At 39.5% G+C, this 121,115-nt stretch overlaps 12 protein-coding genes across 30 annotated transcripts; 7 read left to right on the forward strand and 5 right to left on the reverse strand.

Moving 5' to 3' along the window:
- The first annotated feature begins 8,463 nt into the window (after positions 1-8,463).
- Positions 8,464-32,271, forward strand: LOC107217755 (lachesin-like). 2 transcript variants are annotated; one of them, XM_046744407.1, is made up of 9 exons: positions 8,464-8,671; positions 11,377-11,513; positions 19,495-19,592; positions 24,414-24,657; positions 25,163-25,336; positions 27,069-27,197; positions 27,694-27,829; positions 28,274-28,431; positions 29,063-32,271. In XM_046744407.1, exons 2-9 carry the CDS (start codon positions 11,378-11,380, stop codon positions 29,395-29,397), a joined length of 1,410 nt encoding a protein of 469 aa, XP_046600363.1. In that variant the 5' UTR covers positions 8,464-8,671; position 11,377; the 3' UTR covers positions 29,398-32,271. The 2 variants fall into 2 exon arrangements, with proteins under 2 accessions (XP_046600363.1, XP_046600362.1); XM_046744406.1 differs by lacking the exon at positions 8,464-8,671 and adding an exon at positions 11,170-11,237.
- Positions 32,272-32,283: 12 nt separating this feature from the next.
- Positions 32,284-33,140, reverse strand: LOC107217762 (protein kish-A). The gene is made up of 3 exons (XM_015655408.2): positions 32,986-33,140; positions 32,650-32,759; positions 32,284-32,526 (listed from the first exon to the last, which is right to left on the reverse strand). Exons 1-3 carry the CDS (start codon positions 32,986-32,988, stop codon positions 32,421-32,423), a joined length of 219 nt encoding a protein of 72 aa, XP_015510894.1. The 5' UTR covers positions 32,989-33,140; the 3' UTR covers positions 32,284-32,420.
- A 248-nt stretch (positions 33,141-33,388) lies between these two features.
- LOC107217769 lies at positions 33,389-40,992 on the reverse strand. Of its 5 annotated transcripts, none has more exons than XM_015655429.2 (5): positions 39,971-40,992; positions 36,527-36,664; positions 35,761-36,209; positions 35,303-35,468; positions 33,389-35,202 (listed from the first exon to the last, which is right to left on the reverse strand). In XM_015655429.2, exons 1-5 carry the CDS (start codon positions 39,974-39,976, stop codon positions 35,098-35,100), a joined length of 864 nt encoding a protein of 287 aa, XP_015510915.2. In that variant the 5' UTR covers positions 39,977-40,992; the 3' UTR covers positions 33,389-35,097. The 5 variants fall into 5 exon arrangements, with proteins under 5 accessions (XP_015510915.2, XP_046600364.1, XP_046600367.1 ...); XM_046744408.1 differs by lacking the exon at positions 39,971-40,992 and adding an exon at positions 38,089-38,193; XM_046744411.1 differs by lacking the exon at positions 39,971-40,992 and adding an exon at positions 37,489-37,692.
- A 162-nt stretch (positions 40,993-41,154) lies between these two features.
- LOC107217770 (cyclin-dependent kinase 2-interacting protein) lies at positions 41,155-43,142 on the forward strand. Its single transcript, XM_015655430.2, has 5 exons — positions 41,155-41,184; positions 41,612-41,689; positions 41,873-42,102; positions 42,201-42,309; positions 42,479-43,142. Exons 2-5 carry the CDS (start codon positions 41,617-41,619, stop codon positions 42,673-42,675), a joined length of 609 nt encoding a protein of 202 aa, XP_015510916.1. The 5' UTR covers positions 41,155-41,184; positions 41,612-41,616; the 3' UTR covers positions 42,676-43,142.
- Positions 43,143-44,210: 1,068 nt separating this feature from the next.
- On the reverse strand, positions 44,211-50,540 carry LOC107217774. Its single transcript, XM_015655433.2, has 6 exons — positions 49,902-50,540; positions 48,390-49,821; positions 48,206-48,304; positions 47,901-48,060; positions 47,361-47,738; positions 44,211-47,269 (listed from the first exon to the last, which is right to left on the reverse strand). The coding sequence occupies exons 1-6, from the start codon at positions 50,260-50,262 to the stop codon at positions 45,653-45,655; spliced, it is 4,047 nt and encodes a 1,348-aa protein (XP_015510919.1). The 5' UTR covers positions 50,263-50,540; the 3' UTR covers positions 44,211-45,652.
- A 2,026-nt stretch (positions 50,541-52,566) lies between these two features.
- Positions 52,567-59,811, forward strand: LOC107217756. Of its 3 annotated transcripts, none has more exons than XM_046744404.1 (6): positions 52,567-52,673; positions 52,920-53,009; positions 53,532-58,327; positions 58,418-58,634; positions 58,709-58,911; positions 59,105-59,811. In XM_046744404.1, exons 3-6 carry the CDS (start codon positions 53,542-53,544, stop codon positions 59,488-59,490), a joined length of 5,592 nt encoding a protein of 1,863 aa, XP_046600360.1. In that variant the 5' UTR covers positions 52,567-52,673; positions 52,920-53,009; positions 53,532-53,541; the 3' UTR covers positions 59,491-59,811. The 3 variants fall into 3 exon arrangements, with proteins under 3 accessions (XP_046600360.1, XP_015510887.2, XP_046600361.1); XM_015655401.2 differs by having other exon boundaries at positions 52,567-52,641; XM_046744405.1 differs by lacking the exon at positions 58,709-58,911 and having other exon boundaries at positions 52,567-52,641; positions 59,105-59,276.
- A 419-nt stretch (positions 59,812-60,230) lies between these two features.
- On the reverse strand, positions 60,231-61,704 carry LOC107217757 (programmed cell death protein 2). The gene is made up of 4 exons (XM_015655403.2): positions 61,247-61,704; positions 60,692-61,112; positions 60,490-60,592; positions 60,231-60,407 (listed from the first exon to the last, which is right to left on the reverse strand). The coding sequence occupies exons 1-4, from the start codon at positions 61,623-61,625 to the stop codon at positions 60,234-60,236; spliced, it is 1,077 nt and encodes a 358-aa protein (XP_015510889.1). The 5' UTR covers positions 61,626-61,704; the 3' UTR covers positions 60,231-60,233.
- Positions 61,705-67,599: 5,895 nt separating this feature from the next.
- LOC107217773 (ADP-dependent glucokinase) lies at positions 67,600-71,284 on the forward strand. 2 transcript variants are annotated; one of them, XM_015655432.2, is made up of 5 exons: positions 67,600-68,024; positions 68,205-68,492; positions 68,623-68,759; positions 68,845-69,293; positions 69,442-71,284. In XM_015655432.2, exons 1-5 carry the CDS (start codon positions 67,696-67,698, stop codon positions 69,685-69,687), a joined length of 1,449 nt encoding a protein of 482 aa, XP_015510918.1. In that variant the 5' UTR covers positions 67,600-67,695; the 3' UTR covers positions 69,688-71,284. The 2 variants fall into 2 exon arrangements, with proteins under 2 accessions (XP_015510918.1, XP_046598610.1); XM_046742654.1 differs by having other exon boundaries at positions 68,313-68,492.
- LOC107217766 (zinc finger matrin-type protein CG9776) lies at positions 69,494-79,035 on the reverse strand. Of its 2 annotated transcripts, none has more exons than XM_015655424.2 (9): positions 78,841-79,035; positions 78,013-78,327; positions 77,796-77,924; positions 76,931-77,099; positions 76,342-76,520; positions 75,674-76,057; positions 75,249-75,354; positions 73,831-73,949; positions 69,494-73,532 (listed from the first exon to the last, which is right to left on the reverse strand). In XM_015655424.2, exons 2-9 carry the CDS (start codon positions 78,301-78,303, stop codon positions 71,397-71,399), a joined length of 3,513 nt encoding a protein of 1,170 aa, XP_015510910.1. In that variant the 5' UTR covers positions 78,304-78,327; positions 78,841-79,035; the 3' UTR covers positions 69,494-71,396. The 2 variants fall into 2 exon arrangements, with proteins under 2 accessions (XP_015510910.1, XP_015510909.1); XM_015655423.2 differs by having other exon boundaries at positions 76,342-76,523.
- Positions 79,036-80,082: 1,047 nt separating this feature from the next.
- Positions 80,083-93,012, forward strand: LOC107217758 (protein stoned-B). The gene is made up of 12 exons (XM_015655404.2): positions 80,083-80,308; positions 82,832-85,600; positions 85,733-87,350; positions 87,435-87,600; positions 87,712-87,916; positions 88,003-88,497; positions 88,599-88,833; positions 88,914-89,082; positions 89,261-89,375; positions 89,580-89,898; positions 90,137-90,347; positions 90,441-93,012. Exons 2-12 carry the CDS (start codon positions 82,865-82,867, stop codon positions 90,583-90,585), a joined length of 6,414 nt encoding a protein of 2,137 aa, XP_015510890.2. The 5' UTR covers positions 80,083-80,308; positions 82,832-82,864; the 3' UTR covers positions 90,586-93,012.
- A 2,998-nt stretch (positions 93,013-96,010) lies between these two features.
- LOC107217765 (tubulin-specific chaperone cofactor E-like protein) lies at positions 96,011-106,625 on the forward strand. 6 transcript variants are annotated; one of them, XM_046744416.1, is made up of 7 exons: positions 96,011-96,186; positions 96,358-96,498; positions 102,799-103,802; positions 103,897-104,066; positions 104,242-104,350; positions 104,526-104,630; positions 104,890-106,625. In XM_046744416.1, the coding sequence occupies exons 3-7, from the start codon at positions 102,810-102,812 to the stop codon at positions 105,040-105,042; spliced, it is 1,530 nt and encodes a 509-aa protein (XP_046600372.1). In that variant the 5' UTR covers positions 96,011-96,186; positions 96,358-96,498; positions 102,799-102,809; the 3' UTR covers positions 105,043-106,625. The 6 variants fall into 6 exon arrangements, with proteins under 6 accessions (XP_046600372.1, XP_015510902.1, XP_015510901.1 ...); XM_015655416.2 differs by having other exon boundaries at positions 96,358-96,475; XM_015655415.2 differs by lacking the exon at positions 96,358-96,498.
- A 644-nt stretch (positions 106,626-107,269) lies between these two features.
- Positions 107,270-115,130, forward strand: LOC107217768 (muscle M-line assembly protein unc-89). Of its 5 annotated transcripts, none has more exons than XM_015655425.2 (8): positions 107,270-107,585; positions 109,411-109,524; positions 109,683-109,860; positions 109,997-110,333; positions 110,531-110,834; positions 111,002-112,449; positions 112,526-113,053; positions 113,160-115,130. In XM_015655425.2, the coding sequence occupies exons 2-8, from the start codon at positions 109,435-109,437 to the stop codon at positions 113,308-113,310; spliced, it is 3,036 nt and encodes a 1,011-aa protein (XP_015510911.2). In that variant the 5' UTR covers positions 107,270-107,585; positions 109,411-109,434; the 3' UTR covers positions 113,311-115,130. The 5 variants fall into 5 exon arrangements, with proteins under 5 accessions (XP_015510911.2, XP_015510912.2, XP_015510914.2 ...); XM_015655426.2 differs by having other exon boundaries at positions 113,138-113,302; XM_015655428.2 differs by having other exon boundaries at positions 112,526-113,067; positions 113,138-113,243.
- The last annotated feature ends 5,985 nt before the right edge of the window (positions 115,131-121,115 follow it).

Genomic DNA, 121,115 nt, shown 5'->3' on the forward strand with positions numbered 1-121,115 from the left:
GTAATAATATGCCCAGGTGTATGCATAGACGCTGGTTTAATTAATTCAGCCAAGATTATCGCCGTGTTATACTCCGCTCCCTCCTCCCCGCTCCTCAAATATCAACAATAAGACACGCCGACACGAACGATCTTAATTATCGTATACGATTGCCCAATTAGGTACAGCAATGATTAACGAGCGACCTCGATGTCCTACCTATTGCACCGATAGATACAATCCGCGAGTTTTTACCCTACGCCGGGATTTTATTCTCCCAGAAATTATGCGCACCTACGCCGTGGAAAAGGAAACATTCGATACGTAACATTCAACGTAACGTTTAAATCACGGTCGATTGAGTTTTTTCCTTTAATCTGAAATGAATTATAACAAATCGAAGTCGGCTTGGTATTCGATTTACGTTGAAAGTACAATGACTGATTTGACTTGATTATTAGGTTTCGCAAATGTGAGATAAATTTCGTACAATCACCGAAATATTAGCGGAAGCAAAAGAACAGATCTTTGAGTAAAGGAAACAATTTGGTCGTTCGTTCAAAAAACTTTCGGTCGATCGATGCGATGATAAATAAAATATTCAGTCAATCGAATGAAATTTTATTTGATCGAAAAAAACTTTTTCATAACCGTGTCGTATCGTCGAAGGAAAAAGGACATATTGCCGCATCGCGTTGGAAGAGAGAAATAGAGAGAGGGAGAGATTTTAAGATCGAACTGAGCGAACTCGGCAAAACAGGTGCATACCACCTCGACTAATCCATTTTCAAAGCCGGGATGACAAGGAGGTAAGCGCCGCGGTTCGTTATGAACATTCCTGGGGGACAAATTGCACCAATCTTCCTCCTCCCCCCGCGACGACGCGACGTCGTAGCCTGCAGGTTTTGGACGACGGAGAGAGAGAGAGAGAGAGAGAGAGAAGGAGGAGGAGAGAAAGTGAGTGTTGCGCTGCCCGCGTCTCACGGATATATCAAGTTCCAAGGGACGCGTGTCGGCGCCATTCGCAACTTGCGAGATTACATCTATAAAAATGATTGTGAAATACCCACGGGGTTATTTTTCTCTTTCCTTTACTTTTACCTTTTCCTCGTCCCTTCATTTATCCGTTTCCTCCCTCGCGGCTATTTCACAGCCACCCTTTTCTCCCTCAAGCTATGTATACATATGTATTTTATACATGTATATATATATATATATATATATACATTATACACATCCAATCACTGCAGTATAATAAAAGCTGCCTAAAATCAACGGAAAGAAGATGAGAAGAAATTCGAGACGTTTTGACGACTCTTTACGACGTTTGAGGTATAACTTTACCGAGGACTTTTGACGCCCTCGTAAAACTTGTTCGCCTCGTTCATCCCCCTCCCTCTGCCCCTATTTCATCCCTCGATCCGTGTGCACTTCACCACCTTTACATATACGTATATACCCGCGGAGAGATCTCGTCGCCGATACGGCCCGAGGGTATAACGATCTGGATACAAGTATAAAGCCCGAATCCCGAAAATCCGCTTACAAAATTGATAACTACGGTCCGCGTAAATCGAGCGGACTGATTCTCGGCTAACGCGAAAGCTTTAATGAGGGTTGAGAGCTGAGGCGCTTGGCCTCGGTGAAGAGTTGTCGGGTTTGAGCCGATACACTATTCCGATACACATACTTATACACCGGGCTTCCACATCCGGTGAAACTATATATTAATTTATATAACGTGCGTTATGTACGCATACCGTGACGTAATTCGGACGATACTCGTCAACGTCAGTCGCTACGATCGAGCGCCGTTTTCACAGATATAAGCGAAACGAAAATCGAGGGAGGAGGGGGAGGTGTAAACCACCGACGAAGAGCAAATCTCCATTTCCGGATAATAATTTTTCATTTACTTTATTCCTACCCCTGTAATAAACACCTGCAAGATTATACACGTACACCGCAGACGGGTATGGTAATATATATATATACAGAGATATAATAGGGCCGGAGGCTGCGATGCAAACAGACATTTCCTTGATTAAAAACATCGATCTCTCGAGAAAAACCGGTGATATATTTCTCGCACAAACGGGCACGCCGGCATTCATTCACGTATGACTGACGCGTACGAGTCTTCGCAATCCCGATCACGGTCCTAATCCTGCTCCTGATACCGGCGATGATACGCGCTGCAGCGTGCTCGCTGCATACACTCCGGCAGGTATACAATTAGCCTCGATTGCCTCTCGTAGACGAGGAGGCTTGTTGCCTGAGAAAGAGCCGGCGAAGAGCCTCGCAACCGACACCCCCTTATACGTATATGTATATTCTGTCTTCATAGAGGTTGAGCAGCGCGGAGGCACAACAACGGTCTTCGCAAACTGCCTTTCATCGCCGTTTCAACGGCTCCGTGGTATAAAGTTCTTAATTAGCATAACTGCGCCGGGGATGCCGCGTTGCTCGTATCACCGAGGACGAGACGCTTAACAAAGATTTTCATGCGCTATAATCCAGCGTAAGAGAGCCCACTTTTCTCGCCCCCCGTTATTTTCTGCACCCTTGGCCGCGATGTTTCCCTCCTCGGTTTTCTCCCCCTTTTTTTTCCCCTTTAGCTGCACGCCCGACCCAAGACGATGCCTACCTAATTCTTGTCGGTGAAGTTTCGTCAAAAGATACGTTTTGCCCGAACAAATTGCTTTGTAATCCTGCTTAAAAGCCAACCGCTTATACAATACGCTTCGGGAATTTCTGGCTTCCGTTAGACTTTCGGGGCGAAGTTTAACGCCGCCGTTGGACAACCGATTCGCGGATTTACAGGACTCTGCAAAAGTTCGCCAGGGACGTTGATATATACGTCTGATTGCTAGGGGTACGAAACTCCGAAGAAAACACAGCTCGGAGAGTCAATATTGCAGGCGGCGACGGCCGCTGCCGTCCGGGGGTTTGAACTTGGCGAGATAATTTAGGTCGCCGCCGGTTCAGCTTACGTTAACTTGAAGCAGCGCGTACTACGGGCGTGTTTATACACGCGGAAAAGACCGGCGGAGATAAAGTGTACGGGTGTGTATATACGTGTATATACATGTATATATACGTATACATATACATACATTATGGCCGAAACGCGGTGGCGGACGGGGAGAGAATTAAGAGAAACGAAGAAAGAAATACCTAGACGGAGAGGTAAGGAATAAGAAGAATAGGGGGAGAGAGAGAGAATGAGACAGAACACGGAGGGGGAGCAAAAGGAAAGAAGAAAGTATAAAGATAACAGGGAAATGGGATGTCTCCGAGCTTTCAAGTCGGATCCCAACACTCGGCGCGAGTTGAACGCGCTTTGTCCCCCAGCCGCGAAGGAGCTTCGGGCTTCGTCTCTAAACAATGCCCCCGAAGTAGGTATATATTTACGGAAAGGTTGAGGGCTCGAAATGCAAAGAATATACCTAAGAGAAGTTGGCTGCCATTAGGAGACAAGTGCCTAGCCCTCGCTTTATTTCCACCCACCCCTCCCTCTCTATCACGAGATCGCGCGCGTGCCACGCCATTCGAAAACGCGTCCCAGAAAGAGAAGCCAAAGGGTGCTTGAAGCCTGATAAGCGATGAAGCGAGGAACGATTTTTTACGTGTCTATATTTTTTTAATTTTTTTTTTTTTTTTTTTTTCACTAAACAAGGTCTGAACGCGGTGTTATAGTTTTTGCCGAACTAGAAATCGTCTCCAGACACAAGATTTTCAACTCAAATCTAATTGGTAGAGCTGTCGCCTCTTTCCATGCGGCTCCCGGCGGTTTGATTAACGTCCGTAACAAGTATACCGATTCGTTCCAGTTTCCTGTTGTAATGCGCAGAGACGGAAGTAGTAGAGAGGGAAAAACGGACGGTAAAATTTTACGATTAGTACAAGTAATTTTATGCCAAAAACCGCAATAAAGTTGTATGGTTTTGCATACGATATTAGAATCTACGTGACGCAAGAAATACTGTAAAAGTATTTATCGTAATTATAAAATTTACACGAGATCCCCTCGGGCGACTATGTTTTTCTATCTGAGTGTGCTGTGTGATTCGAAAGTTGGACTGGCATTTGGAAAAAAAAGTAAAAAAAGTCATGATTACGCTAATATCGGGATTGCGGAAGCTCCAATGTGAAAAAGCTATTGTCATTTTTCAAAGTCATTCAATTATCCGGACTATTAAATCCGTGTTATAAATATGGAACTGTATGGCTGACAATTATTTTGGATAATTTCGCTAAGAAAATGGAATTATTTATTTTTTTCACACGTTATACGAATGAAAAAAAAATCACATGTAGCCGTAGGTCAGCTCTTGGACTTGAGGGAAAAAATCCTGTATATTTTGGTAGGACTTTGTGTATACCGCGGCAAAAACTAGGTAACGTTGGATCCTTGTTTCTGCAGTGTAAAAAAAGGATCTCTAATTTGAAACGGCTCTTTAGGTATACACACACACACACACACATATATGTATATATATATATATATATATATATATATATATATATATATATATATATATAACCGGCAACCGGGGACAGGAAGGAATTAACGAAAAACGAACATCCTGCAGCGCCCCCATGAGTTGTTGTTTCAAGTGACCGCCGGAATTCAACCCCTTTTCCCGCCCTCGCAACGGTGTATAAACCTCTGCGTGGAGTTCATTCAAAGTGAGTATTACACAAGGTAAACATACCAACCTATACCTTCGTGCCAACCAGCCATGGAAGGTATAAAAGGAAGGTGGGGAAAAAAAAGCGGCAAGCAAACACGTATAAGCCGGATTTCGTTCACACATGTTTAGCCACGATTTACCTTCCGCAGCGATCAAAAGAGTTTGGAAATCGATAAAGGTGGCAAGAAATACAACCCCTTGTAGGTACAACAGATTTATCGCTGACACCCGGTTCCTCGGTTCCCATACACGTACAAGATCTACATCCTCCCTCCAGTATAACGTATGTACACAAAAGGTTGGGTAGACATCCGCCTATGCAGTCTATAGGTGTATATATATGTATACGTCAACTCATTATCCCGGCAAAAAAATTGAAAGAAACAGGTGAACGAGGGAGAGGGAGAGAAAGGGTTGATTGAAAGGGGTGAAAAGATACGTCGTGTTTCCCGTTAACACCGTGCGCCAAGTGTGACGAGTTAATTGCACGATTAAATAAACGCGCGAGGTGCAGGGGTGGGAACGGGTCTAATAGGTACACGGGATTGAAATACATGCCGGTGTCTGGTGGCTGATAGAAAGTACAGGCGCCATTCCCAGCATCCAGCGATATCTCCCCCCGTCCCTCCCACCCTTCGGCCCTCCGGTATCCCGGTATCCCGGTATCCCGATGCTGCACCCCGGAGGCCCCGAACCCCTCGGCCGAACCCAGGAGAGTATCGGTGCCAGCTGAAAACTGAAAAGTGTCTTATTGATCTCCGATTTTCCGCGCTTAAGCCCGAATAAGCGAGAAACGGTCCGGAAAATAGCGGCCCCCTGATTCGTTTTATATTATATATTCGGGATAGTAACACGTGTGGAACCAAAGATAAGCCGGTTCGAGGTTGTGCTGCAGGACCCCCGAGGTTTTTCGGGTTGACGATCACCACGCTTCTCCGCGTCTTTGTGTGGGTGTAGGACGGGGTGTGTGTCGCGAGGGGTGTCCGGGAATCCCGGGGAATACGCACAGTCACGTATTTTATGAAATATACCGGCATTTCCAGCGCCATTAATGTATTAAACTTGAACATATGTGCGTACAGACGCGTGCGTGTATCCCCATGCCACACGTGGGCGCATACGACCGTGCCGCGGTATGACGGGATACCATCGCTTTCAGCGCGGTACGTATGTTCGAAAATCGCATGTGCGATGCACGTTGCACGCTGCCCGGAGGGACGTCAGGATGAGGAACCGACGACGGGCATATCGCCGTCGACTTATCGAGTGACTGTAGGATTGAATGGAAGTAGTCAAGTACGACGCCGCGACGTATCGATTCTCATTCCGTGTACGTCGTATGGATTTTTCACATTTATTGTTACCGAAGAGCGGCTCGGAACCCGACGTTTATTGTTCGACGAAACGTTACTTGCGCCCCAAGCTTAGCGACACATGCGTTCGGGGAAAGTTAACGGACGCGTAGACCACCCTAATCGTAAGACAAGGATCGCGTGACGAGGCTCGACTATCATCGCCGGTGCCAAAAAACTTTTGACCTATATTACAGGTATATCCTACAAAACAGCAACAGCAGCAGCGGCATTGCCGCGGCCTTCGCGAGCATGGCACGTATAATTGGCAAACTTTACGAAAGCGTATAATTACGATTGTTTTTCGCAATGTATATGCGTGGGTATCAGTAGCTGTTTATATACCTGCGGAGTTTCAATCGCGCTTTCTCACGCCCCAAAAACCCCCGATTTAAGCCAGTCCCGATTACACGTGTGGAGTACAGTATATAGGTACTCACGTACGTACGTATGTACGTATTTATGCATGTCGTGTGGGCACCTTCGAGGTATTAGAATTCTTACAGCTAATGCGCGTGTAACGGTATACGGCTCGCAAATGTTATACTTTACGTACATCATGGCCTGTTGAAGACTCTGGAGTTGTATAAATTAGATCCTCCCACTCCTCGGCACACCTGCGTGAGTGAAATAACGAAAATGTTTCAAAAGTACTCCGTTTAAAGGTCCCGATCGCATTCGCGTCCGGACATTCAATCCAATCAACCGAGAGTAGGCACTGCATTAGCTACGGAACAATAACTCAGAAACTCGTAAAATGATTACACGTTTTGCTTAGTCACATCGAATCCATTACCAGATGGATTTACAGCGAGGCAAAGACCGGTTGGTATATACGTATAATACCATTATTACACATCTTTGCGAAAACTTTGATCGTTCAGCTATCGGATATATCTATACCCACGTACATAGTGTTACAAAGGATGGAATCACCGGTTTTAGTCCCCCTTTTCCGATCTAGTAGTCATTATAGATAAAAGACGCTTTGGAGCTTTCACATGTTATCAAATTAATAAGGTTACTGCCTCGACCCATATTAATGTAAAATCATTCTTATTTCCGACTTTAAACTGTGACGCAAACACGCGTTGCCGTTAAAGCGTTCTTCCCAAACTTCTAATTTCCCTGACTGTTAATTCGCTTCGTAAGCTCGCGAACCTGTTTATTCTACTCCGTAACGCTTGCGATTAGATCGTCACAACATGCGTAGTGTGTAATGTATACAGGTATAATATGATTCTGCAAGGCGCTGCCGCGTTGATGTGGACTGTCACAGTATTCAACGAGCTGCGGTCAACGAATTAATTGTTGCCGTCGATCTTCCGTATTTACTCTCGACTGTAAACCTGTCTACAGATTTACGAAACGCAACGAAGAACGCCGCAGCAACGACGGCTTAATGCAGGTATCGAAAAAAAAAAAATGGATGATCCTAAAAATGGAAAATGGGGTATAAGCCGTATATACATAAAAAAGCACTCTACTCCCTGATAGAATCGGAAGTGAATAGATAGTGTACTTCGCAAAACTCTGCACGAACGTGCGTATACAAGGCGTATACTTACACTGCGAGACAAATGCGGTGTGAACTTACGTCGAGTATTTTTCGATCTTAATCCAACACCGTTTGATGCCAATCTAACACTACCTGTTGTCGACGTAGCGCTATTAAAACCGCCAATATTCTACAATCTACCTTATAAACTCACGTATATATGTATGTGTGGGTAGAATATGGAAGCACGCGTTGAGACAGAAGGATTTCGAGACTTTATCACGGTGTCTAGACAGGCGTCGGTATCCGAATTACAGAGTGCCAGCCAGAGTAAGGGAGGAGTTTGCCCACCTCCTGTGATACAACATCCGTAGGGCTAATAAACGTGAAAAAGGGAGAAGAAAAACAGAATTCTCTTTAATTAAAAACACCGAAGATGAACATGTCTGCGGGATTTTCTTCGTGTGTGCGTATGCGTGAATTCCAAATTTATTATCGTATGTTAGGTATATATGCAGTGTATTACACCTAAACCGTACATTCATTTAATAAAATTCTGATAAAAATCCCGCACGTGCGCTTTTTCCAGCATCCGCTCAATGTAAGCGTGCCAACCGATTGTATTCCTACAATATGATCCAGTCGAGGTAAGTAAAATATTTACACGGAAGGTAATAAAATTTCAAATAAATGAAGAACGAAAAGGAAGAGAAAAGAAAAAAAAACAAGCACCGTTGAATGAGCAAATAACGAAAAAAATTATAGAAACGTAACGCGTTAATGATGAAAATGAAACATCAAATTTTCGAAAGAACTTTTCAGGCCTGCGCTGTGCGGCCGGGGTTGAAAACGGCTACGGCGTCCCGACGCCTAGGGGTAGCACGACTCCCTTCGTCGGGCTGACACCTCAGTACACGCGTCCCGACGCCCGGGGATGCGTCCGTCGTCGCAGCATCGCCGCTGAGTCGTCAGGATTCCGGAGCGAGTATCAGTCGTATCGTAAAATATTACGTTATACCTGTATTGGGCCTGTACAAGAAAGAAAGAAAAAAGAGAAAGAAAAAAAGCGAGACCACCAACATCGACGATCCCATGTCACAAGCCTACCCGACGTAGAGATAGCTATGCTACACCCTTCCTACAAGGTAAATTAATTGCTGCTCAACCGTCGGTGGATATAGGCAAACCGGTGTACGGGGGGAGGGTCGGAAAGGGGTGACGACAAAGAGGAGGAGGAGGAGGAGGAGGATCAGGGGGTGAAAGTTTAACGAGCCTCGGATTGTTCCACGATTTTCTCATCTTCACTAAAGTCCAGGTGTAGGTACAAACACACACGCGCGTATCTCTCTCTCTCTGCTCGAGAAACAAATCCGGGGATCAGGCGCACCGATAATATCGCTTATACGCGTGTGAAATGTGAGCAGCTCGAGTTGTGATTACGAATTATGTTATACCTGTACAGCGATACTGGTGTACAATTTCTTTTATTTTTTCCCTTTTTTTTTCAACCAAATTCAACCGATCAAGTTGACGGACGCACTGTTAGAAATGCGATGTTAAACGTAGCACCGAAAATACTCTATAGAAGTACAAACCATTTTGGTGTTGATTTTAAAACCACTTGGTGTCAATAATCGAACGATTTACACCGATGATGTTTTATTTTACACCTATCGGTGCGGACTTTTATTGACACCGTGAATTTTCTGACAGTGAGCGGTTTTGCAGCGAGTGTATGTGTGCGTGCCGGTGTGCGTGTGTGTGTAATCACAACGCGAGGATAAAAAAGCTTCTCTGTTCGCGGCTTCTTCGCGTTTTTTTTTTTTCCTCCTCATTACCACTGTACGGATTTCTTTCATCCCCGCTTATCGGCCACGCGCGCCTTTGTCTCGAAACTGATTGGTGAAATTACTCACTCGCGGTGACGGAACGACGAAGCGACGTCGCGACGTAGGTCCTGTACTGACGGAGGCTACGCGCGGGATTATCAACGTGTACTTATCAGATATTACAGACTGCGAAGAAGAACGCGTCGGGATTCGATTCTTTAATTTCATTGCCGCTGGGACGCGATGCCGGATTTGAAAATAAATACCCGTGTGTATTACACCTTTGCCTTTTTTACCCCTCCAAAAAATCAATATCGGGTGATTTACGGCGTGTAATAAGTAACTTTTTACTCCGAACCGAACCGAACCGAACCGAACCACCCCGCACCACGTGCAGGGGTTGACTAACACGTACACATTGCTGCAGTGCGTATTATAACGTCGGCTCTCGGGGAAAACGAAACCGCGGGAGAGCCGCTGCCGGTGTTAAAGTTTGGCGAAAAATCTCACCGGCTTGTGGATAATTGATGTCGCTGGGCGGAGGGAAATTAAAAATTTTTTTAATAACCGCCCATCCACCCCCTCCTTCTTACATTGACAGAGCGACGGTGAAGGGATGTTGAAAAAAAAATTCAAAATATTATTCAAGCTCTGCACAGCTGCAGTCTGACGTTCGCGTATCCGACGACCGGGCTCTCAAATTTCGATTTCCTCAAGGTGTCGTCGTCCCCCAGGTTTCGTGAACCTTGCAGGTTTATCAGAGTTTATCTCCGAGACTCGGGATATAAAACCGCGGGGAGAGACATAAAAAATCTCCGCTGTCCGCGTCTTGAAAGTTGTAATATTTTTTCGCTCTTTTCTTTCTCGTTGTTTTTTTTTCTTTTTTTCTTTCTTTTTATCCAAGCTTCTCATTTTTACCTTTTTATATTTATTACTCCTCCCGCGCCGCCTAACAAATCCCGCGTGAACTTTGATCTCGGTGTAAAAAAATTAGGTATCATAAATACGCTGCCGGTTGTGTAGCTGTGTGCGGGGACGTATTCAATTTTTAACTTACCTGTCTCTATACGTACGTACGTAGATTTATTCCTTTTATCTTGCACGCGAACGAACGTCGGAGGAACTTTCCCTTTCTAGGAGATATCACGGGCATGCACGTGAACCGTGAAGAATTTGCTTTGACTTCTTCGAGGAATGAAAGTGAGTCCTGACATTTGAAACTAGGCGAGACTATGTATACGGTATATATGTATACGTCTAGTCGAAATAAAAACAAGAAAAAGACAACAACAACAGCGTGTACATATGTACACATTTTTATACCCATTCCACATCCGGCGGCTTTCATCCGTTCTACGACTTCTCTGTGACGTCAAGTTCTACGCGTCTTCTCTCACAAATCGCAGGGTCCGACATGCCGCGCTTTCTCTTTCGTTATTACATATATACGTTACCGATCTTCGGACTATAATCACAGCGAATGGGCATTGGAGAGCAGGTATTGGAAAACTTTTTACCTCGCGAGATCGATTTTACGATACAGCTTCAAAGGGAGGAAAATGGTATTTTTTCAAAATTCAACTTCCCTCTTTTCTCTTTTTATTATTCGGCTCTCCGCTCTCGCCATCATTCGCCCCTCGATATCGTATATGTTTAGCCTTCGGCGGTGTTACGATACTTCTCGTAGTTTATGGTGCAGGATCGGAAGGACTCGATGTTTTAAGTAAAATATTTCGGAGGGAGTGTAGGTTACAAAGGGTCGGAGAGGTCCGTGTGTATTTTTTCTTTATTACCTTTTTTTTTTAAATCACGTATTTCCGTCCGACCAAATGGTCCCGTATAACGTATCACCGGTACACGTACACCGCGCACGCAAACATGGGTATGTATATATATATATATATATATATATATACACACACACATATGTATATGGATACACAGACGCCCTGCACCGTAACATCAACCCCGTAACGAGTATAATATTATACTCGGTTTAATGGGTCTCGATTTGTTTCCAGAATGGGGGTGGCACGGTTGTTACTATGCTGTTTACTGCTCGAGGACCATAACTTGGATTTCGGGCTCGCAGTTTCCAACAACGTCAGGGACCTACACAGCGTTCCATATGCAACGAACGAAGCTCTCAACGAGAACGGTGAGTCCCTTCCTCCAGGCAGGAAGGAGCTTGCGGGTCAAGACCGTCTCTGTTGCTCGGCTTGTATATTTCATCCCCGTCGCTACGCAGAATCAGGATCTATTATACCCACCTATCCATTCTTACTTCCGCGTTCCCGGTCGCACGTCGTCGTCCGGTAGAAACTGACAAGCATGGATGTCGTTGACGACGAGTCGCCTCGGCTGCCGGACCTTTCCCTGCGAGCTTTCTAAAACTCAAGTCTATCATTATTTCTTAACGATTCCTAATTGCAATCTTGTACCGTGCCTCGCGTGTAGGCAAACACAGGCTGAATCCCGAGTTGCGGGTGAGTTAAACGTCAGGACTACGCACACCGGGTCTGCGATACGATCGTTAATGTACCGTCGGGTTCCCTGCTGCGGACATTCGTTCGAATTTGGAGGAGTCGGAGCTCGGGGAGAGCTTGTCATCTGTTATAATTGTTATATTAAAAGGGTATAATAGGGTTTATTTTGTTATCAAGGCGGCCTTCCGCCTTTCACGGCAGCTCGTATAACGGGCACACCGCCTACTATATTCCATAACGATCTCACTCGCCGACGATACTTATCGTCGTACTTAATCGCTTTTCTCCGACTCCCTGCACAACTGTTTCCGCAAGCTCAAGCGCCGCTCTACAGGTCGATTGCAATCTGCAGAGAGAGCTTTGGTCGCTCTCGGGGCTCGGAAAGTATTCGAGCAAACCTCGCTAAGCCCGAAGAGTTGAGTATCTTCGTCCGAATTTCGAACATCATTATAACAGATTTACTCGAAGGGACTGCAAAGGGCTGATTTTCATCCAGTTCTTAACAAACACTCCGACGTTTCGCGACGTAACAATAACGGCGAGGAATTCATTTTACATGTTTATGCATTGAACTCTGCATCGTCACGTTCTTATCTCAAGTACACTTCGAGTAAGAAGATTTCTATAATGGGTTAGTTTTATGTGTACCTATGGCGATGAGTTTATCGATCTTCCACGTACGTGCATTCGCGGTGTGTACGCGTATCTCGCGATAAAGAGTTGAAACGTCTCGGATAAGAAAAGAAACGTAAAGCGAAGTAAGTGGACCGAAGGTTGGGGGAGGAGAGCAAAAACGACACCGAAAAGTTCAAGTGGTTTACCAAGAGCTTGAGAAGTTTTTCCTTTGAAGACGAGAGATATTAATTAAACTGTCACGGACACGGAACGAACTTTATTTTGCCACTTACAAGTTTACGGCTCTCCGTGTATTTGTCATCTATCCTGCAGTCGTTTTTTCGAAACCGAGCCGCCCCGCTCTGTATATTAACGGTGAGAATAACTTGGATCTGAAGCTCAGGATCGGATTCAGGATGCCGTACGTGAGTTGACGAACTCGATTGACAAGTAGGGTATATATAAAAAATAATAATATCTCTAGTCCGCGCGTTCGTAACCGGTTTGCCCGTCGTTTGTTACGCCTTATACAAATTCGCGCACCTAGTCGGTTAAACTTTGTTAAACTGCGGGATGATTATACCTGTAACGAATAGCTTGATTTTTTGCAACACTCGAGACTCTTTTCGGCAATCTTTTCAGAGTCTCTCGGGGGGGGGGGGGGAGTGTGCGCGACGGTGCCTACATTGTTTTCTTATTCTTCTTATTCTTCTTCTTCTCACGTTATACGAGAGTCTGGGGGAAAATATCGTTTACCTAAGATTTCCCGAGATTTGCCAAGGATATCCCTCTAATTACCATTTTCTCATACCTTTCGCCCGAAGTTGGGACATTGTACGCCGGTTTAGACCATGGACCACTTCCTGCCGCGCATCCTCCCGCACCTTTGTTCCTTTCCAGGGTGAAACTTTTGTGTACCTAGTAACTCTTTGCAGCGCGCAATGCCGTTCCTTTTTTCTTAATTCTTCTTTTATTCCTTAAACTCCGAAATGATCTACGGTTGCATACTTGAATGAATCGCCGGATCGCTTACCGCACGATCTCGTCCTTGAGGCGTTCTACCTGTATACATATATATATATGTATCTATAACGACTGCGGGCATAAGCAGAGCTGGGAAAACAAATGTATAATTAAACCATCGCGAGGAGGAGGGTTTCGAAAGAGAACCGTAAAACCAATGTAGGTACTGGTACGTGTGTACTCTCGCTCTGCGCTGATTACCATTGGCAAATATTTGACTGCTCCTTGGCGGATTTCGACACGCTGATGCAGAATCTCGGATAAAAGCAAACAATATTTTCCCCTCTCTGATTCGCATTTACCTGCCGATACGGTTTAAATTGGGTGTATTATTTATGTATGACATACTGTATCCACAAGTGATACGAAATCAAATTTCACTTCTCAGAATTATGTATGTAATACCTTATCACGCGATCTGAAAAACGGTTTTTATCTTCGTACAACTCCAAGTACGTTGTAATTATACAGCCTGAAATTCCTCACGTTTATAAAAATCTCTAACCGTCAATTTTCCTCCTTCATTATCGCTTGTACGGTAAGCGTGTGGGGTGTATTACATTTACCTGTTCTTTATTTACGATATCGTGAGATTATTTATTTATTACACTCAATATGGGAATAAAAAAAATTGCGAACTAAAACAGGGGAGAATATTTTAGCATTCGAATATCTCTCGCAGCTTTATAACGTTGGAAAACCATTAGGACATCGATGATATACGTAATGTGTAACCTATACATGCGTAATATGTGTGCGTTCGTGCAACGTGAAATATAACAACTACACAACGAAAGCGGATTTCACCCCGCTGATAACGAATACGGTCTAATTACGAGGTTTCAATATTCAGTCAGCCGATTATTAGCGAGATATAATTCGCCTCCCCCCTTCTTTATACGAAACATTACTATAGACGGTTACAGCATCACCTGAGGGGTGAGTCTAAAGTTGGCAGGGATCTAACTTTATAACTTCATATAAAGCCGTTTCAAAGTTCGCATAATGATGGGGTATCGGATACTTCCATTACCAACTTATGCCATCCGGACATCCCTTCGTCGTATTCGAGCCTCCCTCGAGCCGAGCATAAAGTATCTGACACATAATAATACACGTCCAACCATTGACGAAGAGTCGGGCATATAGCTGTAGATTACAACTCGAGTTCCGCGCACCGCGTACCTTAATCGTGTTACCTACGTCAACATGCGTGCGGGGATTGAATTCCTCCGATTGTTACATTATACGGTTATCGGGGTGTATTACGGACGTCGAAAGTTTTCCCTGGTGCAGGTGTGACGTCGCACATGGTTTAGGGATGGTGTACGTATATCGCGTGTGCCACACCTCCTCTCCTGCATGCCCGTACAGCAAGCGCAGCTCCGAAGCTTTCGTCTTCGTTCTCTGTAATATAGGGTCGCGTCTCGCGTATAGTCGACGATGCTCGGCTGCATTTGAGGTAAGAATTCCCGGGGTGGCATAATATCACAATATCTATGTAAAACAGGGTCCCCTAGACCCCGCAAACAAACGAAGCGAACATTCGTATGCTAACTGCGCCTATATAGTCCAATCACCGTAACTCGAGGCTTATATGTCCGAACTGGGGGTGTACCTACATCGAACGATGGACGGACCCCTGTGCCTCGGAGATGCCGAGGCGAACAAACTTCTTTCCCTAACCCTCGAATAACTTACTAATTTACAAGTTTACAAGTTTCCGAGTGAGAGAGAGAGAGAAGCAAGAGCGAACCTTCTACAACCCTTCAGTATGTGTACGCAACCCGCCGCAGCTTCAATCTGCAGGGACGATGCACACGGTTCTCTCAACGTCCGCCTTAACATCCCGGGGTGAACTCAGACGTTTGTTGAATCAAGGACAGATTTCCCGGCTTTGCGCATACACCTTTCAGATTCGGCCCATGCAGCTTTAACGAGACTTTAGCTGCTGCTGCTGCTGCTACTGCAAATTTCGCGGAATCTGTAATCTTCGCTTATTTTCTCTCTCTATCTTCCACTCTGACATTGCTGATATGTTTATATCATGCTTACTTCAACTCTGCTACAACTAATGTTATTTCTCTTGATATTATTTTAATTTTGTTTTGTTTAGTTTATTTTACTTTTGTACCCGTTTCATTAGCGTCTAGTTTTATTAACGTCTCATTACGCTTAGGGGGACCTGTCCCTAGGTGAATAAAGTCCATCTATCAATCTCTCACGTCCTACATGATAACTCTCCTCCGTACATCTCGGAACTCTTCGTCAGATCAGTACCTATACCTTCCAGACATCCCTCTCGTCGTATAACTTCAACTGGCCATGAGTTTCACACTTCTAGCCGTCGTACATCTACCTATCGTGACTCGTTTCTGTTATCAGCCGTATACTTTTGGCACTCCCGTCCAATTGAAATTCGCTTATCACCTACTCTCAACACACTGGAAAATCGACTACACAGCTATTAAATTTGCCATAGGGATAACCCGCTTAGAGAGACTTAATTTGATCGTAATTGATCGTGTTCCTACACTTAGTATCGCCGGGCAACGTTACCAAGTAATCCTTATAGCATTCCTTGGCTTTAGTTTAATTTTTATTCTGTTTTACTTTATTTTATCTCTTCTTTTGTTCTTCATTAACTTTATGTTATTCTAAGTACAATCTGGTACCCTTTGTTTATACCCGTGCTTTATGTTGATCGCTGTACCCTTTATATCATTTATATCATTGTTTTATATTATTTAAAACCAAGGCATACGTAAACCAAGCAATCAATATCTCTCTCTCTCTCTCTCTCTCTCTCTCATACACACAGAATTCTCGAGATTAGATCCCCATGCTCCGATTACATATTTTTATATCCCGCTATCATTACATGCAGTTTACGTCTACTGATTGCAATATCACCCAGTTATATTTGAACGAACTCCCTTCCCGGGCCGTCAATATCGTAAAATAACTACTGCGCGTCGTCGTTATTATTGGCTTCGTTTGAAAATCCCGATAACTAAGCCCGTCCTCGTTTTCGCACTGTAATCTGGTAATTTTCACCGGCCACATTATAAATACCATAGAACATGTACACGTATACCACCATGTATTATACAGAAGTTGCAAATTTCGTCGCAAATCTTTTGCGCAACACGTTTGCACTCTCTCATATATTATACGTACAATGATATTTTGGCCAGCAGGTTTGATCGAATTTTAACGTGCATTTATCTGCAGTTATAGGTGCCTATATACATATACCTGTATAATTATATCGTGGAATTATATAATTGCGACATTGAATATTTGTGGTGAATTGAGTAGTGAGTTGAAAAAAATTCACCCGACATCGAGCAAAGAAAAAGTTTTCTTAGTTATTAATGCATGGACTGAATCGAGTTTTATGTATACACCTATGTACAGATATATATTATATATATGCACACACAACGTTGAATCTATTTCAATTCGTTCCATCAAATGTTTTTCACCTTCGGAATGTCTATATGTATATATATATATATATGTATGTATGTGTATTGATTTCTACTCGAATGAAATAAGGATTCTATTCAGGTGGTAAAATACAACCATTTTATATTTATACGCCGAAATTATAGCATCTCGATATTGAATGGACGGAAATTCGTACAATGAAATTTATAATTCGTTTAAATATGAACAGGTTACGAAATAAATTCCTTACTACGAGTATCTGTATAACATTTTCGACAGTTACAACAGAAATATATCATTAAAGTGGAAATATTTTTATTAGAAATAAAAAATTCTCTGTACATATAGTGCCATGTTTTCTATGGATTTGAAATTTTCCGTAATTTTGATTGAAATCTTTCGAATTACACAATGCTTAAAAAAGACCGTTCTCTGTTTACTCCGATAAAAATTTTCGCCTATAATAGTCAACTGTACAAGCTTCAAGTTTATTATAGAAATTCCATGCAACTAGCACGAGAAAATCGTCTTTTCCTTTAATTTATGCCACGTTTGTTGCTGTAACAATCTGCGAGCATTATACAAATCCTGATTCTTGCAGGACAAGTTGGCTTGTTAAACGAACATCTATTTCACAAAACGGAAAGATGCTACGCGGATGCAGAAAGTTATAAGAGCGAACGTGTTATAAGCCGGCGAGATTGAATTATTTTTCTCGCCAATCTTTCCGTCGTAGAATAAATAATATGATATGTATACGCGGGTGTTATGGGGTAGCGAACGGGGGGAACGAGTAAGGAGAGAAAGAGCAGGAATGAGAAGAGGAGAGGAGAGAAAAAGAGGAGGAAGGCCGATACGCCGCTGCCCTCGTCGCTGCTTCCACGGATATTTTCTTATATTACATTCTAGACATGGAAAATCTGGAAATACCATTCTTTGCCGGTTCTCCGACGGTGAATATCTTATTATTGTAATCCTTGCTCTTTTCCTTCTCTGCAGCCCAGAACCCCTACCTGTAAACCGCAAACCACCGGGGCGCGGAATGGAATGGAATGGAATGGAATGGAATGGAATGAAAAGGGTACGAAGGGGAGAAGGTGAGGGTATGGAAGGGGAGGGGAGAGGAGAGGACAGGAGAGAAAAGCGAATCGCCGTAAGGCGGGTTTAATAACGAAATAAAAATGAAGCATAAGAGCAAACAGCTCCGCGGAGGGGCAGCAATAAGAGGATCGGCAAAGTTTGACCGTTCGACATTGACCCTTGACCCTCCGCAACTATTGACGCGACCATTAGCTTGGCGAGAAATTTCATGTGACCGGTGAACGAGGTATTTACCTAGGGTTCCCAGAGCTCGCGAAGCGCGCCGCGAGCTTCCCGAGTATTAGAAACAGCACGTAAACCAGGCAAGAACGTTCCCTGAATTTTGATTATAAGTCATTAGGACGTTGCAGGAGTCTTTGTCAGTTTGTACTCCCGCTTCGCCCAACTCGAGATAATTTAGTTTAACGGGCGGGCGTGTCTCTCTCGTATTGAGAGGAACTCCTCGCTCATCCTCCTCGTACTGCGGCATAATCTTACAGGCGGTAAGAATTTTTTCACCCATCTTCCGGAATTCCTTCAAGCTTACACTATTTTCGAAGGGGGATAAATCGCGCGCCAAAGCCAAGAAGAGACGCGCTTTTATAACTTATCGCGAATTCGGTATCATAATTTTATACGTTATCGCTCGAAATTCGAGGGAAACAAATCGCCCGGCATTACGAATATACCTGCCGTATAACGTTACAGGCGACCGTCCTGTCTTCCCGCGAAATACCGGATTAATAATACATGGAATGCAGCGTACGGCGGGGGATGGGGGTGAAAAAAATATGGAAGGATCAAAAAATTAAAGGGCCGCAATGTAGAATTTTTAAACAAGCGAAAACTCAATTTACAGAATTGAAAAATATTGAAAGCGGATTTATGGAGAGGTAAAAGAATAAAAGGGTCCAAAGTGTAGAATCGTCGGAATTCCTCTCGATAACGTAGAACCGTATGCCGTTCTATGTTTTGACTGACTTTTGTACATTTTATCATTCTCTATTTCGACTTTCTATATTTGCATACCTGGACTTTCCACATTTTTAAATTTTATTAATAAGATTTTCGCCTCTATAAAATTTCGATATTCCGGTCCTTCCATCGGTCGACAATTCCATGGCTTTTCGAACGAAAGTTATCTCAGCTGTAACTAAATTCTATACCCGCAAGTATGTGTAGGTATATACTGATATCCGGTACGTTCGGACTACCGGAGGTCGGCAAAATTCACCGATCGGCGTAGGTATATAATCGGGAAACCGATATAAACAAAGCTATTGCATCGTGCACAAGATATTGGCTCGTGCTGAGCCCTTTTTCTCCCTCGGATACAGAGGCATAAGAGCATCGGTGTCGGCATTGGCCTGTCTCTGACTCTCCGTGTGTACATACCTCCAGGTATTTGGCCGCGGGCGCAGCTGCACCCTGTTCAATTTCGAAGCAATCGAGAAAAATTTATCAATTCTTATACTGTTCCAGATTTACCGGGTTTCACTGGACCGATTGACAACGTGACAGTGGCCAGCGGCAGGGAAGCCATTCTTTCCTGTACCGTGAGAAAACTTGGCAATTACCAGGTAAATCAATCAGGATCACCCGCGACTGGCGTCTAATAACGCGGCTCCTCGATACGAATTCGTATTAAATATTCCTATACTAGGCTGGTCCTTGTTTAGGGTGTTGACGGATTTATTCCGAGCCGTTTCCCGAATCAACTTCAAATAAAATAAAAGAACCCACCGATTTATTCAGACTTTTATCTCAACTTTAACCCCACCCGTCAACAGGGTGGATTTCTCCGATTGAAGTACGTGTGATTCGGACTATCATTCTCAGTATATGTTTTATTGCAAGGGTAGCAATGTTAAAAACAATTTGTAACCGCGTAGTTTTAACGGACATTGGTGCTACTATCTGACAAAAAATTCACTTTTTTCCATTTGGTGGGTGTGAAATTCGTCTGGATTACTTGGTACGATGATGTGAATTATTGATCAGATAGTAGCACGAATGCCCGCTAAAATCGTGAGATAACAGATTTATTTTAAACATTTTTACTCTTACAGTTAAACACATACCGAGAATGTGTCCGAAACACGTGTATTTTGAAAGAGAAAATGCACTCTATTGATGTAAGCGGTTAAAGTTGAGATAAAAATCTGAAAATATTAGGCAAGCTTTTTAATTATTTGAAGTTGATCTAAGAGCGGCCCGAAACAAACTCGTCAACACCCTAAATAAGGACCACCCTAATCTATACCTACACATTTAAAGCATGCATACGTGATATAAGAAGCAGGGAATGTTCTCCATGACTTTGAAAAAAGAGATATATGTACGTGCAAACGAGACTCTATGAAGAAGATTAATAAAATCGTGATGACAAACTGTCAGATCCATCTGCTTCGCAGGGAAGAACGATAAGTTGAAAGAGAGAGAGAGAGAGAGAGAGAGAGAGAGAGAGAGAGAGCGAGTATCATCCGTACACTTTCTATCCGGGTGTAAAGTATGCGATATACGTACACCTGCGTCCTGGCTTATATGCGTTGTATGTATACACACCTACACTCAGAGAGGACACGTAATAATGGATCGTAGTCAAAAAAAGATCAGGATCAGATCAGAGATCAACTTCACTCAATCATTGTCACCGACGTCGGTGTCACGAATTCGTAAAACTTTTACATCAACCCATCAACCTTCTGGGAGAGATAGAGAGAGAAAGAGGAAGGGGAGGAAGGAAAGAGAGAGAGAGAGAGAAAGAGAGGAAATAGGATAAAATTGAATTCTCCCCATGCGTACGTGTTTATTATAGGTATAATGTGTACTGCGTATGTATATATACACACACACACACATATATATATTGTACGTGTATTTACGCATGTGTATGTCAGGTATCCGCCACACGTTGTAAACGTTAAAAATTTCCAACCGTCTATACGCATCCGTCATGTAATAACTACACACGAACCGGAGATATCTTCCCTCGACAATATTTTATGTATATACCATTCTATAAGAAATTCGCGCATACAATAGTCGTTGCTTTATATATATTACAAGTATATAGTGCATACATACCTAGGATTCTCGGAGCCGTGCCAAAATTCTCTAACGTTATGTATGTCCTCGATTTATTTTCAAATTTATACCGATCAGGTGTTCGACCCGCTCCTTAGCTCCCTTTTATTTTCTTCTTTTTTTCTTTTTATTCATTTTTTTTTCCCCCTGGTTTTACAAAAATTAAGACGGATTTTCCGCGTTCAATATCACCGGGCGAGTTTTCGACGAGAGTTTTTGATCCTTCGCGGTGAATTCATGCGGGAACTCAAACCGAGGCTACAAATGATTCCATTTTTTTTGGCAAAAACGACGAATGAATTAGCAGTGAGCCAAATACTTCGTACGTTGTTGATGTTGTTTTTTCTTTTTTTTTTTTATTTTTTGTTATCCATTTTTCATTTCGCGCACGAGTCAATATTGTATACGAGTCTCGAATTTAACGGAGCGCGAACTTGTAAAAATGAAATTAAAACAAATTCATACATGAATAATGCATATCTCTTCTGCGGTATACGTATAGTAGAGGTAACGCGTACTACTTCCAGATGAAAAATTAATTATAAAACAGACCGGGAATGAAGGTTTTGAAAAGTTTCTCTCTCTCTTTTTCTTCTCTCCTTCTCTCCCCCGTCTCTTTGCGCGTTACCGCTCCAGTCTGCTAAAGCTCCGTATATAATATTGACCAGAGCCTATAAGAGCACGTGCGCACAGAATGAGGATGTTCCCACGTAGAATAAATATCGAAAACAGGTTGCTGCACACATGCGTTTAACGTAGACACAATGTTACAATGCCCACGTATCATATCATCTACCATATCCATACAACATCCATAATGTTTAATGGAATGTTACAAAACGGTAAGTCTTTCAACCGTTAACCGTCGACGAACTTGGGCGAATATCACCCCTATACGTACACACCCCCACACACCTATGCTCTTTACGCAATAGGTTCGAAGGTAGGTATGCATGTACAAGTCGAGGTATACGTATTGCATTCAATACACGCAGAGCGAAGGTGGCAGAGGATACTGTAGTTGGACAGGAGGTGGGTGGGGGTGGGGGGTGGGAGTCTTGATTCCCAGGGGTTGGCACGGGCATTTACTTGCCTGGGGCTTATTCAGACAAATCGGTGATTGCTATGGAGGCAAGCGAGACGGAATACCGAAAACGCGGAGGGTGGTTCCTGGGGTTGGGATGATTCGGGGGTGGTTCTTGCCACGGGCGCGAGAGAGATCCACGGATGATTGTTTCCATGATTACAATGGAATGGGGGGGGGGGGGGGGAGAGAAGAGAGCAATCTCTTAGCGCTAACGTAGATTCGTGACCAAGAGACTCTCAAGATATTACCGAAAAATTTTCAGATATCCCCGGCTATCCTCCCGTGCAAGAGCTGTGTGGTTTTTTTATTTTTTCTTATTTCTATATAACGAATATACCGCAGGGCTATTCGATATCGCTGTGCAAACAGCAACAGACGGTAGCTGCCATTGTTCTCACTCCATTAGGGTTTCGAGTTATTGCCTAAATATAAGTATTTTTTCTGTTTATTGTACGTGTAGAAGAGAATAAATCTCGCGGGGTGATAGCGAATGTATAATATAACGTTACATCTGCATCTTTGAGTGTCAATCGTGTGATAATACTCTCGTCTTTGAAACGTTTGGAGGATAATTTATCACAAGTCAATAAACACCGCAAACACTTTCGGTATAATAAATAATTTATCGTTCGCGCCTATTGTGTTGTCACGTATAATATGTCCGCGGTGCGTGTAATGTTTAGGGATGATCGTTAATAAACGATTATTACAGGTATATATACATACACGTGGTTATCGGTTAAATTGGAATCATTAATAACGTATACATTGATATTCATTTAGTTATAACTAAAGAGAAGAAGAGATAAGAAAAAAAAGAGAAAGGAAGAGCAAAAATTTTGCAGACGTTAGAAAGTTTGGTCTGAAAGCTGGAAAACTTTTCTCGTATATAATATCGGTATGAGGGGTACTTTACTAAATGATATAGTTTATCAAATCTAATCTATACTTGTCGTCTTGTCGATATTAATCACCCTGGCGTACCGATTTCCAAATTTATGTGCAATCTCTTATGTTTTCATACACAGTGACAACAATAATAACTTGTTTACGTTAAATATATACATAAATATGTTTGCGCGCGTGTGTGTGTGTATAGTCGACACGACGATGCTGCAGAATAGAATTTGATAAATCGTGTTGTTCATTTTTCAGGTAATAAACGTGTTCTTTCGTGCAAAGTTTTTATTACTCTTACTTTATATATAGATCCACGTAGGTGTTGCAGATCGAGACTAAGCTCACTAAATCGCGATATCCAAACTTTTTTTTCCACGGTGAATTTGTACGCTTACAAAGTAGAATCACGGGGGTACAAGAGAGCGGGGAGGGGTGGAGGAGCCGAACTTACAAACTGCAAGTAATTCTTCTCACAGCGAAAAAGAACCAGCAGCTAGCGCCCTCTTACCGCGGATATTCATTGATCCCGGCTAGAAGTTTTCAAATTTTGCCTCTCATCTTCGCGGATGATTACACGCCCGAGCAGGCCACTATAGAACAATTTATGGAAGGAGATACGGACGAGGGGGTAAAGGGGGGGGGGGGGGGCTGCAACCTCGGTGTGCTAAACAATACGATATCAACCTGCTGATAAATAACCCATTGTTCTTTGGAAATTTAATTATCCTTACCTGCAGTTATAGAGATCGTCTCATAGGTATTAGGTATACGTACTCTGAGTAAAACTTCATTTGGTATTCATAGTAACTAGAAAAATTCAGTAAAACAGGTATCGTTCAAAAAACTATTTTAATATTGTTAGGATTACGAAAATACGCGAGGTACGCGTAATCATTTTGCGCTATCGTCGATCCTTTTTTGGTAATTGCAGCGCAAAATCAGTTTCTGAGGTTTACTGTACTTTTTTAATTAAATAAGGCTTTAACGTCAATTTATCGTTGCACAAGCATTAAATTTTCGCAACGGTTGCAAGAAAATATAGCAACAGTGATCGTAATGAGGAAGAATAGCAACGGATACTAGACTTTCCGGTAACAGCTAGAAAACTAATTTTCATTTTCTATCTAGAACCATATTTGTTGATTGTGGTAAAAAATGAAAATAGTTCAGGACTGAGAGGTAACCGGAACTATAATTTTCTCTCAGTGTACGATGTGATTTACTTGTATAACAATATGTACGTAACGTTAACGCATAAAAGCGAGTGTTTTCATATCTGTCGATATCCTTTCCATTGTCTTTTTTTTTTTTTGAAAATCGGCTGCAGGTTGCCTGGCTGAGAGACGAGGATAGAACGGTCCTGTCGATTGGTCAGCGAATCGTAACTCATTCGGGACGATTTTTCATATCGGTTGAGAACAAGATAAAAAATCAAACGAAATGGCGGAAAGAAGAGGAAACAACCTGGCGACTGCACATTCGGATGTTGAAGGAAGCTGACAAGGGTTGCTACATGTGTCAGCTAAACACGAAACCCATGTTAAGTCAGCTGGTCTGCGTAGACGTATTAGGTGCGAATTTATGCCTTGCATAATAATACTGTTGAAAATGATTTTGTGAATTTACCACACATTTACTTTTCAAAATAGTTGTCAAATTACGAAATGAGATTGCAACTTTACAAATTCTGTACAGCGAAGTAAATTACTATGCACTTGCGTTAAATTTACGATGAAAATATTTGATTTTACTAAAGTTTGTTTAAAAAAGAAAAAACAGAAAAAAGTAATTTGAATTTCCTGAATTGTGCAGTAAATTTATTGTATTTGTATATTGAATAAACGGTGAATTCACTGTTTCGTATCCGGATAAAACTTCCAGTACAGTGTAAGAAGTTCCATAGAGAAATTTTTAACAGTGAACACCTTACACTCGGCCCGATAATACAGGCATGCCAATAACCGTACTGTATTAATATCTCGCCGGAAGTCGGACCCTTTATCCTTAGATTCTATATAAATATATATATATATGTATATGTATGTATGTATGTACGTATTTACTTGTCGCGCGCAGTTGCTCCGGATATTCTGACTTCGGGAACTTCTGAGGGCGAAGTCTCGGTGTCGGAGGGCGAAAACGCGACCCTGGCTTGCAAGGCTTCCGGCAGACCTTCGCCGCGAGTACTTTGGCGGAGGGAGAAAAATAAGAACATTTTGGTCAGGGGATTGCACGAGCAATTGGAGCGAGGTGAGCAGTCGCTTGTATTTTAACAACAATTCGTATCTCGTGCTGCGTGTGATTAGAGCAGACGTCACGTTTGTGCCCCGACGCTGCAGTCGCGGGTTGAAATGCGTACCGATATACAGACGGAGGGTAGGTATGTACGTACCTGTGTTATGCTGTACACGTAATAAGCGTGTTCGTCCTACCGAGGGCTGTCCTTTTTTCATATAATAAAAAGTGAAAGGCGCGTTTTCGTTTTCTTGATGCGACCTCGTTTGCTCGTATGATTAGATTTGAAACGGACGGCGTTGCGTCTTTTCCTGACGCGGATATGGAATGGAATCGAATGGGACGGGGGGGTTGGTAAAATATTTGCGTTTTTTTTTTATCGCCGTCTCCTTTATTTTTTCCTTGCCTTATATTTACTTATCTTGACTTCCGGATATTTGCCCTTGTCATAGCAAATATCAGCTTTATTCTCCGTCTCGCCAATTTCCGTCCGGCATTTTCAACCCCCCTGAACCCTCCTACATACATACACGCATACATACACGTTACACGTGCCTAGGTAGCAAGGAGGTTCAACCCTTACCACACACCCAACACCCATTACGCAGGGTTACGCGTACGCAAATACATTCTTATATTTTCGTGCATAACCGTACCTATAACTATAACTATACCGGTACACTGCCGGTACAACTTTGTATACATTCCGAACAGCTCCCTCAACCCAGAAACGTGGGTTATAGAATTTCTGTACTCAAATGGAAACCATTTGATGAAATCTATTATGCCATCGATACGGAAAATCTCTGATGTGCGATACATTCGGTATACACACGTTCGTACGTGTAAAGGAGACATGAAACTACCGGCCATTTGATGGATAAAATTCCCTCCCCCTCCTTCTCCTCCACCTCCCCCCCTCCCCCCTTATCCTTCCTTGTATTACATCACACTCTGTCTACAGATATCTCCGATGCGATAAGCACATTCGGTTTTATCGTTATTCGACCGAATACTATCGTTGTTGAAATGTATTTTCTACGCAAAGACTGCATACACCTTTGAATATACAATATACGTATATACCATATACATGTATAACGTATATATATTCATTTAATTCACGTGCCAAAAAATACAGTCAAGTTCCGCGGCTAAAGCGTGCAGGGGTGAAACACTTTTGTGTATTCGAAAACTGGCCCCCGGTTCGAGCTCACCGCGGCTTTAGCCGGTAGTTTATAGTTCGTACAAGTCGACCTATAAATTTGCCGCACCGTTGGATTTCTATGGGAATCGCAAGCGTGTCGAATAGAGTGGTGGGTAGGTGGTAGAGGTACGCGGTTTCCGTTTACCTTCGTTGTAGACTCAAGAGAGAACTTGATGCACCGTGATTGCGTACAAGTTATACCAACGTATGTAACTATTCAAGCGTACAGGTAGACGTTATAGAATGAATATGCATTATCTCGAGAGTAGTAGAATTTCACCGCGGCTATTTCGCTACAGTAAAATTTTCACCTCCGCGAATTGTTGGACTTATCGCGCACATTCGTCGTTCGCGTACTCTCTTGATCAACGTTACCATGCGGAGCATGATAATCGGGTATGTATTTTATTTCACGTTTGGCGAACCGAGAGAACGATTCTAACGCTGCAGACTGCCCGCCTCCTAAGTAGAGCGACCGACTCCCTGAGAGTGCAGAGCAGAACGTTTAGTCTGATTCGAAAACTTTTGTATATCAAACAGTGGACAGCTTGTCCGGGGAACGACTGGAGCTGAATAGAGTAGACAGGAGGCAAATGGGCGCTTATCTTTGTATAGCAAGCAACGAAGTTCCCCCAGCAGTGAGCAAAAGGGTATATCTTAGAGTGAACTGTGAGTATATACAAAGATAATTTATAAACCGATATAAATGTATTTACCTACAAGGTGTATACATATATATATATACATTATTTACGCACTATGTACTATACATACGCAAACGGAGCAAAGCAACACTCGGGGCAAAGAATTAAACCGAGAAAATATTTCCCGCCAGTTATTGTACCGGCGCCAATGTGTGTATATATAATATATTTTATAGGTATATATACTATATGCATGTATGTACTTTATAGTATACATTACAGGTATAATATGTATATAACTGCAATGTATGAGTGTGTAAATAATGGTGACATATTTTTCGGCTCGGATTACCGCGATATATTATAACTTAGTATACGAGTTTTAAACCGTAGATTATTTTTTAAATTATAGCTTCCTTTTTTTTTTTTTTTATTTATCTTGTCGCGTTTCTCTCCGCATCTCTGTACAGGTATCGTACACGTATTCCTATATCATACGTATATTCTCTAACGTTCTGCAGTTTCGCCGAGCGCAACGGTTCCCAACCAATTACTAGGCTCGCCTCTGGGTACCGACGTTGCTTTAGTTTGCCTAATCGAGGCTTATCCGAGAACTATCAACTTTTGGATAAGAAATGGTCAAGTAATTATGAACAGGTACGTAACCTCTTATTAAAATTAAGTCGTACTATTCTTATATCTTTTCGGGGATACGATGACTGCGATAATAATAATAATAATAATGATGATAATAATAATGACAATAATGATAATAATAAGAACAACGAAGAAAGGGAGGAAAGAATGTGGAAGAAAAAAAAAGAAAATGGAAACGGTAAAACGACCCCTGACAAACAAAGTCTCGTATCTCGTATTTCCTTATTTTAGAAATTCAGATCACGGTGATGTAAATCCGGGCCGACGATTGTGAGGTTTAAGGATTCAATGTTGTACCTTGTACATTTGTCAAAATAATATCCCGGGGTAGAATATATATATATGTACATATACTACATATGTATATGTATTAACGTATACAGCGATTTGAAATATATATTATACGTATGCCTGTGTATACAATGCTTCTTGCAACACACGCAGTGGAAAGTATGAATATCGGGAAGTAAAACACCCCGAGGAGGAATGGAAGACAACGATCGAACTAAAGATCAAAGGGTTGGAAAAAACGGACCTCGGCGAATACACGTGCTCGGCTACATCGAGCATGGGCAGCGCAGACGCCACCCTTGGAGTTTACGGTAAATTATTATCGAACACGTGATCGTTTTATTATGCAAAATTGATACACGTTTATTTAACGCCTCTTCTTCGACCTTTCGCATTTTCATCGAACGTTCATCCTTCCCTGTGTTTTTTCATTTCAATGTGTCGTTTTTTCTTTTTCTTTCTTCCTCGTTTTACCTTCTTTCTCTTTTTCTTATCTTCCTTCCTTTTCTTTTTTTTTTTTTTATTTTCTCCATTAATCAGAACGGACGAGGGTTGTTACCCCTATTCCGGAAAAATTTCTTCACCACCTCCGGCACCCCGTCGTAAAAACATAACGTCAAGATAAATTGTATTTGCCTGTGCCGGTCATAAACATATTACAAGTATTATAACGCGGTGCGAAGATGGCGATGATTCAGTGTGTGCATAATTTATTCTTCGCAGACTCCCTTACACTATATTATATGTACCCAGGTACCTAGGTACTTGTAATAATTCCTCTTCGCCTCCTCGTTTATCACATCCTGCAGAGTATGCGTCGCTCGGTCCATCATGCCTATCATCATACCGCTTGCGTTACACGTGTATTCTATGTACGTACGTTGTTGCAGCAAATGGGTACATAATTATTTTTTCACATAATATACTTTTTTTTCCCTACAGAAATAGAAAGAGCCACGTTGCCGACCCAGCCGACTTCTTCGACGTGGAAGAAGCTGGGTAAAACGAAGGCTAAGCAGTTGGCTCAAATTACAACCCAGAATCACGTCTACTATCAGCTGAGCACCCCGGCGATGCAGAAAAGCACATCGCGATTGGTTTACAACAGGCAAACTACGACAACAATGGACCCACGCGTGCCCCTGACGAGGGATAATGCTTACAAAAACGACGATTATGTAAATTCGCAAAATTCCGCGAGAACAATGCTCGAGTTACACAGAGTGGTTTTGGTTCTATGGATTATTAACGTCGCGTTGTTTCTACACATTTTGTGAATGCTCGTTATCGTTTGTACACGTACGCGCTGCGGGTAGATGCGTTTTTGAGAAAAGCCTCGTTCGTCGCTATCGACAACCGTACGATTATTGTACGTAGAAAAAATATTTCACCTGTGTTGTTCTCTCTTTTTCCAATAGCCAGCCGAGCTAATTGCTTTATGCTTGGACCAATTCTACGTTGATTTTAAAAAGCAGGAAAAATACACAAATACGAACTAGAGTGATAACTGAGGCTTATAACGCATTGACGTCGTTTCGAGGAAAGAATCGTGATGTAAATTTGTTATCGTTACGATGGTTATGATTATAACTTTATTATTATGAGAACTATTGGTAAGGAAAATATTCGGTAATTTAATGCTATAGAGTTATGATAGTAAGCTTGAGTTGCGGGGTATTTTTCGAAAATAATTTATTTTGCGAAGGAATCGATGGAGGTGCGGGAGTTCAATTTAGGCAAGGTATGGTTAATAATAATAATATGTACGTGGCAATAGTAACACGTTCGTCAAACGATTTATTGTTTGGAAGATTGAATAGCATCGTAAATTGCGATTAGTCAGATGTATAGTGGAAATTTAATAATGACAAGTCCACGGACATTGCCAATATTATAGGTGTAATAAATTCTCAGCACGCACGTTAATTTCGAAGCCGAAAATAGAACTCTCGGTATTGTTTCTTTTACTAATTTCCTTGTTCACCAAGATGGAAAACAATGAATCGTTCGAGGAAACTTCAGAATTCAATATCGCGGTGTCGTTTTAACACCGTACAGGTACTACCGCATAAATTATAATTTGCACATCAGACAAGGAGAATCATGCAGATTAATTAACAATTCATTGAAGATTGAAAGGGCGCGTAATAATTCACTGATTTCTTACGATACAAGTTCATAATGCCCCTTTGCGAATCAACGATTCGTTTATAATCAAACGCAGACAAATAATTAGCATATATATCTATACATATATAAATACATATATTAATCTATAGGTATTATAGGTAAATAATTTTTTAAAGAAAATCAGCAAACACAAACTGGTGCTTTACACACAAGAAGCTTAGAATGAAGGTAAAAAAAGAAAGGTAAGTAAAAAAAAAAAAAAAAACTGTTGAAATATACGTAAATTGAATAGTTTCACCTGCAATATCATTTGTCACAAATTGAAGACGACAAGGTGTCGTATACTTTACTCCCTGCCTGTTATGTACCCTGACTAGAAAAGGAATTAGTAATAATCTAGGGCCGCAATTACCGTCACAAATATCTCTAATCCTCTGTACCGTATTATTATCATTATTATGATTATCATTATACCGCGGCATCGATGTGTAAGTAAATTATTGGCATAGAAATTTAATATTTAAGAGATTGAATGTGCAAATTGAGTAGACTTTTGAACGCGACTATTTTTGTATTTAAGTTTACGTATGTAAGCGTTGTGAACTATGTTATTATACGCATAACAGGGTGCCCGGCGATCCGCAAAGACCTGCAATTCTTCGGGATCTTCATATTTCCTTACCCGCGGTGAAATATGTATGAGGGAAATCTCGCGGTCAAGTTTCACGACGAAAATAGTTGAATTTCAATTTCCTACTCGTTCGCTGCAATCCTTGCAAGCCGCAATCAAACGTTAAAGTGAGCCTGAAAATTGTAAAGGGGGAACTGTTGACCTGTAAAATCTCGAATTACACACAAAGGTTCTCTATTCGCGCAACCGCTGCAGGACACCCTGGTAGACGTATTTGAAAGCAGAAATATCAATTTACTCCTATGTCGTAATATAATCGAGACATACTAAAACCATATCTGTGTAACGTTCATATCTTTAGTGTTCGAACTAACGTTAAAATACACATTACATCTTGAATACCAAGAAGGAATTCAAGAATTTTATATTTCTTTTCGTAGATAATATAGCATTTATCACCCCTCGTATCGTCTGTCAATAATATGATTAAGACTGTTGCGTGTGTGGTGTACAGTGACAAGAAAAACGTCTACGAAATTTATCAAAAAATAATTGGTGCAAAATATTATTTCCGACGAAAATTTACGGCGGGATAATTTTTTTCGCTACGATGGTTTTCTTACGCGCGAGTCAACTAATATTGGTAAAAATGAACAGTTTTTTTGTTACCGCAACATTGTTTGCTATCGCGAAATCTCATTTGTATCATCGGTTGTTGCGTCGAGTAGAACGTATTGATAATCGGACAAATAACAATTCATCCGTATAAGTTCATGTCGTATAGTTAGCAAATGGATTTTAGATAGAGCTTAATTTTACATATCTGCACACTAATCAGTTATTTGTAAGGTGTACGAAGGTTTATTGCGAACTTGTACTAAATGTAAATGATAACACATAAATCGTTATACTTAATTGCGAGTATATTATATTCTGTAGTGATCATTGAATGGAGTTAGGAATAGATTATTGTTTATATCGCGAAGAATATAACGATATGAATGTGAGGATATTCGCTAAGTTAATTACTATCATAATATACAGGATCACATAATGCTCAATATATTACTATATTTAAGAGAGATGATGTTGTTATAGAAAAGAATACGCGGAAAAAAAACAAAAAATATGTTAAGAAAATAATGGAACATATGCTCAAAATAATAAGTAATAATTAGCTTTGCCAAAGTAAAGTGTTGACAAATAAAATGTACTATACAAACGGAACGAAAAGAGAGAAACAAAAGCAAAAGAAAAAAAAAACCGGGTCGTTTCTAAAATTCTTTAAACCCCATATCTGTGTCTTCGCGTCTTCTTCGTTCTAGACTCGATTTAGGTTCCAGTGAAAGATAGAAGAAGCAACTACATGGTGGTAATAAGATTTCAATATAATTCTCACTAATTTTCCAGTGCGCAGATTATTTATTTCACTATTTACATATTTGGAAGATTGTACCGGTTTGTCTGAGTGAAAAATATAGTTACATACCTAACATGGTTCAGGGATTTAGAATAAAACAGGAATCTTCGAGCCTCGGCTTATGAACAAAACAAAATGCTAAATGCCATGAAGAGGCAGCTGAATGCGACATATGGACTTTTCCGCTCGCCAATTCTTGCACATTTCCAAAACGTTCCCAGAAATCTAGTAAAAAGTACGGAGATTAATATTTTGCATGCTTATTCGATATACGTTCACCCTTTCGAAATATCAATTGAAAACACAAATTTGAAAGGAACAGTATCGATTTAGACAAATAATACATACCCCGATTTATTCCTGTCCAATATACTTGGCACAATAGACCTAATGTAAGCGCACGTACAAATCAAAAGTAGAACGACGGTCAGTAGACTCTGAAAATTGAACAGGGCCGACTACCCGGAAAATATAAATTAATAGGTTAAAATCAAGTGATTTATCGAACGATGATTCACGTCTTATGTCAGATATAACGAAATTCTGCTATTCTACACAACAAATACAACGCTTATTCGCAGACGTGACAATTGAGGTTAACTTAGGTTAGGTTCAGAGTTTACAATGTTGTCAATATTTGTGGAATTTCAACATTGAATTGAGCTTTCGTAAATATCGACTTACCATTGTACTCGAGTATGGTTCACTTCAATTATTTATGCTATGCTTCAGATATTTTTATAATTATCGCAACAAAATCCAACTTCGCAACTGACAGCAGATACATAAAACGATCCACGTTACGCTCTTTGACGTTCCCTGCATTTAACTGCAGCCGATGGACACTCCTGCACGTTTGGTGGCCTAACGTAGGGCGCCCGTTATCGCGCCAATTTTTTGAATCGATTTCATAATGAGGAAGTCTGTTTCTCTAACCATTTTGGGAAAATTTTCACGATCCATGCATTATAAATCTTCTGGATACATCTGACGCGTAATATTATATGACAAAATATTGAGTAAGCCAATATATAACATCCTGTAATATGGGTAATGTGCAGGATTGTCCAGATTCCCAAAATTGCACTTTTGCGGGTCGAAAATTTATTCGGAAAGGGAAAAATACGTCACATTATTGTACTGATCATTACAATTCTAGGTATGATCGTTTACGTATACAACTCGGTGTAATGCATGTAACCATGTATTCTTGTTACTGAATGTTAGGTCTGAATAAATTGATAGAAGGTATATACTTGAATCATACGAACGTTTCATCGTTCCTAATAAGGACAATAACAATGACAAAATAACGATGATAATAATAATAATAATAATAATAATGTTAATAATAGTAATTATACCGATATAATAATTCGACAATATCATGAAATATACATGATTCTTGACATTATCAGTAATGAGCGTACAGGTTGACGACAGCAATTATAGTGCTGTACATCGTGATACTGATACTCGTGACACAAAAAACATAATCGACCATTGAAATGGCTGATGTGAAAAAAAAAATATATATCTGAAAGTTCATATTTTTTTCTTTCTTTTAGATCTCAAGGAACAAAGATAATCCAGAGCATCGATTATCACTGTGTTTAACTAGTACGGTATAATTGCAGCTGATGTAATAGGTGGAATATTAAATTTCATAAGTGAAATCAGTTCAAGGATGCGCCAAATATGTTTCAGCCTAGACGTATATCATTTCCAAATGCAAGGCCGCAATTGAGTAAGGTGAAATAATTTATAGCTAAATGATTGATACAGAATGCAATATATAGATATTTAAAATATAAATAAACAAAAATAGGACTCATCGAGATAGTGTAACAAAACTCGGCTCCGGTTTCGATATAAGTATAACATTGCACATATTTTTTGATTAGTATTATATGTATATGTATATGTATATATATATTATCAGCTAATCAATATAATATATAAAAAAATAATTATAATACATCGACATTATACCTGTATAGGTATATATCGACAAAATCACCGGCGAGAATGGGACATATTTAATTTCACAGTGCTCTGTACTTCTTTATACGAATATTTTTTATAATTTACGTGGCTCCATAAGTATATTATCAGATACTTACACTGATAGTTTAGCTACCAATTTAATACTGAAATGCAGAGAAATAAAAAAATATTCTCACACAAAATTATGCATCGAATATACATGCGATACGATCCAATTCAGCTTCTTCACCCGAAGTATCTAATTATAATGTAACGCGTCTGTAGTCTGCAATTACATTGCCAAAACATTTATCAAATTCCTCATCAACCCATCATCCGGGCCATGATAATTTATCAGGCGCTTTACATAAAGTTCTTGCGAGAAAAAATCCACAAACATGCGTTGAATACTTTTACATGAACATACGGGAAACGATACTCATGCATCATAGAATATTACAATTTCAATTGCATAACAGAGACCATATTTACATTTCACAAAGCTTTTCTCATTAGTTACCATAATGACAACGCGTCCTAGATAATGTACCAATCATGCCTGCGTCACTTTTGTGGACACATGTCTCAATCACACAATAATTGCAAAAAACGAAATTAGTCAAAGCTACAGGGATTTTGGAAAAAGCAAGTGCCACGGCACCAGCCTTGTGATATTATAAGATGAATCATAACTGTTGGCACAACGAGGCGACGTACCAACTGAACTAACATAAACAGTCGTTGGATATTTGATGCAACTTTTCAAAGTTTGTATAAAAATAGTAATATAAATTCACAGGAGCCAGCTCCTTACAAATTTCCATCAATTTCACTTCCATTTTCACTTACTTCCTTTTTCGATGCAATGATATTTTCCCACTGTGCTATCAAAGCACTCCGTCGTCGAGGGTTGGCCTGAAAAATGCAACAAATTAATAATCACCCACCATAAAAGTATACAAAAGATAAACGATACTGTAAATAATTTATGCAAATAAGAATGGTATCTTCTTACCTTGTGCTTTCCCTTGAATTCTTTTTCCGGTTCATCTTCATTCAACGTATTGGAAGATGTTCCGCTCCTCAGCGAGCTTGTCCCATCATAAATGTCTGAGTCACTGTCGTTAACAATATCAAGGAGGTTCGGTTGCGATTTTGCCAGCATTTGAGATCTCATTAATCTGTAACATTATAAATGTGTTTTATTAATAAAGCTATGCTTCCATCAACAATCACAACTCTTTTCCTATTTTAGTTAACATTACATCCAAGTATAATAGATTTTTATAGTACCATAATCTTAGGATATAAATATGCATGATAGCAAAGAAGAGTAAGTTTTAATGCTTCATTTTTTGATTTGAGCTAGATTATTTATTCTGACGATAAGATATGGAAGCGAATCGAATCACTTTCAATCAGGAGGCACTTGCTCTGGTAAAAAACGTTTTTAACAAAAATGTGTAACCGAACCTCAGCTCATTTTCACGTTCTTTCATTTCGTTCAATTCTTTTTGAATTTTTTCCTCAACCGGAACGTAGCCTTTTCTGACGGGTGGTTTTTTTGGCTCATCATCTGGCTCAATTTCAATTTCCAGGCCCATGTTGAACGGCTTGATACTCAATGGATTAGCGTTAACGTTGTTTGGCGTAGTCTTCAACGGAGAAAAATCAGTGATCACAGGCTTCGGCTTGTAGATCTTTCCTCTGGTGGCCAAAAATCTTTGCATCAAACCTTTTTGTGTTTGATTAGTAGCAAAACGAACTGGAGTCGGCGTAGATCTAGCTGATATCACACCGTTAGTCATTTTTGGAGATAAGTTAGTCGTGTGAGATGATTGATTCACTGATTCTAAAATTTGTGGAGTGGACGTAGTTCTCTTCAATTTTCCTGAGGCGAGAGCCAGTGGCATTCGACGTACCTAATAAACAGAAAAATTCTCATACCATTCACCGTTCATTAATTCGCTGCTAATTTAAATCGACATCATTTTTATCAATACAATTATACCTTACAAGTGAGAAACAGTTTAATACCTCGCAGATTGGGTATGTCATAAAATTCATGTACGTTTGCTACATACCTACAAATTACTTGGCTCAAAATCCGATTCATAGATAAAGATTTGAAAAAATGGAATAAAATTAATAATATGATAAGAAAAAACGAAACACTTTGGTTATAGAGATCTTATCTTATCGATGGGTACCACGAGTGTTCTTTGAACATATTAAATACCTTAGCGTCTACAGTCTCAAGGGAAATTGTCTTTATGCTTCCCACGTTCCGTAACTCGTACTCTCTCTCTGTAACTTCTTCGATTTCTTTTTGAATTCTGTCTGTTGCTTTTTGAAGCTGTTCTACTTTCTGTTCACCCTGAAAATTCAATTCACTGTTATACGCAGATTATCAACTTTGTCAAGCTATTTTATTTTTCATTTCTTTTTCTTTGTCATAAAGATTACAACTGACTTAGTTGCTTATTGTTAGTGTAGCAGCTATTTCGTTTATTACGATTATCCGAAATTCCATAATGTTCACTTGCGACTCGTCATAAAACGAAAGAGCAATTATTTCCAATATCCATTTCTTGATTCACTTCAAAATATTCAAATAACAGCATTTTATTACGGGCAATAAACGTTGCCACAGTACGATATTTTGTGAGTTTGCACATATATTACTGTTTCAAAGAAAGCTTCAAATAAAAGTCGATACATTGTCCATTATGTATGGTATTTTTACGACAGCGTACATTGTCGTTTGATGACGCACGAATGTATACTAAACTTGTAGCCTTCAGCACATGCAGGTAAGGTGGTTAAATCTATCGTAAAATTTCAATAAGGACAAACATTTTCTGAACAGTTTTATGGCAGGTATGAAACCCATTCGATTTAGCGTTGTAAAAGCAGAATATAATGGGAAAGTTGACCGTATGGAAGTAAAAGGGGAAAAGAAAAGAAATTGGCAGGACATAGATGAACGGGGTCTTCGAGGTGTAAACGCTGATCAGCGATTTAATTACGAGTTAGAAAGAAAAACGAACCAATTGTACAAAATAACGTTAAAAACACACTGAATCGAGACGATGAAACAGCACATGAATCGGCGACTCGCCGAATTTTTTTTAAACTGTTCGGCTACACATGGGATATATTGTATATGATATACGTATAGTAATACTGCATTAATGGCACCTTCGCTTCCGCATTTGTGTGGATCGAGCATATGCAAGTTTTAAACGTAAAAAGAAAAACGATTTTAATAACCGATCGAAACTTTGAACATGACTCGCGGTCCGGCGTTGAATTAAATCCAGTATCTTACAGGATTATTGCTATGTAAAATTACTAGACGACGCGCACAGCCCGACGGTGGAATGCGACGAGATGCGGTTCTCAGCGGCAGATAACTGTAAGGCTGCTTGTTTCCTTTCTAAAAAAATGGGGCATGGACCCTTCCTTGCTGGCAATACGATGAGGCATCTGTCGTTCGAAGGCCAATTAAAATGCTTCCAAACCACTTTTGGGTGAAATGGTGAAAGTACAAACTCAAGGTGCGCGTTTATACGGAAGCGAGAAATTAAATCGCGACGAGGAGAAGGGAGAGGAGGCAAAAAGGATAATAAAATCACTTGCATATCCCGAGCGGAGAAATCCGATATTTTCTCGCAATTAAAACGAGCGAGTCAAATTCTTACTCCCGGATTTTGTCTAACTCACCGTAATTCGAAGCCCCCGTGCAACTCTTCGCGAAATAAATATCAATTTATATACCTTGCGATATACTGTACGTACATGTTGTTCTACACAAATTTGAATAGCCGCTGGACCAGTTTTCAAACGCCCATCGGCACACGTTACACACACATTCGCTTTACAACCCATCTCATACGTGATTCCTGCTAGCTCTTCGCGTGTATCGCGGTCAGTCTTGTCACACGGCAAAGCCGCGCGTCCATTTAATAGCCCCAGAATTTTTACGAGACTTTCAAGGCACTTCATGATACGATATGTCGTATGACATTTTTAATACAGGTCATCTCAGGGGTAAAATAAATCGGTGAAAAAAAACGCTTCAAATATTATAAGCATAGACCATATACTTTTCAACGTGATGAGATAAATTACGGATATACAATTTTTTATACATTTTTTTTCGACCAATTTGAAATTCAACGTCCGTCGTTCGGATCCGTGGACATTGTACGGGTACGTTACGGTTCGTGATAAAGTACAAACAATTAATGCCTCTTACACCATGTCGGCAAACGCGTGGGTGTAGAACAAATGACATGATATACGGAACTATACGAGTATTAACACGTGTGCGGATGTAACGACAGCATGAGCGTGAGATGAAACAACGTTTAAAATAAAATTAAATATGTGGATACGCTGTTCCTCATCCCAAAATGTAGTCTGGAACGCGAGTCTTCCACCCACGATTCGCACACAATTAAAATTAGGATGTAGAAATTTTGCTACAACAGTAATGGAATGGAAACTTGTACAAACTTGCTCGCACGTCGAAATTATCACAACGAACAAAGTTAGAAAGTATGTACGAACCCGATGTATGAGTGTAGAAGAGGAGGAGAAAAGTAATTTCAATTGGCGTTTTCGCGGCATCGCAATTAGGCACATAATATATGTATATCCTGTAAGAACTAGTTTGAGCTCTGGTTCGAAAGTTGAGGTTTGAACCTCGGTTTAAACAGCACAACTATTATAATGTGATCCTCCTCAGCAGCTCGCTCAATTATGATTCATATGGCGATCAAGTTTATTTCAAGTTTATCGTCGGCGAGATTCACGCAACCTTAATACATAACTAATTAATTAATACAATGATAAACCGCGGCGCGTATGCAATGAAACTTGAATTATACCATTTCTTTTGCATTAGAAATAATACTACGCTAAAGATGTAGGAAACAAGTTCAACCGTAATTTGCACAGACTTTACTGCAGACTATCTACACGTACAGATCTAGGTATCGTTTTTTACGAATATTCCTAGAGAAAATCACCCTGAATAGATGCCGTTCAATGAACCATGCATACATGCCTCTATTATGGGATCATTTCTAAGCGTTAGCTGTCGCTTAGCTCTATTGACGACATTCGCAAGATCGGGAGAAGAGGGAGAAAAGGGAGGTGAGATTATTCCACTTTGTATACAGAAGAGTTGCGGTATAAAGCTGTATATAAGCGTGTGTTGGATCCCAAATTCAAAGCGACGAAATGTCGTCAAATTTACATAGTACACGTACATACCGCGAAAATGCTTTGAAATACATATTTAAAATAATCACAATGCTGCACGGCGACCGTACTGCATAATTTTACTAGCATGTAACGTATAACGTACGTGATAAAATGTAACGTCACAGGTTAAAAAAAAGCTATATGTTATTTCGTACCACTTGTGAAAATAGAGAACTCAAATAAGCATGAAAGAAAACAAAAAAAAAAAAACAACAGTATGGAGGAGCGATAGCGATTGAAATTAGGATATAATAGTTGCAGTAGATTAATCGTGCAGGGCATCCGAATTTCCAAAGTTTAAAAAGACAGAGTCCTCGAAAATATCACTAGTGGAATTAACCACATCGTGCATGCAATTGACCACGTTATTTGCAGACAATAAATATAAGTGTCAATTATTTGTACTCACCGCCATGATAGTCGAAGCACTCGTATGCAGCCAGCTCTTAAAATCGCTAAAGGCTAACTAAGCCCTTATCGCACTGTATTTTTCACACATAATTTATCGCAGATAACATATTTATTTCAACCGTACGCTTATCTGATCGCAAACACGTAGCTGTAACGTCCGCTTCGATAATCGTGCACGTATATAATAACGTTACATTTGTACGTGCAAGGTGTTTCATAAGGTGCGCGAGCCAAGTGCACTGACAACGAAATTATTGTATACCTATACTTGTAACGCAACGTGTGATTTTCACGAAGAAATTTCGCAAATCTATAGCGAGATGTAACTCACACGCGTTCGTATCCGCGAATTCCACGATTCGAGGACATGCTGTTACTCTGGTCTACCCTAAGAGACGTGACAGTTGCGTCGAACTTCGAAGAAGTGCCGAGATATTTACTACGTTGAAACATCCTGTATACCACCTGTTGACGTACCGTCATCCACATGCCATTCCGCACTCCGAGCCGACGGGGAATTCATCCGCGACCGAACAATCGATACGATTTTAATTAATGCACATATTCATTGTTATTAGCGAAAATATTTGCCGGGACGGTGTGCGGGTTACGCTTGAATTTCGAGCGATCGCGAGGGAATCACGGTTCGTTTACAGACGTAATAATTAACCGCGATCAACGATGCACACCTGCCATTTTACCTTATACTCGCAGATCGAACCAACTCGGGCTGTTGCTGTAATTCTTTCCCGAATATATCCACGAGAAATGTACGTTCTCTGTCGAATGACAATCACGACAAATATCAACGTACAGATACTCGCAAGATTCGGTCTCAATTTTTCTGAAAAATATTATTCGTCGGACGATCAGCAATCTTAATTAAATTTACCTTGCTAAACGTATAAGCGCTTGGTATACGATATGTATCAACGCGCCGCAAATGAAGTTCACCGGCTGTGCGCAGCAGCCAATTAAAAGTAGAGCGGTCGCGATGTAGGAATAAAAAATTAATGTAAAATAACGAAAAAGAAACTAAAACGAAAGTAATCACTGGTAGCTGTATCTAGTAATTATTTTTCCAGGTTGATCGTACACAACGAAAAATACCTATTAAAATTAGTTTTGTAAATTCATCTTCAGTAAGAAATTGGTAATTAGCAGTAGATAAAAACCGAACGTACAAATATTTCATCGCAATTTCTATATCTGGTATCAGACATCAGTGTGTACATACATTACTTGATAAGAGAGCGTTCTGGAAACTTCGAATAAAATTCCTTGCACAATTGTTTTATTTATATTTTTATTCTGCGCGATCCTGCGGGCCAAACGATGCGTAATTCTCGTATATTTAAATTGCGGTTTGCTGTGGCAATGTCAAGTGCGTGCGTTTCGGGAGATCCACAAGTCAATGTCACTTTTAAAAACAAATATTTTTCGTATCAATGATTGATGTAATCTTATCTTCAGATCAGTTCGTCATCGGTTATTATTCAATATTTACAAACGTTACTCAGTCTATTGGCTTGTGAATTGACTAGACGATAGTCATTCAATAGCAATTCGATACGAGCGTAAATTTTAGGTTATGCCAACGCCACACGTGCTTATTGTAAACAAAAACTTTTTACCACAGCAATCATGATGCAAACGACTCCAAAAAAGAACAGCGACACTGTGCCTGCTATACCAGAGCATTTTTCCCCACTCGTCAGTAAGGATTTGCACTACTTGTATCGTTTCTACTTTCACCCACAATCTCAAAAATTAATTATTTCAATTCAAGTTATAACCTAGCACGTATCAAAGTTGCACCTTGTCAACTTTTTAGAAAATATGCTGTACCGAGAATAATTTCCACCTCCATTCTGTTAACTAAATCATTTTTAATTTCAAGTCTCAGAATCTCCTGTTACCAAAACTTCGCAGCGAGGAAACTTGACCGGTACCCCAAGAAGAGTGCGTGACATTGCTGCAGACATTCATTCAAGTATTCAGCAATGGAACAGCGTACATCTGCATGCTGTACCAATTCTGAAGAATATATGCCAAATAAAAGTGGATGAAAAATATCCGGATGGTCTCCAAGACTCATGTGATGTATTGGAAGTAGATTGCAACGCTTTGGTAATGGAGTTTGTGATTGAATTCTTGTCAAGAAACAGCCAACTACCATTATGCCATAACATCTCCGGATAGGCATGCATTGATTACCATCATTTCAGGATGAGATCGTCGCTAGTCTGAAATTGTTGGCTCACCAAATAAAAGTTGCAGCTTCCTTACACAGAGCCGCTGAAAATATGTTCTTAACATGGCCGATAAATAAATTTGGTAAATATTGTATCGTACTAGTTTAATCCAATGACGGAGTATTCGTATGTAGGTGTGAACAGTTTTTGAAAGATGTCTGTGGGAAAAATGATAATTCTCTCGTTGAATTACTGGATAAAAAGTGGGTATGTTTATATAGTATAATTACATAATGGCTACTTTTTTTAAGGTGATGTTGCAGAGAAAATTTATGAGGCATACAGAGACGAAGCTGTAGTGAAGCGCAAAGTACTAGAGAACATAGCACACAATCACCAAGAAGCATGGAAAATTTTACACTTGGCTGCTTGGGTCCATCAACCAAATATAACTGAAAATGTGACAAGACTTTTGGAATCGTTGTTAGTTGAAACGGGACATCGATGATAGGTACATTCAACATCGATCCTAATAAGATTAATTAAGCAAGATTTTTTCCTTTACTTTACTGTGGAAAATATTTCAACTCATTCAGTACTTACGTATCATGGACAAAATAAACTAGCAATTCAGTGTTTACCTGATCATTTGCCACAAGATAATGACACTGACGAAATGTCACACAATGTTCCAGTGTTTTCAATATAACAGATTTTAGGATTATGTGTGATTGGCCTCTTGTCGTTTACCAGGTGAGTAAAATAGAATCGACTGCTTAGTGTAATTTATTTATAACAGTTGTAGTTTTGCAATAGATTGTATATTTATTTCTAATTTTCTCCATGTGCGAAGTAAATCAAACTGTATTTTTACAACCTGATGAAGATGAATTGTACAGTTCATTTTGAACTACAAAATCATAACAACATTATGTTATGAAAGTAATGTATTTACAATAAAAATTTCGATTAAAATGAAAAAAAAAAAAAAAAAAATGATCATTAAGTTTTCTACACCCAAATAATTTGCATGATTAGTACATTATAAATCAGTATTTATTAGTAACAAAAAAAAAATACGATGAATTATTATTTTTTTTATATACATATTTTACGCATATCATCTATTCTATATTGTATGAGAATAGGTGAATCTAAATTTACTATTCAAAGAGATCGTTGATTACAAATCCATACCCCAGAGTTATAGCACGCTTTTTGATGTTATTTCTTTCACACTTCGTTGGCCACATCTTCATGGAAACTTCTATGCAGTCTGATCTCCTCATGTTTGGTCTCAATTGAAATACCAATTCACTGAACACTCAATCGTAACACTTTTGTCTACATGTTGAGTCTAATAAACTTGTTTGACTTACTAAATCATGCATCTAATTACGTATCGATTTATTTATCTGGTACTGCCGCAATACAGCAGACAGAACATGAGATATGTAATTCAGTAATGCCCACAGATTTTAGGATATTTTTTTTAGAAAACTTTTTACAAGAGTTAAAATTGTAAATCATTTCATCCTTAAGTTTCACACTATATGACATATATTTACTCACTCTGGTATGGAATTAATAGTAACATAATGAAATATACTATTTCTTTTTTCAATACTTCGTATTCTGTGTTATAATACATATTTACATATAATAATTATAACAAAGTTATTTTAGTTCACACCTTCGTCTAAAAGCACCTAAAAAATTTGTGCTTTGTACTACTAGCCATATAAATGATAATCATTACGATTTAAATAAAACACTTGGAACAACCATATAATTAACGTTTTTTTTAAGTCTTACGTATTCAACAACTAAGCTTAGCTGACACAATTATCGTCGTTTACAGTATGACAATATTATGAGATCTCTGAGTTAACATTAATTTATGTTTGAAGCACGCAGTGTCTACACTATTGGAAAAACTTAACTAAATATAATGTCCCACCAGGTCCACTTTATACTTGTGTTGTTTGTTACATTTCTCATAGTGAATATGACACACATTTTTGTAATTATAACATTGTTGTACCATCATTTAATTTGTAATTTTTACGTTTTTTTTTTTACTGAGTAATACATTACAAAAATGTATCAAAACCCAAAATATGTAAAACCTAAACATTTTAGTGGACTTGCTGGAACATTTTTTCCCTAACCGTGTACTTCATAGAAAAACAAAAGATATTGCATTACATTTCCAGATTATTCTTTCTATTAAGTTATTTCATTAGATTTTGAAAATTAAGTTCATATAAATAAGCAGTGAACATTTGATATACTCAAACCATTACCTGAGTATGTCGACACGCAGTCTGCAATTTGAAATTTATAACAAGAAATGAATCAACTTTTTATCGTTATTGTAGATTCGCATGAAAAATTTTATAATAATGCAATTAATCTATCCATCTTTTTCATAAAAAATACAAAAAATCTATAGGATAGTTAAAATAAACTGTTTTATGTTCTCGTCATCACTTTTTTTGCATGATAAAATACATGGCGATTTTATTATTTGAAATACTGGCAATGTAAGTGCTGAATCTAATCTGGAGTCTCCTCCTTTTTATTTCGTAATTACTATACGATAATATTTCACGTCCATTTAATGTAAAGAGAACAAAAATAAAAATAAAAACTAGTATCACGATAGCCATATTAGAGTATCTTTGCCTTAATTTGCAAGCAAATTAAACACTCGCGATGTTCGATTCATTACGTATTCAGTTATCTATACAGATATACATTATATTTACAGTAATAATTTAGCATAATAATCTAGTCTAAGTATCGCTTTTTACTTAGCATAGTACCTAAACATTAAGAATTAGTAGTTAGTTTCTCATAAATAATAAAACGTCACATCCAAACTCGATCATTCATATTCCTAATAACGTCTCATACCAATGTATAAAATAATCAGAAGTACACGACGCGTAAAAACGAGTCTGTCAATATTTAATTGACAAGAAAAAATATTTATAGGATTTCTCAACTGAGCTATAACATTGCGGAATGTGAGCCTTAGTAAATACAATAGGAGAAATTACGTATGTTTGGTGGTTATTAAAGTTGCTAATTGACTCAGCACTTCTTAGTATCGAACATACAATGACTATTCAAAAGAAGTTTAAAATTATTGACATACATGGACAGTGTGTTTATGTAAGTAGTTTTACATAGTATGTGTCCGGGTAACTTAAAGTTACAAAAATAACATAAGTATCTAGATAGAAACGATGATATACAGGAAGTCTAGGAAAAATTTTTCCTATTTTATCAGATGTTTATTGCATCAAGTTTATAAAATTTACTTAATAAATCTCAACTTCTACTCATGATTCGTGTAATTAATGTTTATTAAACTATTTCAGAAATTCTACTTAAACAACTGAAATACTACTGTTCTGGGCATTCTTTGGAGACAACATTGAATTACACGAAAAAATGTAAGGAGAGCTTTCCATAAATCAACTTCGGGTATTTCTATTAAACTCTTCGCTTAATGCTTCAAAATCTAATTCTGGATCCAAGTTTGAGTTATTGGATATTAAATTATTATCCAAAATGTTATCTGGCAGCGTTGGACCATTCGATATTTGCACTGAAAAGTCAGGTATGTTTTTTAATCGTTCCGAGACTAGTTCGTCGACCAAGTTCGATTGATCAACCAAGTGTAATTGTTCAACTAACTTTTCATCGATCATCAAGTTCTTGTCAATTACGCCGCTAGTGTTCAAAATATCTAAGTGAGTAATGTGATCATAGCTACCTATTTTTGACATGTCCAAGTTTTCTGTGCTACCAAAAAGATTTGAATCACATGTACTTGAAATTATGGACACGGCATCATGTAAGATAGGTAAGCTTTCAGTCATTTTCGAAATTGCTGTAGTTGGTAACATTTTAACCAAGTTAGCATCAGATACCGTACAATGTGCTTTCATACTATTTATATCTTGCGATGTTATAGGAACTACTTTTGTAATGGAATTCGTAATTTCAATTTTCTGATTACATGATGACTCCAGTTTCCGAAAACCTTTGGTTAATTCCTGAGATCCGTTTTCTAGACTTTGAAAATCGTTTTTAACCTTTGGAAAGTTGCACGATTCTTGTTTAGGTAAACTAATGTCCATCTTGGCGTCCAATTTTCCGAGAGTGCTATCCAATGATTCTAATTTTACAAAGGCGTGATCTAAATGGTCGATCTTGTGTTGAAAATTTCCTTCCACTTTGGTAAAGACCTGAGTACAATTGGAAACTTCTAAAGTATCACCAAGCTTTTGAAAGCTTTGATTTAGGGTGTCAATTTTCTGATATCCAGGTACTTTCGATGTGTTTATGTCAATTTTCCGAAAACCAGAACTGTCAGAAATCTGATTTTGAATTTCTGGATTTGAAATCAACAATTTCGACATGTTATCAGTCTTATTAGTTTCGGCACTATCGACTGGACTAGGATTTCGAGGCATTAATGTAAGAGCAGTTAATACTTCAGGGCAATTTGTATTAATATTAGAATCAGTTTTCCTGTCATTCAAAAAATCGGAAACACTCAAGTCTGAATTCTCGGAAAATCCACTCGACATATGTTCATCCATATTTTCTTTAACATCTTCGGAATTTTCTACCCTCTGTCGTTTCAAAACAGGCTCATCAGTATCAACCGTATTGATTGAATTCACAGCTGGCGTTTTCTCAAAAACGCTGTTATTTATTTTGTACAGCCCTGGATTTAGACCAAGAGAATCGCAAAGTAAATCTTCAGACAAGTCTATAACGTCGTCACTTGGTCCATTGTCATCACATGCAACGGTCAGCATTGTTCCAGCCTTTTCTCGAATTTTGTCCATTAATTTTTTCAGTTCGTCCAAGAAATTTCTCACATTATTTTCAGACTTCAAAACCAACAGTTCGTACAAAGATAACGCGTTCAGCACAGGTTTTGCCGCAATATTTACAATTTCCATATTTTCACACACTGTAATTGCTTCCTTCAGTTTGATTTGTCGCCGTTCTGATTTTGCTTCGGGAGTTACATATGCCCATGGACCTCGTTTTTTTCCTTTCCGTTTCAATGGATCCTAAATTGAATAAAAACCGCAAGATTAAAAATGACAAATTGTAAGCTATAATTACTCATATTTGCATCTTTTAAAGATGAATAGATCATACTTGAACAGGTGCTTGCTTCAATTCTGGTTCAGGAGTCGGTGGTGGTAATTGTTCCGGACTACCGTGATCTGGATGCATTTCAAAATGCCTAGCCATACGTGTTCTGCCAAGGTAAATTTTGTGGCACGTGGGGCATTTAAAATGGTCGGAAATTTTTCTCTTTGGCACTTCTAAACCAGTTAATAGTTCCTTTGGTGATTCTTCGTCTTCTATTTTATCACTGTTTGTATTATAATCACTGTATCCTCCATCTGAATCATCTAAATCTGGCTGCATAAAGTCTAAATGATGTAGGTGTTTATAATCTCGCACCATATGCCTGGGTGGTCGTGAAAGTCTCCCAGACCGTGTTCGAGCTATTACTTTCTTACGTTCATCCTGAAATTATACAATCCATGTAATATCAAACGCATAATGCGTTTTCTATAAATGCTACAAACTCATTGGTATGAGAACAACAAATTTCTATCTTTCAAGTCACGCCATTCCATCTGAACAGTCCATGAATCTTGACATTAGTTAACAGTAATGATGAGTTACCTTTTCCTCTGGTTCTTCTTCTGGTACTACAGTTGGCTTTGGGGGTGCAACTGGTGGTCTAACGGCACTCTTTTTAGGTCTACCTCTTTTCCCTCCTCGGCCTCTCAGCAAATTCACAGGATTCCTAATCCTCAAATCCAATTCCTCCGGAAAGACAACTCTGTTTTTATGATAAAAATAACATTAATTTGTACATTTTTTAGGCATAAAGAGAATCTTAGGTCACTTATTTTTATCAATTAGGTGGAAAATGAGTGAGAATTATATTCTAACAAAATATTGTTATGGCAAGGTCATTTACATACCTATACACAATTCTTTCATTGGGCATGGCGGCCTCCTGGCTTCGCTGTTGCAGAACATGTGCAATTTGTTTCAACTGTGATTGTGTTAGCCGTTGCATACTGTAGAATTGCAAAGATAAGATAAAGTTTTTGTAAATACCAGCATATGTTAATAATGTTGTGACGATATGGAACCGTAACATACCTATGGAATGTGTGACCCTGTTGTACAATTTGTATAGGGTTTTCACTGGAACCCAGTGGTTTGGTGGTATCAGTTTTCTCTGTTCCAGAATTGGTTTGTTTTTGAGTTACACTAGGTTTGGTTTTTTTTATTGATGCCGGAGTAGTAATGTTTGCGGCAACGTTTTGTCTCATTTTAATGAAGTTCGTACTATTTTGCACTTGTTTCACTCCATTAAACTCATTCTGTATATTTGAGGATATACATTGTTGTAAACAAGAGTTTTGTAAAATGCTTTTAGAATTTCCTATGGTATTGTGTGGAAGATTTTGACTTGAAGAATTGGTAGTAACGATTTTACTCTGTGGTTTCAATATAGATATTGGGGTAGAGCCTAGCTGCGTAGATCGTAAGACTGAAGCAGTACTATTTGAAACAGATTTTAAGTCTTGAACAGCTGATTTAACAGCTGCTCCCACTCTGAATGTGGTTGCATTAGAAACAGTATTTTTCGACAGAGGTGAAGATGCAACTGAATTCTTTATTATTGATGCAGTAACAGTACGAAGCATCTGAGTCGGAATTTGCACTGGCTTTAAAATCTGTCCTGTTATATTATTTTTAGCACTTCCATTGCTCAGAATATTTGTACTTTTGACAACTGGCGATGAAACCGAGGTTGCAGTATTTTTAATAATCGGCGTTAAGAAATGCTGTGTGGTTTGTCGTTGCGACGATGATTGTGTAGTTCTCAAAACAGGAGATGACAAACAAATTTGAGGATTCAGAATACTCTGTGTTGATACAGGTGTTGAATTCATGACTGATGTGCCGATATGTGATGTATTTAAAATATGATTTGAAATATCTGAGGAGTTTCCTACAATTTGTGTAGCACCCAGCAAATGAGCTGAAATGTTATTAGAATTTAACAGCTGTGTAGTAAGTGGGGTTGCCTTGAGCATTTGAGGAGGTATACTGTTTAACAACTTTGTTTTTGGTATCAATATAGAGTTTTGACTGGACCCATTGATTGTGTGAACAGTATTAATTGTACTGATCGCTGAGTTCATCACTTTGTTCGTATTTGGAAGAATCCTGACATTTCTAGTTGGTTTGAGAACAGTTTGAGCTGGTTTTAGCACAAATTGAGACGACGGTAGGATCACAGGTAATCGTTTCAATATTTGCGCATGAGAAGTTTGTATATTAGTGAACTGCAGATTTTGTAGTTGATTGTCTATAAATCTACACTGTGTCCCAGCTTCCAAGTTTGTTGAAAACTGTATTTCAGATGATCTCACATTGTTTGATACTTGTTGCATTAAAACATCTTCTTGAATGGAAAAATTTTGCTCCGTAGGAACAGTTTCCATTTGCTGCTGTCCATCATCTACCTCTGAATTATTTTCATCGCCGTTAATGCCTATGCGGTCAACGGATAGGTTTGTATCTAGAAAAACAGTGGCAATGGTATACTTTTGATCTGATTCAAGTTATGGTCAAACCATGGTTACTTTAAAGTTTACATACCTCTGATATTATGGATACTACACGAGTCTTCGGCCTGTTCTTGTTGCAGCTGAGCTGTGTTGTTACTGTTCAAATGTTCTTGAAATTGAGGCAGTGCACCGTTTTGATCGGTTTGACATAAAACTTCGTCGGAAACTTCTTCGACAGAGTCGAGTTCAAAAGATAACCCCAAAGCCGTGGCCTGTGCAGGTGTTAACTGAATTGTATGAGACTCGACTCCATCGCTCTGAAGAAAAGCTACGAATTCATTTTCTGTATCTTCTTCGTCAACCACTTCCTGAAAAGCTCTTTGAAGAAGATCTGATGTCCCTGAGGATGAATCTCCGTTTGTAAACATGGTAGAATTGGTTATCTCAGCCATTACCCGGCGTTAATATCTTGAAACAGTTTCAAACTACGATCCAAAAAATAAGCACATAGCTGGGAGTTAGGAACACTTTAATTGGATGATGAAACACACACTTTTTACACAATCTTTTCCTCTCAACTTGCACGTTTTTGCACAAACAGAAACACCGAGGTTCGCATGAAGTTGACCACGAGTTATCTCGATGTCCGCTTGAAAACAAAATGGTGACAACTATCGACTACGTTTACACTCTTGGTGCACTACCGGATGTCGCTACGCACGCCGTCGACTACGCGAAAACTCTGGCTAGGCTGATAAGGAAGCAAGGTATATATGCACATACCCCCTCCTAGGTTGCCTGGCTACTCCGTCCCGTCACTTTGCATTTGATTGGCTGAGAGGAAATGTATCGGCCAACAAGGTTGTAAAACGAGAGAGACGGGTTGTACATGGCATAAGTGCTCTATTTCACTCTTCCGCAACACTGTCTGGGAACGAATGTTAATTGCATTTTTAATTGGAAGTGTGACAAGATGGAGAAAATGAAGAAGCGAAATGAAGTAACCGATGGCGTATTCAGATTGCGCGCAATCGACTTCTCTCACAAAATTACATCGATATAGCAGATAGTGCATCAAAGAATTTATTTAAGTATTTTTCAAAATCAGCCAGATTTCAACTGAAAAAATCCAATGGGGTTAATCTTCCTTTGTTTGCGATTTCTAGAGCTAACAAACTTTTCGTCTCTAAATCGTATTGAAGGACTCTTTTTCCACTAATCGAACCCTCACGAATAACTGAATATACCTTCGGTCAACTTATTACAAAGGTATTTTTTAGTGATTGTATTGTCTTCTGTTTCAGGGCAACGAACTAATTTTTTTTTTTACTAGCATACCCAGACATATTGAGCTATTCATTGAGATGTTTACTCGAACAAAATATTTATAACAATAATACCATAATTTTGATTGTTAAAATTATAATTTTTTCTTCAATCATAGAAATGATAAAGTAGAATACTGTTTTCGCGAAAGCTGACGTTGGACTCGACACTGTTTTTATCGGTGCACGCACTTTTATCATTGTGCTAAATCGTATCAATCATCTGTTCTAGCTAACCAAATGATTTGCCAGTTGTAACTAATAAAACCTTTTGTCTGTTTAGCTTACCAAACCATTTGTCTGGTTCAACTAATAAATCCTTTTGTCTGTTTAGGCTAATCAAACCCTCAGTCTGTTTTAGCTAATAAAACCATTCGTCAGTTTCAACCAATGAGACCATTTGTCCATTTCTACACTAAAGTTTTTTTCACAATATTGTAAATAAAACTGCAGTGTTTGTAATTTTATAGACACTCTTAATAATGACAAAAAGTGTATCATTTATTTTAATTTACGAATGTTTTCAACAAGATCACACTTCTCGGAGAATTTTTCATATCGCGAAAAATTCTTTTTTTCTTGCGTTACAAATTTTGCCGCCCCTGAAATCAGCATCTGAACTCGAGCAGCAGCGATTTCTGCTATGATTTCTGGAATTGTCAATAAAGCTTTCATAAATTCTGCTAAAATCGAAATGAAATGTGTAAAATGCCTGATCGGAGATATATCTCACGCGAGGTGGCTTGGCTTTTTTGAGGTGAAATATTTGTCCGATCAGCAATTTTTTATGTCACATCCCAATTCGATTTTTGCAGGACATATCAAAGATCTGTTATCATTCATGTCGAGGATTGTAGCAGAAATTGCTTTCGATGTTCGTAACAAAGGTTGCATCAAAATTACTTTGGTTCGTATTTCCGATGTATCCCAAGATTTCCGACGTAACTCCTGTTAGTTTTGAGTATTATTGTGTAAGAATGATGCGATTGGCTTATTCGTCACGTATGGCAAAGCACGTACTTGTATGCATGTACAATAATAACCAATGAAAATTTGGCCGTCAATTTTTTTCTCAATCATATTTGTTGCAATAACATCGTTTGTTAATATATGTGTGACTTATTTTGTTATTTCCAATTGACCATCCTAGATTTTTCAATTTTTACAATAAAAACGCAACGAAGAACCACTGACGCCACTACGTAATTTTGACGCATGGCATTTTGCCGTTGCATCGGCACTTCGTGATCGGCAAAGTGATCGGTACCCATTTTCACGGGTGTCTTTTGGCTGTCGACGACTTAGCGCTGCAGGGTCAATTTGACGCCAGTGAAAATTTAGCCTTACGGACCACGGAATGTTTCGAATTGCGGCCACCAGGTTCGCTTACCTCGACGCACTACATCGATGCATACGTAACAGAGCGAAACCTTACGTAGTACTAGGCAATGAACGGTCAACGGAATTCACCAATGTCGCGTTGTGAATACGGCCGCACAAAGAAACGTACCTGACGTAATTGCGGATTTTCAATCTAGGTGATTCTATCAGAGATTATTTTTTTTATTTATCTACTGCATGATGCACTGCACCAAATTCGGCTGTTTACTGATCGCCCTGAATTTAATATGCATTCCGAAGTTACAATGATCAATATCGTCGCTTATGGACGTGATAATTAACGCCTCACTGCGCCTCACTCGATGACAGTGATAAAAAAAACTGTTACTTGTAAATCAGCCTCGATCACGTTCCGAATTTAATTACTCAATCTTCGAAAACAGGTTCATTTACAAAAGGATTTTGCCCAACACATTTTTCTTCATCGATTCGGTGTTTGATAACTAGCGCTGGACGGACAAAATATTGTGATGGTAAGTTCATAATATGCAGCTCAATCAATGTCCATCGTTCGAACAACATTCTTCTGACAACGGTATAAGGATTCTGGCTAATTGACCAGAGACCCAATGCGTCTTTCATCCGGGTGCACGTTATTTTTCCGATTTTCTGGGCAACCAGCCATGTCGTTTAAACAATTTACCATTTACCATTATACCAATGTACCATTCAAAGTATAGTTCCATGTTTTTAGGCATTGCGCTGATAATTTTTATAGTTGTAATTTTTTGGGTGGAAAGGTGAAATCCCAGAGATGCTTTAGAGGCTGTGACAAATATTCTGAAACGTTTTTGATGCGGCTTTTTACATCAGCGGCATTGCGATTATTATACATCTAGCTGGTGTGATGATAGATTCTGATAATATCGAAATTGATCAATAAGTTCCTATAGTTCCAGTTTGTCCGAATATATCTGCGAGTAAATCAGATTCCATATTCTCACATGCATCAGCAAATGCTGCTGCTCATCTGATAATTATATTCTAATTTTCAGATAAAATTCAATGACACTAAAAATGGATCTGGCTTCAAAATGTACATGGGCATACACACCAGCAAGATTTAGCGCCAGAGGCATTTTTATAACTGACAATGGCTATTCATGCCTCATTTGTAACATAAAAATTGTCAATCTGGTGGATAGCATCAAGCATGTATCTAAAAAGAAGCACTGTGATAAACTTCACGACATGAGGATCGCTTGTGTCAAGGTTGAAGGATTTGTTCGTTGCGATATATGTACTAATTATGTAACAGAAAACTGGAAAGATTTCCTAATTCATTTCAACCAAGAAAATCATTTCCAGAGTGTGAAGGGAAATGACAATCAGCACATCTCTTATGTTTCGAATGTTACTCTTGTGAATAATTATTTAATTGAGCAGGATCCAGGATATTTTTTTTGCCTATTCTGCAATGCGTTAATAATCGGAGATGACTCAGTCTTTACGCATATTAGAGAAAAAAAACATGTAGAGTTACTCACAACTTTTACCGAGAAGTACCCACCCGAAATACTCTTTGAAGCTGAATGTCGCAAGTGGGCAAAAAATTTTATTTACAAACTAGTACAATCAGAATTCTATTGTACTTTGTGCAATAATTCGATAAAAGGGAGAAGAAATTGTACCAAGCACATTACTTCTGATAACCATATAACAAAAATGGTAACAAGCGAGAATATTGAACGTCAACTCTTTGATAACTGCATTAAGAGGAAACAAATGCTAGATTCATACGGGTGTCCAGGATTTGGAACTTCAAAAGATCCGCTAGATGATGCCAAAGCGATGTGTGCTGCAAATCTGATGTTACAGAGAACATGTACATCACAAAAATTTAGTGCAAGAGGTACTGAACAGATTAGTTCCAGTATTCGTGTAGAAAATATGCTAACCAAGGATGATCTTAATTATGAACCTCTTTGTAATGAGATTAAGGGGAAAAAAAAACCAGGTACAACTGAAGTTGCATATTTACAGTTATCAAAGAACCTGCTATCAGAATCTTTTGATAAAACTATTTGTGAAAACTCAATAACGGGACCAGTTCCGCTAACGGGTCACTTCATATGCGAGCTGTGTTCCTGTAGGATTGCCAGCCGAGAAACCGTCTATGAACATATATCAGGTCACCGACACAGGAGATTGAGGAAAAAAGTCGATTCCATGAAATCACAGGAAATTACCAATGTTTACGAAACATTTCAAGATTTGTCAAGTAGCCGGGAGTCAACTGAAAGTTCATTAGCTAATTGGGAAGTATGTGAAACTCAATCGCAAGGTAGCAATTTATTTGAAAATTCATCAAGTTTTTGGGAGTCATGTGACAAGATTTCGAATAGTTGGGAAACAATCAGTACATCAAGTTCATATTCGGCACAACAGGCATCAATGATGTACGAAATACCAGATGCTTTCATGCCATTGATTTCAGAAAATTTATTGGAACGTCGAAAAGGAGAACTATATTGTGTAGCTTGTGAAGCCCATTTGAGAAATCTGGATAGTTTCCTAGGCCATACAAATAGTAAACGCCACAATGCACGTTTGAAGATATACAAAACTCAGATCTCCCAAAAAAATAACAAGTTACTTGCAACTTTACAAAACAATGTTTGTTCCAATGTACATGAAAGGTCACTGGATTATAAATCATTTGAGTATGCTAAGAGAGTGGTTGATAAACCTGTAAGTCGACCATCCAAACTGTTGGAGGTACCACAAGATCTAATTCCATTGATATCAAAACATTTGTTGAATCATTTGGAAAAGGAAATATATTGCAAAGCTTGTGATGCTCATCTTTTAACTCCAATCAGTTTGATAAATCACACGATGAGTAAAAATCATATCGCAAGATTAAGTATTTACAGAGATCAGATTGCACAAAGCAGTAAAAAGTCGTCATCGAGTACTTCAGAAGACAGCAGAGCTCCCAATACAGCTGTGCATCCAGTTAATAAAAAACCCCTACAGTCGGTATCAAAAAATCTTGCAAAAGCAGAGAGTCAGCGATCTACAAAATTGCTTGATATACCGAAAAGCCTTGTATCATTGATTACCAAGCATTTGCTAGATCATCGAGAAAAGGAACTATATTGCAAAGCTTGTGATGCTCATCTTTTAACTCCAACCAGTTTGATAGATCACACAACAAGTAAAAATCATATCGCAAGATTAAGTATTTACAGAGATCAGATTGCACAAAGCAGTAGAAAGTCGTCATCGAGTACTTCAGAAGACAGCAGAGCTCCCAATACAGCTGTGCATCCAGTTAATAAAAAACCCCTACAGTCGGTATCAAAAAATCTTGCAAAAGCAGAGAGTCAGCGATCTACAAAATTGCTTGATGTACCGAACAGCCTTGTATCATTGATTACCAAGCATTTGCTAGATCATCGAGAAAAGGAACTATATTGCAAAGCTTGTGATGCTCATCTTTTAACTCCAACCAGTTTGATAGATCACACAACAAGTAAAAATCATATCGCAAGATTAAGTATTTACAGAGATCAGATTGCACAAAGCAGTAAAAAGTCGTCATCGAGTACTTCAGAAGACAGCAGAGCTCCCAATACAGCTGTGCATCCAGTTAATAAAAAACCCCTACAGTCGGTATCAAAAAATCTTGCAAAAGCAGAGAGTCAGCGATCTACAAAATTGCTTGATGTACCGAAAAGCCTTGTATCATTGATTACCAAACATTCGCTAGATCATTGGGAAAAGGAACTATATTGCAAAGCTTGTAAGGTTCACCTACAAAGTCCAAGCAGTATAATCGCGCATACGGGGAGTAAATACCACATTTCAACGTTGAAATATTACAGAGATCAGGTATGGCGAAAAAACGAAACGTTATTGAGTACTTCAGAATATAGTAATACTACGAACGCATCTGGCCCTATAATTAGTAAAGATCCACTGCAATCGGTATTAAGAAGTAGCGAGAAACCTGCAACTGTTACATCAAAAAATGCAATTGATGTATATCGTAAAGTTTGTAAAACTCATATAGAAACACCAGAAGCCATGGAAAATAACATCAAAAGTGAACAACACATGGAAAATTTTGAAAGTGGTAATGTTCAAGAAAAGAAGAAAGAATTATATGTAAATGAAATGCCATCCACATCGTTCGGCAATTCAATCAACAAAATAAAGTTGCCAGACTCACAATCAGATATAATCTGCAAAGTTAATGTCCAAGCTGAAGACTCATTGTCAGCTGAGGAAACCTTGCTCACAACTTTAGTTACTGAAAAATTTTCGAATCTAATGTGTCAAGACAATAAATATTCAAATGCAGTTACCACAAAGTCGGAACAACCACACTCAAGCTTATTTGACATACTTGCCATTCTTATACCATTGATTAGAACGCATAATCTGCAACCTAAAGAGAATGAAGTATATTGTGCAGCTTGTGATTTCCATATAACGTGTTCTGCCACTTTACTGGACCATACACAAAGTCCTAGTCATAATAGCAAGATGCAATTGTTTCAGGTTGATAATTCAAATAAAAATTATGAAAAGCAAATACCAGATGCCTTAAAAGAGTCGGAAAAACTAAAACACATCATTCAATCCAAAATACCACCTGATATCAAGAATAATACAACTGCATCCAAGACAAAGAAAGTACGAGTACGAAACAAAAAAAAATCAAACAAGTCTAATCGTGAATCTCAAATTCTAGAAGTAAAATGCAACCTCAGCTGGCAAGAGACTGTTGTAAAAAATTCAAAGTTTTTGGATAATTTGCGAGAAGCGGGACAAAATCAGGTGGAGAATCCGATTAACCATTCGAAGGTATTTAAAAAAGGTAGAAGAAAGAAGGCTGTGCCAAAATATTTACACGCCGATATGCAGCACATTTATAGTATGAATCCAGAAAAGTTGAGAATAATCAAATTAAGTTGCCAATTATGTTTTCCAAAAACATCATCTGTAATATATTGTCTAATTTGTCAAAGAAGCATACCTTGTAAATTGCAGACTTTTTACGAACATATCTGCAGCCTGACACACACTGCGAATTTAGCTGAGATGGAAACAAACGATCAACACTTTATAAATTGTCCAGATCAATTTAGTGACTTGACACTTGCAAAAGAGTTGTCTCAAGAAATTTCAGATGAAAATGTTCAATGTTTTGCTTGTGACTTGTCAATTCAAAATGATCATGCAGATATTATTAAACATGTTACACAAGATTTTCATCAAGAAAGAAAACAGTCATGGAATATAGTTATGGATAAAATTCTACAGGATATTTTAGTTCAAATGAAAAGCACTTGGTACAACATTCAGAAATATTGGTGCCAGCTTTGCGATATTCAGTTTAATACCGAATTTTTCTTCACAGAGCATTTAGAAGGGAAAAAACATCAAAAATGTCTGAAGAAAACGGGCATATTTGTGAACAGACTAATTTACGATGCTTGCATATCATGTGCTACGTTGTGGTTGGGTTTTCCGGCACTTTATGCACAGCATTGTGAACAGCCATTGCACAAGTATTTAGTTCAGCATGGAGACTATGCAAAATGCGTATTACCAAATCAAGCGAAAGCTCTATTAGAAAATGCTGAGGCAGAGGTCATAAGCCTAATTGCATTATCCGATCAAGTATTAAATGTTCAAAAAACGAAAGTTAACTCCTTGTTAAAATGCCTAGAAGATACCGTCAAAGTCAAATTTCCTGAAGCCAAGGCTTATCCTTTCGGCTCAAGAGTATCTGGCTTAGGTTTCCCAGAAAGCGACATAGACGTATTTTTGGATTGTGGTAAGCATATTTCTAGATGTTCAACTATTGAAACAATTTCGTCCTAGCTGAATTGGTATTCTATAAACTTTTTCTTTCATTTTTTTTCAGGTACATATGACGGGAAAAAAACCTCTAAAACCTACCAAATTGATATAATTAGTTCTGTCGAGAATTGTTTACGTGTTAATGAGGAATCATGGGAAATTGACGAGATTCTCGTGTCGACTAGAACCCCCATTATCAAATTACATCACAGAAATACAGAACTAAGCTGTGATGTATCATTCACAAGTGGTCTAAGCGTTGAAAATACTAAACTATTAAAGTAAGAAAACTTGTTTTTGGATTATATTCCTAAGAAATTTTTTCACCGGTAATTTAAATCATTACTTTTTCCAGATGCTTTATCGACAATTACCCGCTCTGCCGACAGTTAATGCTGTTTTTGAAGAAATGGCTTACTTTTTGCAATTTATCAGGCTCACGGTATATTACGAATTATGCTATCTGTTGGTATGTCATTTTCTATCTTCAAGTGGAATCAATTCTCCCAAGCGTTGCCAGCCTGATTGCCAAAGAAAATAAGTCCCAAATAATTAGTAGTAAGTATTTTAACATAAATGGGCTTATTACGTTTAATCACTTCAATATACCATGAAAACCATTCTCATAGTCGAACTAAAAATCTAGAATCAATGAATGAGGATAACTGTATCTCTATTTTCCATACTATATTGTAATATCTTACAAATTTATTGTCTCATCAATTTTAATCCATTTATTTCATCATTTCAGATTGGGAAACTGGAATCTGTGCGACATTTGATGTCAGTGGGCACGAATATACCTTTACGAAGTTATTGTACGGATTTTTCGTTTTTTACTCCAATTTTGATTATCGGCATTCCGTGGTCTGCCCGCTTCTTGGTCGCACCATATTGAAAAATGATTTTGAGGATCTCAATCTACTACCAAAAGAGATGACACCATACGTTGATCTGGTTAAGAACAGCAATGATGACTGCATAGAGTTATTTAGAATTGATTCAGAGATGTGCATTCAAGATCCTTACGACTTATCACATAATCTCACGAAGGCAGTACCAAAGTTAACTTTGAATCGATTTAGGCGGTTGTCTGCAGCAAGCGCAGATATTTTGAAAACTTTCCTACAATGCTAAGGTTCAGTCAATATGTTCTATCACTGTGTTACGAAGTTGCTTCTATTTGCGTAGCAACTTTACATCTAAGATATGATTTTAGTACCATCTTACACTTCAGTGTAAAATGTGCATTTTTACTTGAGACGAATCATGTTTTTTATATTGGAACGAATATTATGTAGTTGGAGTTTTTTTAGTTTGTCCTTTTTTACTATAATTTCAAACGGGGTCCTTTTCGGTTATGTATACACCATGCATCATGTAGTCTATGGTAGTGTGATCAAAAACCTAGAAATTTTATTGCCCATTTATTTTGCATTGATTAAATATTTTTAAGCAATATTGTGAACTTCCCAAACGTGAAATCCTAAAATTTCCATTGATTTCAGAACAACTTTCATTCTGTTTGCAAAGTCTGGAAGTAGTGTCAAAAGTTACTGTTTCAAGTATATCTAATTAATCAAGTAGTTTTATATAAAGGTGCTGTGACAATTTAAAAAATAATGTATTTGTTCTCATGATCATTACGCTCATTTCAAGAACTTGCTGCGTATAATTAAGAAAAAAGCGTTCTTGTATTAAGTATAGGAATATAAGTAATTTTTACTTAATATGATGTGTATATGAATCCAAGATAAGTGGTGTAAGCAAGTATTTTTGTTGTAGTCCAATCTATGGAACTTGAAATACTTATTCCCAAATATTTTTTTAACTTTATGCAATGTGAAAGAAATAAAGACATATTTTTTATCTACCACTTATCATAAACTTTCTTTATTCTCTGCATCTACAATATCTTGTTTCCACACATATTCTGTGACGTAACCGTTCGCTGTTTCACATGAGTTTTTACATGTAAAGATAGCCAATATTCCCCAATCCAGACTTTCCAGCGTATCCTCAAATTGAAGGTAATTCAAGAGCTGTGGCATAATCTGTACAAGAACTTTGTATTATATATATACTCAGAAACTGGAAAGCAATGATTTTCTCAGTTATATTTTTATCCATACAGACCTGAAACTCAAATTGCCTTTCGCTACCACATTCTCGACAATCTGGAATTTCTTGAACTTGATTTTCGGACGATATATACAAGACATTACCACCCCTCTCATACCTTTGGTGGAATATGAAATAAAATAAATATAATAATGTACATATTAAATCAAGTTGCTTATTATTGCTGATAGAGGGAACAATTTGTGATCCAGTATACCTCAAGATTTGATCTGGATATTTCTTCACTGTAGTGGTAAATTCGAAAAAAACTTCATCTTCATTTGCTGCAGACATTTTCAGTAAGTCAGCATCAACATTATCTTCATTTTGAAGCGTGCCTGCCTCATTATGAACTATTAATTTTTCATATTCTATTATTTCTTGATTTTCATCAACCACATTTTCACTTCCTGAAAGTTGATCATCGTTTTCCTCTGTTTCAACAACGATTTCATACTCAGGTAGTAACAAATTAGATTTTGCCGCATCCCAACTCATTCCACAATAAATCTTATGGCCATGTGTCCAGTCATAAACTTGATGTTCCCGAGAACAGTAATTTACTTTTTTGCATTTGGAACAGTGACTAGGTGCATTGAGTCCGCATACATAACATGATTTTGTCCAAGTCTCTGTGGCTGCAAAATCAAATTTAAGAACAATATAGAATAATCCAAGGAATTAAAGGATAAACAAAATATCATTACTTAAATATGATGGTTACGAATGAAATATGGTTAAAAAATGGAGTATTTAGAATGCCAACGCATACTTATGTCTGGTCTCCACTCTTCGGATTCAATTGGCGGGTTGGATGGATAAAACTTGTTATCTTTTTCTAGTTGCGAACGAAAGACTTTCAAATTACTGTTATTATTTGGTTTACAACATTTCGGGTTTCTGCAGATGAAAATAAATATTGTCCTATGGAAGGCCTTTGCATTATTTTCGTATGGTGCATAGATTTGCATTAAAAATATGCATGGCTGTTTGCAAAATTGACACTCAACATCCTCCTTACGAGGAATATCTTTCAAATTTAGCCACGCAGGTTTACCCCCCACTTTACTAGGAAAGAATCTACTCGCCAATCTCCATTCTTCGCAGTCTTCTATAAATCCGATATCAATTCTACCGATTTTATTTTCCATTCTTTAACTCAACTCACTGAGCGAATTAAACTACTTGTTACTCCACGGTGCTCCACAGCTTCGTACATGTGTTTAACGAAGGTTTAACCAACGTTCAGCCGATATATAAAGACGGATAACCCCGGGTTATTTTGCGTAACAGTTTGCCGGGTCTGGCCGGGTTTGGAGGTATTAGCAGTTTCACGTATTATCAACCAAGCAGTTGACCACAGCGGTGAGAGAAGTTCTTCTTAACCAACTACTACCGTGTGCAAAACGTGGGTAACATAGCGTCGTCATAGTGAAATTGAACAGTTAAGAAAATCCCGTTTAAGAAATATCTGTAAGTGGTCGGAGAATTCATACTTCGTCTGACGTCGTATGTACGGTAATGCTCTAAACATTTGATCGCGTCGCATGTAGCTTACGTGGGTTTTCACCGGGCCCTTGAGACCGTAGAGATATAGGTATAAAATATAACGTATCAACGGCGCAAGCGTCCCGTGAACGACTTCAAATCGGTTCTCTAAAGGACAGAAGATAATAATTTTCTTGCCCTCTCTGTCGCTCTACCCATCGAGTGAGGGCCACGAGATGAGAAGAGCGCCGTGCGGCATCAGTTGTTTCGGAGCAATCGGAGCGAAATCATGTGTTTCCAGCATCGGTTCAACGTTCAGACCGCGGTGTTCAGGTTGTGTCACGTTGTTCGATCAGTGTATTTTCACCATGCTCATCTGTGAATAATACACGAGGAGCAGCGTGTAGCCTGAAGAAAAACTGAGTTACTGAAATAAAAACGTCCTGCGAAAGTGAAGGTGAATTTCGTGTCCCGAGTTTTCATTGTTTTGTGTAACTTCAGATTTCAGTGATATCTGTTTGTCCTCTGTGCGTCGAATGTCAATATTATTATTTTTTTGGCTGATTTTCGGCAAATGCGCAGTTGCATTGTTAGCAAGGTTATTCAGTCGGTTCAAACAGACAGATACAGTACAAAAAGTGAGTGTAGGATCGAGTGTTATTGCGGTGCGGATTTGTGCATTATAAGAGATTAGTGAAGATCTGAATTATCTACAAAGTGCGACGCTTCACCAATGAACCTGAGATGCTACAAGAACTACTACGTATAAAAGTGTGGAGCAACCCAGAGTCGAGGTAACAATGCTTATTTTAATTGATTGATAATTCAAGGTGGTACATCGTATAGAGCCGAACAGGCCAAACTTTTGTTCTTGCATAACATGCAGTGGATGTGAAACTAAACTGTAATAATTAATTTGCGAACTGAAAAGCCAATTTGTTAAATTAATACTATTGTTTTTTACAGATTTAAGCAGAGACTTCCGAGTAACTTTTCCATTTCTCGGCAACGTTGGTGAGTTTGCACGTGTTAGGTTATCGGTATTTTTCCCTGGGATTCCTCTGTCACGTGGCGTGGCGGTAACAATTGTTACACAAATCTTCGATTTCTTAGCTGCATGGATAGGCTCATTCACGATCGCAACGTGCTTGACTTTCAGTCGAATAATTGTTTTTTCGCAATTTATTTTACCGTAGCTTACTTAAAGGTAGAAATTTTACACGTTGCTAAAAGTGGAATGAGCATCGCGACAGGTAACCATCACTTACTCGGCACTCGCGAGATCGAATTGTGTTTCGTAAATGATGTAATAATCTACTTTTAAATTTATCCATGGTGTCGTTAAAATGGTGGTTTCACCTGAGGTTTGAACGTATTCAATTATTCACATTATTGTTAAATCGATAAAATTCCGATGTCTGGCATAACGTAACGTAATCAAAATGCATCTGATGTTATGTATCATTTTCAATCTTTTAACAGCCAACAAGTATTGATCAACTGCTGGCTTAGCTCGCTTAGAAAAATGCTAATTGGCATACAGGATGTTTTTAATCAATTTTACAAAATGTTAATGTACCGATAGTCTGCCAGCATTTACTAAAATAATGCGTACAACATTAGGGTTGGCGGGAACAACCGCGATACTGTATTCCGAGTAGGCAGACTATGATACAAAAACATTTTACTCGAAACAGGTAACCAACGAAAACGTAAGTCAGTGACCACAGCGCAAATGATGAAGAATGATGTGTGTTTGAAAAAATGGAGTATCGTTTAGATCGAATATAGGTAACCGGGTAGGTAGGTGGACGTTTTGGGATCCGTCGCGGGGCTTATGCATGTGTGTGTGAGTCTCGCTTTTCCGTCGGGTGGTTCCGTTGGGAAACAGGCAAGGGTAGGAAGGTCGCGATGTACCGTGATGTTACTAACTTTTGTAATCCACAGCGTCAAACGATCACAAAACCTTTTTCTCTCAAAAGACTCCGTATTCAAGTCTCTCGACCATTAGTAAGCATTTGAATACTAACGAGATTGAATTTCCTATTTCTTGTCACTCTGGAACTATTTTTCAATTGTTATTCAATTTAATCATTCAGTCATTACCGATCATTATTCCATTCAATTGATCTCTGTGATCGTTTGAATGGGCAAAACGCATCTCTGGACCATCTATCGCGTTCCGTGGTACGCTAGATGGAGAGAGATGCTGAGCTCGAAGACTTCGCGTCGAAGAGGACCGCCGACCGTCACGCCACATAATAATGCATGCCCTCCAACCTCCCTCTCGATTTCGATTCGATTTGTAATCTGAGAACAACAATCCGCATAGTAATGTATCTAATTCAAAAAGATGCAGATGTGGATTGGGTTTCTACAGAATTTTTGGGACCAGTCCCAGATAATACAGATTTTTTGACAGTTTAATCTGTCGCGCCTCATTGCGCGTAGATTAATCACGAGAGTTGGACGCAGCTTCATGCGCGTAAACTAATAACGGGAATCGGACACGTTTTTTTGCGCATCGATTTTGCATACCGTACATAAAAGAGTTACACACTTTCAATGTGCTGACTTTTCAGGTCTTCGGTCAATGTTTTGACGAATAATAAAGTTTTCAAGTTCCACGGCGCCTTTTGCGCGTGGACTTGATACCTTTCAGTTATGAAAGTAAACATGGCATTTGAAAACCGACGCATAACGTGCAGGAACAAAAATCACGGTAGTGTATACTGATAGTGGAGAATCTTGACTTAAGTATTCATGAAATATATCTGAAATGTACAGAAATACTCGGTTAACTGATTGTATTATTTTCTGATTCAGGGCAATAAAGTCAATTTTTTAACTAATGCACTGAGAACTATGGAATATTCAGTCGGAAAAGATATTCACTGTAATAACTCAAAGCAGAAAGAGATGTCGATTCAAAACATTTAGAATGTTTTTCATTCATCAATACAATTAATAATCGAAAGCAACGAATATTAAAGCGAATATCATGTTGGACTCGACCCATTTTTTGTCAGTATTTGAACTCATGTGATTGTGCTAACCATACCTTCGTTTGTTTCAGCTAATCAAACCTTTTGTCTGTTTTAGCTAATAAAACTTTTTGTCTTTGTCTCTTTCAGTTAATCAAAATTGTTGTCTGCTTCAGTTAATGAAACCTCTTGTCTGTTTCAGATAATCAAACCTTTTCTCTGTTTCAGCTAATCAAACCTTTTTTCTGTTTCAGCTAATAAAACTTTCTGGTTCTTTTAGCTAATCAAACCTTTTCTCTGTTTCAGCTAATCAAACCTTTTTTCTGTTTTAGCTAATAAAACTTTCTGGCTCTTTTAGCTAATCAAACCTTTTGTCTGTTTCAGCTAATCAAACCTTTCGTCTGTTTTAGCTAATAAAACTTTTTGTCTCTTTCAGCTAATCAAAATTTTTGTCTGCTTCAGTTAATCAAACCTCTAGTCTGTTTCAGCTAATCAAACCTTTTTTCTGTTTCAGCCAGTAAAACTTTCTGGCTCTTTTAGCTAATCAAACCTTTTGTCTCTTTCAGCTAATCAAACTTTTTGTCTGCTTCAGTTAATAAAACCTCTTGTCTGTTTCAGATAATCAAATCTTTTCTCTGTTTCAGCTAATCAAACCTTTTTTCTGTTTCAGCTAATAAAACTTTCTGGTTCTTTTAGCTAATCAAACCTTTTCTCTGTTTCAGCTAATCAAACCTTTTTTCTGTTTTAGCTAATAAAACTTTCTGGCTCTTTTAGCTAATCAAACCTTTTGTCTGTTTCAGCTAATCAAACCTTTCGTCTGTTTTAGCTAATAAAACTTTTTGTCTCTTTCAGCTAATCAAAATTTTTGTCTGCTTCAGTTAATCAAACCTCTAGTCTGTTTCAGCTAATCAAACCTTTTTTCTGTTTCAGCCAGTAAAACTTTCTGGCTCTTTTAGCTAATCAAACCTTTTGTCTCTTTCAACTAATCAAACTTTTTGTCTGCTTCAGTTAATAAAACCTCTTGTCTGTTTCAGATAATCAAATCTTTTGTCTCTTTCAGCTAATCAAACCTTTTTTCTGTTTCAGCTAATCCAACTTTCTGTCTCTTTCAGCTAATCAAACCTTTTGTCTGTTTCAGTTAATCAAACCTTTTGTCTGTTTCAGATAATCAAATCTTTTTAACTAATTAATTTGTCTCTTTTTCGTTAATTATATATTTTTACTTACCTAAGCTTGGTATATTTCTGTCTGTACCGACATATGTTACTAATTATATTTTCATCTATTCCAGGTTACTGAGTTTTGTTGACTATACTGCAAAATTAACGTTTCATTTTTTAGGCTTAGGTCTGGTTCAGGGTCAGTCACCTTGTTTTCACCGATAGACAGATTTAGCGATGTAGTTCAGAATCATCATTATCACAAAGTGTGATAAAATTTATTCAGCTGTAGTTTTTTTTAAATAGTTTTACAGTCTTTTATTGAGATCGTTTTAGTGTCAGAGTTTTTTTTGTCGAGTCGTTCATAGGGCATGTTCGGTTTGTATTTTACTGTAGAATTATACTGCTCTGTCGTATTTTGGTGATTGCACTTATTCTACTTCAATTTGTTTCCATTTCTTCAAAGATTTCTGAATCGTCTTGTGATGGGTAAACGCCAACGTCTTACAGCGATTGATGTTTTCGATTCTGGTTTAGTTGTTGATTGTTTTGCGTATTTACGAGGTTTTCATAAACGAAATAATAAAGTGAACAGATATGACTAATTATAATCTGGACCACTTGATAATAAATTTCTAAGCAATCTTGTGTTTGGGGGTCAGCGAACAGAGTCGCAATCTAGCCAGGTAAATATGAGTAGAAGATGAAAAAAGGAACCTTGATCATCTTTAAATTTTTATTAATTATTTTTGTGATAATAATTGCCTGAGGTACATCGGAGTTTATTGTAGCATGGACCCAAACATTAGTAACAATCGAGACTTACTTAATTTCCAAAAAATATTTACGAGTAGTATTTTTGTGTAAAATGGTCTGGGTTTTCCGCTGCAAATAAACTGCATTTTTCAAAAACCACGGAAATCTAACATCAGTTAAGAAATTATTTTTATATGTCAGCTGCATGTTTCGGAATGAAGGTATGAGCATTGACTGAAGATACATATTATTATCTTCAGTTAACGATATGAGTGGAGTATTAAACATATGTACAGAAATTACATAAGGTACATATACGAACAACTATATATTTCTATCCTTTGATTCACTTCTTACACTATATCTCTCCCATTCTTTGCATCAAGAAAAGGTTTCTAATTCTGTTAACGGTAAACCAGGTGCATGTTTATTGTGCATCTATGATAATAATATTTTTGTTGATCAGATGGAGTTAGATTGATATAATCGAATTTGGCCGAAATGAATTTGCGTAGTTGAAAAGTATACGGCGTCCGTATGGGGTTATATGAAAATTTCGGTCTGTTCCTGTTCGACATTCCACAAGCATAAGAATATTTGACTCTGTATTATCTGGGTACACGTGGTGAACGATGGTAACATCAGTTTGTGATACCTTTACTTACCGACCGCGCACCGGATCGAGTAGCGCGTGTAGGGGAGGACGCAGATGGCGAAAAGCCCCATAAAGCTAGCAGTCTAGTATGTAAATCTAAGCAGACAGATTACAGAAAGTGACTTTTGATCCTTCCGTTTGTGACGCGGCGGACGTGACTCGTGCTTCGATCGTCGAAATGGAGTATAAAGGGTTAAAATTTGGGACCCTAGTGTCTATTTTAGTGATAGTATTAGCAATTTATTACAGGAAATCAGAAAATACGTTACAGAAACGATTGATCGCTGTACTAGAAGGCCTAGAAAGGGTCGAAACGAAACATGAAGGATTACCGAGACCGAAAGTTGCAATAGGTTATGGAATATGTACCGATGTTTATATCGACGCTAAGTATTTATTGAAATACTCAAACGATATTAGAATTCCTGAACATTTCGACGAAATAACTACCGAAAAAGAACTGTTGAAAAGTTTTGCATACTATTTTCGTCATGGAGCTGCGGCAGAGTATGAATAATTTTGCAATTCACCACTCATCATTCTTATTAATTATTCATTCGATAATTGTCATCTTTCCATCAGGCACGTCTTAATAGTGATCAGAATATTCCCCTTAAAACTTCTCAATAAATCCTCATCCTCAATAAATTTTGATCAGTTCAAAGGAAATATTCATGTTCTTTTCAGACGATTCATGTCGAACAGTTCACTATTTGAGAAACTTGTTTCTCACGCTCGATCATTCCCATCTTCCTACTCAACTATTGGTGGTAATGCGCCTGTGATGGCTCTTAGATTTGTCAAAGAAGGTTGCGATGTGCTGCTCGCAGCTAAAATGACAAAGGCACTTCAACAAATGATTCCTTCTAACATCAGAGTCGTTGGAGGTGATGTTAACAGAGATGATGTACATTTAGTCCTGGAATACAAACGTGGTGAATCATGGGGACCTTATACAAGCTCTCGTGCTAATAGGTGAGATAATATAGGTAAATATTAATGAATACAATAATTGCAATATATCAAATTCTTTAAAGAAATAGCAACTAATTGTACCACATCTTAACCTGTGACATACATTATTCAAGTGATTGATATTGGCTAGGTACATCGTGCACAACGACATTAATAATCCTACCATCAGTTCATTGGAAGAGTTTGATAAATTATTACCAGAATTTGCTCCAGACTTGTTCGTCGTTTCTGGCTTACAAATGATGGATAATTATCCTTTTCCTGAAGGTATAAAATCTTTCATTTGGGTGTGATCTGGCATTTGTTTTTCTATTTTTTTTTTTATAAATTATAGAATTTCCTTTTTTTCTAGGAGTACGTCTAAGTCGGTTATTAAAAGTGAAGCAGCAGATGATCGCCCAGCCAAAATCGACAAAGATACATTTTGAAATGGCTTCATTTACAGAGGAAAGTTTGTTGCTGGAATTGACTGAGCTAGTCATACCCTTTGCAGACAGTTTAGGCATGAATGAACAAGAAGTTACTAATTTGCACAACTTGATGTTGTATGGAAATATTTCATTGGTTGCTGATTCAAATCCGAGAGTAGCTACAGTTTTGGACCAAATGAGAACGCTGTTCAAACTGGTACGGAGAAACGAGAAGTCATTTATGAATGCGAGACAGTTGACACGTATTCATGTTCATACTTTAGCATATCAGGCAATTTTGAATGTGAAAAATTCTCGATGGAAAAACACAATGGCTGCAGCAGCAAAGGCATCATTAACAGCCAATCGCCATGTGTGTGGATCAAATAATGTGAGTATAATATTTTTTGTCAAGTTCCACTTCTTTTTTTACTGCAGCACTGAAAGGGAGCACTCAATAAGCCTTTGATTGTGCAGAGTGGTAGTAGAATCATCGATGATTTCTAATAACTTGAGTACCAATTATTGTTTAATTTCAGGTTGATGTACAAAAGGCAATGCTGATAATGGACGACAGTTTTTCAACGTCAACTGAAGCTGGTAAAAGAATTCCTTTAGACATTGAAAAACCAGTTTCGTGTTGGGATGAAGTTTTAAAAATTGAGAACGATCAAATATCAGTTCAAGTCTGCGTTGCGCCAGTTTTGGTCTGCACTCAGGCCAGCCAAACTGCTGGTGGTGGCGATAATATTTCGAGTGCTGGTCTAGTGCCCCAAATTTCGTAATCTTTTCATTTGGTGTGAAAAATATGCAGTTATGTTTGAATATTTTTATTGTGTGATGCCTCATACCATTTATGGACCACATGGAGCACCATTAGTGCACAATAGGAATTCTTTTCATTTGCACTTGATTGATAAGTCAAGCACCGTATTTCAATGATTCATTCCGTTTCATGGCTCTAATTAAACAAATCGTTCCAAAAAAAGTTCAGCTTTTTTGTTGCTTTTTCTTAAAACAATAGACAATATCTTAATGTCATTCCGCATTGTTACATTTCGTATTTTTATGGTATTATGTTGAGCATGAATTAATTTGCCATTTGTTACTAGAGGATTCAATTAAACTCATTTACTATAATGAGGAGATCCGAAACTATGTTTGAAGAGAATGTGATTCATGACAAGCTAGTCATTCCATTGAACTCGATTTACTTGAATGATTTTGTACATCATTTCCAAATCATGGAACGTAGATACTGATTTATAAGGCCAATTGAATCTTAACGTTTTTAGAATTTCATATGATTAGATAATGTATACGTTTGATGTGAAGAATCCTGTTCTAACATTCCATAAAGTTCATCTTGAAATATTACACATCAATATCGATTCTTGGCATTGAAATTATTCAAATATTTGCCATACTTTTAGGAATACTTCATTATATGAGTTAATTTGTCTCGTAAACATTTTATGATTTATGGGAATAAAATATAATGAAGCGACTTGTAATAGTATACTTATTATCGTTTACAACAATTCATTATTTCATACTATAATGTATTCTAAGACTGAAATAAAATTTCGTTTACACATGATGAATATTTTTGAATTTTTATTGGATTAAATCATTATTAATTGGCGAATTGTTCAAATACTGTATAGCTAATAGTAAACATGGGCGTGATATAAATTAAGTCTTTAGTGGAATTAAGTGGGGACAATACCATAGTTGTTTCGGAGTATCTATCTTTATTCATGTTCCATACTGCGCTTTAGACAGTTAAAAATTATGAAATTAACAATGAAATTATAAACTAATATTGTAGTCGCATTGAATACCATGGGCTTGGTTAATTTAACTGTAATCATCCTATTAAATATTGTGATCAGTGTTTGCAACTTGCAAAGAAGAAAATTAATCATGACATATTTCAACATGTGAATATTTAAAACCTCAAGTATAATACACAACTAACGTGTGAGATTGTTGAATTTATACAAATCACAAAACGAAGTTTTATAGCTTTTCGAATTCTTCATGCAGGTTGTTCCACATCTTCAATTTAAATTATTCCTCAAATATCCAGTACGTGGTTTGAAATTATTTTCTCTATTATTCAGAAGCAGAAATCTTGAGGATGAGCCTAATTTCCGACGATATTATACATACATTATAGTCGATATGACCAGTAACTACTTGACATATTTTCTTATACATGAGAAATGCTTATCCTAAAGTTCATGAACACGCGCAAATGAAATAATTATCAAAGAACTGAAGCAATGATAACATCAAATTTATAAAATTCTAACTACAGTAAACCACCATTGTTATCCACACGTTTCCAATTCAGATTCAAATTGATATTTACCTTGTTGCTCTTGAGAAAAAATGAACTGAATTACCATGTTTACCAACCCAAATACGTATCTTTATATATTTATTTGAAGTCCCTGTAACTATCACTGGCACATATGAAATTGTCGGTTTAAAATATAGTATCGCCTTCGTCAATCCCTAACATTTTCAAGTCGTCAGGTCCAGGCTGTGTATCACCTTCAGGTTCAGCTTGAGTTATTTCTGGTGGTGGATGATCCATATACTCAGGTCCATATCCAATGCATCCCAACATACTGTACATTGTTGCATACATGACGCTTTCTTGTTGTTGAGTTTGTTTAGCATCTTTTTCTTCTTTTGGAAAAATGATATTCAAGGCTTCCTGCAAATCTTCTGGTAGTGGTATAGATGGGTCAGCACGTTTTTCTGCTGGCTCAGGTATATCTGCCACATCATGTATCGAAGTTTCTGCAGATGGTAGAGGAGGTGGTGGATTTGTATGAATTTGAGCAAATGTTGAATTGCTTTGTACTGGAGGTGGTGGTTGCATTGGAATGAAGGGAGGAACATTCTGTATTGGTGGTTTGCGTATTGGAGGATGTGTGACAAATGGTGGTTGGGTTGATAGGAATGCTGGTCTATTAGAAACAAACGGTGGCCTGGTTGAAACGTGGGGAGTAGGAATAAACGGAGGTCGACTTATTGGTGGTGGCGGATGACTCGGAGGCGGCGGTAGTTTGGGTACGTTTGTATTTGGTTTTTGTTGTTCAATAATTGGTTGTTCAATGATAACTCCTTCAGATTGATTTTCAATTTCCATGTCAACAACTTGAGGTGTCAGAGTTTTACTTTCTTTCAGCATCGGCGGGGGTGGTGCGACTAGTATCTTCATCTGTTGTAATTTATTCAACTGGTTCAAATTTCCGTTATTAAGATTTACTGGAGTTGCTAACTTCGTAATGTGGACCACACCAGGTGGATTTATTATTTCGCTAGGAACTCTTGGAGTGTCTTCAAACTTGCTTTGCTGATAGGGCAGTGGAGCTATGTCCTTGTCTGTAACTTTAGATTCCTCAGTTTTCTTTTTAAAGAGGGGTAGTCTCCCAATGAACGGCAATTTTCCTTTAGTTATTGTTGGCATTGGTTTTTTCGGCTGCGGACCAACTTTTTTAAATTTCGATGCAAGCTCGTTTGTCTTTTTTTCAAATTTGGATTCGTCATTCGAGGAGTTGTCTTCTCTTCTTTCCTTCTCATACCTGTCATAACTTCTCTTAGGACTATCTCGCCAGTTTCTGTCTCGCCTTGGGGAACCACTTTCCCGTTTTCTGCGATCATCGTAATATTCTCTGTCTCTTCCTCGTCTTCTGTCATTCCTGTCGTTTCTATCATTTCTGTCATTTCTGTCATTCCTGTCGCTTCTTTCATATCTGTCGTACCTTTCATACTTTTCTTCTCGCCTTTCATACTTGCGGTCACGCTCATCTTTATATCTGTCTCTGTCACGATCTCTATCTTCTTCTTTTGTTTCAGGTAATTTATTTTCAGTTGGTTTAACAGCCATATTAACTTGTTGCTTTGTCCAAAAACCCATATGTGGTTTGGGCATTTCCTCAGGTTTGGCTGCATCAAGTGATTTGTTAGGAGTAGCTGGCTGCTTGTCTTCTTCTTTTTTTATCCAAAACGGTTTCGGAGGTTCTTTAGGGCCCCAAGCTTCTAAATCTTCATCTGGTTTCTTGGGGAAAGGAGGATTTTGACTGTGAATCTCTTCATAGGTCAATTTTTCTTGGCTTTGACGACCTATTGCTTTAATTTCTTCCTCCTGCTTGGCTTTCAATTTGTCTCTTATAGAGTTTAATAACTGACGATCATCTGCTTCTTGTTGTGCTTCGGGAGTTGGCTGCTTGATTTGTTGCGCAACCTGGGCCCACGATCCTTTCAATTTCATTCCATGGTAATCAATTTCCTCATTCAATATCGCTTGGGTAGCGGCCTTCATTTTATTTCTCATAGCAACTCTTATACTTTTTGATTTATCCTGATCAGAATCAGAAAATGACTCATCTGAATCTGAAGATGTATCAGTCCCACTACTCTTGTTTCGACGTTTTTTCGATTTCTTACTTTTCTTTTTGCTCTTTTTAGATTTCTTTGGCTTGGATACAGGCTCGTCCTCTTTCTGTTTCAACAACTCAATTTGCATTTGCTTGTGCTTTTCTTCTGAAAAGGCTTTTTCACGATCAGCCATCCAGTCTGTCTCCCAGTGAGGATTTTGTTCCACAAAACGCTGTATTCAATTCAAAGAGGAAAATTGTACTTAGAAATCAACTCAAGTTAATTGTGTTATTCGACGTATGAAATAAAACAAAGAATCTTTACATTGTAAAATTGACGTCATGCTCAAAAATTTGATATTACATGTTTTAAGCAATAATCATTTTTTCCACTCTATTATTTGCAAATGGATTGTGAAAATTCATATAAATTCAATATGAATACTACAATGCTGTCAAGAGATTTAGTTAAAGATGCGGCATAAATTGGTTGATCAATCTCAATTAAAATAAAATAAAAAATCTACTCACAGAAAAATTCTCTGAATGCCTCTTTGACTTCAAGTGTAGACTGGCGCAATGCAGGTCACCGATCCATGAATCACAGAGTTTGCAATACCACGCTGTAGCAGAGATGAAAAATTGAAGACCTGGAATCAAAATTTGTTCAACATTGAGCTATGAAAATTTACACATATTAAGCAAGGCTGGTAAGTTTATAAAGAATGACCTTATGTTTTTCCACGATATACTCAAGTGGCTGAAAAGATAAATAAACACTATTAAAATTTTGTAAATATTATTATTTCAGTCAAGTTTGTCAACTTCTGTTCAAATTCGTGATAGCTGCTCATAGCTGTAAGAAACAAGGAAGGGAAGTTTTTATTCTTTACATGAATATTACAGTGCATCATTTATACAAATTACATACCGCATGTAAGTGAAGTAGGTAATTATACATTATTCACACTTGAATTTACAGATTAAAGTTAAAAGCTATTAAACATTTGCTTGAAGTGACATAAGTCAGGCATTGTTTGAGAGAATTATGCACAGCTTGACTTTCATCACAATCCATGGATTCATATATATTCTATGACAATTTTATTTAATATAGTTTTACACATATACGTCTTACTTGAAATTATTCACTGCTAATGAGCAATTTCTTTGAGTAGTAAGGACTAGGCATTCTGTTGACTTATCTTCTTTCTTCATATTTGATGATATACATAAATGTGCACTATCACGTACATAAAGTATTCTATTTACTTAGAATATCTCACAATATACAAAACACAGATGAATGGAGTCAATAAGACCCTCTCACAAGACTTACGGGGGAACATAGACTTATGTGGTACGGTAAAGTAATCAGCTCAATGGTAAATCTGTACTGAGTATTGAATTCTCACTTATATTTTCTCAGTTCAATGTCCTGGAAGTTTCGAATTACTCATAAAGGAGGAATGCTACAGATTAGGTATTACCTGTCTTTAGAGGTGAGCAAACTATAAATCAGTATGCTACAAATATAAGAGGAAAAAATCATAAGAAATGTTATAAAGTACTCAACAGAATATCCTCTGTAATGATTTGACGGTTTGTAATTGAACTGAGGTGTGAACAGACAGGAAGAAAAATAGGGGGGTAAAAGAAATAATAGATTTATTTATAAAACGGTGAATTTCGGGGACGAATTTTCGAAAACGAGATTAAGTTGCTAGTGCTCATGTACCCATCCTGAATAATCTTGAATGCAGACTTTATGCTCTATCACCTAAATTTCATAAATTTGAATTCCTTGCGAACGAACAGCTGTGGCAGTGGCAGGTAAAGTTTCATGCTTAGTTAAAGATGGAGGTCGCCTCTTCAATACATACCGGAAACAGTGTGCAGCTACGGAATTTGTATGCTATTAGTAAAGATCCATTAAAAAATAATCATACCCTTGATTGGTGTTCGTTTCGTTGGAAGTCCGGGATAATATGGTACTTCTTTTTCCGTTCCCTCGCCGTTGGCTTTATGCCACGGCATGTCAACTATCTTGCGTTCCTGTCATGGGGAACGCAAAGTTATTAATAATCCTATGCTTTTATAAAGAAGCAGCATTACTTCGAAATATAGATGGACGAAGAAAACCAAATTTTTTAATCAAAATGGTTGAGCGACAGGTGGACCAAAAATTTCGATCCCACCACATGACCCATCTCCTGGTTCGCTTTTATGACATTATTGTTTGCAACGGTTGTAGGAAATTGCAGTATTCGTCATCAAAGTTAAATGAAATTCATTGATGATGTGCATCTACATAGATATAATTTACGAAAGAACGAATGATTACATAATAAATGTAGTAGCGATTTCAACTTACCACGCAAGCCTCTTTGTGCTCATTGCTATGAAGGTGATTTAAATACTCCTTCGCAGTTTTTGGAAAGATGTCGCACACCTTACACCAATGCATTTCAGGATCATAATGTACAAAATTGTACATTGGTTTTGTATCTTCGGGAGACTTTTTGTCTCTCTCTCGATCTCTGTCTACTTTAGATTCCTTGTCCGAGTCTGATACAGAGCCTCTGTCTGGGGATTCGGATTTCCCTTTAGGGAACTCGTCTTTAGGACTTTTCAAGTTTTTATTGGATTCCAACTTAAATTTCATCTTCAGATCATCCACTGTTGCTTTATCACCGATGATTCCAGTCAGCATGTCTATCACATTGTGTATAGATTTCATTTTGTTCTGAATCTCAATCTGTAAGAGAAATTTTGTGCCTGAATAACACCATTTTATCACAAAGTCAAGTTCACTTTCATGAATGAATTCGTAAAATTGGGGTCGCACGTTTTTTGAAATTATCATTCTTTGTTTGATATCGCAGAAATAGGGAAATCCATAGTTAGGAACACTGTTTAATTCAATGAATGTATGTAAGTATTCCAGAAACATTGGTATTTACTCCGAAGACAAGTTTTTGTCGTTATTTATGTATAGATGACTGAACTATAACTCACTTCCCTGAGTCTTACTTTATTTACCTGGAGCTTTTGATTCTCCTTCAAAATCCGATTGTTGTCTCTGCCACCATCTTTGCTTATTTCATCACACTGTTGACGTAAGATCTCCAATTCACGTTGAAGTGTGCTAGATTTTTTAATGTATTCCTCTCGCTGTTTGCTCAATGTCGCTTTTTGTTGCTTCACCTCAGCCGCAATTGCTGCTGAGTTTGTAATTTGGAGGTATTTCCAGAGTTAGGAATGGATTGGATATTGACAATTGATTTGAAGATCAATAAGAAATGAATAAATTTCATCAGATATGAAATAGTACATGATTCGAAACACGTAAGAATTCAAGAATCATAACATATATTATAAAAAGAATTCAAAAAAGAATCAAAAGTGGATAACAAGAAATTTTGATTAGAGATAAAAAAAAAAGAGCAACCAAATATAATTAAATACAAGCCGTTGATTAATCAATTTCCATCGGTGTAAATGTGATACATATTGAAAACAGAAGACAATATAAGAGAAGTGGAATGGATTGGAGTAAAAAAAATTGACTTTCATTAGAAACTGTACGTGATACGTAGAAATAGCTATATTTAATTTGTTGATTGTATACCTTCTTTTTTAGCATCCTCAGGTCTTGGTAAAACTGAAGCTGCTAATCCCGGAGGTGCAGGTTCCACGGGTCTTGGTGGCTCGGGTTGTGTATTTAAATTAGGTGGAGGTGGTGGCTGTTGACTGTTGTACGGTACTTGGGTTCCTTGCCATCCAGAAGTTGTGTAGTCCTATAAAATTAATATCGACTCTCGATAATAAGATCTTGAAAGAAGTTTAAACGAATCCTTACCTTTGCGAGTCCGAATAATTGAAACGGGATATCGAATGTATTTTGAAGACTCTTCAAGTTGAACCTTTGTTGTTTTTTATTTTATTCTCAGTACGATTCATTGAAATGAGAAAAATAATAAAATTGATATACTTACTGTTCGACAGTATGCTTTTTTGTTGTGTCTATTGTTGTTCATCATAGCGTACAATTCAATGATATACATTTGTCATATAATAACATTATTGAACAGAAGGATGGACTAAATAGTGGGTATTTAAAATACGTAGTAATTATACGGTGATACCGCGCAATCAGTGTATAAAATTTATAAATTATAATTTAATTTATAGATTTGATATAGAAATGTTCCCAAGTGCTCGGAACCAAATTCCCATTACTATTGGCAGGATGTACAGCTGAAGTATATCGCACATTGATAGATTAAAAACTTATCTAATTTATTCATTCAAGTTGTTTAACTGGGACGAATCTCTACTCGATGAATTGTAATCCTTAGACCAGAGGTAGTGGGATAGTTAAATAATCTCAATTCCAATCTGACTCTTGGTACATTTTACACACTGATTTCATTCCCAAAATGGATCGACAGATTGAATTTAAACCTACAAATTGACAAATTCATTGTACTTACACTACGATAACTTGCCGGCTGCTGGTAGCTATAATCATAGGTTTGGTTGTAGTTGTAATTATAGTTGTATCCCTGGTTATATGCAGCCAATGACGGTGGCGGCTGGCCAGTATTTGGTGGTGGTGGCCCCTGTTTAAATTGTAATATTCAAGTTAGAACATGAAATCCTCGAGCATATGGCAAATTCTTAAGCTTAGTCATGTATCATTGTTTGAACCTGGTATTGGTTATGAATAGGAGCCTGATAATTGGAGGAAGCCACAGCTGGAGGGGGTCCTTGAGGTGCCGTTTGCGGAGCCGGTTGTTTCCAGTCTTGATTGCGGCTAGTTTCCTTACGCCTTCTGTCCCTCGAACTGGAACGCGATCTTCTGTCCCTCGATCTAGACCTGCGATATCTAGATCTCCTCGGAGACGGAGACCGATCATATTTTCGTGACCTTCTCCTGTGAGAGTCATCAGACTCTGGACTAGGACTTCTAGGCCCTTTACGCCTAGATTCTTGATCCATAGCGACCAAGTTATTCAACTATTACTAGAAAAAATAAAAATTCAACGTTTTAAAAACATCTCAATGTGTCCCATTTCACTTATCTGTTGCCAACACTTCTTCGCGAAGGCTTTAGAGATTTGGGCATCATGCCAGTATGCGTGTGACACTTGTTACTAAGTATTTTGGGTACTGAAACGCTTCCTTATGTACTGTATTCGATGTTTCTTATGATATTTGAACGCCAATTGTCCGTTAATTCGTAGTATCGACAATTGCAGACACTGAGATGTAGGCGTGATTTGTGCGCGATAAAGCAACCGCCTCCATTCTACACATTTACATTTGGCTCGAATTAAAGCGGCAGAACAAATCAGTGCAATGTGGAGACTGAATTAATATTCGTACTGCGTATTATCAGTTATTACGATTATAACAAGGAAAATCTGTTCAAAGATTGATATCGACGAAATTTGCCCTGCGGCCATTATGGCTTGGCTAATTTTACGGGTACAATTTTCAGGGTTATTTGTAACAGGTTTTACTATTATAGGTTACCTGGCTTCAATATTCAGTTACGTATAAAGCTCTCACTCAATTAATTTCACTGAATTAATTGCAATGCAATTTCTAATACCATGCCTTCGTTTCCCAGCCAAAGTAACAGGCAAACACTTAGTCAGATTCACAAGCTTGCGCAAATGCTGCAAATGCGTGAAGTATGCGGCGGATTGCGGCGTATGCGTACGGCAACCACACAACCCAACCACACTGACTGTCGAGTACCGGGGATAACGTGGCGCTATCTTTGCTCCGAGTGTCGAAACTTCCGGGGCGTACGTCTACCTTTTCAAAAAATTGATTTTGCACGACAACATTAGAGTCGTTTGATACAATTACAATGGGATACAAAAACGCTGGGGGGTTATTCTTTCAATGAGATAACCGGTGATGACGCTGAAAGATGTTTGAAACTGCTTTCCCAATGGTAGACATTACCTTTATCGCCTTTATCATCGCTTATCGCAGTTGAGGAATAAGCGACGAACCGTGCACACTTACATTGTACGCCCTTATCTGTACAGTTAAGAATCACGTAGAAGCCTTGATTTGCAAACTAATACGAATTATTGTCATTTCAGCAGTCTTTTTATCGTAATCGACACTTAAATTCTATACGAATCGTGAAAGAATACCTATTCCTATCAAGAGAAACTCTATATTTTTTTTTTTTTTTAATTTAGTACCGATTGTACGTGTATTTTATAGATTCGTTTATATAATGCTCTTTTGGTTGACGAAACTTTAAGCCATCTATCGTCGATTGGGATGGCATTCGTTCTTAACGATTTATCTTCTATTCAAGGAATATTATACAGTTGCTAAGGAAAACGTCGAAGCTTTGCCACACAGTATTTACGAGTATAATCCAGTAATATGAGGCTAAAGAAAGTCTATAGACAATATAAGTAAAAGATCCCTCGAACTGACGCTGATACAAAAAGTATCGGGATGACGAATCGGATCTGACTTCGGTATCGTCAGACGATCGTCATCGAGCGTTAAACCCCACGTGACATCGTCCAACATTTTACCTTATACAAGCCCTGCTCGGAGGGGTAAGATCCACCCTCTTTCTCTCTCGCCCCCTAATTACGCTCGTATACGTGTATGCATCCGGCACACGTTCCTACACGGCATTACGCGCGCGTGTTATACACGGGGATATTCGCCCACGTCCGCGTCCTCGGGGGTGCGCGCATTCGCGCATTCTCGGCGAACGGATCGATGTTGGAAATAGCTTGCGCGAGCGAGTCAGCAGAGCCGGCGCTTTCATCAGAGCCTCAGGCTCTCGGCGGGCTTCGGAAATATTGGACTTGCAGCTGCAAAGGTTTACGCTGCCACACGTCCACGGCCAGTGTAGTGATCGGGAAGTTATTAATAATACCATTCTTTTTTGGCTGTAGTCGCGGAATGACGCGTAAAAAATGTGCACATCGTCGACGGGGCTGATGAGGCTCAAATTGTGAGTATCGACTAACGTTACCTACCATCTTCCTGCCTGCTACACGGGAGTCTGCATGATATACTCCGAGACTTATCCATCTCGCAATTTCACCTTTTTTTCGCAAATTCTCAATTACTTTTCGATCATTGATCGAGAATCACTTCCGGGCGCGTGTCTAATTGTAAGTAGCTGTCGATATGTAGCGAGTTGGGGGAGCTTTAAGTCATTCAATCGAATCGGCCTCGTTCTGCAGTAATGGAGTCCGCGTTTGGACTTTTCGAGTTTTTGAAGTAATCGTTTAATTCATCTCGTTGACATTTGTTCTATGTTTCATTGAATTTAATGAAAACATTCGCTGAGTTTTTCCATACTTTTGGTCATCTTTACAATTTCCTATATATTTTAACATAAGCTTACCGAGGAAAGATTCCGTTATCAATACATGAAACAATGTAATTAATAATCAACTCCGCGATTGCTATCAGATTTTCATAATAAATTGTCGAAGGATTCGGTCAAAAGAAATTGTAATAGGATAAAATCAGTTCACTCAAAATTACGTCTATGAGAGGTTGTGTAAGTGCCGAGAGATCAAAAGGGTTCGAAGGCCAAATCGATAACGAACTAAAGTGTCACTTGAAAATGGAGCTTTTCACAAGGTACTGAAAATTTTTATTTTCATATACTTCAAAGCAAAAAATCGAAATTGTCGCCACACTTCCGTATTTTACGGAAAAGTTATGTGCTCGTCATCGCTGGGAGAAAAACTATCAATGCCACTCCTTTACTTAACATTTTCATCTATAAATTTATTCATTCAGAACAACGGTGAAAAACTAAAGTAACGTGAAACCGCAAAGATATCATGTAAAATTATTTTTGACCGTCATCATTACTTGCCCTCGGTGTTTAAACAAGTGCAAGAATTAGTTTCATACCTGTGAAAGAGTAAGCTGAATATCCCGACAGTAAGAATCAAAAATAGCTTCCATTACAGATTCAGATTTTACTCAAGTTTATCATTTATTACCATGAATCTTACGATGGCAATTCTGAATTAGTCTTCCATTTAATATAGACTTTCAGTTTATAGTCTATCAAGTGCCCAGGTCCATAAATTTTTTGCTCATACGGCCGCAGAGCAAAAGTACTGATTTCTAAATATAAGTTCGACTTAAGTCTTCGCCTTACGTTTCGTCGCGTCTCTTGCTCATTCATTCGCACTAGCTCGAGCTTCGGATCTACCTTCTTTCTCTTACCGGCACCCGTTGCTTACCCCACGGTACCGCGAATCGATAATCTCGAAATAACTAGCTCGTCAATTTCACCGCATTCAACTGGGTCAAATTTCGTCATCGAGAAGAGTGAAAAAAAAGGTGAAATACACAATGAAGTTTGATTCATTATTTCTTAATTTCTTGTTCAACTAAATTCAAACATCGTGCGACGAGTGTGATATATGACGTCAGTTTTTCATCATACCGCGGTTCGCTCTCGATTTGCAGTGCTGCTTGTGGATTATAAGAAATATTCAAAGTTCTTTGAATTGCTTGGATCTCACTTCGCATTTAGATATCTGAGGGAATCTTGATTTAGGCAAAGAGCCAGGTTACTTTGATGGGAATCGATTTAAACCCCAGAGATAATTAAACATTTCTCCACGAGCGCTGGTTGATTGCAAATGCAGAGGATTGTGCAGATTTTTGTCGGTAATGGGTGTTGAAACATATCCTGCAAGGTAAAGATTATTGTCATTTAATACAGTTATTTTTATATCCGTGTGTTGAACTTTAATTGCAGCCATTGAAGTCGGTTTGATCTTATTTTAAAGTACGTAATTCTCTAGCCTTTGCCCTTAATATTGAAGGAGTGATGAGAAATAACTAAGGGAATTTTGAATCACTTACCTGAATCCAGAAATGTTAAGAAGCCGTTGGCACGCTGAGAATTTAATTAAAATGTAAATTCTGCATGTGGTATGAATATATAAGCTTATTTATCGCATATGCGAGTAAAGAGTATGTACATAGAAAGGTTCTGGTGTAGTGCGGTGCCATACATCGATCGCACCGACGCTTGGCAAACATCCCGTACAATGTATTAAAATCAGCCAGATGAAAAGTTCAACCTCAGTATCATTATTTGTAGAATGTTTTTGCCTCTCCGAGACTTATTTAGGTATAACTTCTAGCAACAGAAAAATTTCACCCACGTTGAAAAATTGAAAAATAAAATTTACTCTGTCATTAACGGAAGCCTGAATTTCATTGCGATTGCAGCTTCTACACGGCGTAGCCGTTATCGGTCGGAATATTAAACAATGCCAAATGACTTTTACGTATTTACAGACCCTTAGACTGATTTTGACAGATTCAAGGTAACCAGTGTATTCTCCTGCCAGTTGTTTAAAACAGGAACGCTCGTTAACGTGTGAAATGTCAGCTTAAAACAAATACATATAGTTTTGAATGTTGGTGGGAGTTTTTAATTTTTAACTACCCAGTTTGCGGTTAAACGGCGACTGTCTTGGAATGATTCCAGAGGCCTCCGTCACACCGCGGTAGCTCTTAGAGGATGCACAAGCTAGCCAAGGGTCTGAAGAAGAAGAAAAAGCAGAAGAAGGGAAAGAAGGGGGCGGAGGAGGACGAGTTTGACCCCGAAGAGCTTGAGCGTTACCGGAGAGAGCGGGCCGAGGCCCAGCAAAGAGCCGCCGAGAGTGGCGACCCTGGTGCAGCTGAGCCCAACGCAGACTCCGCAGCCGCGGGATCCGACGAGTGGAAGAAGTTCGAGGCTTTGACAGCTGGTGTAGACTCGATCTTGAAGAAAAGTCAGGGTGACCTAGACCGCATCAAGTCGACGTCCTTTTTCCAACGCAAAGCACCGCTAGAGGATCCTAAGGTAGCCAATGCTCAAAATGATAAGAAAAAGGCCAAGCGGTGGGTAGGCTTCGACGAGAGTGGTAATCCAATTGGTGAAAAGAGCCCCGAAGAGGAAGAGAAACCCGTTAACGACGTCTCTGATGGTTTCGTCGAGATACCCGACGACGAAGATGACCAGGAAGACTCAGCGGAAGAAGACATCTTCGACACCACTTATGTAGACGTTCTTCAGAACATCGACGTTCAACTCGCCTATATTCCAGAAAGTCCTACGCAGGAGGAACTTGGAGACGATCCTTTCGATACAACGAGCGCTGACAAGGTGCTGAAGACCGTTGACAAACGAGGAAATAAACTTGTTAGCTTAGGAAACGCCGTTGAAGTATTGTCCGGTCGTATAGATCACGTGAGCACCTGTAAGATATCCAGACCTAGGAAGGTTAAGACCCAAAACGATTTGCTGCTTGGTGATTTTGACGAGTCTGAGCAACTGGACTCGTTACCGTCCACCGGAGTTGTCGAGTCAGCTGTCGTAGAGAAAACACTTCTTGATGATGATTCCGATCTTCCTGACATTCCTGTCGACTTAACGAAGCTACCACCCGTCTTGCCAAGACCGGTTACACCGGAGACCAACGCAACCACCACTTTCAAACTCGACTCTGACCCAGTTGATATCTCCGAGTTTGAGGTCCTGAGGGAAAAAACTATCCTTGAAGAAATACCTGATTTGGATGATACTGAGTTTGATCTGAGCACGACTTCGGAAACACCTTTGAAACTTGAAGAAGCTGACGATCCTTTTAGTGCCAAAGAATCTGAGGAAAACAAGTTTCAGAGTGAGATAATTGAGGCAAGCTTTGAAGCTGCAACTTTTGTAAACGAGGAAGACCCGTTCGATACTACTTTTGCTGAAAATCTTTTACCGGGGAAGACGGAATTGAAATGCATCGAGAAGGAGCTTGAAGATCTTCCCATTTCTGAAGTCGCTATATCTCTTACCGATCCTGCTGGCCTCAGTCGTGATTACGAAACTGGGCTTATAAAGAACGCTGACGACCAAGACGGTGACATCTTTGACACTGACGCTTCTTCGACTATTCAAAAGGATCTCTTAGGTGGTTCTGTCACAGATCTAAGTCAATTAGTTGATCAGCCCATCGCCCCAATTGAAGAGATCACCTACGTCGATCCTTTTGATACCTCTGGCGTAGTGGAGCTTCCGCCTGGAAAAACTGAGCTTAAATTCCTTGAACGGGAACTTCTTGGTGAAGTTGAGAACGCCGAGCCTCTCTCTGACGACGACTTTGATCCACGAGGAGACGAAACTCCTGTCAAATCTGCTCCGTCTCGACCTCCCGCACCTCCGAAAGTTGTCAAACCATCTCCTCCTAATTTCGAAGTTACTTTTGGGGACGCAGATGACGCCGTAGTTCCTCAACAAGGTCGGAAACCATCTAGACCAGAAGAACTCGGGCTCGCTGCTCCCGTAAAAAGTGTCGCATTTGATTTACCAACTCCGTCTCAACGACCTGATTTGCTCAAGACTTCAGAAGAGGAAAAATCAATTCCCTCGAAGCCTTTGACACCATATTCGCAGAGATCGTTTGAAGAAGTTTTATCTGAAGACGAACCCGGCGACGAGGCTGACATCGATCCTTTTGACACAAGCTTTGTGGCAAAAGTTGCACCTGGAAAGAAAGAGTTAAAATTGATAGAATCCGAATTGTTGAAGCGAGACTCCCAGCTTTCTCATAGCTTGAGTGATCACGACTTTAATCCGAGAGCTGAGGGAGCTGAGATCAATCAAGGAAGAAGATTTTCGGATTTTTCAGCGACTACTGCTAGGCCGAAGAGTTTGAAGATCGTGGGTGTGTCCACTTCTTTGATAGAGGAATCCGAAGAGCAGCAAAAATCGGTCTTCGAGGTGAATATCGAAGCTCACAACAAAAAGGCTAAACCTAGAAGACAAGAGAGTCTACTGGACGCTGAGTTTAAAGTAGATGCGAAACCTTTAACGCCAAGAATTGAGGCCACGGTAACCATTCAAGAGAAAGACATTTTGTACACCGATCCATTTGACACTTCCATTATAGGTAATATTCTTCCTGGAAAAGCTGAACTAAGGATACTTGAAAGTGAGCTAAGCGAAATACCTGAACAATTACCCTCGAAGAAACTCTGCAACGAGCAGAATTTTGATCCAGAACTTTCTGTTGAAGACGATTTTGATCCGCGGGCCGGCGAACCGGAGAAGCCACAAGATTTTCTGGGGTTGTCTGGTCGAGATACAGGCGTAAAAGTTTTGACACCCTTTCAATCGAGAGAATTTCCCGAGGAAGAGGATATCGATCCTTTTGACACAAGCTTTGCCACGATTGGCCCTGGCAAGACAGAGTTGAAATTACTCGAGTCGGAATTGATAGAAAAATAATAATTATCGAATTGTAATATCGTTTCCACTTTATTCATTTTCGTTGACTATTGGTTTACTGCTAATCGTTGAGCGCTCGCAGATAAGTACTGTCTCTATTTATTGTTGCTAGATATTGACGAAGTTTAGTGCTCGTTCAAGATGGAATCCAAGGGTGGAAATCCGTTCCTTATGGACGATTATGACGATCAAACTGATGTTGCTGGAAATCAGCAAGCTTCGAATCCATTCCTGCAGGACTTTGGCCCTGCAACAGCATCTGGCGGTGGTGAAAATCCATTTTTAAATTTCGGTGTCGATCCAGGTTATCAACCACCATCTACTATAGACTCCAACAATCCTTTCGCATCTTTCGGCGTAGAAACTACAGCGCCAAGTTCTCTGTTCGGCGTTGAAACTTCCTCGGTAACTGCATTTCCGATGGATATGCAATCGAATGACATTTACGGTGGTGAAAATACAGACTTATTTGGTCAGGCAGAACCTGAACAACAGAAGCCACTAGATCAAGAGACCGACCTTTTCGGCAGTCCAAAAGAAACTAGTAAAACATCCCCAGTAATGATCGTTCAAACAGGGTATCCAGCTGAAGTTCTTGAACCTAAAAATGGAAAACCACCGCCCATGAGACCTCCTCCGCCAAGGCCTCAGCCTCCTCCTCCACCTTCTTCTCAAACAACGAAAACCAAAGATTTGATTCTCTCGGTGACCGGTGCGATGGATGCTACGTCTAATCATCTATTGGACCGCCTCCAAGCAACAAGAACTCCAAGTCCTACCCTGATGCATTCACCGTCGCCAACTCCAGAACATAGTTTTGCTGATCTGCTAGACGTCGACGGCAACGTACCAGAACTTGCCCAAGACGACAGCAAGCCTGAGACAAACTTGAGAAATAGCGACATAATGGATCTCTTCGATGCACCGAACCTGGATAATATACCCACTTCCGCATCAGACATGATATTTTCTGCTCCAAAGACGGAACCCACCTTGTTCTCTAGTACTGAAACTTCCGTTATCACAAGGGTTACTAGTACTCAGGAGAATCCGTTTGCAGATGTGGAAACTGAGGTTCCCCAGGGTGACGCGATTCACACCTCAGATTATCCGACCGAGAGTGCCGCAACCGCGGTTGAAAAGCGACTATCCATCAGTTCGGAGACACCGTTCTCGGCCAACAGCCCGTTCACAGCTTCTGACTTCATCCAGGACATCGCGTCAGCTGACTTCTCTTCTACTGCAGAGACCACTTTCTCTGATACCATTGGAGCGCAACTAACGAGTTCTACATTTTCCATGCTTGATCAAGCCCCGACTATGATGACCACTGCAGAACCATTGACCGAGTCTTTCGTATCTTCGACTGCTTCTGCTTTTGGAATAATTGAACCTCTGTATACTGAAACGGTCCCAGGAGTGAATACGACCTCCGCTCTGTTCTCTGCGCAACAGGATACCACTACATTTGCATCGGATCTACTGGGTGACTTGAGCCAGTCGGAACGGGAACCTTCTCTGGTTTCTACCAGCCCTGAACTAGCCTCTGAATTTCCTTCTAGTGGGGTTTACCAAACGGAAGGTCTCGATGACTTCTCCGCAACAGCTAAAGTCATTGAATCCACAGGAGATGCTTTCGACGCTTTCGCTTCTAAGTTCGATAAAGCGGCGGAGCCTGAACCACCGGGAGAGTCATTTTTCGATGCGTTTGGTGCTGGACAAACTGCGATGGACACATCTAGCGACGGTAAGAGCACACTGGTGTTTAGTGATTTTATTACCAAAATTTTTCTTTCGGTCCTACTAACAGTTTTTAAATTTTTCTCATAAGTTTGGGGTGATTCATCCGTGGCCGGGTCTGAAACTGCGACAGGTTTTGGTGAGAACGAAGGCTTCGATTCTTTTCTTAGTATGACAGCACCACCTCAGGATAACAAAGCGAAAAGGACCGAATCTGTGGATTCGGATGAAGCACCAGATTTCAGTATATTCATCAAGTAAGTTAGCGCTCTAGTGTAAATGCCTTTAGAAATATATTGTCCCCTTTCACGAAGAGGAATTTATACATCTCTTGTATAGCAAGTAAGTATAGCAGAGTATGTTCTTAGACCAAAGGAAGGGGATCAGCTGACAGCCACGGAAGGTGGTCCGATGCCTGTCATTGCGCCACCACCAAGAAGTCCGCAGAATTCTGCCTACGCTGATTCTTCTCCGCGTTTTAATCCCTTCGACAAGTCTGCTGGATTTGCTCAAGAAGCTGCTTTACCATTGGAGACAGCACAGGCCGGCGAAATGACCAGAACTGACTCTCAGGTTGGCAAACACTTGACTTGACTTGAGGCTTTAAAGCGTATGAGCTCGAAGCATGGTGGAGAATAATTTATTTTTTGACTCTCCAGGAAACTCCACCAACTCCGTTATTTGACGAAGATGTAAGTCAACCATTGGAGGATTTTCCACGAGTGACGTATATCGGAGACGGATGGGAGATGCAATTGCGTCAGCCAAATAAAAAGAAGATCACTGGTCAAAGATTCTGGAAGAAAATCTTTGTGAAATTAGTTTATCAAGGCGATAATCCGGTTCTTCAACTATTCAATGGAAAAGATGACAAGGATCCGTTCCAAGAGCTGCCTTTGCAGGCGTGCTATTCAGTATCGGATATTGGTGCACAGCAATTCGATCAATACGGCAAGATCTTCACGGTTAAGTTGCAGTACATTTTTTACAAAGAGAGGCCTGGGGTCAGACCAGGTCAGGTTACCAAAGCAGAAAGGATCACTAACAAGCTGAGCCAGTTTGCGGCGTATGCCATCCAGGGAGATTACCAAGGAGTCAAGGAGTTTGGTAGTGATCTTAAGAAGCTGGGACTTCCTGTTGAGCACGCACCTCAGGTAGAAGCAGTTTTATTTATAATTGTCATTTTTACATCAACCAAGCGTCGGCGTTTCATAATGTTCCAAGAATAAATTTTATAATTCTCACACCCAAACAGATCTCACAACTTTTCAAAATTGGTTCTCAATGTTACGAGGATATGAAACAATTTTCGAACGCCGTTGAGGAAGCTCTCTTCCGGTTACCAGCTCACAGAGATCGAGCCTTGAATTACAAGATGGAGGAGGTACAAATAACGGTAGTCGACGAGCTTTACGTTGAACAAAGCGCCGAAGGACATGTTGATAAGCAAATTGCGAGGGTCCGTCTTTTCTTCTTGGGATTTTTATCAGGTGAGATATTTCGGGAGAGTTTCATCTCCAAGTGCTGCTACACAAGGACGTTAGTACGCTAACCAAACAAATCCTCCTAGGAATGCCTGACGTTGAGTTGGGAATCAACGATATGTGGAGACAGGGTAAAGAAGTTGTTGGAAGACACGATATAATCCCCGTGGTAACAGAGGAATGGATTCGGTTAGAAAACGTTGAATTCCATTCCTGCGTACAGCAGGACGAGTACGAAAGATCTAGGATTATAAAGTGAGTGAAAATTACTCCGTATTTATTATGAAAGCAAGTTTTATCTTTTTATATTTCCTAGATTCTTTCCAGACTCCTCGAATTTCATTTGTCCAATACAAAATGCACCCATAATAAAGTAATAAAACTATCAGCACTGCTCGCCAAGCTAATTGATAACACACTAACATTTTGTAAGGTTTAAACCGCCTGATGCCTGTTACATCGAGTTGATGAGATTCAGGGTAAGACCCCCTAAGAATAGGGAGTTACCCCTACAGCTGAAAGCCGTCATGTGCGTAACCGGAAACAAGGTGGGCGGAAAGCATGCACATATTTAGCATATGTAGATACGGGAGAACCATTTGTAATATGATTTATATAAAATGCGGAAGGGGAACCCTCATCCTTGTGTGTATCAATACACTTGAATTCTTGTTGAAAGCAATAACAGTGATTCAACGAATCCTGTCTCAATGTTATTCATAAATGCAGATTTCATAAGGCGTATTTAACAGGTTGAGCTGAGAGCAGACATTTTGGTGCCCGGTTTTGCATCGAGGAAGCTCGGCCAGGTGCCCTGCGAGGATGTGATGGTTCGGTTTCCGATTCCCGAGTGTTGGATCTACCTCTTTAGAGTTGAGAAGCATTTCAGATACGGCTCTGTTAAGTCGGCTCATCGAAGAACTGGGAAGATCAAGGGTATAGAGAGATTCTTGGGAGCCGTTGACACGCTAGAACCACAACTGATGGAGGTGACCTCCGGCCAGGCCAAATACGAACATCAGCATCGTGCCATAGTCTGGAGAATGCCAAGACTACCCAAAGAAGGCCAAGGTACTGTTTGCCATTTGATTAATTATAATTAACGCAGTACGCGCTGCGTTCGCCTTTATCGATTCGTCGAGTGGAGTTTGAGCTACGTAGCATGCAAGTTCCAATCTGAAAGAAATTTCTGGCACCTAATTTTCCGAGGAATTAGCGTGAAGAAACTCTGTAACGTTGTCCAACATATTGGTACATATTATCAGGCGAATATTGCAACTGTCCAAGTTGAAATAACTTTCGTTTCCAGGTGCCTACACGACCCATCAGCTTGTCTGTAGAATGGCTTTGACTTCGTACGATCAGATCCCTGAACAACTGGCTGAATATTGTTACGTCGAGTTCACAATGCCAGCTACGCAAGTGTCTCACACAACAGCGCGTAGTGTGAGTCTTCAGAACAGCGACAGCGACAATCCACCTGAGAAATACGTGAGGAATTTGTCGCGGCATGAATATAGGTATGTCGTATGAGGATGTGGCTAAAGAAGCAATACCAATTGTGAACTTCCTGAGGTGTAGAAAATTACGGAAATAAATGCGATTTTCATCAGGGTTGGTATCGAGCATACGCAAGGAGAGGGACCAGGCGCTTACGTCACAGCAACGTTGAGTAAGAAAATTCCGGAAGCTACACCCGAGGTGCACAATGAATTTCCTGAACAGCCACCAGAGTCGGATTCGGATTCGTCGGATTAATGTGGTTTCCTAGGAATAAGGTAGGTCGGTATTATGAGACATGATTAATTATACGTAGTGTTAAGGGTTTAGTTCTGTAATTATAATTTAAGAACTTACGAGAGTTATAAGTTAGTGACGAACGTGTGACTAAGAAAATAATTAACCGTTATATTGCTTACTATATTATTCTTAGTGATGATGTAAGAAATCATACGTTGATGTAATCCACAATGCAGTGATGCAGGGGATACAAGGATAGTTTATAAAACTTAAGAAAAACTTCGAAGAATTAATTTTTAAGCAAAGACAATACTGCTCTTTTGTTAATCTAGCTAAATATCGTAGAATTCCTGTGGTTCAGTAATTTCGGAGTTTTACGAGTTTCAAGGGCTATGTGAAAAATACAAAAGCTGGCTTTCTAGGTAATGTTGATAATGTTTTTTTATTCTTCATGAACTGAAATATCATTTGGAAAAATATTTAATTTTAAATAATAAGTAACTGCTTATACGGAACAGCTGAATAGGAAATCTATCCCGCGTTTAAATGTTAATAGATTTTCCCATTTTAGCAATTTGCAATAACTAAATATATACATACATATATGTTTAACGTATATATATGTACCCTAAGAGAGTTTGATTGAATTGTCATTCTTATTTATGTTTTCACTTAGGATTGTTAGTTGGTTAATAACGTTATAGCGATTAAACTCTTTTTTTAGAGATTATATGTAACACTTTACCAACATGCATATCTTGTTGATTTCGGTTTGCAGATGGTCTAAGAAACGTTATATAGTCATTCTAAATTGTAGAAAAATAGTTATTACCATATTCATAGAAATAATTTACGAAGTAGACATAATATGAATATTAAAAAAAAGAACAGGTATCGACAATTCTAGTAAAAAAAAATGTGTGCATAATATTAAGACGAAAGATTATGAAGTAAAGTACAATACTTATAAGTCTATTTATCCAATTAGGTGTTAGTCAACCAAGTATATATATATTATTACGTAAGTTTCATTTGAGTTATGCTTCAGTTGGCAAGAAATTGCCCAATTCAGTGAGAGACAGCTACACCAAATATTAGATTTAAGAATCGCTAGTTTCGAATCGTATAATGTATATACGATTCGTATATTAGATACGATCAATAATTATAGGTTTCCTTTTTAATTTTCTTTACGCGTTTTCGTCCTGCAAAGGATTCAAAGAGTGTACACTCTAGTCACTAGATATAAGGCGTGAAATATAATACATTGAGTAATATATAATTATTAATTGCTAAGTAATCAAAGTATTATATTAATGTTGGTATGAAATAGGAGTAAACATAAAATATTCTACATTCTATGATGCCGTGCAAGAGACAAGGATTAAATGGTAGGTGATTACTAGGAGCAAATAATTTACAACGTGAATATGCTATTTACTTTTATGTATTCATAAAGATGGCGATTTAGTACATAGTATTTTTGATCGGTGAAACATATGATTGGGATAGCAAAGAATCATTTCATCTGTCATTGAAGCGTTTTGGAGTATTTTTTTTCATAGTCCTTGAAGCACGATAAGCCTGAATCATCTGCGCCACAGGATGAAGTTATGCTTCTGTTAAAACTTTAATTGAACTTTTGGATAAAGTTTTACGGAACTTTAGCCAAAGAATAATTCCAGCTGGTGATCTCAAAATATACTCGCATGTGTGGACAAAAAGAAAGATGTGTACCTAAAAGTAGATAATTATTATAAAATTATATGAAATACATATAATGATATACGAATAGTTAATAGATTTAATGCATTATATATACACTTATGAATAATTGTAGAAATGTTGAACAGAATTTTGCGTTTGAAAATAATCCCCAAAATGTCTGCGACTGTTTTCAATCGTATTCTAAACACGTGAAGTAATAATAACAATATACATAAGTATGCAATAATTGATGCAAGAAATAATTGATGAAGGAAATGAAGGAAGGAAAAACGACAGCGCGAAAGACAGAATATATAGTAACGAAAATCATCTATTGACCATTAATGGGTACAACGGCTCAGTTGCATTTGTGAAACTGAAAAAAATGAGCTGCCGTTTATAATGTGCTACAGTAGGTAAATAGCTTTGTGTGTGAATGTATGAAAAAACTGAACAAATAGATGTTATTTATTACCCACATGTAGAAGACACGAATTTTCAGTTAGGAGTTTTAAATTGCGTTACGCATTCGGAGTGATCTGCTTGAAAATTCAAAAAAGTGAACGGCAGATCCAAATATTACCGAAACATTCCAAAAATGTAGCTGTTACGAACATGCATAGCAAAATATGCTTTAGCAAAAATTTAAAATATATAAATATATTTAAATAAACGTATAAATATTATATCTACCATTATACGAATATTACTACTCATATTACTATTATTATTATTACTGTTGTTGTTTATATTATTTTTATTATTATTATTATTATTTTTTGTTTATTTTTATTACTATTATTATTCAACTTATCAATTAATTATTGCTACTTATTATTATTATTAATATTATTAGTATGATTATTATCATCATCGTAAAAGGTATTATTATAATAACTGTATATCGAACATACTCTATATATATATGTATATGTAACATAATTTGCGATAAAAATAATACATATATCGTTAGCTAAACGTACGATCAATAAATTCTATGTATCAATAAATTATATGAAATTGTTTAACGGATGATATTTCTAGTAATTTTTAAGTATGAAAAACTTTCTTTTCTGACAAGTGGTGTATCGTTTTGCATTCATGTTTCAGCTGTATGCTCAGTCAGCGAATACTGTGTCAAACAATTTGCAGGTTGGCGATATGAATTGCCACGGGAACTGGGGCCGTCACTTTTTTCGCATCTTGTGACTTTTTTCGAAGTGTCAAATTTTTCCGAGTTGAAATTTCTTCTTTGCATTCTCTTACAGTTACATATGCTATATTTCTAACATTTTAGTGATCGGTGCTCATCTGCTGGCAGGGAAATTTCAGGCAGCTCTGAAACTTGTCACACTGGCTTCTGTGAGTAATTGCAATACATGTATTATTTTACGCGCGTGTAAACGTTAAAAAAAAGAATATTCGTAACGAATTTGGATGCAAATGTACATGAACGAGGTTTGAAGTATGTTTTTACGATTCGGGCGTAATTTAGAACTGCGAATGTTTCAATAAGCTTCCGTGTTTCTTTCATCCTAAATTATGACTCGAAAAATAATTTCACTTGAGGGTATTTTGATGAGGATAAAACCCGTCATTATATTCATTAGGTTTGGGGTCAGTGCGCCGTGAAAAAAGGTATGCAAAATTTCGATCCCGTACATAGGTATACTATCGCGTGCACTATAGATCGACCGCTATGATTCATGTTGTTTGTCTCTTTCTCCTATCGTCTGGAAATCTGGTGAACGAACTCTCCTTTCAGACTACTGTTACACACGCCCATCAGGCAGTCGTAATCACGAGGATTCGCAAAATTCGTTGTGTAGTATGCGCTGTAAATAGTTTCCGAAGAAGCAAGAAGCCTGGCAACTTGTGTGAATAAAAGTGAAGAACTGCGCGGTATTCGCGAGATCTACGCATATCGTTTTATTCCCGAGACCTCGAGTGAACCTCGTTGAGTAGTAGAAAAATAAAGAAAATAAATATAAGAAAGACCTGGCAGTATTGGGCAATTTGTATTGACAAGAAGAAATAATTGACATTGGCGATGCCTTGCACGGTGTTGTCCTTCGATGTTCGTACGAGTCGTTTATAGTGTTTTATAGACTAGAAGTACTAAAGACTATTATCATAATGAGCTTTGCAGATGCGGGTCGAAGGCATGACGTTGACTAACGAAAAGGCATAAAGACGTGGTGGGCTTCGTTCGTTTTTATTTTCTTAGGCCAATTTTACTACAATTAGGTTCGACTTTAACGACGCTCGTGTATTTTTCCACCAGAGTTGAACACGCGTATGACATCTCTATACGTAGCAGAGAGAAAGGTCGTCACGAGACGAAACTGTACACCGTACGTTGGCCGTTGCATTTCAAATTTCTCAAATCTACAAACTTACGTTGTATCGCATAAATTATGAATATCTCGCTGTGGTTAAAATGCGTAAAAATTGGCAAAAGAAAAAACAAAAACTATTCAACCAGGGGCTACGCATAATTTGAAACGAGGGTACTGCGTACTCTCTCGTTTACACGGCAACACCACGGTTAACGGTCACTTGCATGAGTTATGATGGGTGAATATTTCTTACGCTTCTGGATAATAAATTTTATGGATCTATCTGCCACGGAATAATAGTTTCGTAACCTTACCGAATTCCACACGCCTATAATCATGATAGATATCCACGACCCTGAACCGATTGCGCATGTTTACGAGCTTATCACCACCATAGAAAATAATCTATTGATATGTATGTTGGATGCTACGCGCGTATAGCTCGTGTATTCAAGGCTGCAATATCAGGCAAAACTTCCGGGTCTTTCGTGCTCAGATCTCATAGGTCGAAAGTACTGGTTTCAAACGGCGAGCCAACTCGACTCGTCGTCTATTCTGTGGATATTTCAAAACTTTTGCTCCACGCAAAGCGCTATGATGTACTAATTTGCTGGGACAGTTAAATTAAGCGGTTGATCTCGTTCTTCGGGGTCATCTGGTTGAAGTTTTATCTTTTTGGAAAGCTGCGAGATCTCTGCTGCTGATAAAGATTGTCGTCATCGTGTTAGATGATTCACGTCTCGGGATTCGGAACCAGGAAACAAAAAAAAAAAATATCTTACTATCGAATCTGAAACCCTTCGCGATAGCAGAAAATTTAAACATTTCTAGGCGGTTCTTCAAGCGACATTCCGATTGGTCTCTGTCCCTGAACTCTGGACTCGACATTACGCAGTTCATCTCTGGGCTAGAATGACCGTTCAACATCGAGGAAGGCTAACTGCGAAGACTGTTGGTTGCATTACGCGAGCTAGACACGTTCTATTGACCTCAAAATCACTGAAAGAAGATTCACGGGCAGTGGCAACAGGAAAAAACTTGTGCGTTTAACGTTCTACAAACAAGAATTGCCAAATCTCGGTGGAGTTTATCGCGAACGCAACCGCAAGATATCGGCTGTCATATTATCGGTCGCAATGGAGCAGCAAAGTCCTGTTGAAATCCTGAGACCGCAGCATAGAACGGCACGGTTGCATAGGAACACGGTAGACCTCGTGTAGTACAGTCTCGGAAAAGAAAGTCGTATCGACGCGCGTCTGAGAGCAAAGACTCCGATCGTGTATTTCCGGGCATGACCGACTGCGTTCGGGTCCGTTCGGCGCGATTCGTTTTTTATCGGAGCACCCACGCAACGGGCATAGACCGTCAGCTGTTTCTGTTTACTAAACAAAGGAGTTACTCGATCGTCAGTATAAATCCGAACGGCGAGGGAGCCGTTCGTCGTCGGTCGGTTCACCGTTTATCAACGGCCCAAGTGCCTTGCCCCAAGAGTCTAATCGCGATCCTGGATCCGCGTTCAAGGAGGCGCGACACACTCCTGAGGAGATTCACCCGGCCCATAACTTGACAAGCAGTGAGTAGCACCACCAGTGCAGTAGTACGCTGAAAGGGACATTTTCCTCCTCCCAATTACTCCCGGGCATCGTACGCGTACAGGCCTCGACCCAATTTGCCGATAGATCTTTCAGAACACCGCGGCCTAGGTCCCGCATCGCAGCGATAATTTTTTTCCTCTCTATCCCAGAACCAAGGGCGGCCAAATTGGACTAACTGGAATCGCGGGGGGATGATTTTTCCTGCAAGTAGTACGGGTCAACGCTCCCTGAACGTCTACTCGTACCTTCGCGGATCGACCTAACGTCGTAAGGCCGTAGCCCTAGTTGACGTATGTCAATCCTTGGATATTATAAGGTGTAAATTGTTTGGTGTAAGAGAATATCCCCAGTGCGCCGATCGTCATTCCGCGCAGTCTCACTGCCGCTTCATCTGTAGCTGGAAAACAGGCATTAAGCATATGGGAATTTGTATATTTTCGCTGGATTTTTATGGACGGTTTTGAATTCAAACGGTGTAACGTTCGACGTTTGTAATACATTTCGAAACGCGATCCGACGAGCGTTGAGTGTGACGTTTGAAGATTACGTAGTGAAATTAGTTTCGTTTCGTACGCCGCGGAGTAAGATACTAATTATTATTGTTTGTTTCGTTGAAGCATCGTACATACGTATTCCTTGGTTCACGTAACGTCGTCACAGCCGGTGATCGCCGTTTTGTTGCATTCGCGAAACGGCTGCAACTGAGGTGGTCTTTGTTCGATTCTCGAGTATTATTTATTCAACGACAACAAATAGAGGAGTCGAATAAACCTAACGACTACTGTGTAAATATACTGCGTTGCGAGAGGTTACTCGATGCTAAATAATTCGGAGGATATCTTTGCTGGTTACCCACCGCATTCCGTATTTCTTTGTGCAATCAATTGCTATCTGACAAGGAAGAGATATGAACGACGAACAAAGCGAGTCAAAGAATTCTCGGACACCGTGCAACCTTGGAGAGCGAGTAAACGGTGCAATAATAATTCTGCGCAGTAGATGCACAGGCCGTTTCTATTCGGGTCTGCACGCGTTTCAACTCCAGTCCACACTCCGGATTTCTAGGATATTGCACGTATCAGCTGATAACCGAATAGTACACTAACCAGCGATAACCTTAGACCGTTTAAAATACGTCGTAAAAAGAGAGGCTCGAACGCAATTTTTATTCCGTTCGGTATAAACACCGCGTAAATCATTGCGAAACGTAGATCGATTTCGAGATAAGCTACCTACTCATGTGACTTAGGTATTCAACAACGCTGTTCTGGTGTGTGAAATCATCTATTTGCGTAACGAATATTTTAATTACAGAGTCCCCCAATTTCTGGCAATTGTGAAAATCGACGAGGGTCTTCTATACCGCGACGCCCACTCACGAAAAATTTTTATATCTGAAACTTTCCTAATTTAGCTGATCGGACTGTAAAAGTAGGACATTTGGTAATCCGTAATTTCTTCGTTTTTTTTTTGAATTGATTTTTAACATATCTTCTTGCGTTGTAAAAAGTTGCAAGAATTTAGTTCAAATATCAAGAACTTATGTTCCATGTTTCCCAGTTGCGAAGTCGTGTTTGCATTTCGTTCCGAAGACAGACTTATTGCGCAATCAAAGTCGAAAAATTTCGTCGTATCGCGGTGCAAAAGGAAGTTGCAGCGTTGAATTGCGAAAGTTTCCCAAGTTTCTCGCACTATCTAGTCAATTGCTCGTTTTCTGCCGATGAGTGTTCGCCAGTCGCGGAAACCGAGCTTAACTCGAGCGCCAAATGACCCACTGCGCGAAAGCCTCTGTCTGACATTTCGTAATCGTCTCTACTCCCGTATATTTAGCAATGTAGCACACACCGGTGTTAGCCGCAATGTGCGAGTTCTAGTCTCGAGTGTCAGAATCGGGGGTCTTCCATGTGGGCTTAACCGCAAACGGAAGACCCCTGATAGCGTTTCGTCATACGCCCTGCACTATCGTGTCCTTTTTCCTCGGCAAAGTGGCGGAGGCGTGGGATAAATCCGGAGAATCTAGTGCATCGGGGATCCGTGAAAAATAGTACGCCTTCTCTTCGTCGTGGGTAAAGATTAAATAAGGTAAAGATTAAAAGAGGCGAGCTAATTTCTCGTCAAAACTAAACGCAGAACGTAACTCGCTTCGTAGCTCGTGTTACGCCGCTGATACGTAACGCTAATTAAAATTTCTAGACACGAACACTCCGGGTCGAGCACGTGTTCGGAACAACACGACGATCCTCTTCTGCGACGTTGAATGTTTCTTTTTTTTTCACTTTCGCATCCGCGACACGATGACGAGGTCGTCGCGTTTCGACTGACGCACACCGGCAAGCGCGAATGTGTGGCGCACGTTAAAATTATCTTATTTCTTTGTCACGCGTTGTGTCAGTCTCATTCACCAATCTTCTACGACGCTAAGTCCAATTACTGACCCCGAATAACTCCTCGGCGACTGCAGTTTGATCGCGCATCAGTGCTCGAGGCTTCAAAATTGCTCGTATCCGTTGAGGCATTGGAATGCAACCGAAACGCATACAAACAGAGATAGAGGTTTATCGTAGTTACCGCGTACAATCATGCTCGAATGCACTCAACTCGATCCTTCAGTGTGTGCGTGCTACTAGTCGCTGACCCTAGGATTTTTCTTCCTGCGTGATGTTTTCCAATTTTCAAATTCTACGAGTCCAGGTGCACCCACTTCTTCTGGCACATCTGCTGCTAATCGATAAAGTCGTTAAAACAAACTATTGGAAAACAAAGAATACGTTAGAACCGTGACTGGAAATGCATCGCGCATATATTTGTTGTTTTGCGTCGATGTACACGCGTACAACCTGGGCGGTTAATAGTTGTCCCATAAATCACCGGCGCAGGTGTAATTAACAATCTTGGTAGGCACTCGGCACGAAGTCGAGATACTGATTTGTTTTTTTTTTTTTTGTTTTTTTTTTGTTTTCTTTTTGTTTTAACCTCTCGGCCGTTTTCCTCAAGTTCTGTTCTTTGCTTGTAAATTTTTAGACAGCAAAAAAATAAAGTTTCGTACCAAGATATTCTTCGGTGCTACCGATATCAGCATTACAAATCAGGGACTGAAGGCTGCTGGATGTTCATAAATAATTCGAAGCAGACATCTGCCTTTGCCATCTCCGAATTGAACGCTGCCGATCAAAGTATCAGAAGCTGAGGTCGCGTTGTGGTTTGAAAAATGCGATGTTCTTGTGTGGAAGTTCGTACTATTTTCGTAATATAACGATAACCATTCGACTTCTTTGGCCAACTTCATGATTTGTTCATTTTGTATTTCATGTTTGTGGCAGAGTTGTTATTCAATGATTTCTACTATAGTGCGTGCAATGCTGAATCGACACGAGATTACGTAGCAGTTGATTTGCGCTTTATTGTCAATAAGTCTATATCGGAAGTTTTGCCTGATAATATTCGCAGTCAAACGATGCATGAGTAAGGCTGGCAATAAAACGTCAGACTGCTTAATCTGATTAATGCTATCGTTATCGCCTCGAGACGTTCCACTTAGTTTGTGATTATCCAATGTTACAGTCCTCGTGATAAGAGTTTTAGATTTAAATTAATATATTTATGATGATGCTTTTCTCGAGAGATTATTTATAATCATATGCGGTGTTTCGGAGAGGTGGCGAGAAGAATCGTCACCAGATTTTATCGGTAATAGATACAGTTTTGCTTGATAATAAATAAATGGGCTAATATTAATCATTATCAATTATGGTTTGATGTTATATAGCGATAATAATGGATAGCGAACTGTCAATAGCAAATGCCATTAACTCCCATCTCAATTATAGAGCAGCAGCGTATGGCATTGTTCCAACGTTGCTTCAAGCTATTTACTTTCGATCTTGGCTTTGCGAATTCTCAACTGGCAATGTCTGCCCTTTTGTAAAAAATGCAAATTACGTTTAGATTCCCGATTAACGTGTCGCTATCGAGGACATGAGTGGAAAAGTGAATGGTAATTTGTGTCCTTGGGTAAATGACACTCATTGTCATTGTAGAAAATGTTTTGAAAAGGGTATCAGCAGTGTTTTCTTAATGATTAAATTTACTCGAAAATATTACCGACGATCACAGTTATATGGGAGCACGGGTATTCTAGCGGTGAAAAGTATGTTTGCATTTGAATTTCAATCTTCCAGATAGATTCGCAGAAGGGCGGCAGAATTGAATTTTAGCATACATCCTAACATATGAGTGAGATGTATAAAAATGTGGAATCCAGGTTGAAACATTGATGTGATCTTGCAACAGGTAGCTGTGAAACAGACTAAACATTATCTCAGAAGTAATACCTTTTGACGAAGAATGTTTTTAAAATTTTATTCTTGGTACGGCTCGCAGTAGCTGTACAGTTTATAGATACGGTATCAGCAGGTGGAGAACAGACCTTTCCAAGCTGTAAGCGACTTTGTCTCACGTGACAAAACCCATTAGACATTCTCTCCTCTGACCAACGATGCTTGACCACAAAGTTGTCATAATGCACATGCTTGTTGGTGGCCGACACCAGAAGAGAAGGCGACAGATCGCGAGGGAGAAGAATAAAACGGGCCGGAAAAAGATAGAGAGAGAGAAAGAGAGAGAGAGAGGAGCCTAGGTTATAGAGAAAGTTCATTTTGCATGGCCGTTGAACCAATCTACGATTACGTAGGGCAGTTGGCGGCACGTTCATTGCAAAAGATACGGGTTGGATTGCAATAAAGAGTTAATGCAACCAGCCAACATTATAATTCGTCCCAAAGACTTTCCCCAAATTGTGGTTTATTTTTTATTTTTCTTTAAATTTTTTTTATCTTATAGTTTCCTTGGACACGACGATGAACTTTGCAGAATTGTTATTGTTTTAATTCCCCGATTCATTCTCACTGATTCGTATTTCCGTTCTTTGGGAAATAACATAGTTTTCCGTTAGAGACTCGATTTTAAACTATTCATGTTGTTATTATCCGTAGTTTTGATTTTTTCTTTGTTTTTTCGATAAAAATTTGAACGAATAATCTTACTACGATTTTGACAGTCGTGTGCGTTGCTGACAGAAGGAGGGAGGGCAGATGAGCGTTTCGAATATTTAAAGTCCGCGTGGCCCTGGCCCGCTCCCAACACACTCGATTTTTTAACCCAGATTTCCCGTGACGTAATCGTTAGATGCTCTTCGAATCGCAGTTCAGTTACTCGGGACCAAAATAGAAATGGACAAAGGCAGGGAGCGCGCGCCCGATTGCCTCGAAATTGAACGATTTGAAACGAGGCTTTATTATATGTGATATTTTCAAGACACTTGCATGAGGATCGATGCGGCCTGCGGTAATATGAAGAACGGATGCAACGCGGACAAAAGATATTGAAGCAAATAAGAATATCGCGCTCGGCGTAAAAAATCTTATCCGTATCTTCAATCCCGGCAGTTCGACTGTGAATTTTGCATTTCACACGCCGATTTACGATCAGTCTGATAGAACACGCGAGCTGGAAACGCTTATGGATGTGGATATGTAATGTAGACAAAGATAATCGCGACCTGTTTGTGCCTGGAAAGTTTTGCTTTCGTAACACTGCAATATGCAGTAACGTGTATACAGAATAATTATAATAAATTAGCTTGTACTCGATGTAATTTCTGCTATGTGTCCATAATTTTGCTATCCCTCGCGTTTGAGTACCGAACCGCAGACTTATAACTAGGGCTCTGATAAATGAGTATTCAAAATTGCAAAATGTGTACGTATAATATAGACTTAAAAAGTAAAATATGGAAAATATATACTGCATTTTTTGGCTCTAAACATCATGCTTTATGTAGAAAACGAGATCGGGAATGAATTAAATAAAAAAATATGTATTTCCATAATAAACAGGGCCCTACTTATAACACTGCCACTTTATCAAGTGTCGCGAGTTGCCTGCCGGATCTTCGGCCAAGTTGCGTTTAAATTTTAACCGCCATCGGAGTTATTTTTCGCGTAGGTGAGCCGCTTCGCCATATCGGGATACTCGGACCGGTTCTCAGCTGCGGCGCAAAAAGACAATGGTTGACCTTAACAGATATGGAGAGACGAGGTTCTGCGGCAAATGCGAACCGCGTTCCGCGCCGGGAGATTAAAAACGACCCTCAATGTTTTACTCGACTTTCCGGAATTTTGCTTTTACATGAGGTTCGTGTGAGACGGATCATGTTTAGCTTTTCTCGATCGACGCGAACTCGGTGCATGACGATAACGTCGACGATGCGGAAAATTTACATTACTCCTCGAACGACAATCCTTGTCTCGGATACGCGATGCTGTTAATTCTTAATGAATTTGTTGCTTCAGCGAAGACGATCCCAATGCAAGACAATGCAGCACTTTTTTAATCATCTATAGGAGTAAGTTTACGGCTTCCGCAACCTTGAGCTACGTCTGAAAGTGATTGCAGTTAACGCAGATGCAAGGCATAGTGTTCGTAAATATTCAATCAGCCTGGTGTAGAGTAGGTGAATCGTTTGAATTTTAGCGATTCTAACGGTTGCGTTCGTAATTGACGAAGGATCGTCTTCTGCTTCTTTGTTTCAGAATGCACTAAGATGCCGTCTTTACTGGAAGCCTTGGAGCTGAAATACGGCAGTTCAACGACCGACTGTTCTCTGACCGACGAAGAAACAGAGTCAGGCTCTCCGAAGACGGCGTTGTCAGTGAGCATTTTTGTACCGAAAAAATCACCTCGTCATACGGTTCCAGCGTTGCTCGTCCTGCAGGACTGCGATATAGAGTCTGCCGGAAATGACGACGAGAAGTTGAAGAACAAGTGTAAGAATGTCGAGGAGCTTGACTTGGCGCAAAACAAATTGACCCAATGGACCGAAGTGTTTGGCATTCTTCAGCACATGCCGAAGATAAAATTTGTCAACTTGAGTTTCAACAGTCTCGCGGACGGGCTTGAAACCAAAGACGGAAAGTACGATCTTCTCAAGAATCTGGTTTTAAACGGAACACACGCGTCATGGTCGACGGTTCAGGGTCTGGTTCAGCTTCTAAAGAATTTAGAGGAGCTTCATCTCTCGTTGAACGAGTACAAAACTGTCGATCTCGAGTATGAGAAGCCAGGGAACAAAAACACGGTCGTAAAAAAATTGCATTTCACGGGTAACCCGATAGAGATATGGTCGGAAATATCGAAGCTTGGCTACGTTTTTCCGAGCTTAGAAAGCTTGGTTTTGGCCGAGTGCCCGATACGCTCTCTGAGCCTTGAAGAGAACCGAAACACCTTACCGAGATCAGTGTCCCACGAAAAACTGCCGTCGGAGAGCGACGACAACGAGAACAAGAATCTACCGGACTCCGAGACGTCCGACAAGTGCCAGGAGAACCGGATATTCGTCGATGAAAAAGCGTACAACAGAACTGAGTCGGAGTGCGAATCGAGCAGCACCAAAGTCAGGTCACCTCACGATCCATTCAGGATGCTAAGATTCCTCAACGTCAACGGGACGCTTCTTTCTACCTGGGACGACGTTGAGAGGCTCGCCAGGTTCCCCGCTCTCAAGTCCTTAAGGATCCAAGGGTGTCCTTTGTTCGAGGTAAATCATCTACGGTGATCCGGTGACTCACCTACAGTGATCTCCGATTAGTCGCTAGGTTTCGGAATCTCATTTCCCCGTTACCTGGTTCCAGAGCCCCCAAGAATATACGGAACACGAAAGGCGGCAGCTTTTGATCGCCAGGCTCCCGAATGTGGAAACGCTCAATGGAGGCGGAGTTATCTCGGCCCAGGAACGGGAAGATGCCGAACGCGCCTTCATCCGATACTACATGGACAAGCCGGAGGCTGATCGCCCCGAGAGGTGATTTCCCTTTGAATTATACCTTGCTCTTCGATAACTCTCGCATAATATTCCTTAATTGAATACCAGGAATTATATTTGGGCTGTGATTAATAAAGAGAGAATTATCGACTTGCTTTTTGGAAATTCCAATTTTGGTAAAGGCTTGATCCGTTATTTTTGTTGTTTGCAACAGATACGCCGAGCTGGTCGGAATTCACGGGAAGCTGGATCCTTTGGTTCACGTAGATTTGACACCGGAGAAACGTGTCAAAGTCACATTTACCTACGGAGATCTTGTCGAGGTAAATTTAATCAACCTGAGTATCCGAACTTATAACTCGCCTGCGGAGTGTCTTGTTTCCCGTTCTATTTGCCAACCATATCTTCAAACTGTCTTGGGAACTTTTCGTAAACAGCGAAACTTTACGTCACAGCTTTGAGTGAATGAATACTTGTATATGTACGAATTCATTCCAGGTACGATGCGTGGATGTCTACCGAACGGTTTTCGAGCTTAAAACAAAGCTAGAATCCATGGTCAAAATACCAGCGAATCGGATGAGGCTGTTTTACGTAGACCAGGTAAATTTGTCGTTTTGCAATTAATTTGAAACGTGCATGTGTTTTTCAGAATTTCTGGTTTCTCGAACGACGCGTTACGAGTCGCGAGATCGCAATTTAAAATTACACTTCCTTCACGCCAACGTCCCATCCAGTCCTCACTAGTAAAAAAAAAAAAAAAAAATATATATATATCCGCCTAACTCTCCGCAAAAATTGTCAAAGGTAAGCCACCGCGGACCCGATCAATTGTCTGAAGGTATATCTTCTGGCTTTTCAGGAAATGAAAACGACGTACGGACCGGAAGAGATGCTTTACCCGAACAAACAGCTCTACCGCTACAACATTCGGCACGGAGACGAGATAATAATCGACAGCAAGTTGAACCGTTTCGTTTCTACGTCTTCAAGCACGTCTTCGATTCGATCTTGAAGAGGTCCAGCGAAATATATATCTCAAGGAGATTCGATTCGCAGGGTCGGAAGTCACGCCGGGAACCCGCAATTCACCGTTCGGATTGAGGACCCTTAATCGCAGGCAGCGATTTCTATTCGTTGACGAGTATACGTTGAAAATCGGTCCAACAGTTTTGATATATACGTTCTAAGGATTAAGTTAGTGGCTGTATTTATTGATTCTTCGGGGTTGAATGCGTGTCGCGTACAGAGATATCTGCAACAAGAAGAATAGATACGAGCTCGTGTTATTCCTCGGACTGGCGGCTGATTCCCTCTCGTTATCAGAGAAAGGCACGCTGCAGTTATTATCGATTCAGTGTAGCTCGACAATTTCAATTACTAATTTATTGTTATTATTAATCGTAATATATATATCGCTAATAACGTTACAATAATACTACTTAGCTGTTATTATTATAATTATGGCACTTAACAATCCCGTTACTCTAGTTATGCCATGTTATAAGAGAAAGTAGAGAAGTCAGCGTACAGTTATGTGCACGTAACTCTGTCCAGGGGGATTCCGTCATTCAACGACACGATGCGATACAAGTTATCGTACTTTATTCTCGTCGAATAAGCGACGAGTGATTACGAGCCCTGATTGAAAATAAGGTTGCCACAATCGGTCCTCGAAGCCCGCCTAATCGTTAAGTGCCAAGTGCCAGAGTGAAGAGTAAGTCATAGTTTACACAAAGCAACACGTGAACCCGACCGTCCCGCGTTTAGTTTTGCGGCCCGAGATCCCTACTTCGCATTCGTTAATTAGCAGTCATTGTAGGAGATTACGAAACTTTCAACTGCATTTCGTTATCCTTGGCGTGGTCAGAGCTGTAGAGTATACCGCCTAGACGATAACCAAGGTATTTCATTCCCCGCCACTTTGGTGCTTGGGTATTAGATAAACGTGAGTTAGGTAGGCACTGGTCTGGAAAAAAGAAAAAAAGGAAAGCCTTGAAGGGTCACTTACAATTAGTGCCTAATTATAGTAAAATTTGAATAATACTAACACTGCCCTGTACATACTGTAATTCGTTCAGCTTGTCAAGGCTCTGTACATACATATGATGTTTTTCACGCGAGAACTGAAATGAGTCGAGGAAATTTCATCGACCACGAAACAACAAGTTGTAACGCTACACTTAGAAAGTTGGAGCGATGAGAATAAAAAAAAAAGACTTTTATTGAAGAAATTGAAATCTAGTAAAACTGAAACTCGACTTTAAGCAAAGATGAATAGCATTACATCAAATGTTCATAATTATTCAAAATTTTCATACATGTGTGTTCACGGCTGAAAACTGCTGTGGTTAGATAAAAAATAAAAAAATAAAAAAAAAAAAATGAGAAATAAGAATATTAATCTTCAATTTTATCGAATATGTTAACCAATTCGTTAGCAAGGTACATTGGCGTCAAAACCCTATTGTGATGTGTCTAGTCTAGATAAAAAAAAAATTCTTCACGTTTCTCATTTTATAATAAAATCTCGTTATCTATCCTTTTTTGTGCTGGCGCAAATGTACGTACTAACAATAAAATAAACCATTTGTAAACAATATGTTGATGTATGTATAATTCATTGGCATGATTCTTGTTTACCTTGAAACGAGGGACCGAGTGTCCAAGACGCATCAGGATTTTTCATTTATTGCAGCTTAATGTGATAAAGTTTTAAATAAACGGTGACTCGTCCTCGTTAAAAAATAAAAATCATGCCTATCGTCAGGACTAGGATTAGAAAAAATACTGCAAGAAAACAATTGCCCAATCTACTCAGACCTGCACGGTATAGGTAACCCGAGAAAAGTAAGTTCAAACGAGGCTAAAAGGATAAAAAGGTGAGCCCTGTTGAGAAAATATGTTTGATTTAAAAAAAATTTATGTGTAAAAAAATGTTTTCAGCCTTCCTAATATTGGACAGATTCCGAGCGTCTCTTTTACGGTAAGGTTGTCAGAATAGTTCCACAAAAAATGTTCCATATTACTTTCCGAAATACTGTTGCTTCTGAGTCTTCTTTAGTCATTAATAATTCTTTTAGAACTTGTTTGCATTTAAATATAAATTTCACAACAAACACCGGATTTTATCCGCAACTCTTTCGCGCATAAGGGGTGTTTTAAAGGTCCGGTGGTTGGCAATCGTGGTTTGCATTGAGGGCGACACCGGGGTTGGATGCGGGGGTGGGTTGGCTCCATCCATCGATCGATCGGTGGATGGCTGGCGCCGCGACGGAATGAAACGGAAACGTGACGTCGCGAGAGTCCGGAGGAGCGGACGTCGCGACGCTCCTCTCCGACGCCGCCTCCTCGAGCCTCGTATAGCGTAGAGAGGCATGAAGCGATGAATCCTGAAGAGTGATAAGAGAGAAGGGACGTGTTTTTGCACCCAGCTAGATCACCATGTGAGTTCACACCGGTTGGCATCACGAAGAACCAGCTTTGCTGAGAGGTACTGGAGCATGGTATAACGGACAATCGATTCTCCCTTAATGGAACGTAGCCACCGCAACTGGGGTAAGTCGAATTGAGCAGCTAATAAAAACCCTAAGCGTTTTAACCGTTTACCCTGTCAAAGTGCGGGTGTAAAACCTCTTAAATTTGATCGATATTATTCGACTGGTTTTCTTCTGCTAATTCCAATTTATTTTGCGTCTCAGAGTTAGACTAATATCGACGCGTTTTGTGTTAATACGGCATCTAAATTTTTTTTACTCTGTTGCTTCAAATCTTCTCTGTTAGCGCTGGAACGCTCGCACGAATACCGATAGCTAATGCATGCGTGCACCCATTATTCCGCTATCAATTAAGATAATTCAAGGTACAGCTGTATAAAAATAACGAACACGGTTCTATTTTCAAACTCGTAATTCGGTTGTTTGTGCAGAGCGATTTTTGTCCTCAGTTAAAAAGTGCAGAATCTCGGTGAAAACATAACAGGTCAGAAATAGCATGTATTAATAGACTGTATTGCTTCGAAGCAGGCACACGTTGAACAAAACATGGCACAGCGCGATTCGAGTTAAAACCGAGAACCGCTTTACAAGCCAAGCGTGCATCGTTTTCCCTTAGTGTTGGTAGCTGACGCGATTTTTCGGATATTATTGGCATGCTTCCATGGCCAGAAGCTATTAGCCACTCCTGGCCTTACCTTTTTAGAAGCAATCTAACTTTGCGCGGTGGAAAAATACGTGTATTCCGCTTCTAGCCGCGAGCAGCGAAAGTCCGTAAATTTGATATCCTGGGTCCTATGTTTGTACTATATTCAAGTTTTGCAATGTAGTTGAAACTCATCCAGCTCGAAGTTTGAAACTACGAAAAGCATTCCCTCCAAGCTCAGTTTATCCATTCCCTGATCCGCTATTTTAAAATTATTCTTCAGCCAGCTGAACTTCCCATCGATGGATGCTTCACCCTCCGTGCGTCTCTCTACATCCGCGTTTGACCCGCGTAATCCTCGGTACCTCTGGGTAGGGCATGATTCGCAGCGGGTGGCGAACGGATTGATTGCGTTTAGCGTTAATTGGGACGCGTGGTGGGCGACTGATGGCGCTAATTTAGGTCGTGGCCCACGAGGGCGACCGTCGACGATGCAGCCGCGCTGGGTTATACCCAGAGGTTCGACGCTTCGGTGTTGGCCAGTTGCTGGCACAGTGATTGCCTTGGCCACATCACGTATACCTATAATGCGCGAAGCGAGGGAGAGAAAGAGAAGAAGATCGATTGCTCTGTTTTTGTGAAGACTGGAGGTTTTTATCCACAGTAGATTCTGCGAAATCTTTTAAACAATTAGGGTGCCGTGAACGCCGCGGGCTTACCGCAAGCGCTGCAGAAAGCACAGATTTATACAATCTTTCACTTTCACGTGGTGGAGGAAAAGATGAAAACGCGATTTGCGACTCGGAAGACGAACGACCGACCTATAACCTTCGCGAAAATCAATATGGTGATAAACCGAATCAATCGGCTTCTTTCAGTCGTACCAATAACTCGATAATCCCTTTGAGTAAACATATCCAGCTCTGGTTTCAGCGCCAGGGAATAGAAATAGAAGAGCAGGTTTTAGTTCCCTCGCATAATCAAATAGAACAAATCAATTCGGGGTTGGATTACCCGCGGGATCAGACTTTTTTTTCACCTGTAATGCCGTATGTCTTCGAATACCGAGTTCCCCGTGAGTCAGGCTACGGATAGGAAAGATGCGGTAAATAATTCGTCCTTCACCTTAATCGCTCTAATGCTTCGCTAATTAGGTGTCAGGAAAAAACGGTCGTTCGATCGCTTAGCGTTTTACTCCCGTTGTTCATTGTTCCAGTAATAATGAGTCGTCCGTTTCTTGCAGAGCAAGCCAGCGACAATATTGACAATGGCATCAGGATTCCCGAGCGTTCATCAACGGAAGCTGGGACCTGCTCCGATCGCATCTTTCGAAGATCTGTCGGATGAGTTAGAGAACGTAAGTTGTACGTCTGACCGAAGCCTTCCCGCGCCCCAATTTCGTGGTTTAACCAGGCCAAGGTTGGCTCTGGAGCTAACTTGTCTCCTACGTCCGCGACGGGCAATGTACAAAACTTCGTCAAACCTTTCAAGATAATTTCGTTCTCCGCAATGCAGGGAGAGGCGGCGTCAAGAATGCCTGGAATCGTCGAAGTTACAACTCCGGTGACACCGGGTAGTTCCTTAAAAACACCGAGCACGCCCAGGATCGACATCAGCAGAGCCAGCAGTTCGTCGCACCACGAAGACAGCAATAATTCCAGGGACTCTTCGCCCGAGCGAGAACTTCTAGCTGGTAGGCATTTTTACGTCTTTTTTTACAAGTCATTCCAGCGTGAGGAAGTTCCCGTTTCGAGCAAATTGCGAGACCCAGAGACGCATATTAAGTATGGCTTCGTTATCGATATTGGCTTAGAATCTAGTAATTTTAGGTGCCGAGCCGCCTCCGGGAAGCAAATTAACTCTTGGGTACAAAGAGGATGTTACTGATCTAAGGTCGTCCACCGAGGAACTGGATTTGCAGGACCCGGTCCATGAACAGGACTTGAAAAGTCACTCCAGAAAGCTGGCGCGGAGACGGCTTAAAGAAGATGGAACTCAGTCGGAAAGTGGAGGCACGAAGGTTCTGGACCGTGAACGGAAGGACAGTAACTGTTCGGAGATCATATTGCTCAACATCAGTGGAAGGACCTCACGATTGTCTTCGGTTGGAAGTCAGGGTTCAGGAGTATCCGGAAAGCTGTCAGTCATGTCAGCCACCTCTTCGAGGTATGGATCATGTGGGATACTGGAAATACTCTCCTGAATTGAACTGACTTGGTTGCCGTAAGGCTTTGGTTGGGGAGTGTCAATTATCTACTGGATGTTTATGCTTACGGCGTTATGTAGTGGGCAGTACTGAAAAATGATTGATTTTTCTCAAAGCAATACACATTAACTTCCCGTTTTATTTTTTATTTTTAAAGGTCCCCGAGCCCGCACAAATGCCTCTTGGAAACATCGTTTTGCGGCAACAAACCGATGTTGGCTGACAACTTGATTGAACCGTCAAAGCCGGAAACTGATGACCTAGAAAAAGTTCTCCTACAGAGGGAAGCTGACACTACGAGAGCTCTCATCCCGGACAGTATAAGGGTGCCAATGGTAGCAGGGAATCTTAAACCGGATCCACTCGATAAGCCGAGACGACGAGCGCGCGAGGACCGAAAGGAGATATTCAAAAGAGAAGTTGAGATAACGAAACGAGTTCTCGAAAGAGTCCACATCGACGTGAGTTCCGCTCGTTACCGTTTTTCACCTACAGCTGCATGCCCGAATAACGAGAAAATTACTGCGAATCATTGGAGAAAAAAAATTGTTTAGTGAAAAAAAGAAAGAAAAAAAATAAATGTTTTCACCTTTTCCAGCTATGAAGTGATATTATGCATATTTCTCAGGTTCCTATCACTAAAAAGTGGGAAGAGCCAGAGTCAAAGTCGTCATCGGAAGTGCAGAAACCGGCGTCCCTCGACTTGACTGATAAACGAAAGAAACCTCAAAACTTCAAAGAAATCGTGCAGACGACTCCGACGTCCAGTGGAATCCAGGGAAGCCCAAAGCTGCCTAGACATCAGAAGGTTCGAGAACTGGAGGGCTCGAGGACGCCGAGCCCATCTTCGGTTTCACGTAAAAGCAGCTTCACCTCGTTGTTCAAAGCCCGAACTGACGGCAGCGTTCTGAGTCCCGAGTCACCGACTCCTGGTGGAAAGTCGAGAAGGAGTCTCACTTCGAAGATCAAAGACACGACTGAGAGCATTAGAAGTAGGTCAAAGTCCCGAGAGAGGGTGTCGACCGACAGAGGTTCGACGCTGAAGAAGGAGACAAAAAATAAGGGTGTGTTTTCGTCGACTTTGAGTTTATTTAAGAAACGGGAACGCAAGAAGAGTTGCGGTGATCCAACGACGCCGTTGGATGGGGGTAATCCTTCCTTGGAGAGTATCGGGAATGTGGAATTCACCTTCAACTCGGAACGGAGTAGCCAGCAGAAGGAGGACTCGATATTCATCAGTCTGCATGCCGACGACAGATATTACGAAGTGGCTCTACCTTCGGAGAGCGTTTCCATCCCATTGGAAACCCCGACGAAACTCTTTGACGAGTACGAATCGGAACCACGCTCCGGCAGTATCGTGACCGAGGCTTCTATAGAGCACCATGACTCGAGCCAAGTTAAGACGGAGGCGAGTATCGAGGCATCGGTGCACAGGTCGTCTTCCAAGGATAGTCAAATACCCCAAAGCAACTCGAGGGAGTCCCAGATGTCTAAGAGCTCGTCGAAGGATTCGAGGATCAGTGTACAGACGACAAAGTCTCTACTGAGGGACACGAAGATTGATTCGGTCGCGTCAAAGCTCGAGCCCAACACCACGCAGCTGGCAAATGGCAGCGCGATTGAACCGCCCGTCAAAAAACCGGAAATAATAAAGCCTAAACGAAAGAGCAAAGAAGTGCGGAAGATCGAACCCCCCGAGAGTATAGACGATACATCGCTTAAGACTGAAATAAATGGCAACGAACCACCTCGACCGCAAGTTCCGCAAAATTCCAGGGAGCACGGCTTCGTCGACGACGAAGGTTGCCTGAAGGTTGCCGATGGGCTAGTGAAAACACCAAGCGTTGTTTCAGACCTCGATCACAACAGTTCCGAGTCAGAGCGAGACTCGGAGATAGAATTCATCCGGAACAAGGCTGAGAAGGTGGCCGAAGAGTTGCCGGATGAAAGGAAAGGCCTCTGTTACGACGAAAGCTTCGAAGAAGACCTCCCTTACGTACCCACAACTTTACCATTGGAGAAGAGCGTCGCTGTTCCCATACTGCCGGTGAAACAGAGGCTTCAGGAAGTGAGGTAAGTACCGATTCGGCGAAATTATGCAACGAATCGAGTCTTTGACAGTACATGTCCGTTGTTTCGTATGTTTCAGGACAATTCCAATCGAACGACCAAGGTCTACAACCCCTATAAACCCGACGCTGCTTGACGAATTCGTGATGCAGACATCGATGGACGAGCGAAGGGTGGAGAAGATGAAGATATCACTGCCGAGAGAAGACAGCTTCAAGCTAAAAAGTCCGAGAAAACAGATGACAAACACGTTCACCGAGTTTGCGGGTAGAGTGCCAAGAAACGCAGGAAAGTCTCCAAGTCCACCGCCACTTCCGCCGCGAGCACCGGCAGCCAGACCCACTGCCTGGATAAACTTCGAGGAGATACCGGAGAAGCGGAAGGCTCCTAAGAGGATCCAAACGATTCCGAGACCGGACGACGAGGCGAAGGGCGGGTATAGCTACGTTCAGCCGGAGGAATGCAGGTGCGAGTGTCACGAGGAGTCGAGGAGGGCTTCTCTGAAGGAGTCGACCTCGTGCACGAGCAACGGCGAGCGCCCTTGCAACGGTGAGAATTGCACGGGACCAGTAGCAGCGACTTCCGGCGACCGGGCCAGCATCGTCAGGTAAACGCATTAGGGTACGATTGCCTTCGGATTTATTTACCACAGTCATGTCGGAGGTACGTCGAAGACTTTGTTGATGAGTAGGAGTCTGTTTTTGTACTTCCAGTGATAGCTCCCTGGATTACAGCTTGAGCATAGAGGAACCAGGCGCGCAGCCTCTCCTGGGTCCCATGAAACCTTTCGGAATGGATCTGGACGTGCGTTCCAACCGATCCAGCATAATCTCGCAGGAGGAGGCCGACGACGCGCACCAGTAAATACGCATACCTTCCCCCCTTCATCGAAGTCGAACTTGGTTCGTAATAGGGACTCAAGTTCAGCTTCGATACAGAACGAGCTTGTCAGTAATATGGTAATGGAACAGCTAGCTTCCTCTCTATTGCCACAATTATTGCGTTCATTCGATCCGGCTTCGTTTTATTCGGTTCCCGGGCTTACTGGTTACCGGAAGTCGCATCGATCGGTGCACCTGACCATATCTTCTGCTAGATTCGAATATACCTTTGACGTGAAAACAGAATTATCGTGAAAAGTGGGTTCATTGATTGGCGCGTCACTGCCTTGGTTGAAACTTAGACCAGGTTAACTGCTATAGGTATGTAAAAAAGTGTTAAATAAAGAAAAAAATTAAACAATCCATATAAATAATAACGATAATCTAGAGTGATGGCAAAGTGAGCAACTCTCGGGATACAATCGTAGCAATGATTCTAGCAGATTATTCATTCATTCTCCCCATTTTCTACTTTCGATTTTTTACTTTATATTTTCTACTTTCTCTACATATACATATATATACACACACGCATATATATATATATATATATATATATATATATACATATATATTCTCTCGATGTATTTTTTCCCCAATACTTGCACTCCGACCTTCGTTTGCGGGGCTTAGCGATTACCGCGTTTGTAATTTAAGATAGGACCAATTCCGCGGACGCAGTGTCTTCAAGATCAACACGCTTGATGCCTTGAAGTGCTCGTGATGAACGTGACGTGACGCGACACTACACAATAGTAATAATTATAAATGAAAAAAATGTATCGACATTCACTGATAAAGAGAAGAAGAAAAGATTCCTCATGTTGAAATTCATACTGAGCTAAATCGCATACATATACATATACCTACATTATACATATATTTATAGTATATTCTCGTCGTATGAAATACGCAGAACATTCTCACCATTATATAGCACACATTAACAAAGTGGTAAACATAACGCATTCAATAAACATACATAGGTACGTGCATGTGAGATGTTAAATATGAAAAGAAGAAGTCATTTGTAATTATGATACAACATTGATATTTTCTCCGCTCAATGCCTTTATTTCATAGTAATTCTTCTAGACGTATTTTCTACACGAAAACTGTACTGTGTTCAAATGAAGAGAGAAGAAGCAGAAACAAACAATGTACGATGAAGAGGAAATACTGAAACGTAATTCAACATCAAACTCTGCTTGTGAACAGAGTGAATCGCAAACAGGGAAAAATTGGTAGACAAAGACAGCATTTGCAGTGAACTGACTATTTGTAGACACCGAGTAACAGTAAATTGAATGATTACTACTTATGACGCTTATCAGAGAAAATAGAGTCTCTTAATATTTTACAAACGGTAGAAAAAATTGGTAGGGTAGGGAAATTACTCACTCTGGGCCACCAACCTTGACCGATTTCCCAGAGTGCGTGGTGTTGGAATTGATTGAACCCGGAAGAGTTACCATATTGTATCCAAGTAATAACGAGAATAATCTTGAAGTAATGAAATAAAACTATAAAACTATAACGTTTAAAAAGAATATAGTTCAATTTGTGACCGAGTGTATTTTTTTCTCATAGTCGAACACGACAAGAAAGATGTTAATCCAAATAAACTGAAAACGCTTTTCAAGAAAATGTAGTTAGTGTACCATACGATCTTTTTGAGATTTTGATGTTTAGCTAATGAAACGTTAACATGTATTCGCACTGGGCTGGTTCCGCTTCGTGAAGAAAAAAAAAAAAAAAAAGTTAAATCATTTCGTACCGTGCGTTGGTACGCATATAATTACATAATGATACGTTGTTTAGTGTATTTGGATAAATAAGTGACGGGACCGATTGCATGGTACTTTCTATTCTGGAAAAATGTTACTTTTAATTGAAGGATGGAGGATTTACTTCGCCAAATTTGGTTGTTGCACATCGGAAATAGCACTGCATTTAATTATCTGTAGATCTCGGACCAATTTCAAAGTTTTGATTAACGAAGCGAAACGATCATTAAATTCTGTCATCCAATGTGGATACATACAAAAATTGTATTTCAGGGTGTGATGTATGAATTGTAGATTGATCTATTTTTGTAGTGACTAGGACGAATCAGTAATTAAAACAGGAAAGATTTTGGGTGGATTACGAGTGGTCGGTCCTCGTGCGCTTCGTTGAGGATGTTATCCGTATTCTTTGAATTTTTTGAAAGACATTCAAACTATGCTTTATAAAGTCGCGACGTTTTGGCCCTGATAATGTCCTTGATGTGCTATGGCCCTGTAAACTCAATTGGGGACTGTTTGGGTAAAAGAAAAAGAAATCGAGTAACTATAATATGCAAGATACAATTCATCAGTTGTTACTAGTCGTTTAATAAATTCCACGAACGGGGCGTGACAACCCCGTATAGCAATATGAATATAATGATTAATGATTATTATTTCTAACGCATAAGGTATAAAAAATATTCAAATATTTGTAATCTTGTGTACATAAAATTATGAAAAGATTGACAAAACATTTTCAAATTCTAATATAACTATAACGTACGTTTGACGACCTCACATGTTCGCAAAATAAAATATTTATGTGTTTTATTCAAAATGCCTTCTTAATTCCGATATTCAGAATTTCATATCATAAAATTTTCCACCCGGCTTGCAATGGGACGTAATAAAAATTTACAAACAAATTAATCCTCCATTATTGGTTCCTGATTTGTGGTAAAAAAAATTTCACGTAAAAATTGTCCAAAACCAAATGAGAAATGATGAATAATCTGTTATGCATAGAAAATTCTGATCTCTAAAAAGGTATAACAGTATTTTTGGGTTTTTTTTTTTTGTAATTACAATTTAAAATGTTTACCGACTTACCGACAATCGATCTGCTACACTTTCTCCGCTGCACGAACATCGCCTGGGTTGTCTGCAGGGAAATCGATTTTAGCCAGGCAAGCGAAGGCGAGCTCTCGGCGACGTTATATTTAGATGGACCCTCGCGTCATGCTGCGTGACATGGTCCATCGCCCACTAGGTGCGTAAAGCTCAAGATCCTTTTTGAAACCCAGTAGCAGGCCTACTCTCCACTGGCTTGCAACCCTCGACTGGTCAAATTGGCGAGAGTAATCGAAGCGTGAAAAAAGTCAGCGAGCCAAGATTTTAACTACGCAGACTTCTCGTAGCCCTCGACAAAATCGTCAAAAAAGTTTTTTCGCGAGACTTTTCATCACCAGAAAAAGAAAATTTCCTGTTTTATGAGAGAAACAGGTGAAATTATTGAAATATTAAATAATTCAAATAAATAAAATAAATTCGAAAGAAAGTAATCGTTAATTTAGAAAAAGTAGTAAAGGGGAAAAAGGCTTATCGCCGAAATATTGAAAATGTATTCATTTCCGGTTGAACCGGACCTTCAAATCAAATGGGACAGAGCAAATTTTCATTCTCGTCATTTGATTGTAAAATTCCGTAAGTTTGAAATTTTTTCGTTGAGCTGTTTCCAAGATCATCGCGGGAGTTTGTTGGACAGACCGAAAGACGGACCGATAATCGTTAAAAACTTGTTTTTAGGATTTTAGAGGTTTGAAAACGTGAAGATTCGTTGAAATTAGAAATAGTGATATCCGATCGAAACCAATACTTATCTTATATCACCAAAGGTGCTGAAAATTAAAAAATGATAAGTCACGACGACACCGTTTTATTTGAGTTGTGGCTCGTCGGTTGGCACGATATTATATTTCCCACCGTTTTCTACGTGCTTCGAATGGATTTTCACCTACTCTGGGAAGGGAAAGTCACTTCTGGTATCAAGACCAAATCGAAACTCGTAAATCTTGTTCTTCGCATTGCAACAAGTTTCAAAAGAAAGGAAGAACAGAAAGATAAAAAAAAAATGTCTTACACGCAGTTGGTGATAAACGTAACCATCGACGAAATGTTGAACCACTTTTACCTTCAATAACTTTCGGCATCTACACGTACGAAACGACCCACCAAAGTTACCCTGTTTCGCAATCGCATCCTCTACCAAAGGTGTTTAGCATCGATTTTTCCTCGGCACCAGTAGTCAGGCACGTAGTATAATAATTCGGAGAAGTTGTGCAAGCACGCAAAAATCCTCGGTAGCGCCATGTTGCTCTCGTGGAGTATTTTTTTTTTGCAAGTTCCATCGCTTAGCTACGAATTGAACTGCCGAACTTTGGAGAGAGGTCGGTTTCCGTAGAGCAATCTAGCTTAATGAAAATTGAATGTCAGAAGGTCTGGCCTGGTCTTCTGGATTTCATTACTGTTGCACTTGACACGGTTGTCGAGGTCCAGACCACTCCAGATGTTCAACGAGGGGACGGTAAGTCCGACGTGAGGTGGCGGATCGACATCCGGCAATATCGTTGCAAGAATTTCATTACCGGAATGAGCTTTAGAGCCGGCGGATATGGTTTTACTGAGAATTAGGCTGACGCTGATTCGAGCCAGTATGCTATCGCTTGAAATTTCATATTGCAATTCGATAACCGTTCGTCTTCGGTGAAAGTAAGTGGAGAATTTCGATTCGTGATTTATGCTTTCCGAGAAATGTTTATATCTCATTATCCGTAGGGATTTCCGATGTTCCTAGAAGGTACCAGCCGTTGTAATGATACAAGAAAAACAAGCTCGGCAGTGAAAACTCTGAGTACACGTTGGAGGGACGTTTCGAATCACGTGTCTTCTCAGAAATGTTTATATCTCAAATATCCGTGCGGATTTCCAACTTGCCCCGAAGGTAGTGTAGAATCAGTCGTTGGACAAAACAGAGAATAAAAGCTCGCAGTGAAAATAGTCAGTGGGTGCTGGGGGGATATTTCGAACCACCCATTACAATTTATGCCAGGTGGTATTCACTCGGTGTTTGATGAGAAATTGTGTCAAGAAGGAGAAATGATTAATAAGTTATTGAAAAATTTGTAAGTACAACCTCTCTCGAAATTCTTATACAACATGAAATCGGATGCGCACCGAAAGTGGAATTAACTAAAGGTGTTACTCACGTCAAAGATCACCCTCGATTTCACCGATTGGTTTAAAATAATTACCGGACGTTAATTCGTGCGTATAATCGAGCAAATCCGCTTGCTTCACGATAGCCGAGTTCAATTTATAACTGACGATCACATTGACGATATTAAGTTGCCCAGATCGTAATCCGCGAGTCAAGTTTCTCGGCGTCCGCTATACGTCTTCCTTGTTTTAACAAGGGTTAATTAATGGCACACTAATTGCCAGCTAACGTTCGCACGAATGTACAGCTTTCCACAACAATAATTATGTGCTTTGGTATTAACGGCGGGTCAGAGATCCCCCTGATTTTCATGGCTGACTGGCTGCGGCTGGGAAAGATTCTCAGATACGTTGACGACGCAGTGATGAAAATGAGGGGTGGAACCCGGCAGTTTCTTTTACGAAAGATTGTTCATCTCTCTCTGCGGGCAGCGTAAAGACACGTGTGCGAAAAATCAAGTCGGTGCTTTACCAATCTGTTGAATTACCCACCGCAATTTCGCAATCAGTTTGAATAGGTGAGCGCTAACTAACGAGTCAATCGAACAATCCATCTCCAGCAGAATGCGGCGAGTGCGAATTAAGAGCAGAGAGGCACGTGGTTATTCGAGGAACCCTTGTTCGGTCTAAAACATCATTAGACATAACGTTATTCGGCTCATATATTACAATAGAGCTAAGTTTGCGCACAATTTGCTGGATCTATATGTAATATGCGTTGTGAACAATTTCTTACGCACAATGGTTCGCGATACACGTTCTAATTTCAGACCCATTCAACCACCATGTTCCTCTCTCTCTCTCTCTCTCTCTCTCTCTCTCTCTCTCTCTCTCTTCCCCTCTCTCTTTCACGAGGTACTTGAGCCTCGGCTTTAGTCGTATAGGGGGGGGGGGAGACGACGGCTTGGATCTCTGAAAATTCAGAATATTATATGCCTCGAATCCAGTAATAATTATTATACAGCTAGCTATATTACGAAATCCAGACGGCGGCCGTCCACAGTGTTTCATCACTCGCGTTGAGATTTCAAAGTTTCCTACTGTAGGATTGAGAATAAAATACAAGTGCCCCGGGGTAAACGGGTTTACGATTCACCAGACCTTCATTACGTATAACGTATCGGTGAAAAAGTTGAACCAGCCATCTGATTAATTTGTCGTAAACAGCTGAAAAGAAACTAAAATTCGATCTGAAGTTCGTTCGAACTTCATTTTTATCAGGGAAAAATGCCTCTTGAGCACTGAGCTGTTTATTTCGTGTTTTATAATTTAAAATGCCAGGATAATTTTCGCCCCGGAATAGAATGGAATACACACGCCGGCACAATGGCGAACAAGGTTCTGCCTTTAAGCATAAATTTCGAGCGTCATGAGAGCTCATGAACGTTACATTCAATTGCAAACAGATGGAGAAATTCTCGTCCTTCTACGGTTTTTCCCGGGCGAGCCTGGACCGAGAGAGTATAATTGATTTTTTCCTTCCTTTTTACCAAAAGCCCGGCTTTATGGTCGATTTGAAGTTTTTATACGAGGTTCAAAAAATATTCGGTCGTGACGTACGGGCATTACAGAATTCGTTTGAACGTTGGCTCTGAAATTACAGCTCACAGGATTACCTGTAATTGTGACACAGCCGTATCAGCCAGTCGAGGTGTTTCACGCATATTTTCGAACAATAACGTGAAACTGGAACTTGTCGATACGAAAAAGCCAACTCTTAGGGCTAATTAGAAGCTCGGAAACATCTCAATTTCGGAAAGCAGTACTCACTATGGGTATAAGATACTTGATACATGCCAAGCGTGGAAGAAAAAAAAAACAATTTTAAAACACAAGTAGATCATCTGACACGCGTAGGCAAAAACTGGGACGGTTTTCACTCCGCAATTTGCGTAATTCTACTAGCAAAACTTCCGTCATTATCCAAGCTACTTTGTAAACGTCCTGTAAAAAGATTAGTGGTAATATTTAACAATGATTGCCTAAAAAGTTCAAAAATTGTTGTGCTAAAGTTAGAACGAAACTGTTGGGACTATTAGCTGCAATGATATATCTTACATTTCAATAAAATATCGTTCTATGCATGTCAAAAATTCATTTTGATTAATATTTATTACAAGTAAAATGAAGTGGCGTGCGTACGTTTTGACATTGCTATAAGAGATCGGACAGGAAGCTATTGGAACAAGAATATCGGTTAAAAAATCGCTAAGAATTGGTAATACGACCATTGTGTAATTCTATTTTCCAGGTTACTTGGGACCTTATATCTTAGGATAGAGGTGAGTAACGAATCTTGTACTATATCACTTACAATTAGTACTAGCATACACGTAAGTTCGTGTTTACACTTTGAGTGTTCTGTTTACGTTTTATTCTCAATTGTAGTGTGATATTCGGTCGCACTAAATTAATGCGAGGCACAGAAGTTGTATCTTCGATACGGACGAAGGCTGAAGTCGGAGACGAATCGCCAGAAGCCATTATAATATACATACCTACTTTTTCTCACTTCGCCACAACAATTATTCTGATTTCTTTTACTTGGCAAGTGGTAGCAGCGAATTTTTCGAGGGTTGAAAAGCATAATTCGGAATACGTTGAATTCATCGGATTCTTGGGGATCGATAAGCCACTCCAACAATTTGCGGATAAGTATATCTGAAAATGTCTGAGACTTTGAGAATTGAATTATTGCAAAGAGGGGGCAGAATCACCTCTGAGATATCCAGCCAACGTACTC

Source organism: Neodiprion lecontei, chromosome 6 (assembly GCF_021901455.1).
Source record: "Neodiprion lecontei isolate iyNeoLeco1 chromosome 6, iyNeoLeco1.1, whole genome shotgun sequence".
NCBI classification, from domain to species: Eukaryota; Metazoa; Arthropoda; class Insecta; order Hymenoptera; family Diprionidae; genus Neodiprion; species Neodiprion lecontei.

Excerpts from the sequence above, each read along its gene's own strand:
- LOC107217755 (XM_046744406.1), top strand. The coding sequence starts at position 11,185 with ATGGTCCCGTATAACGTATCACCGGTACACGTACACCGCGCACGCAAA. Across the intron at positions 27,198-27,693 it reads GGTATATCTTAGAGTGAACT|TTTCGCCGAGCGCAACGGTT; the intron begins GTGAGTATATAC and ends AACGTTCTGCAG. Across the intron at positions 28,432-29,062 it reads CGCCACCCTTGGAGTTTACG|AAATAGAAAGAGCCACGTTG; the intron begins GTAAATTATTAT and ends TTTTCCCTACAG.
- LOC107217762 (XM_015655408.2), bottom strand. Across the intron at positions 32,527-32,649 it reads TTGGACAGGAATAAATCGGG|ATTTCTGGGAACGTTTTGGA; the intron begins GTATGTATTATT and ends ACTTTTTACTAG.
- LOC107217769 (XM_046744408.1), bottom strand. The coding sequence starts at position 38,178 with ATGGGTTGTAAAGCGAATGTGTGTGTAACGTGTGCCGATGGGCGTTTG. Across the intron at positions 36,210-36,526 it reads TTGAGACTGTAGACGCTAAG|GTACGTCGAATGCCACTGGC; the intron begins GTATTTAATATG and ends TCTGTTTATTAG. Across the intron at positions 35,203-35,302 it reads AATTCAAGGGAAAGCACAAG|GCCAACCCTCGACGACGGAG; the intron begins GTAAGAAGATAC and ends TGCATTTTTCAG.
- LOC107217770 (XM_015655430.2), top strand. The coding sequence starts at position 41,617 with ATGATGCAAACGACTCCAAAAAAGAACAGCGACACTGTGCCTGCTATA. Across the intron at positions 41,690-41,872 it reads GCATTTTTCCCCACTCGTCA|TCTCAGAATCTCCTGTTACC; the intron begins GTAAGGATTTGC and ends TTTAATTTCAAG. Across the intron at positions 42,103-42,200 it reads AAGTAGATTGCAACGCTTTG|GATGAGATCGTCGCTAGTCT; the intron begins GTAATGGAGTTT and ends CCATCATTTCAG.
- LOC107217774 (XM_015655433.2), bottom strand. The coding sequence starts at position 50,262 with ATGGCTGAGATAACCAATTCTACCATGTTTACAAACGGAGATTCATCC. Across the intron at positions 48,061-48,205 it reads AATGAAAGAATTGTGTATAG|AGTTGTCTTTCCGGAGGAAT; the intron begins GTATGTAAATGA and ends TCATAAAAACAG. Across the intron at positions 47,270-47,360 it reads TGAAGCAAGCACCTGTTCAA|GATCCATTGAAACGGAAAGG; the intron begins GTATGATCTATT and ends TATTCAATTTAG.
- LOC107217756 (XM_046744404.1), top strand. The coding sequence starts at position 53,542 with ATGACACTAAAAATGGATCTGGCTTCAAAATGTACATGGGCATACACA. Across the intron at positions 58,328-58,417 it reads AGACGTATTTTTGGATTGTG|GTACATATGACGGGAAAAAA; the intron begins GTAAGCATATTT and ends ATTTTTTTTCAG. Across the intron at positions 58,635-58,708 it reads GAAAATACTAAACTATTAAA|ATGCTTTATCGACAATTACC; the intron begins GTAAGAAAACTT and ends TACTTTTTCCAG.
- LOC107217757 (XM_015655403.2), bottom strand. The coding sequence starts at position 61,625 with ATGGAAAATAAAATCGGTAGAATTGATATCGGATTTATAGAAGACTGC. Across the intron at positions 60,593-60,691 it reads TATCCAGATCAAATCTTGAG|GTATGAGAGGGGTGGTAATG; the intron begins GTATACTGGATC and ends ATTCCACCAAAG. Across the intron at positions 60,408-60,489 it reads AAAGGCAATTTGAGTTTCAG|ATTATGCCACAGCTCTTGAA; the intron begins GTCTGTATGGAT and ends GTTCTTGTACAG.
- LOC107217773 (XM_015655432.2), top strand. The coding sequence starts at position 67,696 with ATGGAGTATAAAGGGTTAAAATTTGGGACCCTAGTGTCTATTTTAGTG. Across the intron at positions 68,760-68,844 it reads TAATTATCCTTTTCCTGAAG|GAGTACGTCTAAGTCGGTTA; the intron begins GTATAAAATCTT and ends CTTTTTTTCTAG. Across the intron at positions 69,294-69,441 it reads ATGTGTGTGGATCAAATAAT|GTTGATGTACAAAAGGCAAT; the intron begins GTGAGTATAATA and ends GTTTAATTTCAG.
- LOC107217766 (XM_015655423.2), bottom strand. The coding sequence starts at position 78,303 with ATGGATCAAGAATCTAGGCGTAAAGGGCCTAGAAGTCCTAGTCCAGAG. Across the intron at positions 76,524-76,930 it reads TGAGGATGCTAAAAAAGAAG|CAGCAATTGCGGCTGAGGTG; the intron begins GTATACAATCAA and ends TTACAAACTCAG. Across the intron at positions 73,533-73,830 it reads GGCATTCAGAGAATTTTTCT|CGTTTTGTGGAACAAAATCC; the intron begins GTGAGTAGATTT and ends AATTGAATACAG.
- LOC107217758 (XM_015655404.2), top strand. The coding sequence starts at position 82,865 with ATGCACAAGCTAGCCAAGGGTCTGAAGAAGAAGAAAAAGCAGAAGAAG. Across the intron at positions 89,899-90,136 it reads ACTACCCAAAGAAGGCCAAG|GTGCCTACACGACCCATCAG; the intron begins GTACTGTTTGCC and ends TTTCGTTTCCAG. Across the intron at positions 90,348-90,440 it reads TTGTCGCGGCATGAATATAG|GGTTGGTATCGAGCATACGC; the intron begins GTATGTCGTATG and ends GATTTTCATCAG.
- LOC107217765 (XM_015655421.2), top strand. The coding sequence starts at position 102,671 with ATGCAAGGCATAGTGTTCGTAAATATTCAATCAGCCTGGTGTAGAGTA. Across the intron at positions 103,803-103,896 it reads AAGGGTGTCCTTTGTTCGAG|AGCCCCCAAGAATATACGGA; the intron begins GTAAATCATCTA and ends ACCTGGTTCCAG. Across the intron at positions 104,631-104,889 it reads GGCTGTTTTACGTAGACCAG|GAAATGAAAACGACGTACGG; the intron begins GTAAATTTGTCG and ends CTGGCTTTTCAG.
- LOC107217768 (XM_015655425.2), top strand. The coding sequence starts at position 109,435 with ATGGCATCAGGATTCCCGAGCGTTCATCAACGGAAGCTGGGACCTGCT. Across the intron at positions 109,525-109,682 it reads TGTCGGATGAGTTAGAGAAC|GGAGAGGCGGCGTCAAGAAT; the intron begins GTAAGTTGTACG and ends TCCGCAATGCAG. Across the intron at positions 109,861-109,996 it reads CGAGCGAGAACTTCTAGCTG|GTGCCGAGCCGCCTCCGGGA; the intron begins GTAGGCATTTTT and ends TAGTAATTTTAG.